The sequence below is a fragment of the Schistocerca piceifrons genome, chromosome 6 (genome assembly GCF_021461385.2).
Source record: "Schistocerca piceifrons isolate TAMUIC-IGC-003096 chromosome 6, iqSchPice1.1, whole genome shotgun sequence".
NCBI lineage: Eukaryota > Metazoa > Arthropoda > Insecta > Orthoptera > Acrididae > Schistocerca > Schistocerca piceifrons.
In genome coordinates this window covers 378042957-378187135 of record NC_060143.1, presented here as the reverse complement: position 1 = coordinate 378187135, position 144179 = coordinate 378042957, and the positions used below count along the sequence as shown (strand labels likewise).

The following is a 144179-nucleotide window of genomic DNA, read 5'->3' as shown; positions in this document are numbered from 1 at the left end:
ACAAGTTTCAACATATGTGGAGGGTCTAGGAAAAATGACATTTCATGATCATTCCCTTCTACTGAAAAAGTACTTTTCAAAGTTTCAAAATTGAGATTGCAGCCTAAACATGTAGCCATTGACAAATTGCTAGCTGAACCATCACATGTGAGCGAAACAACTTTCACACCACTTGAATTGGCAAGATCAATGCACTGTTTAACTATCTCGGCTTTTTGCTCACCAGTTATACCAGCAGTCAGGAAATACCCAACTGGGAGCTTCCAAGAAGCATTAATAGCCACAAGCATGAGCACAAATGCTTCTTTGGCAATGGGCAAATTATCTGTGTCTACAGATGACCCCATGTCAACATAACCGTAATAGCATGTACCATCAAATTCTACATGTTGCTTGATGGCAATTTCATCAACTACCAAGCTACATATAGTTGGAAACTTTGTTTCACGGTGACAAGCTTCTGCCATAATTACCTTAAACGCCTCTGATGTGAAGCCAGGTGCTCCACCCACACACTGGTACCACTTTGTTAATGTTCTGAGGTGTGGCAAACATGTATTAAAACAGTACCTAACATAATTATATGCCCTGTGGGAATAAAAATGCAGTGTTAAGGCAAAGGAGCGCAGTTCTGGGCTGTATGACCTAGGTACAGCCTGTGCCCCAGCTTTCGCAGTTTGTCGCTGCAGCAAGTCTCTCTGCATTCCAGGTATGCTTTCTAGTATATTTAGTGAACTTTCATCCACAAGATGCTTGTCCTTCAGTACCTTAATGATAGCACTCAAAGAATCCACTTTCTCCTTAAGTCGTCGCTTAGACTGCTGAAGAGTTTTAATTTGTTTTTTGTACTGATCAGTTTTTCTTATGAGGTGTTCACATTTCGTCTTCAGTTCCTCACTTTCAGAGGATGTCTGACTACGTTCTGGTGGTCCTGCAGTGTACTCAGGAACAAGAGCAGGAACTTCATCCTGCACTCTGCTGACGGCAGCCAAAACTGAAGATGGAAAGGAAGAGCTCTCCTTCTGCAATGGTGGCTTTCTCTTCTTGTCTCCCTAAATGAAATAAACGAATGGAAAACATTAAGAACTGTTTTTAACAGATGGTTGAAGGTGTTACAGTCTTTGTCATGAACAGCATGTTACAGCCCACTAATTACTCCTATTCTTAGTCCTTTCCAGAAATATAAATTCTATTTTTCCAGCAACTATTTATCTTGTTCATAAAATACTCATTACTCTAACAAAAACGGTTGTTGTGTTCAGCAGACAACTAAAAATATAAACTTTGAACATGTAAAATATTTCTGCTGCGGTGTCTAGTTTAACTATCACACTGTATCGCTATGGGTGCTGTCAGTTAACAAGTTCTCAACACAACTGGCCCAACAGTTAATGATATAAAATTGTGTGTTATATCTAATTTTGCATTAGTGGTTGGTGCATATTCAATGTTCCACAGTAGTGGATAATGTTAACAAGAAGGTACTGCCAAAGCTTTTTAATCAATGATATCTTTCAATGGAGAATGTCAATGAATAGTGCATCAAACAAAAGAAATGTTCATTTGCTGTGCTTAACCCAAATACATAGTTATATTTAACACAGCCCAAGTGTTAATTTCTGTGACTTCACTAAATAATTATACCAGACAAACTTGTTAGCTTCAGTAGTCTTATAATCTAAACAGCGAACCTGAATTTTCTTCTCAAATATTCTCTTGTGTGCAGAGGCTGATGCTCATCAAAAAGGAGTTTCATAAATTTGTTTCTACATGACAATGTGGAGAACCAGATTATCTCTTTATAACATACTGTGTAGCTGCAGAAACACTTGAGTGTTCCAGCACCTCCCCTGTTAAATTCTATATACAGCATGGAATCATTCCTAGGCAAAAGCTATGTGTAAGGACCTAATAGGTGGAAAGTGAAATTAATGTATTCAAATGACCTGAAGGAATCCTCCAAAATAAACATATATAAGTAAAACTAGAGCTGTATCAATTACTCCTAAAACATAACTGCCATTAACTAGCAAAGACAGTGCAATAAAAATGTTGTACAACACAGTAGACCAGACAAAGTGAGATGTTCACAAACTACTCTTATTCACATAACTGATATAATTTACTTCACATGTGTATGCCATTACTTTCGGAGTTAGAGCTAAATAATAGAAACTGAAAACTAAGTTAGCTATACCCTCCCTCCAAAGCCCCAAAAATCATCTTGTTTGTAATACGTACTGGGTCATTTCAGTTAAGTTACACTACTGGGGAAACACTGTTCATTACCACCAATATTTACTGAAGTACGGTACATAGAATGGCAAATCTACAGTGTCCTGTTTAGGCCTATACTTTACGCCAGTTAATGTAGTGTTAGCTTTTAATCTGGTACATGATGAAGACAAAGTGAGTTACTCAACACTTCGATTATCGACGATACGTACGTATTATACTGAAACGTGAACTTGGAAACTAAGAATTTAATTCTTTGAATTAACATACCTTTTGCAAATGTTTTGGGTGTGTAGGGAAAACTGATGGTACAGCATTTTCTCGGAGCCTTACTGTTGAAAGGGAAGTTCGGTCTATGTCCTCTTCTCGGGAATGCTGAGAACATATAGTGCTCCATTTAGACGCACGCCAGTTCTTCCTCCTCGTGGCATTCTCCCACAGAGCTTTCCGACTTTCATTTTTAGGAAATCTAAAATCATACAGGAGAAAAACACGCTATAGTACAAGTACCGATGTAGCACACGTTCATTCACTATGAAGTTGTAAAATCACACTTAACGAGACACCTTACACATGAAATGTTATTCCCTTCGATTTCGCATCACAATCAGAACGATTCGTACATCCGAACACGACACAAGTCACCATAACAGCGCAAAATCCTTCCAAAAGCGAGCGACAAGCCCATGGTTAAATCACAGGCGGCCGTGGTTAAATCTGTCCAACAATTGATCTCTGACAAATTCTGACCTCATTGGTCAAAGCTGACGAGTTGTATCCTGTTCTTCAGTAGTCCCAAAAAGCTAGTGTACTATGCTTACTTTCAGTCCACAAGTCAACTTATTTTCTGGGATAATTTATTAAGCCGAGCTAAAGTTTTCTGAGCCCAAAAACCTGTAATACTAATTATTTGTGGTGTGAACTCAAGGACGTCCTGCCAAGGGCTTTTTAAGGAACTAGGGATGCTAACTACTGCTTCCCAATATATTTATTCCTTAATGAAATGTATCATTAAAATATATGTCTTTTTTCTTAAACAGACGGCTCAGTGCACGGCCTCAATACAAGAAATAAGACTAACTTTCTCAAAGATTTAAACCACTTACTTTTGTTCAGAAACGCGTCCACTCTTCATCAGTACACATTTTCAATAACATGCCAACACCCACAAAAAGTTAAGCTAATAGAGTGCTGTTTGAAAAGACTCCAAGTGATTTATTCGTGACCAATTCCTTCTACTCCATTGATGAATTTCTTAGGAGAACTGACTGATGTATGTATGTCATTGATAATATCACATGAAGTGAATACTCCATACAATGTGAGTTCTCTACAAATTTTGTGCGGTCATGCGATCGTTGTGTACAAGTGCTATAAAATGTTTTGTATTTTTTTTTTTAATTTGATGACATGTGGTTACATCAGCCTAAGCATTATCATGTGCACCTAGGTCTATGGAACATTTAATGTTTGGTGACAAATTCTATATCTTCTGAAATGTAAATAAGCTTAAGATTTTTGTTTTGATCGATTCCACATTCACAACGACAATTTTATTTGGGATCTGTGGAAGATAATATAGCATATCTGTTGTTATTTTGTAAATATTTATTGTGGATTCTTGTTTTCTGACATGTCTCATATCCCAGAGGATCTACTCACTATGGATCACTTGGCATGAAAAATACATCTTATCTACGCCCATCTGACGTGTATCTGTAATTATAAAATTTGCTATGCACACACAGACATGAAAAACCTGACTGAACGAACAACCGACTCAAACACGTTCTAGCGCCAAATTTGCGGCGATTTCCTGTCCACACGCCCGAACTTGTCTCCGCAGATGTGATTTGAACCCACAGCTTACAGTAATTTCACTCAAACCACAAACTTCAACTTCCAGGTTTGGGTACATTTCATATTTACCCAAATCTGATCACATGCAACGTTCTGTCTGCGCAAAAGTGATGTTTGCAGAACTGATTGTTGCGTGTTGAGCCCGGTCCACACGCAACGATCTGTCTGCGCCATGGAGGTAAAAATAAGAGGAGTTGTCATGACGTCACAAACTTGAAGCCGACCCAAGTCAAGATCCGCCATGTTAGCTACCCCAAAACATTCGCTTCTGGTAGTTTGATTTCGTGTAGTTGTGAAGTGTTTTGATAAAAAAATGCCGGCTTGCGTCGCTTACTGGTGTACTAATCGGTCTGATTGTAGTCTAAAGTTTAAACAAATCACATTTCATCCCTAAGTGGACTTATTTAATCGCTATTTTCTTATATATACTTGAAATTCTGATGCACTGTGAAGTAATACAGTATGGTTTTATTTCTGTGATTTGACTTTAGATTTCCTATCAGTCCAATGCGAAGAACTCTCTGGAGGTGAGCAATACACTTGGTTTTCATTGTTTGGTTATTCCCAAGTAACTGAAAAGTCCTGGCAATAAATATCCTGAAAATGTAGACTAATGTTTTAAAATGCGATAATTCAATATAAAAGTAGTGTAACTTCATGTAGTTAATTATATCTTCAGTAAAATCTGTGGAACACATGTTACAGTGGTTAAATTATGAGTACTTAAAGGTTTACATATTTGTTAAAGCAAAGTTCTCTATCAATGTCCAGGCTACTTAGATCATTATATTAATCACTGTGTTGTCGTGTTAACCTGTAAATTGCTGTTATTTGCCACACTGAATGTCACTTGGTAGGTACAATTTAAAAACAAAGTAGATGTGTAAACTACGATGGGCCTGACAATCTTAAATTCCGTTCTTTTCCTTCGTAATTTAACGAACCTTCCACTTTGTTGACATGACAGCTGGCTTGTTTATATCGTCCCTGCATACATCTATGGGACACCAAAGGAAATAAGGCAAGTTTCTTGCAAACCTGAACATTTGAAAATGCAACGAATACAAATCGGTGCCTGCAAACTATCAATCATTGTTTTGGAGTTCTGGCTTTATCAATTATCGGCACACACACAATGAAAGTGAACAGAAATGTATTATGAAAGCACGCTTTTCACAGCACATACTTCTCTTCTCGGTTATTCGTTGTATAAACAAAAAGGAATTACAGTACTGAGGCCAGAAGCTTCATATTTTGGTGTCGTAGTACTGCATCGAATATGCATTTAAGATCAGAAAAACGATTGAAGTTGCGTTCCTTATGCTGTGTTGTTCACTAAAACAGTGTAACATTTACTATATAAAATAAATATCGCGTGCACACGACCGAAATAACGAACACGAAAGAACTGTAAACACTCGTCTGCTAATGTTTTGGGGGATCCAAGATGGCGGCAGGCCCCACCCACTGGCTTCAAAACAACGTACAGCGTAAAGTCTGTAGCGCCATCTCCCCTTATTCTACCTCCATGGTCTGCGCAGACATCGGCGCAGATGTCTGTACATGCAAAAGATCGCTGCAAATGTGGTGTGTTCACACGACACAAACCCCAATCTACTACTCGCCCGCCATCTGTCGGTGTAGAAAAGAAATATCAGTGGCAAGCGACTACGCTCCCCGAAAACGTCGAAATTTAATTCAGTTATTTTGAAAAATAGAAATGGAGGAAGTTCTGTTGTGGTCTGTGTTCGCAACTTGTGTTGCAAAAAACATTCAGACCAACCGCAGGAAACAGAGAAAGCGGTCAAAATGGTGCAGACAGTGGCTGCTAAAGCGAAAGCAGTTTTGTCACGTAAATTTACTGCGAGAGTTGCAGGGCGAACCTGTTTTGTTTTACATAACCTCGTGTTCCATTTCCTCGCACATTGGCACTCCAATTTCATCTTCAATTGTACTCCTGCTTGGTCTTGGCGTTTCTTGATCACTAAGAAAGCCAAGTAGATCAAAATACCATAACGTTGGCTGGTATACTTGATCTACTCCTACACCAGATCTTCTAGATTTCTGAACTTTGGATAACTCTTTTCGGTAAACAGTTCGCTGACAGACTAATTTACTTGACTTGCCTTCATGAACTCATCTTTCAGGAAAGCGTAAATAGCTTCACATGTGTTGGGTATTATTTCACTCAATGCTTGTTTCGATATTGCAGATGAAAATTCTAAATCATTGTAGCTCCTTCCTGTTGCTAGGAATCTTAATGTTACTGCCAGGCGTTCATGAGGAGAAATTTCCCTCCTCATACAAGTATTTTTCTCATAATATGAGGGGTTACATGCTTTAAGAGATAATTATAAGTTTCGACATCCATCCGCAAATAATTTCGCCAGTTCGCAACGAAATTATTTTTTTATTACCGTTTCTCTGTTTGCCGAGGCGCCAACTGCCCGCAATTTTTGAATTAGAGCATTGTATGCTGCTGTCTTTTTGTCTCGGTCACTATATTCTTTACTTTTAATCTTCCACAAACATGGGTGGTTTCTGTATATTTCAATGAATTCACTCGAGAACACTGACGAGTATCACCCATTTTAATGCCCTGTGCACACAAATACAAACACTAGACTGAGCAAACAGCTGTTTCGCGCCAGATTTGCGACGATCTCCTGTCCACACGCTCCAACTTGTCTGCGCAGATGTGGTTTGAACCGACAGATTTGAGAGGTTTCGCTCAAACCTCCAACTCCAACTTCCAGGTTTGCACACACCTCAGGTTGGTGCAAATCTTCTGTCCACACGCAACGATCTGTCTGCGCAGATGTGATGTGCGCAGACATTTGCGCAGACAGATCGTTGCGTGTGGACGGGCCTTAAGACAAGGATTACTTCGGCAGCGATTCCGCCACAGTTCTGCTCCCAACAGCATATCTGTGGAAGTTCTAGGTTGTTGTTGCTCCTCTTCACGACTGTATGTTTTGGTTTTTGTGATCAGCGCTGACTGCTGAGCGCGTGTATCGAAATATTGTAGGAATTTTGACAGAATTGAAAAATGGCAGAGGCTATGAGGCAAACGGTGGGAGATATGTTAAAGGGCGTTGACAGGTAAGCAATTTTTTTATTGATGTAATTTTAATGATTTATAAATTTCCTTTACAGAATCTTTATTTGCTTTCGATATAGACCATATTGAATGCAAAGTTTGGAATTGTGTATTCGATAGCATATTTTAGTGCATTGTGTTGGGAGTGCGAGGATATTCATTTCTTTACCTGTGTTGTGTGTTCGAAGTCATATAGATATGATTGCAGGTAAAATTAGCCGCACTATTCCAGTAGTCACGTTTTTTTTAATACAAACAATTGCTTAAAACTTCGTATGTGCTGAAGCTGCTCAACACACCCACCTACCAAATCCAGAAGTTTTAGTTTTCTGTGAACGGGATTTTTTCCGACACTCTTCACAGAGACAGGATGTTTATATTGTACGATGAATGTTGAAGGTGGTTTGTGCATGAAACCACTACCATCATCAAACTATTTTGTAAACTCCCTTCACCTTCTGTCCTCTAACCTGTTTGGGGAAACTGGTTTTTAACAAAGACACTGTGTGTCAGACATGTTACATATAGTAACTTCTTTTCAGGTACAACCCAGAAAATCTTCCTACTCTGGAGAGATACGTAGAAATTCAGTCTCGTGAAAATGCCTACGACCTGGAGGCGAATCTGGCAGTCTTGAAATTGTATCAGCTGAATCCATATACGTACAATCCAGATATCACTTGCCAAATTCTATTGAAGGCACTAACTAATTTCCCTCATACAGATTTTATCCTTTGCAAGTGCCTCCTCAATAGTAAACAGGTAAGTTGTGTGGTTAGTGAGACTTAAGTTACACATTTTCAGGAAGCACACACACATGCACAAAACAGTTTGTCAGAGTTAAAGGACGATAGTTCTACATACATACAATGGCCAGTGCATCTTTGTGATTTTACATGGCATCTATAGAAGAATCTCTTACATAAGGATTTTGTATACTTGCATCTAGGAACTCCATCACACTGTAGCAATAGCTGAGACCTTGTGGCATCTTAAATTTTGTTTTACTGTCAAGTGCTTTTAAATTCTGCATGGAAGTTTGTTATAAAATGTACATGTGGATAAATATTTCAGAATCTTTGACACGTAATTGTATTTGTATACATGTGGTAGTTACCTTTGCACCTAGTGCTGTAATTGTGTAAATTTTTTGTCCATCAAAGCTGTGCAGTTTATTTTTAAGAACATAATTGTTTCACATATGTACAGAGCAGGCACTATCAATGTTTGGAATTTTCTAACTTAATTTCTGTAGAAATCCTCAGTGGTAGGTTTCCAATGTATTTAATAACCTTCTTTTGCAGTTTAGATGGTGAGTGTGTGAGTGCACGTGCGTGTGCCCGCGTAAGGAGGGGGGCAGGAATGAACTGTGTGAGTGAAATACTAATTCTCTGACCTATTCCTTTGGTCAGCTGGACAATATAAATGATCCTGGTAGTCATATGTACACTACACCACTATTTTCACCACTCCTGATACGGGGAAGGCATGAAATGCTACATTGGATTTGCTAAGTGATAAATGCTGGCGAGAGTTGCAGTGGCGACTGAGCATCACTAATATTGCTGAAAATTGTGTACTTTGGGCATCCACAGTTGTAGTGTATCATAAATGGTAAAGGGTGCTTCAGCTGAATTATAAATATTTGCTTATGAACCAACTAATTTCATGGTGTTAAGCCAGATATTCAGTGCGGTATCTGTATATAAAAAAATTAGAGTAAACATATAAAAATGTTGTTTCAGTTAAAATGTAGTTGAATTGTAGACAAAACTATATAACAAAATTATATTTTCACATTTATTTCATAATTTTAAGCGATAGCCAGTGACAACTCAACATTCTATGTCCAGTTGTATTAAAAATGTTCATCTGTCGAGAGGCCAGTAGTCAAGTTAATGTACGGCAGAATGCAGGAAACATTGCAGTGAAGAAAATCACAGGTATAATATTGTTGTTATGACATGAGAGACAGACTGCCAAGGCTGCAACTGAGTTGAATCGGGGACTGTGCCGATTGGTGTTAGTAACTTGCTTCCACTCTGGACAGCAGTTTTGTTAGTTTAAATGTAACTGAATAGCTTAAATATCACTTTGGATCAGTGTCAAGTGCTCCACAAATCCATATGCATACCTCAAAATGTGCTGTGCACCTGTGTTCCTATAGAGAACACACTGATAGATATTCACACAGTTTATCGCATACGTCTACGATAAGAAACTGGATGACAACAGAAAAATTAATTACACCAGTTACTCATTGTGGCTTAATGAAAAAACATGAATCCCTGATGAAAAACACATGAATAATTGCTTCTAAAAGGAAAAGAGGGTATTAATAACAACATTAAACAGCATAGTGAGGTATTCTGATTGGGCTGCTGGCTATGAAATTAATTTTGAGCTATGCTCTTGTCTTGCATATAAGTGTAACACAACACTCATTATGTAAAAATGAGTTGTCTGCCTCGATTGCTATCAAATATTTAATGCAAATCGTAGACTTTTTGTGGGGCATCACTCAACAACAGTAAGGAGCATTTTATAGTTACCTTCCAAAACAATATTCACTTAAACATACTAGAGGCACAGAAAGCACATTAGGAATGTAATTATACATTGCTCAATTGCCAGCATGTAGCTACTAACATGGTCTGTTATTTTAAATGAGTGGTTTTACTGATGTGCCAAGCCCTGGATTCAAGGGCCCTTAATTTTTATACATGACTAACAAATCGTTGCTATGTCCTGTGGAAACAGTTTTTACCGAATGAATTGCTAATGTAAAGTTTGTTTGTCCTTCTGAAGAAGATGGGTTTAAACAAGTTGAAACTGTGGTCAAGATTATTTGAAAACCACAATTTTTTGCAACTAGATGCTTGTCTTTTATTCCTGCAGATGAAATATTCCTACAGAGGTGTCTGCTGGAGATAGTATCACAATCCAAGTAGTTAGGATTTTGTGCCAAAGCTGTGTCAAACCTATTCACTATGCTCTGTCCAATATCATCTCTAACATCAGTCGGCTTGCAATTGACTTTCTCAACAATTTTAACAATTTCTGTAAAGGCAACCTGGTACTCTTAATTCCACAATGCTGCTGAGAAGGAAGCCGAAGTTAAATGTGGATACATGCTAGAACATTGCCGATTTTATAATTCAGTGAAAGCATTTTTGTTATCATAATGAAACTGAAGATTCTTTTGGAAATAAATTAATCATAGATTTCATGGCTGGAAAATCTTCATTATAAAAATAAACATCTATAGTCCATTTACACCACCTCGTTAGGACAGGCTCATGCGGCAGTGCTATGTTCAGCAGCAGTTCTCTGTAGAGCAACACAATTCTGAACTTCCCTGAAGTATGAAATTATTTTATTTACTTTTGGGTAGGTGCTGTGCAGTTCTTTAGTGATATGTTGTAGTGCATGGATAGAAAGATGAAGTGGATTACATGTGGATGCAATACGCACAGGGCACTTGCCGCCATCAAAATGTAGGCTGTAACATCCGAATACATGATGAGAACTTTTCTTATTTGAATTCCCTCAGTCACAGTGCTTTAAAACTGCCATTCACAAAAGAGGTACTGTTGAATGATTTGTGAGGAAATCAGTAACAGCTTGAGAGGGTTGTTCTCTGTCAAGTATGCCAACCGTGCAATTGCCAGTGAAACATCCTCATACAGCTGTCATTTCATTATCTGCTATCCTTATGATGGCTATTTAATAGCATTGCACATTTTTGAGTGTGTCTTGGTTGGAAAAATAATTTTTTCTCAATGCTGACTCATCAGGAGTGTTGCCCATAGTATTTTTATAGGAACACGTGATGTTGAGCACTGGAAGTATGTATTGTGGGATTTTTGCAGCAACCATAGCGGATCACATATCATGAAAAAAGTCATTTGTGAAGTTTGCAGGTTTTTTTTGCATTTGACTCAATAATATGTACTTCTTGGATACTTGCGCTGCTTTGTTCTTTTTGTGTTCACTAAGTTGAATTTGCTGAAGTTTGGGGGTTTCCCATAAGTAATGAAAGAACCGTTCATCATAACCCTAGATCTTAATTTAGATGTTAATTTTGATGCATCAGAATGCATCGTGAAGAGAAACAATCGAGAATTCTTAAGAAGTGACAAGGAAATAACAATGGCACTTGAAGTGAAAGGGGGAAAGGCACCAGAGCCTGCTGGAATGCATTCTGAATTCCATATAAATTGTTGTAAATACACCAAAAAAAAGGCTAGCAGAGTTCTTTGTTGATATTGTGATGATAGTTAAAATCCCAAACGGACTGAACAATCTAACCTCATCGCTAGCCCAAGCCAGGAAAACCAAGCAAATAGCTGAAAAAGCTACTGCCCAATAGCCCCTTTAAGCTCAATATACATGCTTTTTGGAAGAGTTGTCTACAAAATAATCTTGGCTATAATACATGAGAAAATTGCAAATGAACAAGCTGGTTTTGACCCAGAAAGATGCTGTACATGCCAGATAATGTCACTCATGACCTACATACAAGCAGGCGTTCAAAAGAATTTAAAAATGTCAACTGAATGTAGATCTCTCAGCAGTTTATGACATAGTATGGAGACATGGTATTCTTTTGAAGAAACTGAAACATCTTAATGTTTTATCTGGCAATAATGGGAACATATTTTCGGAGATGGAGACTGATGCCAAACCCCACTAAGACAGTCAGTTTGCTTTCATTTGTGCAACAGACTAGTGAATAGACAGCTCCAGGTCTATTTGGAGACAGACTAATTCACCACATTCAGCACTGAAAATATCTAGTGGTTACATTGGACCAGGCACTGTCCTATAACAAGCATTTGGAAAACTACACTGTGAAGATAGGCACAACATCCTACGTTAGCTGTGTGGAACAACCTGGGGCTCTGCTGCTGAAACTCTGTGCACTTAAGCATTTGGACTAGTCTACTCTGCTGTGGAAAATAGTGCATGCATGCTCAGATGCCCCCTCCCACCCACCACCCATCCACACACATAGACACAAACTCTCTGCGTACAACTAACAACACAGATAATTGTCAGTTGTACACTAAGATCAATCTCCATCAAATGGCTGTCCATATTGAGCCACATTCTTCCCCATGGACTTCAGCAGGGAGCTTCTTCACTCCGTGAGTTTTAACACGTATAAAGCAACCTGCAACTACCTACCCATCAAGATGCAGTTTTCTTTGAAAGAAACTGGCTGAGAGAAATCTGCATCAATAAAGTAAACCATCCATGTAAACAGCCATGGAACATCGTCTCAGCTCAACTATAGACTCATGGGAACGAGACTGGACAGTGGCTTACCCTCCACATTGCTAGAACTTGCTCTGTATGGGGAAGAAAACCCCTGCCTTTTACCTTTCGCAAAGCACATGGACAATATTTAACAGGATATGCACCAAACGTGCCAGAAACATGGCCCCTCTTCATAGATTAGGTAAGGCTCTATCTCCAAAATGCAGTTGTGGAGCAGCCAGGCAAACAGTTCATCACATAGTTATAGCATATCCCAACAGGGGCTATTGTAATACTTTCAACGATTTCCTGATGGCACCAAATGGCATAATTGATTATATAAAAAATTGAGATACCTGTTTGTAAATTGTATGCTTTGTTTGTATGATATTTAATATTGTTCCCAGTTTAGCTTTTCAGCAATCGGAATGAACCACATACTGATTATGAAAACATTTTGCACATACTGCATTTGATTCGCATAAAACAATGAATGTTTCTTTGAAGTGTCATATGTTGTAGACAATCTAGGGAGGTCCAGTTAGCAGGAAAGTCATGGTCTGGGTATAAGGGAGACTTTGGATAGTCCTGAAGAATCACACTGTTGGCACTAATGGTCGCAGATGCTCTACAGCACTGGGTCTGAAATTACCCAATGAGTTGGTTTACAATGTTGCCCATAGGAGTGATGTGTGGTTGATGAGTGAGCAAAGAAATATTGTGTTTGTGTAGTGAATCCCAGCTGCTAGACGTGCTGCTGAGTTTGGATATTGTGTGAAGCTGACATCGATTGCTATTTTCAGTCCGTGATGCAGGAAATGTGGTAAACTCATCCTTTTGTTCATGAAGATGATGCAGTTAAAGCTGGAAATCGAGGGAGATTTGAGCAAATTGTGGTTAGTGATGAGATCTGATTCTTTGTGGAGTATTTGTCTTTTCAAACTGCAGCGTCCTCCAGGAGTGGTAATTACTGGTGTAAGATATCAGCAACACTATAAAATACTGACTCATTGTGTGTTGAACATTATTCTAACTGACAACAGACCTCTGGTGTCTGAAAAGTACAAGCAAGTGAAGTATTTAGTGTGACTGATTTCTGAGGGACTTGATAATTCAGTCCAGAGGCAACAACATTTAAAATTATGTATCACATTGGGTGTGAGGAGGAGACTGAGTGTGTTTGCTCCAGTTTTATAGAGCTTTTGTTCAGTCCCAGGTCAGTTATGGATGTATGTTGTATGCCCCTGCTAGACACGAATCTGCTAGACCTGTTATTGCGAGGGCATTAGGTTGGCCAGAGGTGCACTCAGATCGAGACCCATTTCCAGCTTCAAAGCTGGCAAGCCACCACTACCCAATCAGATAGCACTACTCACGATGTGACAGTTGTACAAAATATATTCTGTACCCCAGAAACATGCATACCATAATGTTGCTCGATCATGCATGGAGCAATTTTTCAGCAGTGAGGCGATTTGGGATTTGAGCAGAGGGGTACCTTTTAGATATAGGTGTGGTGAATGTTAACTTTTCACACCACTAATGGAGTACATCACCACCTTGGCTTTTGTTTTACAATGAAGTTTTGGATGAGCATCTCAGTTTTAAGATTGATTGTGTATACAGATAACTCAGAACAGTGACAATTCCTTGGTTGCTCTATATTTTCCCCAATTGTCTCTTCAGAATCTGTCTACTAGGTATGTTTACCATCTATCATACTCAGCAGTACATAATTCTGAAGGCACTGGAACACATGCAACACGAACAAGAGGCCAAGCTTCTTACCTGATCAGTGCTTTACAGACCCTTAGTTGAGTTAGTTACATGTTCCGTATGTCATTTGAATGATTCTTTTATTGAGATGATGTGGGATGAGCCATTTTACAGGATATATTTACGGGATTAGTGTTAACAATAAAGAACACTTTTTAAAGACCGACTCATGCAACTCCACTTCAAAAGTAATTGTTTTTTATTATTTTATTTATCTATTTTTTAAATGTGCTACATATTTTTGAACAGAAATTTGTCAATGGAATAGAAACAGTAGTCCAGGAGAAATGGTTTTAAGTTAGATTTAAGACTTGTTTTGCTATCTGCCTGTTGAAATCTTTTTTTGAGCCACTGACAGGTAATAAAGGTAATTTTTTTCCCCTCTAGTGGTGTAGGTATGGATGTCATTGTTGTTCTCAAATTGTGGTGGATTATTTATAGCAAATTTTGTCAGCATACAGGGTGTTTGGAAATTCCCATTACAAACTTCTAGGACTTGTAGGGGGAGTGAGTAGATAATATTCTGATTTGGAACCCATGTCTAGAAACCGTTTCCGTGCTGTAGCTGTTTGAAAACAAGTTTGCTGGGTGGGTAGGTAGGTAGGTGTGCAACAGGGTAGTCATGTTGGGGGCATGCTTACATCAAATCGGCTGACATCATTTGATATCCATCCTGTCTCTCTGACCTGCTTCAAGCCTCATTCAACTGTCTGTGAGTGTTAGAGCAATATAACTGAGTACATGTTTGCAGAGCACAAAGACATGGTGAAACTCATGGTACTCAAAGAGCTGCTCATCACCTTTGTCAAGATCATTATCCACAACATCCGACTACATTGCATACCCTTTTCACCACTATTATGAAATGGGTTTGTGAAAGGACACCTTCGCCAACAGCGGGTGTAACTGTGGTGCTCCAAGGAGATGTCACTGTAAACAGCAGTATTTGTGAAAACGTATCAAGTTTACTTTTTGTTCTTTGGTTATCAATGAGAGGAATTGTAAAACAAGTGATGTACTGGGTCTCGCCTAATCAATTTCTTGTAAAATTGGTCGCATTACCAACATGTTTTCAAATAGTTGTAGCACGGAAACTGTAAATTTCCAGGCATGGGTTCCTATTCAAAATATTATGTATTCACTCCTCTATACAAGTGTCTAGAAATTCGTAACAGGAATTTCTGAACACCCTGTATATTTGTATTGTGATGGCGCAGTTAAAATGCGTAGCTCCTTGAAGAGGTACCTCCATTGCATATCTGGGTAAACACCACATATCGTTCTTACTGTTCCCTTTTGTACAATCAATACTTTCTTCCTAAGTGATGAGCTACTCAAAAAATTATTCCATAAGGCATTACTTGTCCCCCCCTTCTAACAGCCGTGTGCAGCAAGTCTCTAGAGGAATGGAAGGTTCCAAATGATTGGAAAAAGAGCACAGGTAGTCCCAGTCTTCAAGACAGGACGTCGAGCAGATACGCAAAACTATAGACCTATATCTCTGTGACATCAATCTGTTGTAGAATTTTAGAACATGTTTTTTGCTCGCGTATCATGTCATTTCTGGAGACCCAGAATCTACTCTGTATGAATCAACATGGATTCCGGAACCAGCGATCGTGTGAGACCCAACTTGCTTTATTTGTTCATGAGACCCATAAAATATTAGATACAGGCTCCCAGGTAGATGCAATTTTCCTTGACTTCCAGAAGACGTTTGGTACAGTTCCGCACTGTCGCCTGATAAACAAAGTAAGAGCCTATGGAATATCAGACCAGCTATGTGGCTGGATTGAAGAGTTTTTAGCAAACAGAACACAGCATGTTGTTCTCAATAGAGAGACGTCTACAGACATTAAAGTAACCTCTGGCGTGCCACAGGGTAGTGTTATGAGACCATTGCTTTTCACAATATATATAAATGACCTAGTAGATAGTGTCGGAAGTTCCATGCGGCTTTTCGCAGATGATGCTGTAGTATACAGAGAAGTTGCAGCATTATAAAATTGCAGCGAAATGCAGGAAGATCTGCAGCGGATAGGCACTTGGTGCAGGGAGTGGCAACTGACCCTTAACATAGACAAATGTAATGTATTGCGAATACGTAGAAAGAAGGATCCTTTATTGTATGATTATATGACAGCGGAACAAACACTGGTAGCAGTTACTTCTGTAAAATATCTGGGAGTATGCGTGTGGAACGATTTGAAGTGGAATGATCATATAAAATTAATTGTTGGTAAGGCAGGTGCCAGGTTGAGGTTCATTGGGAGAGTCCTTAGAAAATATAGTCCATCAACAAAGGAGGGTGGCTTACAAAACACTCGTTCGACCTATACTTTAATATTGCTCATTAGTGTCGGATCCGTACCAGGTCGGGTTGACAGATGAGATAGAGAAGATCCAAAAAAGAGCGGCGCATTTCGTCACAGGGTTATTTGGTAAGCGTGATAGCGTTACGGAGATGTTAGCAAACTCAAGTGGCAGACTCTGCAAGAGAGGTGCTCTGCATCGCGGTGTAGCTTGCTGTCCAGGTTTCAAGAGGGTGCATTTCTGGATGAGGTATAGAGTATATTGCTTCCCCCTACTTGTACCTCCCAAGGAGATCACGAATGTAAAATTAGAGAGATTCGAGCGCGCACAGAGGCTTTCCGGCAGTCGTTCTTCCTGCAAACCATACGCGACTGGAACAGGAAAGGGAGGTAATGACAGTGGCATGTAAAGTGCCCTCCCCCACACACCGTTGGGTGGCTTGCGGAGTATAAATGTAGATTTAGACTGAGTGGGAAAATGCAAAATATGTCAGGAGGTTAACTTGTTTGTTTCAAAGATTAGAAATTATACAAAGAGCAAAAATAGCTGAACTTAATTGTTTTGACAAAATTTAGGGAGAGTCTGCTTTCTGAGAACCACTTTATAATTCTTTGAAAAATATCATTACAAATAATTATTTTGAAAAATATCATTCTTCCATTGATTTTTCTCTAGTGGGATTTATTACAACACTAGTATTGTCTGCAAAAACTACCAGTTCTACTTGTTGAATATTAAGTAGGTTATTCACACGTATGAGAAATAGAACTGACCCCAAACTGAACCCTGTGTGACTCCCTTTGTTATCTCTCCTCAGTCACTAAAATTTTCTACCACTTCAGTATTGTTTGAATTATTCAGCATGGCATTTTGTATTCTGTTTGTTAAGTTTGATTTGAACCAGATGTGCACAAAACTGTCAGTTCCTTAAAAGTTAGTTTTCTAATAGAACAACGTGATCTATGCAATCATACACCTTGGAAAGATCACTAAAATACCAACCGGCAATATTTTAATATTTCAGGCTTGTACTATTAGATGAGTGAATGTATAAGTAGCTTTTCCAATCGAGCAAATCTTCCGGGACCCAAACTGTGATATGCTAAGTAAATTGTTTGTACTCAAGTGTGAGACTACTCTTGTGTACATTACTTTTCTGAATATTTTGGAAAATGATCTCAGTAAGGATATTGGACGATAAGTCTTTAAGTCTGTCTTGACATCTGTCAAGAGATTTAACAATTGAATATCTTACCTGTACGGAAAAATTCCTTGTGCCAGTGATACATTACCGTACTTCACTAAGGACATTACTTAATAAGCTGGAACAACTTTTCAGAATTATGTTTGAAATTCTATCAACACCACATGAGATTCTGTTTTTTAGAAATTTTATATTTCTATTAGTGTCAGCAACAGATGCTGGTGCTACTTCTAGTTGGTCAAAGTTATGTGGAATGACTTTTTAATATATTCTCTTGCCCCTATGACTGAACCATTTAATCCTATTTTTGCTACTACTTTTATTAAGTGATTCACAATGTATCAGTGACAACATTGTCATTTAGTTGAATTGTTATGAATCTTGTACACTGCCTGGCTATCTGTCCCCTGTTTAACAATATCCCATAAAGTTTTAATCTTCTTATATCTTAACATTTTCTCTATCATGAGGTGCATACTTCTGGACGTTTTAATGACTTTCCTTAAACTATTACAATTTTTATGAACATTCTGAATAAGTTCTTAGGAAAGCAACTATTAAACATTGACACAAATTTACCATGGAATAAATTGAATTTGACATAGCATCTCCTTCTATACATACCTCATCCCATACCACCACTTTTAACTTAACATTAAATCATTGAATCCTGTTCTCTTTAATAAGCCTCAATACTTTTGTATGAAACTGCCTCAGGGCTGTTATGTACTGTATTATTTCCATTAATTGTGCATCATGATCAGATGAGCCATTAACAATTGGGTACACATTAATTGTGCAGCCTGAGCACTGTCTGTCCAACTATCTTGCTGCACTTGATTCGGAAAACTGGCTATTGAAATTAGATTGAAACACCCAAATAATGATTATAGTTCATTTTTCCTGTCTGTATCTTTCAAGAAATCTACATTTAAATCTCCCCAAATTATTAACTGTTTCTTCTTGTCTGACAAATATCTCAATAATCCATCTAGATTTCTCATAAATAGCTGACAGTTTTTGAGAGGGTGTCTGCTATGATTAACAAAAAAGTATTCTGGTAGTAACAACTGATAATCTCATGCTGCTAGGTTCTGAGCAACAGAAAAACTAATTATTTGAACTTTTTTTTTTCTTTGTGTCTAATTATGTTGCAAATTCTCCGTTTTCCTTGTTAACACTACATGAAAATGATGCTAGTCTATAGTCCCTGATATTTAACATATCGATCTCTGTAGTTATGTAGTGTTAAGAGAGGCACAAAATATCTATTGCTTAAGAATTTCACACACCTTATAGACATACAAGAGCTCATCTATCTTATTATTCAATGCCCTTAATATTCTGATGAAACAAATTATTTTTCTGGAAACTGTGTTGCATATATTGTGGTCATGTCTGCTTTAATTTCTTTCAATGCTGTCTCTCTGTAGCCTGACTTGACCTAAAAGTGTGTCCATTTGACTCTAGGAATCACAGGAATTTTGTCGTGTGTGCTTGTGGCACCCTTACACTTTCTGCAAGATGCTTACCTAATCTAGCCTTTCCCCTTCTGTTCACTTGTATGCCATGATTTATGTATCCTCATCTCCCATGATGCTTGTTACTTGGTGTATTCTACTCCTAACTTTCCCTGTAGCAATTGGCCTACCACTTTCCCGTGATTACTACCTAGCAGCAGGCATCTTTCCTTCCTATATGACTTTTCTCCTGACCTGGCTTTAAAGTTGTTCCTAAGAGTCTGCTTCTCTTCACTTAGCTCAGAAATTGATTGAGGCTCTTCTCCTACTTCAGGTTATTAGTCAAACTTATTGCTAATAGGTATTTGAAATGTGATTTCTGAGGTTCTCTCCTTTTGCTTATTACTTGTCACCGTCTACGAGCTCCTGTTGTATGTTTCCCCCTTCAACCTCTGTAATTCAAAATATGCCCTTTCTAATCCTGCCTGAAGGGCACAAATTGTTCTTCCATGTTCTAAGATGTTCTCATCTTGACTATATAATCTGAAACCCTATGGAAGAGCCTCATCTGACACTTAATTTGCTTCCCAAATGCATTCAGCCCAGTGAAACACCAACACTCAATCCTGACATTTTTCTTCCACATTAAGTGACCTACGATGACATCCACATTTGTCACACATGCAGCTACTCTGACAGTAAACAAAAAAGGACTACAACACACTTGAACTGTAGCAAAGTAATAATTAGTAAACACTTATCTTTCACTGAGTTGTGCAAATGACTTCCAGGTATCAGGTGGACAGAGAATAACACAACAGATGTTTGCTGAATGAAAGCTTTAGCTAGCAGAACACACGAAGTGACCAAAACTAAAAAGTACGATATGTTCTTACAACAATCTTAAACTGATGCTATCAGGAAATTTTGTAAAGCACTGTAATGAAGCCCAAACAACATGTAACAATTCGACGGCAAGGAGATGTTGACAATAGCTTGTAAACATTCCACTGATATTCACTGAATGTAAGTTTTAAATCACGGAAGACACGGAATGGATGAAAACTCGAGAAAGTACGATATTTATAACAACAGTATTAAACAGCCACTATCAAAAAATTGTGGAAAGCACTGCAGTGTATGTGTAACAATGTGTAGTGCTCTGCAACTGCTGGTGTGTATGCTTAAGTGTGACTATCCACCATGTCTGCCAACTGCTAATCCTTCACCAAATGTACCCAGCAGAAAAGTCATGCATGATACACAAGATACTCTACTTCCGCTGTAACAACATGAGAAAGTGGTGGTACTCTGCTGAGCTGCTGAGCATGAGGACATGGAGGGAAATCAGTAAGCTGATAAAACAATAAAGGAGAGATGTAGGGTGACAGAGCTGAACAGTATGCCATGCCCTTTGATTGTGAACTCACTATTGAGGTAGAACATTACCCATCAGTGGGAGGAAGAGTGGCTGGAAGTGAGGGATACCATTCTGCAGACTGTGAAATCCATTACACGTCTGTGGCTTTCCTCCTTTTCACACAGGTGGAATGAAGTTCTCACTCATCTCTGCATAGGACATAGCCCCCTTACACATGGGTTTTTTTGCCTTGTTTGTGGTGCCTGCATCATAAATATTATAGCACATCATGTTTTAACAGAGTGCATATTGTATTATGGTGATAGGGCAATAGTACGTTTAAGTGAGGATCTGCCCACCATTTTGGTAGACGACAAATGTGGTACATGTTTTAAAATTTTGTGAATTGTTCAGGTTCTACCCTAAACTCTTAGCTTAGAGCTTTTAGTGTGTTGTAGAGTAGCACTGGCTTGTCTGTTATTCTTCTAGTGATCAGCCCATCACAATTTCTTTCATTCAGTCTTTTCTCTTTTAATTGGTTGTTGTAGAATTGACCATTGCATTGACGTGTGTGTGTGTGTGGGGGGGGGGGGAGGGGGGGGGGAAGCTTGACTTTTAAGCAAATCTTTGTAAGGATGCTAAATATCCTAATGTCATGCATTCAGCAACATATATCATTATTAGAATTGTCCTTTGAAAAGGGCATAGTCAGTATCCTATCCCATTCTTCTCAAATCAGAGGTTTTGATCCCTTTTAAATTCATCGATGACAAGATATTCAAGCTTAATCTCACTTCTTTCCTGAGCAATACAGGATACATACAGTGCATGATCTAGCCCATTCTGCTGCCATGCCAGCTAGGTCAGAAAGAATAGTGCTTGAGGACGCTCTTCAGAAGTTGCTCCTAGTGCTCTTAAAGTTTGATTAGTTCCCTAACAATCATCGATCTGTTGTACTATGTGGATGTTTGGAACATCATATGGTGGTGACTTGTCTGTGTTATTGGGAACATCTTTTGTTTGTCTGTGACAACAAGAGGGACTAGTGTGAAACAACATTTCAAGGTGACATTCAACATCTTTGTGATTGTGTGTAGCTCATTGCATTGGAAAGTGTATATATATATGATATTGAAAGTGGTACCATTCACCGAATTCCCTTATACACAATGAAGGAAAATTCAAGATGGAAGCTTGACTGGTAAGCATTTATTTTCTGTGTGTCTGCCTGCTGTGTAATTTCTCATCCGAATAATATTTCAATTACTGTTTCAACCCTTAATTTACCTTCCAAAGATAAAATTTCAGTTTCTTCCAATACACTCATTTAAAAGTACAAAAATCTATGCCTCTCATTTGGAACAGGTATTTTCTGCCTCAATGAGAAGAGGGGAGGTTTGAAAGAAGGCAGGTCACACAATGCCCAAATCGGGGAGGATTCCACTGCTTTTTTAACTTTTTAAATACCATGTTTTTTGGCAGTACTTGAAATTGTGTCTCCTAAATGTCATTACTTCATGGGCATTATGTCTTGTAATATTACAGTTTTCTCAAGTTAATTTTTGCTTTGATACAATTGTCCATTAATTTTAATAACACAATTATACAACATAAGCCTATATCGGGATTTGTTTTTGATTTTCCACTAGTGTATTAGTGGGTGCAGTAATGGATTTTGTATGCTGCAGTGGGTGTGAAGTATGCTCACTGTTCTGATGCTAACTGTACATTTTACCACATTACATTGTTGTGCATTCATGTACACTTTTATTTTGCTGTCATTCAAATAATGTAGCATAAAAATATTTCAGCTTATGCAGAGTCCACTGAGTGAGATAATGCGTTTAGCAGATATACTGGAATGCTGCGACTTTCAGCGCTTCTGGCATCAAGTTTTGAATGAGCCAGAAATTACATCTAGAATTACGGGGTTTAATGACTCCATAAGAAAATTTGTTTGCCATGTTGTTGGAATTACATTTCAAACAATTGACAAGAAAATGCTTTCTCAACTTCTTGGTGGTGTTGATGGTAAGTGAAAGGATTATTTTTTCCTTAAGTTAAGTTTTGTTAAATCAATACATTTATTTGCATGGCCATCGTCTGTAGCAGCTGTTAAAATCGGTTATTATTGGTTTTCTGTCTTGAGTTTACTGCAGTTCAGTTTAAAGAGAATCTCAAGATGTGTTTCACTTTTATTTATAGAGCATCATGCATGATTATACTGAAAATTGGATACATATGTTTGTACATCTTTGGTTGTTTTAAATTAAAACCAATGTTTCATTTATAACGTTGGAGTGCACGTTATTTATGGTGTTTCTTTACATATTCTCCAAACCATTGCTTCTTCCCTCCTTGTTAGCAGTGGCTGTTGTTGAAAGGAATATAAATAACCCAAATGCAGCACAAGAAATACTGCAGAATGGCAAAAATTGACAAATGCATATGTGGGCCGAAGTATTTTGATAACAGCCACAGCTAACAAGGAGGGAAGAAGCAGTACCTGAGAGTTCAGGTTGGCACCATTCTCAGTCCCAGGAGAATGGCATTCCATGGGGCTCCATATTAAGTGTCCTCCTTATTCGCATCCCTATTAATACATTTGTGTCCTCTGCCAGACCATCAGTCACCCCTGCTTTATATGTGGATAAATTCTATATACGGGCTAGCTCTCTCTCAGTAGCATCTGTGGAATGACAGCTCCAGGGTGTTACCCGGTGTGCTTCCACGTGGACACCTACCACCCCCCCACCTCCGCTTTCTCTGTGACACATCCATGGGCAGATTTGCAGCTTTACATCAAATACCTATTTTCTCAGTCATGGGCCAACTCTAGGGAGGCTAACCCTGCGTATAATAAACTTCGCATAATCAAGGAGACTCCCATCATATGGCGTTCTCCCCTCTGCTTCTCCCGATAGGAATTTACCATCGTCTGCCATGTTCATATTGGCTGTACTAGTTTGGCCCATGGTTTTTAACCCCACAGTGAGCCAACCTCCCTTTGTAGTTGCAGGCCCCTGCTCATGGTGATCTGTATTTTGCTATACTACTCCTGCCTTTTGGTCCTTTGCACTAAATAAGCGCTACCACCTTCCTTGTCCTGGGTGTTTGCAGATGACCCTTGCATGGTTACGTCTGTCCTCTGTTTTCTTCGTGAAAGTGGTTTGTCATCCCAGCTTTAAGTCCTTGACTTTGCCTCTGGAATTAGTGTCCCTCATTTAGCATGAGCTTTGCCTCCACAGCAGCTGGGTTCCCCCTCCCCTTTTTTGTTGCGTTTTGCCTGGCTTTTTGTGCCATTTTGTTTCCTCTTCTTGTGTCATCTTCCTCCAATGTTGCACCCCTTGTGTCATGATCATGTTATGGTATGGGGATCAGGAAGCGCCGGTGGCAGTGCTGGTGCGCATAGCATTTCATGGGTTTCCCTATTCTCACCATTTGCTCAACCCCCCTTGTTCTTTCCTCTTCCTGCTGCCCCAACATCCCTTTTACCTCCATGTTTACCCATTTTCCTTTCCCCTTAACTGAGTTGTTTCTGCCACCTTAGATCATGTGGAATGATGACCTCACTGTTTGGTCCTCCATCCCATCCAATTAACCAACCAACCAACAGATTTCAGTTGGCAAGAGCTGATGGTAGGGTTAGAATGTAGTGTGAACACATGAAGCCTTGGACCTAAGTTGTCAACAAGGCATTGTGCAAGCTGGTGGTGACTCCATAATAGTGTGAGGTGTGTTTACTTGGAATAACCGGGTCCTCAGTTCCAACTGAATTGATTGTTGACCGGAAGCAATTATGTTAGACTACTTGGAGACCATTTGCAGCCGTTTATGGACTTTGTTCCCAAACAACGATGTAATTTTTAAGAATGGCAGGATTTCATGTCACTGCGTGATAGTGTACTATGTCACTAGGCTACAGCCTAGTGTTAGTTTGAAGAACATTTTGGAATTTCGAACAAATGATTTGGTGACCCAGATTGCCAAGCATGAATCCTATCAAATATTTATGGGACATAATCGAGAGTTCAGTTCATGCACAAAATCCTACACCAGCAACACATTCACAATTATACACAGCTATAGAGGCAGCATGGCTCAATATTTCTACAGCAGACTTCAAACGTGTTTGAGTATATGCCGCATAGAGTTGCTGCACTATGGGTAAAGGTCTTGACACTATATAAGGAGGTATCTCATGAGTTTTGTCACCTCAGTGTAAAATCAGCTTTTACGTTCTACTCTGGAACAAATCACAAAAGAAATTAAAATATAGCTTTTGCTATAAACAGGATGATTAAAAAAGGATACAGATATTGATGGAATCACGTGTTATCATGCAATCATTTGGATGAGATGATGGCAGACCTTTAAAAAGAATTACAGACGCTGATAAAAGATAGTACATTTCAGTGCAAGATGTGAAAAGGGAATTTTTATGTGAACGTAGGACAAAAACTAAATAACACTCCAGTGGGGAAATTTGACTTTCATACCAGGACCGACAAAGGTCATGCATTAGTAGAATTCACTAATAGCAGCAATGTTTGTTCTTCATGCATTCTCCTAGACTAGGCAAGTACAAAAATGGAACTAAAAGCTGACTGATCGTATTTTATCAAACAGTGATGAAACTGTACCTGTCACAATCCTAAACCACTTCAGAATATCAGTTGGTGATAGACTGTTGAAGTGTGTGTATAAAAAAAAGATAGATTGCATCAGATTCATCAAGTAGTAAGTAAGAAATATGCATTGACTGTTTGTTTAAGAATGGGAAGGTAAAGCAGATTAAATTAAGTAATAGGTACTAGCATCATAGAAAATTAAGCTTATGTAGACATAAACCAAAAGGCTGCTGTGTAACATATTTATTAAAATAGCAAAGCGTGTCAATGCTAGAATGACAAGCAAAAGAAAATTTTTTAGACGCAAAGTAATTGTAAGAGTCTCAATCAAACAATAATGCAGATTTGCTAGAATTTCTGAATTAAACTAAATGTATTCTGGACAATGAGATATACAAGGAAAATACGGCAAGACAACAATTGATGATAATAGTATGAAGAAGACAAAACAGGAATATAACATTGAGTAAATGAAACATTTCATCAGTTAATATGTGATAGACTAACAACAGAGGGGAAAATCCAGCATTCAGAGACTTGCGTACATGTTAAGAGAATCTAAGAGGCGAATTAGAAACATAGTTGATAATGAAAGTAATGATATTAAAGATGTCAGGCCAGATGAAGTGTGTAAAACATTGAGTTGTGATGAAAAGGAAGTGTCTGGAAATGGTTATTCAGCCAAAACAGTAGCCTGAGGCATAGTAATACATAAGAAAACTGGAAAATTGTTGGAAAAAAATGGGACATTGCTGTTACTAGGAAGCATTAATTCAACATCTAATAGTGTACTGAAAAGTATATGCTTCTGTCACACTTCATCATGATAGGTGAAAGAGAAGTTAGGGAAGGAGATTACATGTATTATATTCAGTAGTCCTAAAAGAAGTTTGCAGATCTCTTAACAGAGAAAATTATTTGTGGAACATTCTTCAGCCACCCTCATTTTTATTATTTGGTTTCAGTTGCTTCTAGTGTAGATAAAGCAAGATACTAGAAATAGCCCGGAGTACTTTCAGTAAGTGAAATGTTTTCAAAGTTAAATATAATTTGTATGAAAGGGAAAACTTGCACTCAATGTGTTTAATTTTAACTTATAGTAGTGAAACATGGTTTTTAAATATGAAAACCATAGCAAATGGAACAGTGGACAGGAATTGTTCTTCTTCCATACCTCATTTCTTCTGTCTTTTGGGATCGGCCCTCTAGTTTTTCTATGCCATTTTGAACATATTTTCATGATTTCAGGGTGCAATCTCATCGTTTTCAGGTTGTTCTTTGGGGTCCTAATCCATGTCTTTGGTGAGTGTCAGAATCTCTTTTTGCTTCCTTTATATCAAGTACTGTTCTTGCCATGTGGTTAGGTTCACAATGCTTGACTTGCCCATACCAAAGTAGGCATTTTTATGAAGCTTTTCTACTTTATTTATTATCTTAAATGAGCCTTGGATGTCGTTTCTTTCTAGCTGTCTTTTACAGTCACACCTCGAGGTCAGTGTAGCATCCTTGACTCTGTAACCAGTAGCTTCCGTAATTTGATTTGCACATTGTCAAGCATTTTGATAGAGATGGTTGTATCATTCATTTGTATATATTTCTTTTGATCACAGAAGTGGAAGATATAATTATGACTAATGAAAATTAGAGGTGGATGAGACGTGTAGCCATCCAAATGGATGGTAGATCGACCATAGGTTCCAAAAGATAAGAAAAGAGAATGATGGTCTGTTGGCTAATTGATGGGTGGCATTAGAAAGCAGGGAGAAGCAACTTGGATACATATGAATAATTAAAGACCATAATGTATATCACAGCCTAAAAGAGTCCTTTTATTCAGCAGTGGATTTCAAATGACAGACCCATGCTCTTTATAATGTTAATTGAATACAGTTAAAAGCCTCAGGGGAACAGTACTTTGGAGTGGTATGAAAGGATTTTTAAGTGGCTTCTTCACTTTATGGGTTCAACATTCTAATAGTTTTTACAAATTTACCAGGTACCTACAGTCCTGATAATTAGATCTCTGTAGTTGTTTAGTGATGATTATCTCTTGAAAGTAACATTTCAGCAATTTGTTATTGATGGTGATTCTGTTTTAATGTCTTATGATTTAATAAAAATAAAGAGAGACTGTAAAATGTGTGATGTGTTAATTCACTTGTGAATTTAGCATAGTATTGAGTCAGCTGCCATTCTGAACAAAATTTTTATCTAAAAATTTACCTACATTAAAATTTATTTTTTATAGTGGCAGTTCTCATACAGAACTATGACCAGAAGGTATGCCAGACTTTTGGTTCTGATTAATTCCTTTGATGGTGACACAATTTTATTTGCAGTGAAGTTTCTTGCTTGGTCTTGTAAAGCACATAGTTATTTAAGTAACTATGTGAATGTGAACAAGAGGTGTTAAATAGGAATACTGTAGAGAATGATACTTCAGTCTCATTTTTAGATGTTAGATGAATGCTTTAAGGGTAGATGTTGCTGTTGAAATGAATTTCATTTGTAATTGAAGAACCTACAGTCCATGTTGAGTCCGACTTTGTTGCAGGAAATTGTCAGATGCAGCTCATATGTATTCAAGAACAGTAGATAAACATTCTGTAGTTTGTGTGAATGTATTGGCATCAGAAGGTAGAATTCTAGCACTGACAGTAAATGTATTGAAAGTTGAAAAGTGTATCGACGTCTACACAATTATTCTGTTATTCACAATAAAGTGCCTAGCAGAGCTTTGGGGCTGTAGGTTCCCTCCTGAGGAATACTTCTATTGTTTGTGTTATGGCTTAGTAAATCTACTATTTACACATCACTAATTTCTGAAATTTTCGGAGCCCGGGACATCTGTTTCTGGTGGGGGTATCTCACCGTTTAGCATCAACAGTGCCCAGACACTACTCATCAGTCGCTTGTATGAGAGTGGAGAGTCGTCATTTGGGATTGCAGCCATTGTTACATGTGGATTATCTGAAGAATTTGTTAAAGAGTTTGAAAGGATAAATGTAATTCACAATGTAGTTTATTTGTGGTAAGGAGCACAGAATTATTTATGGAATTAGTAGATGACGTAGCATCATGGTTGTTGATCAGTAATGTCAGCTGGCAGAACATATTGCTGTTTAAAAATAAATGAAAGGTTTCTGTGAAAAGTGGTAACCTGATAAAATGAATGTGGAAAGGTGATGCAGCAATGGCTATTTCAATTTGAAAGTGAAATAAATTCAACTGTTAATATATGTGTGTGTATGAACCTAGGCATTGTTAGGCTGTGTTAAGTGTATAAAGGACAATAAAATGAAGTATTGTTATTTGTACCTCTGTTATTTCAAAGTGACATTTTTTTTCCAGTTGAGAAACTTTGATATTGTTACGTAAAGGATACATGTTTTCATGTTAAGCAACATTATCAGTTTGTCAGTAACAAACCATGTTCTCTCTGTAAAGCTTCCATACTAGAGTTTGAGAGCTGCCGAACTATTAAAAGAAATATGTTGGGAGCTTCCGCACTCCCTCATTCTCATATTAGGTGGATCTCCCTCTCATCCGGGAGTCTTAGTAAATTGCCCTTTCTTCATAACTCTTCCAAGAACTATTCTTCTTTCCTCCCTAACAAAGGAACTATCTGTATGGGAGCTAGGTGTATATTTTTTTTCCTACGATATTGCCAGCCATAGAATTTCACCTCCTGGAGGAAAGTGGGGACTAACCATACTGTATAGCTGTAATTTTAGTTTTCTTAAATAATTTGCCTTCCGATATTTTTTACGCATTGATATAACGAGTACCTTTAAATGTTTTCAGAGACAACATTGATGCAGTGGGTTAAGAAATATGGCTGGAAAGAAGAAGATAAAGACACAATTTTCATAGCCAATCAAGATGAAAACATTAAAACCAAAAATATCACTGAGAAGATTGATTTTGAGAGTGCTGCTGCCATAATGGCTGCATCTAGATAGTGTAATACATTATAATTTGTTTTTGTATGTTTCAAATATATTTGTCTCCAATTTTGTTCTGTATTTATCTAATTACAAAAATTTAAAGAAAGCCTTTTAAGAGTTTAGCCCACATTCCTTCATTTATTAATCTTGAAAGTAGTAGTTACATGCTGTTATTTTAAGTAAACCAAATCACATTTTACAGCAGCAAGGTTTAAAAATTGTTCTAGGACTGTTGTAGATACAAAGGAAAGTAAATCACCAGAATCTGCCTAATGTTTGTAGTATTTAGCAATTACAAGTGTCTCATTGATAGAATATTTCAGTGTCATACTTCAGTCAACAGGTGCCTCCAGGTAAGCTTTGCTCCAAACTTTACAAGTCTCAACTGGTCTACTGATGTATCTGCAGTACTCTCTATGTAAATGAACTCGAGTCATATGTCACAAATAATCTCTCAGCCAGTATGGCCTTCGTTTCATGGGACACACACACACACACACACACACACACACACACACACACTCACACTCACACTCACACTCTCTCTCTCTCTCTCTCTCTCTCTCTCTCTCTCTCTCCAGTCTCTGGCAACTGAAGCCACACTGCTAGTAACAGCAACAGTGCGTGATGAGTGGCAAATGGGTGGGGGTAGGGAGGAGGCTGGGGTGGGGAAGGGTAGGGATAGCTGAGTAGGGTCGAGGGACAGTGAAGTGCTGCTGGGGACCCCACAGGGATGAGATGGAGAGAGGGTAGGGCAGCTAGGTGCAGTTGGGATTTTAAGACTAAGGGCAGGGTAGAGGTTGGGGGGGAGTGGTTGCGGAAAAGGAGAAAAGTCAAAAGACTGGATGCGATATAAAAGATACCAACCATTTCCTCCACTGACTCCACAGTTCCTGTCCCTTCACCACTCTGTGCCCTGCTCATCACTATTGATGTCACCTCCCTTTACACTAACATCCCTAATGCCCATGACCTTACCGCTATTGAATACTATCTCTCCCAATGGCCAACAGATTCCAAACCAACAACCTCCTTCCTAGTCGCCATGATGAACTATATCCTCACCCACAATTACTTCTCATTTTTGGTTCACATTAACTCATGACATCTTTGCTATCTGGATTGAGGCTGAGGACACCCTATCCACATTCCTCCAGAACCTCAACAGCTTTTCTGCCATTTGCTTCACCTTCTCCTATTCAACCCAACAAGCCACCTTCCTAGATGTTGACCTTCACCTCAAAGATGGCTACATCAGTACCTCTGTCCATATCAAACCTACTAAGCACACGCAATACCTCCACTTCGACGGCTGCCACCCATCCGTACAGGCCACCCATGGCAGTCGCATCTGCAGTGACAAGCAGTTCCTTTCAAAATATACCGAGGGTCTCACAGAAGCCTCCCAGCCTTGTACAAAAACAAATCTCCTGTGTCTTATCTTTCCAGTCTCCCACCACCCAAAGTCTCACAGTCCGGCCACAGCGGAGCAGTCCCCTTGTAACTCAGTGCCACCCAGGACTGGAGCAGCTGAATTAAATTTTCCGCCAGTGTTTTGACTACCTCTCGTTGTGCCCTGAAACAAGAAATGCCCTGCTGCCTATCCTTCCCACCCCTCCCACAGTGGTATTCCGCCATCGACCTAACCTACACAATATATTCGTCTATCCCTACACAGCCCCTGCTCCCAACCCCTTACCTTATGTCTTGTATCCCTGTAATGGACCTAGATGCAAGACCTGTCCCATACATCCTCCCACCACCACCTACTCCAGTCTGGTCACAAACATCACCTATTCCTTTAAAGGCAGGGCTACCTGTGAAACCGTTCATGTGATCTACAAGCCCAGCTGTAACCACTGTGCTGCATTCTATGGTGGGCATGACAACCAACAAGTTGTCTGTCAGCATGAATGCCCGTGAACAAACTGTGAGCAAGAAACAAGTGGACTATCCTATTTCTGAGCATGCTGCCAAACATGACAACCATCATTTCAATGACTGCTTCACAGCCTGTGCCATATGGATCCTTCCCATCAACACCAGCTTTTCCGAATTGTGCAGGTGGGAACTTTCCCTGCAATATATCCTACATTCCCATAACGCTCCTGCTCTCAACCTTCATTAGTCATTTTCCTCACCCATCCTTGTTCCTGGTCCCATTCCAGCACCACACAGCCCTCATTCCAACATCGTGCCCAGTTTTCTCACTTCTCTCCTTTTCTGCAACCTCTTTCCCCCACCTCTCTCCTGCCCATGGTCTAACCTCCCGATTGTACATAGCTGCCTACCCTCTCTCCACCTCGTCCCTGCATGCTCCCCAGCAGCACTTCACTGTTCGCCACCCCTACTCTGCTATCCCTCCCCACCCCAGCCTCCTCCTTACCCCTACCCAGTTGCCACTCCCATCATGCACTGGTGCTTCTGCTTGCAGTGTGGCTTCAGTTGCCGGAGACTGCATGCGTGCGTGCACTTTTTTTATGAAGGCCATACTGTTGAAAGCTTATTTGTGACAGTCTATCTGCGATTCAGCATCTCTGCTATATGGTGAGTAGCAACTTTCCTTTTTGTAGTATTGTTATGTAAGATTAGGTTTAATTTACTTCAGATATTATTAATCTGTAACAGTGTTAGCAGAATAGTTAGGGATTTATAATAGTTCTAACAATGTTTTAGTTAAGTGTAATCATCTACATCTATACACTGCAAATCAATGTGAGGTACATGGTAGAGGGTACATCCTATTGTACCAATTATTAGAGTTTCTTCCTGTTCCATTCCGATATGGAGTGTGGGAAGAACGATCGTTTGAATGCCTTTGCGCGTGCAATAATTATTGTAATCTTATCTTCACGATCCCTATGTGAGTGATATGTATGGGGTTGTAATATATTCCTACAGTAATCATTTAAAGCCAGTTCTTGAAACTTTGTTTACATTTCTGAACATATGAAGGAAGTTGCCAATCTCTGCACCACTTTGAAATCTTCTCAAGATCGGACTGGATAGTCATGCAGCTTCTTCTGACAATGACTCTCCATCCAAGCTAACATGTTGTATCCTTCCTACCAAAAAGTCCTCAATCCAGCATGAAATTTCACTTGATACTCCAGATGATCGAACTTTCGACAGTAAGCGCAGGTGTGGTACAGAGTCAAATACTTCTTGGAAATCAAGAAATACTGCATCCTCCTGAATGCCTTGATCCAAAGCTTTCATTACGCAATGTGAGAAAAGTGTGAGTTGGATTTCACACGATCGGTGTTGGTTGGCATTGATGTCATTCTGTTAAAGATACCTTATTATGTTTGAGCTCAGAATATGTTTTAAGATTCTACAACAGATCGATGTTAAAGATACTGGACAGTAGTTTTGTGGATCAATCTGACAGGTATTCCATCGGGCCATGGAGCTGCGTTCAGTTTTTAACGATTACAGCTGTTTCTCAACACCAGTGACATTAATACTTATTTCATTTGGCTTTTCAGTGGTACAAGGCTTAAATTGGGGCAATTCTTCTTGGTTTTCCTTTGTAAAGGAACACTAGAAAATGGAGTTAAATATTTCTGCTTTGCTACCTTCAATGTCAGTTCTGTCTCATTCGCTAGGGACTGGACACTAACTTTGGAGCCACTAACAGACTTTACATACAACCAGAATTTCTTTGGGTTATGAGAAAGATCACATGACAATATTCTGCTATGGTAGTCATTGAAGGTATCTTCTGTTGCTCTTTTGACTGCCAAATGTGTTTCATTCAGCAACACTCTATCCACAGCTCTATGGTTTGTTTTACACCTATTATGCAGTAATCTCTGTTTATTTAGAAGTTTTTTTACAGTGACTGTATACCGTCGAGGTTCCCTTCCATTATGAACTGTTCTACTGGGTACATATCTGTCCAGTGCATGGTCAACTATTCTTTTAAACTTCAGCGATAGTTCGTCTACAAGCTCCTGCCATGTGCTGAAAGTTTCCATTTCCTCATTTAGATATGGCACGACTGGATTTTTTTATCTAGTTTATTGTACGTATTTATCTTTCTGCTTGTTTTAGTTGTACTTTGTTAATTGTTTTTGTCTCAACCACGTCGCTGTCACTGATACCAGTTTCGATGTGGACGTCCTCAAAGAGATCAGGTCTATTTGTTGCCATTAGATCCAATATATTTCCATCGTGGGTGGGATTCCTAACTATCTGTTCTATGTAGTTTTCAAAGAAGGCATTTAGTAAAGTTTCACCAGACGTCATATCACACCCACCACTAACAAAAATGTAATTTTCCCATTTGTTGGATGACTGAAGTCTCCACCATTGCAGAGTAATGTCCCGAGCACAAGAGACATATTAAACAAAAGGAGCTTGACGAGTCCTTCATAGCTCAGCATTGCCTGGAAAATACATTTTGAGAAAACGAGAGCCTTAGCTCATGCACTAACATACTGGGATTCCGTTATAAAAGAGGCAGCTGAGAGTACAATGAACAGCAACAATTTTAACAGAGACCAGGGGTACAAGCTGAGTGAGCATGGGGGCGAGATTTGGATGTGGAAAGGAAATGACTAAGGATACTTAATGCTTGTAAGGAGGTGGAAGCGACAGTTTCAAAAATGGGGCTGCCCCCCACAGCGCCTTATGTCAATCATCCCCACAGCGGGCCGGAACTGCTACGAGCTGCCCAACTCGCTTTCCGTGCATGCATTGTTTCAGCCCCTTCTGATTGGTGCCGGTGGCCGTAATCATGGGTATATAAGTGGAAAATCTTGCCAGCCCCGGTGCACAGTAATTTTACTTCTGATGATGATGGCAGAGGTAGCCATTGAAAGCTCGAGGATTTTTTTCAAATTGATGCAGTTTGAAAATCGATAAGATTTTATTTGGTTATTCATTTTGCCAATTTTTTATTAGAACCAAAAACAAAAAATGAGATGTGTTTGTTGTGTAATAGACAATATTTCCTTTCCATGTATTTATGAGAACATCTTTGAAATTTTGAAACAATCATACAAAAAAATATGCATAATTTACAAATGTGTTAAGTACAGTATCCCAAAATACAAATTCTTTGTAATGTTTATTTAACTCAACTTTATTATAAACAATATTTCTAGTTACATGTCCAGTCACCTGGGAGAATCTGCTTCACATGTCTACAACGTGATTTTGTAAAAGTCTCAGTGGCATCATCTCCTCATAGCTTTATAGACTATCGTTTTCACCAACAGCTGTTTGCACTTCATAGTCAAAAGTGCTGCCAGGTGTCAAGAATTTAGCTAAATTGAGCCGACTGTAGGAGTGTCTTAGTACCAAAGAATAAATGGATTAAAACTTCATGCATCTCAGTGTTTGGCATCATGTCTCCTGAACCATTTGAGCTTAAATCAAGCAATGGAAAATCCAGAATAGACTAATGACAATATTATGAAAAGGATAGTTGCTACTCACCATATAGCAGAGATGCCGAGTTGCACATAGGCACAACAAAAAGACTGGCAGGCAAAGCTTTCGGCCAAACAAGCCTTTATCAGAGAAAACACACACGCAAAGGCAACTCTTGCACACATGACCAGTCTCTGGCTGCCAGAGTTTGACCTTGGCAGCCAGAGACTGCATCGTGTGTGTTTGTGTGTATGTCCATTCTGATGAAGGCCTGTTTGGCAGAAGACCTTTTTGACAGTCTTTGTGTCGTGCTTATCTGCAACTCACATCTCTGCTATATGGTGAGTAGCAACTACCCTTTTCACGATATTTAAAACTGTGTGTCATGCCACATTATGATTTTGTAGCTGCATATATGGATACTGCCTGCAAAATTTATCGCAAATAGAGTAAAGAGGTAATAAATTTAAACGTCAAGCATGATGCAGCAGTTTTTTCACACAACTCACTGTTCATGATGTCATATCTCATGAACGAGCACACTTTCAGTATTTTATGTATTTCATACTTCAGTGTGTTATTCAAGGGTATATTTTGTATTTATAAATACACTATGTCATGAAAAGTATTCCGACACCAATAAAAACATAAGTTTATCATATTAGGTGCATTGTGCTGTCACCTACTGCCAAGTACTCCATATCAGCAACTCAATAGTCATTAGACAATGTGAGAAAGCAGAACGGGGCACTCTGCAGAACACTCGGATTTCGAATGTGGTCAGGTGATTGCGTGTCACTCGTGTCATGGATCTGTACACAAGATTTCCACACTCCTAAACATTCCTAGGTCCACTGCTTCCAATGTTACAGTGAAGGGACATGTACAGCACAAAAGCATACAGGCCGACCTCGTCTGTTGACTGACAGAGACTGACAAGGCTCATAATGTGTAAAAGGCAGACGTCTATCCAGAACATCACACAGGAATTCCAAACTGAATCAGAATCCACTGCAAGTACTGTGACAGTTAGGTGAGAGGTGAGAAAACTTGGATTTCATGGTCGAGCAGCTGCTCATAAGCCACACATCATGCTGGTAAATGACAAACGACACCTCACTTGGTGTAAGGAGCATAAACATTGGACGATTGAACAGTGAAAAAATGTTGTGTGGAGTGATGAATCACGGTACACAATGTGGTAATCTGATGGCAGGGTGTGGGTATGGCAAATGCCCAGTGAATGTCATCTGCCAGTGTGTGTAGTGCCAACAGTAAAATTCAGAGGTGGTGCTGTCATGATATGGTCGTGTTTGTCATGGGGGGGGGGGGGGGCCGGCGGCTTGCACCCCTTGTTTTGCACGGCACTACCACAGCACGGGCCTACATTGATGTTTTAAGTACCTTCTTGCTTCCAACAGTTGAAGAGCAATTCGGGAAGGGGAATTGCATCTTTCAATACAATCGAACACCTGTTCATAATACACAAGCTTTGGCAGAGAGGTTACACGTCATCATCATCATCATCATCATCATCCCTGTAATGGACTGACCTGCACAGAGTCCTGACTTAAATCCTATAGAACACCTTTGGGATGTTTTGAAACACCAACTTTGTGCCCGGCCTCACTGACTGACATCGATACCTCTCCTCAGTGCAGCACTTAGTGAAGAATGGGCTGCCATTCCACAAGAAACCTTCCAGCACCTGATTAAACGAATGCCTGTGAGAGTGGAAGCTGTGATCTTGGCTAAGGGTGGGCCAACACCATATTGATTGCTACTAATTAAATGTAATAACTTGACACACACAAATACACTCCTGGAAATGGAAAAAAGAACACATTGACACCGGTGTGTCAGACCCACCATACTTGCTCCGGACACTGCGAGAGGGCTGTACAAGCAATGATCACACGCACGGCACAGCGGACACACCAGGAACCGCGGTGTTGGCCGTCGAATGGCGCTAGCTGCGCAGCATTTGTGCACCGCCGCCGTCAGTGTCAGCCAGTTTGCCGTGGCATACGGAGCTCCATCGCAGTCTTTAACACTGGTAGCATGCCGCGACAGCTGGGACGTGAACCGTATGTGCAGTTGACGGATTTTGAGCGAGGGCGTATAGTGGGCATGCGGGAGGCCGGGTGGACGTACCGCCGAATTGCTCAACACGTGAGGCGTGAGGTCTCCACAGTACATCGATGTTGTCGCCAGTGGTCGGCGGAAGGTGCACGTGCCCGTCGACCTGGGACCGGACTGCAGCGACGCACGGATGCACGCCAAGACCGTAGGATCCTACGCAGTGCTGTAGGGGACCGCACCGCCACTTCCCAACAAATTAGGGACACTGTTGCTCCTGGGGTATCGGCGATGACCATTTGCAACCGTCTCCATGAAGCTGGGCTACGGTCCCGCACACCGTTAGGCCGTCTTCCGCTCACGCCCCAACATCGTGCAGCCCGCCTCCAGTGGTGTTGCGACAGGCGTGAATGGAGGGGCGAATGGAGACGTGTCGTCTTCAGCGATGAGAGTCGCTTCTGCCTTGGTGCCAATGATGGTCGTATGCGTGTTTGGCGCCGTGCAGGTGAGCGCCACAATCAGGACTGCATACGACCGAGGCACACAGGGTCAACACCCGGCATCATGGTGTGGGGAGCGATCTCCTACACTGGCCGTACACCACTGGTGATCGTCGAGGGGACACTGAATAGTGCACGGTACATCCAAACCGTCATCGAACCCATCGTTCTACCATTCCTAGACCGGCAAGGGAACTTGCTGTTCCAACAGGACAATGCACGTCCGCATGTATCCCGTGCCACCCAACGTGCTCTAGAAGGTGTAAGTCAACTACCCTGGCCAGCAAGATCTCCGGATCTGTCCCCCATTGAGCATGTTTGGGACTGGATGAAGCGTCGTCTCACGCGGTCTGCACGTCCAGTACGAACGCTGGTCCAACTGAGGAGCCAGGTGGAAATGGCATGGCAAACCATTCCACAGGACTACATCCAGCATCTCTACGATCGTCTCCATGGGAGAATAGCAGCCTGCATTGCTGCGAAAGGTGGATATACACTGTACTAGTGCCGACATTGTGCATGCTCTGTTGCCTGTGTCTATGTGCCTGTGGTTCTGTCAGTGTGATCATGTGATGTATCTGACCCCAGGAATATGTCAATAAAGTTTCCCCTTCCTGGGACAATGAATTCATGGTGTTCTTATTTCAATTTCCAGGAGTGTAGATAAATAGAATGTTGAATATTTCTTTAGTTGCACTAATTGAAATTATGCTTCTGCAGTCATTTCCAATAAGTGCTTTTATTAATACCCTGTGATCAAAAGTAACCAGAGACCTGGCTGAAAATGACTTAAAAGTTTGTGGTGCCCGTACTGCTGGAATTCAATACTACAATCTAAAGGAATAGACTGAGGGCAGTACTTCTCAAGAAAACCTCTGAAAATAGGGTTTTCTAGTTTCCGAAAGAGGATGTTTGCTGCCACAAATCACTGTGAACTCGTTCAACATTAGCTTTATGTGCGATTCCATCTGCATGCTGAGTTAAGTGAGATTTCTTAACACTCGAAACCTGATACAAGAGAAAAGGGAAATGCAGTTTAGAATCGCATATAAAGAGTATTTCGTATTACTGAAGGATAGCGATAAAAAAGAATCCTAAGTGACAGGAAAATAAGAAGTCTAAGAAAAACATCAACTAACCTCCTTGTTGCATGCTTGGCAGAAAATAATTTTCCCATCTCTGGTATAATGCGGAAAATCTTGCAGCCACTGCCTTATATGAGTAGACTTTGAACTAGCTGTTTTCAGCATGGCGTAGTATTCTCACACAGAAACTAGAATTTATTTTGCACTTAGAATGTCAGTAATACTTAACACATCGGTCGCTACACAATGTACTGATTTGTTTTCGCTGGGAAAAAGTGAACGATGACCTTTTTCCTTTTACTGCGGTGCATGGGAGCGGTAGGGGAAGTACCGTATTGTTGCTGGACATATGACACATGACAGATGGCCGCCCCTTCTGAACAAGCGAATGGAATCTACCAGTGCTTCAGATGAAAACATCTCACTACTGGCAATTATTTTTCGAACCGGAAAATTCACACATAATAGCAGCGAGAAAATGCGTTAAGGGCAGTAATTTAGCTATAGAGGGCGTCTACGATTAACATTGTGATTTTTTAATCTGTGCTCAGCATAAGGCCTATGAAACCGTTTCTTTGCGATACACAACTGGCCAGAATCCTACAAACGAAATATTTCCATAATTGGAGCTTAGGAAAAAAAATAGCTTTTAACCTAAAGATACGTGATCTATTTTTTACATACGAACAATAAAACACCTATAAAGAGTATTTGTATTAACAGGGATAGTGATATAAAAAAAAAGACCGAAGTGTTAGGCAAATACGAAGCATGAGCGCATATCAACTAGCCACCTTGCTGCACACTGGCAGAAAATATTTTTTCCCATCTGTCGTACAGTGTGGAAAAACTTTGGAGCCACTGTCTTATATGATGAAATAGGCACTTTTTAGGATATTAAAGCCGAAATAGGCTTTTTTTAGTTCCTATAGAATTTACGCTATTAAGTGTAAATAACATTGTAATTCTGTCAGAGAAAGCAAAGGACTTGGAAGAGCAGTTGAATGGAATGGACAGTGTCTTGAAAGGAGGATATAAGATCAACATCAACAAAAGCAAAATGAGGATAATGGAATGTAGTCTAATTAAGTCGGGTGATGCTGAGGGAATTAGATTAGGAAATGAGACACTTAAATTAATAAAGGAGTTTTGCTATTTGGGGAGCAAAATAACTGATGGTCGAAGTAGAGAAGATATACAATGTAAACTGGCAATGGCATGGAAAGCGTTTCTGAAGAAGAGAAATTTGTTAATATCGAGTATAGATTTAAATGTCAGGAAGTCGTTTCTTAAAGTATTTGTATGGAGTGTAGCCATGCATGGAAGTGAAACATGGACGATAAATAGTTTGGACAAGAAGAGAATAGAAGTTTTCGAAATGTGGTGCTACAGAAGAATGCTGAAGATTAGATGGGTAGATCACATAACTAATGAGGAGGTATTGAATAGAATTGGGGAGAAGAGGAGTTTGTGGCACAACTTGACAAGAAGAAGGGATCGGTTGGTAGGATATGTTCTGAGGCATCAAGGGATCACAAATTTAGCATTGGAGGGCAGTGTGGAGGGTAAAAATCGTAGAGGGAGACCAAGAGATGAATACACTTTCAGAAGGATGTAGGTTACAGTATGTACTGGGAGATCAAGAAGCTTGGAGAGGATAGGGTAGCATGGAGAGCTGCATCAAACCAGTCTCAGGACTGAAGACCACAACAACAAGTGTAAATAGTCATGAAATGCATAAGTACAAATTTTTATGCAAATAGGAACTCATGACCAAAATAGGTTTTTACCTAAAATCCGCGGTCTAGTTATGAAGCACTGCATAGTTTTCTTAAAGCCTTTGACACACTTTGTTGTTGGCAGATGCTTGTATGAGCACCGTGTTTTGTTGTTGTATATGGTGCATTTCTTTTGCAACTTAAGTTTTATTTTCGACTTTTTTCCCCCTCTAGTTCATGTTTTGTTGCTGCAGTATTATTCAGCAGTAGAGGGTTACAGTACTATCCTTTGGTACACCATTTGTTCTTACCAGTCAGAATTACAAAAATTTAATTGAGAACTAAAACAATGGAAACATTCCTGGAATTATATTTAAAAAAAAAAGGGGGGGGGGTGGTATCTCTTCACAATCACCACCGGATCAAAACACAGCCAAGAATTCCAACACGGCTGTGCATAGCAAATGGCTGAAATTTTTACTATGTATTCTCAAAATCCCGATCTCGGACACACTTGAAAATTCGTAAGGTAACTTCATCCGTGTCCAAGATACAGAGGCTCAAAATTACCGTATGTCTGCATGTAAAATCCGGTATGAGACAAACTGTAAATAGTACATAACTGCAACAAATTGCTCAAATTTATCTACAAGAGCCATTTCCAAGTTTTCAAAAATAATTTATCCGTTATTGAGAAAAACCTCTACTTTTTTTTTGGGAACTAAACCACAGCTGTGGATTCCGACAGCTGTAAGTTTTATGATGTATTTCTAAGATGTCAATCTCGAATTAGCTTGAAAATTTGTGTCATATCTTTATCTGTTCCTGACATATAGGTCAAAGTTACTATACTGGTACATGAAAAATCCGGTGTGAGGTGAAAATGTAATTTTTAAAGTGGCGTGACGTGGAGAAATATGCTGTAATGTGTCTTTGTTGCCATCTGGGAACTCCATGCTGTGCTCTTGAAGCACATGCAAAAATTTTTTTCCACGTAAAATCCAATCTTAGATGTAAAATTAGTTTAGCATTATTTCCACTTCACAAAAGTAAACTACTTGGATTTTACTGACCAATATATTTCTTTGCGTATGAGTTACATGCCCTGCTGTAGCAGGGAAAGGAGGGGAACCAATGTAAAAAATGCTTCTATCAGAGCACGAGAAATGAGAATATATTCATGTTTATTTAAAAAGACTTGTGCTGAAAAGGGGGGTACTTTTTTTTTCTCCAATAGGAGCATTTTTTTTTTTTTTTTTTTTTTTTTTTTTTTTTTTTTTTTTTTTTGCTAATATAAAACGTTTCCCTTATAGGTAAACAAGTTTTGCTCTTTCTAACAGGAAACTCTTGCCTCTGATAATTATGAAGAAAGTTCTAGTATGTATAAAATGATGAGAATAATTGTATAGATTTGTGTTCGTGCATTTAAACCATACTTGCATCAAAAAATGATCATTTGGTTACATAAAAGAGCAAGACACACACAAACAGCGTTATGTACTTATAAAATGCAACTTACATTTTGTAAGGATATACGACACACAGTGGACTAACACTGAACGATGTGTCATGTATGTATTGTACCATAACTACAGAACCATAGTTTTGGTAGAGTGGAAGTCTAGGGATGAAGAATACTGCACAAATTAAAGTTCCATCCCTATGAGTTACACAGGGTGCCCCACTCAAAAGAGGCCCCACAAACATGTGTGACAGTTCCACTGAAAGTGCACCATGTAATTTGTGACGTTTGACGTGGCAACACTACACACTGCAACTTCGTTTGACGCAACTATGTGTTTCTGTGCATTGGCGTGGCTGGGTCTCGTGTTCAGTAACAATCTATCACTATTCTGTCAAAGAGCACGTGTTTTTTTGTGAAACAATATTGGATTACTGGTTCCATTAAGACACCAGCAAATGTTTGTTGAACAGTTTGATGACCAGTACATACTGTGTTAAATGCTGCATACAAAAGTTTGTGAATAAGATGGAGAGCAGTGTAACGGTGTTGGATCTTCACAGCGGATGATGGCCGCTTTTTGGAAGAAAAAGCGACTGACTTGAGACGGCGATTGTTGGGCTCAATTGCAAAGTCTGTTCGACATCTCAGAAATGTAAAATGTTACGGAGCACATGTATCAGAGTTGCGAAGAAGGCCGGCATGTATCCGTACAGGTTTACAGTTGTTCAGGAACTGAATGTCAATGATAAAGACAAACACATTACATTTTGCTATTTTCTCAGCAATTGATTGCTCAGAGGCCATGAATATTGCAGTACACATGATTCAGTGATGAGGTGCTGTTCCATCTCTCTGGCTAAAACTTTCAGGATACACATTTGTGGTGTAATGAAAATCCACACACATTTGTCAAAAAAAAAAAAAAAAAAAAAAAAAAAAAAAAACACCTGCATTCCCAAAAGACTGGCGTGTTCTGTGCAATATCACAGTGTCACATTATTGGACCAATATCTATTTATTTATTTTTCCTTTGAGTCTACAGGGACAAGTGCAGTTAACATCGAAATGTTTTGGGAATTTGTGAACCAGTTGGACGATGAAGAACTTACCCTCAGGTGGTACCAACAGGATGGCACCTTGTGCAACACGTCTTAGAGTGGCAATGGCTGAGACCGAATCATGTTTCACTGGCAGAGTAATGCTAGAAACATTATTTACATTGAGACCACACAATTTTAACATCGAAAACGTGGTTTCAGGAGGACGGATCAGCGTCACTTAATGTTCCTAAAGGTCATTGGTTTAGCTGTGGAACTGTAAATATGCCTGAATGAGTAGTTGACGAGATAATGCTTGCATTCAGTCTGCGCAGCAAAAATCACGCTGACATCTAGACGTATTTTTGACACAACAAATGAAAGAGTTTTATGTTGAGGACTGTGACAACTGATTATAGTAGTCAGCTTTGTTGATAATTCACAAAGAAAAAAAAATCAGTCCAGCAGTACTGTAGGCTCTTATGAGTAAATAGGACTCATTAAGCTGCACTGTGTTTTTGAGTACATGTTTAACTGTACTCTTTAACTGGCTGTAGAAATCAGTTCAGAGGTGGGAGCAAGACAAGGACATACTTGATGACTAGTAAAGCATTTCAGCGTTCAAAGCAATTTTCAGGTTGAACACAACTTTACCTGCATTACAGTGTAACAAATGCAACGAGGATGGCCATAGCAGTTAGAACTACCAACGTGGCCCAATTCGCACTGCACTTGCCACCACTCCTCCCTCCATCTGCTAACATGCAGAAGTGCTCTATGTAAGTAACCAAAGATGAGAATGCAGCCAACAAAAGCTCTTAACCATCCTCCACAGTTTCAATATCACCAACACCAATGGATATGGGTGCCCTGTTGGTCTCCTAAATGTTTGTGGAATGCTGCTCTGAAGGTTCAGAGTTGTCCAAAAATGTTTTAGGATTTTTTTTATCCAGAAAGTGTCGAGATGATGAAGACTTTTTTCACCTTTCTACATCAACTGCAATTACTGCAAAAAATGCCATACCCAGATATTAGATACAAATAGTTCACATGTATTGCTGTCCACAACCACTGGAGGCTTACAAAAAAACGACAGGCATAATTATAACAGACACAGAAATGTTGAAGAAATCGACTCATGAGTTTAAATGATGTTATGAAGTAAAAACAAAACATGTTTGAATGTGATCTGGGAGTTGAAACTAAATCACTGGAATTGCAACATAGTTATTTGCCAAAAACTACAGCAGAATTAATGATTTCTCAGTTTTTGCTGAAGAAGATTGCGATGTGTATTGGCGCTGTCTCTCTCACACTGCAGCTATGTGCGGACTGCTTGGACGGGCCATGCACCTGCAGGGTTCTAGCAGAGGTACCAATACCCAAAGCAGCAGATGGTCATAAAGCATGGGAATGGTAGAACACTATCGTAATACAACATATAAAGAGAATGGTGATTTACCTCCTAGGCTCAGTGCCAAGCACTGTGATTATTTATAATTACTGTTTAAATTTTTTTATATGTCTCAATAATACTGATGACCTTGTCCACAATGACAACTTTCTAGCTATAATTTCAATAAATCTTTGATTCATATTCAAAGCTTAGTTAAAAATTTTATCCCAACACCATTTTCTTACTGCTAGTAGATGTTTCGTGTTGTTCAAATTAAATGGAAATGTTATTCTGCGTTGGTAAACATTTGTGTATGGTCTCTTACAGATATCAAAATCATGTGGAAATGTTTTTGTGAATTTTATAGTGCTTGATAAATGACTATAATTCGTGAACTTTGGTGCTATAACTGGCTCTCAAATGATTTACCATTATAATGATCATTTTCCTGATTTTGAGACAGATAACAATAAAATCTGGTGCAGCCTGCTGCAAAGAAAACCAGTGAGAACATTGGTACAACTTTAGAAGACACAAGATAAGAAAACCTCTACTTCTGTCAAGACAGGGAAGAAGGAAAGTTGCTAGATCTCTTGAGTGCGAATTGGTCAGTGTTGCCCTCCACATGTAACAATTCGCTATGAACAACTTGTGCTGTTAGCACGTATGACACAGTTCTGTATCTAATCCTAGTTAGTTAATTTACACTGAAGCGCCAAAGAAACTGGTGTGGGCATGCATATTCAAATTCAGAGATATGTAAACAGGCAGAATATTGCGCTACAGTTGGCAACACCTATATAAGACGACAAGTGTCTGGCACAGTTGTTAGATCGGTTACTGCTGCTACAATCGCAGGTTATCAAGATTTAAGTGAGTTTGAACATGGTTTTACAGTCGGTGCATGAGCGATGGGACACATCATCTCCGAGGTAGCGATGAAGTGGAGATTTTCCCATACGACCATTTAATAAGTGTACAGTGAATATCAAAAACATCAAATCTCCAACACCGCTGCGGCCAGTAAAAGACCCTGCAAGAACGGGACCAATGACAACAGCAGAATCGTTCAAGGTGACAGAAGTGCAGCCCTTCAACAAATTGCCGCAGATTTCAATGCTGGGCCATCAACAAGTGTCAGCATGCAAATCAGTCAACGAAACATCAAAATATGGGCTTTTGGAGCCGAAGGTCCACTCTTGTACCCTTGATGACTGCATGACAAAGCTTTATGTCTCGCCTGGGCCTATCAACACCAAAAGTGAACTGTTGATGACTGGAAACATGTTGCCTGATGAAATGATTCTCATTTCTAATTGTATCGAGCAAATGGACATGTACAGGTATGGAAACAACCACACGAATGCATGACTCTGACAGGTGACACATAAGTATCCTTTCTGATCATCTGCATCCATTCTTGTCCACTGTGCATGCCAACGGGCATGGGCAATTCCAGCAGGACAATGCAACAGCTTACATATCCCGAATTGCTACAGGGTGACTCCAGGATCCCTCTTCTGAATTTAAACACTTCTGCTGGCCACCAAACTCCCCTGACATGAACGTTATTGAGAATATCTGGGATGCCTTGCAATGTCCTGTTCAGAAGAGATCTCCACCCCCTCGTACTATTACGGATTTATGGACAGCTATGCAGGATTCATGGTGTCAATGCCCTTCAGCACTACTTCAGACACTAGTCGAGTCCATGTCACGTTGTACTGCGGCACTTCTGTGTGCTTGCAGGGGTCCTACACGAGATTGGGCAGGTGTTCCAGTTTCTTTGGCCCTTCAGTATATTTCCACTAAAGTACTTACACACTGTCATAATGCCATTTGTGTAATACTTGCCATGTATTATTTAATGAATCCGTTGGCCGATGTGGCCGAGCGGTTCTAGGCGCTTCAGTGTGAACTGCACGACTGCTACGGTCGCAGGTTCGAATCCTGCCTCAGGCATGGATGTGTGTGATGTCCTTAAGTTAGTTAGGTTTAAGTAATTCTAAGTTCTAGGGGACTGATGACCTCAGATGTTAAGTCCCATAGTGCTCAGAGTCATTTAATGAATTCCCTTCAACAAGGTATTGTTCCAGACAGAGTAAAGTATGCTGATGTGAAACCACTATTCAAGAAAGGGGATATAAATGATGCTTCAAATCACCACTCAATTTCTCTTTTAACATGCTTTTCCAAAGTCCTCGAAAAACTTATACATAAGAGAATGTGGAACACCTGTACATCAACAAGGCTCTTAGGCACTGTCAGTTCAGATTCTGAACAGGCCTATCAACTGATAATACTATAATTTTCTTTACCAATAATGTTTTAGAAGCACTGAACAACAGACAGACTTCACTTGGTATAGTCAAGTGATTGAACTAAAGCCTTTGACTTTGTGAACCATGAAATCCTCCTCTCAAGAGCAATCTGATAAGGTTTAAGTGGCAAACCGGGAATGTGGGTTGGATCGCACCTGACTGATAGAAAGCAGAGGATATCACTAAATCACAGAGATTGCACAATAGCTCATGAAGTCATGGATCCTGCATGTCAGCAGGGGACTGTTCAAGCTGGTGGGGGCTCAGTAAAGGTGTGGGCTGTGTGGAGTTGGAGTGATATGGGACACCTGATATGTCTCGATACGAGTCTGACAGGTGACACATATGTAAGCATCCTGGCTGATCTCCTGCGTACATTCATGTTCATTGTGCATTGTGCATTCTGATGGACTTGGGCAATTCCATCAGGGCAATGTGACACTCCACATGTCCAGAATTGCTTCAGAGTTGCTCCAGGAACACGCTTCTGAGTTTAAGGGGGGTAGGACGTCAAACGGGCCAACTTGGAGCAGGAGTGGCACCACAGGACATTTTAATTTCCACTGTCTATAGTTTTATAAATAAATTCATAAAGCTTTGTCAGCATGACCAGGAAGGGTTCAGGTTTCAGACTCATAGCAGTGGAAGCTCAAAAACATAGCAAAATAATTTTTTTACTTGTGAAATTTCATCATTTTTTCATGTGCCATTGACTGCATTTGTTGCTGTAGGTACACTTTTCTTCATAAGTAAGAGAGATTCTTTGATGAATTGTGCACAGCATACAAACCATACTGACAGGTGTATGAAACTCTAGAATTTATTTAATTTATGAAAAAATGAATGAACTGATACATTTTAAACTTCATGTTTAGAAAAAACTCAAATTGTATAGTTAATTATCACAGTTTTTAATAGATTTGGAAAATTGTAGAGTTTTGCATTAAGGAGTTTGTGTTTAATAAGCAGTGCAAAATTCATCGAAGAATTTCTCTTACTTATGAAGAAAAGTTTACCTATAACAACAAATGCAACCAATAGTAAATGAAAAAATGATTAAATTTTATGTGTAAAAACATTTTATTTTGTTATGTTTTTGAACTTCCACTGCTATGGGTGCGAATCATGAATCCTTCCTAGTCATGCTGACAACATTTTATGGATGTATTTGTAAAAGTATAGACAGTGGACATTAAAATGTCCTGTGGTACCTCTCTTGCTCCAAGTTGGCCCATTTGACGCCCTACCCCCCCCCCCCCCCCCGCCCTCCCCCCCCCCCCCCCCCTCAAACATTTCCGCTGGCCACCAAACTTCCCAGACATGAACATTATTTAGCATATCTGGGATGTCTTGCAGTGTGCTGTTCAGAAGATATCTCCACCCCCTCATACTCTTACGGATTTATGGGTAGCCCTGCAGGATTCATGGTGTCAATTCCCTCCAGCACTACTTCAGACATTAGTCAAGTCCATGCCACATCATGTTGCAGCACTTCTGCGAGGTCGTCGGGAGCCTACACGATATTAGGCAGGTATGTGAGTTTCGTTAGGAAAGAATATTGAACCATTACATGTCGTTTTCCTTGGTGGAAACAGCCAATATACGTTGAGTAACTGTCGTGGCAGGAAACAGTGAATATAATGTGGAAACTTTGGGTGTCTTGAAGTTTTCCTGGCAAATCAAATATTCCATCATTTTTGGAAGGCACCTGCAATATTATTAACTCTTGCACTGATATTTTGGCTGACAACTTTTCAGCCCCTCTCTAGGTGAGTCGTTTGCAAGATTTTTATTGTGTAAGGTACTGTAAAAACCTTGCAAGTAACTCACCTTGAGAATGGTTGAAAGGTTGTCAGCTGAAATAAAGGTACAAGAGTTAATACAAGGGGTGCACAATAAGTAATGCAAAACTTTTTTCTGAAAACTGGTTGGTTGTACTCAGGATTCCAAAACAACATACTATTACCCACTCTTTTGACTACAGAACTGATTTTTCAACATAATCTCCATTCAGTGGGACAGTGTTAAGCCACCTTACTTGGAGGAGGAGGAGATTAGTGTTTAATGTCCCGTCGACAACGAGGTCATTAGAGACGGAGCGCAAGCAAGCTCGGGTGAGGGAAGGATGGGGAAGGAAATCGGCCGAGCCCTTTCAAAGGAACCATCCCGGCATTTGCCTGAAGCGACTTAGGGAAATCACAGAAAACCTAAATCAGGATGGCCGGAGACGGGATTGAACCGTCATCCTCCTGAATGTGAGTCCAGTGTGCTAACCACTGCGCCACCTCGCTCGGTACCTTACTTGGAGGGCCTATATTCTCACATGGTACCACTCTACTGGTCAACATCGGAGCCAATGTTTTGCTGCATCAATAACCTCCTCGTCATCCACATATCAGAGTCCCAGAAGACCGTCGGCATGACTTTACCAGCTGAGAGTGCAGTTTTGAACTTTATCTTTGGAGGAAAGTTGGTGTGATGCTACTCTACAAATCCTGTTCGAAGTGATGAACCCACAGTTCATTGCTCGTGACAACCTCAACAAAATAATTTTCACGATCAGCCTCATAAAAGGCAAGTAATTCTGCACAGATGACCTTTCATTGCTCTTTATGGTCTTCTGTCAGGCAGTGAGGAACTCAGGGGCAAATGGTGGACAAGTGTGTCAGCACTACCAACAAAGATGTCCAGTTGTGCTGCGAGGTGTTTAACTGTGATCCATCTGTCATCTCGAATGAGAGTGTATGTTCCAACATTGCAAGAGATACAGCCGTGTGCAGCCGGCCGGCAGCAGGCTACGTAGCTCTGCACACATTTTCAACTTTGTGACAGCATGGTGGCAATGCCTGACTTCAAAGTGATTAATGTAAGTTGTGTTTACAACATTATTCAAGAAAAGAAGTTTTGTTGTAATTTTACAAGTCATCTTGCAAGTTTAGGACTTGAAAATTTTTGTGATTTGAGAATTATTGCTATTGCAAATAAAACAAGCTGAGTCCTATTTGTTACTGAAAATGCAGGTGATGAGATTATCACCCAAGAAAGTGTTGCTAACAATGAGAACAATATTAATGGTTTAATTAGTAGTGAGAATGGTAATTTATTTCATTGAGTTACTATTAGATTGTGAAGTATAATGAGAATACGGAGGCAAATAAACGGTATTTTATTCAAGGTAAGGACTTTTAACACACTTTTGTGGTAATTTATCATGCCATTTTAGGACTTAAGATTTGGTTGATTTATGACCTGCTGCTATGGATTAATTAAGTCAAGATGGATTCCCATTCAGGGACATATACCATAGTTAATGTGAATTCTGATACTTAGGTGTTAATTAGAAATGTGATAGGGAGGTTGAAGTTAATAAATCTCAGAGATCGAGGGATGATACCACAGTTAAGGCTACTGTGGAAAGTAATGTAAATAATGGCTAAAGTATTAGTAAACAAAAGAGTAAAAAGAAATGTGAATTACCAGAAGCTGAATATAAATCAATATTACTTGAAATGAGACAATGTCAAAAAGTTTTCATAGGCAGATTGAACAAACTAATAATGAAAAAGAATGTGTAAGCAACTTGTGGAGAATGTGTCAAATAAGAATGAACATGTTAATAAATAAATCAATGATGACTTGTGAAGTGATCTTGGGGTGTCGTCTGAAGAACAAAGTCCCAAGGCATGACTGAACCACAAATAAGCACAGTCACTGATAGGTGCAATGATGGATGAGAGATGTCAGGATAGACACACTCTTAAGAGGTCCATACACTGCTGCAGCACGCTTGCTTATGTCAGAGTGGAGTGCCACTCAGTCCCACCCTGCAATCCTCGCTGAAGACAATGGCCTCATCTCACTACAAGAACTGGCACTGAGAGAGTTGTATTAGGAAGAACCGTGTAGCAAAGTTTACAGTCAGTTGTACTTTGAAAGAAAAGACTATTAGCTTGTATCATATCAAGTGGTATATTAGTGTTCAGTGACAGACATCAATGTACATGACTTTCCTGTGGATGGGGATTGTTACAAAGTGAATTAAATCATCTTGCTCAAGTTATAACAAAGTGATTTAATATTTTGTGTGTTGTTCTACCCAATGACCTCCTCCAGAGATAAATCTAAGAACCCACCACCACTGTCTTGACAAGTGTTATTTTGCCCGACACAACAGATCTGAAACAAACCACGTATCAAACTTCAGAAGCTGTGTTAAATTAAACTGAACAAAATAAAAAATAAAGAACTAACAATATAATCAACTAATGAAAACTATTGAAAAGGCACACAGGGAAATGAAGTATGAATTTGTTGAACTAAACTCTAAATCAATGGATTGTGAGAATGTATTACTTGATAGGAATCAAAATATCGAAAATGAAAAAGTGAACCACATAGTAGAAAATACTGAAAAGGATGCATTAGGAGATATTATTGCTAATGAAAATAAATTACAGGGATATGATGGTAAAATGTGAAAGAGTGAGGTTAAGCATTATGAATTAAAGTTTGATATAGATGTTGTAGATGAAAGTATGTAAATGAGAAACAGACATGCAATGTGCTAAAGAAGTGATTAGAGATAAACAGAGTAAAGTTAGTACTGAAGAAATGGGGGAGGAAGTTAATCATTGTATTGATGGGACAGATAACAGAATAATGACAAATGTAGACGACGCGGACACATGAGTGTATAAACAACTGATTTCTGGGGAAAATGCTGTTTGTGGCATTGAAATCCATAATGATTATTTTAAGTTTTGCAGAAAAAAGCGTAACTTTATTTGATCAAGTGTAGTGTTAATGTCACAATTACTGATCAGATATGTCAGTTAACAGGCTATGATGAAAAGGAAATGTTAATTAAACTTTTGAGTAAGCATCAGATAATATTTTCTGAAAGATGTGTTATTTAGGAGAACTATGCTTACTGGTTTGAGGTACAAGAGCACAGCTCTTTCAAATGACAGCTTCAGCTCTTTCAAACGACAGCTTCAGCTCATGCCATTTTAACATGGAAAGACATATGTGGTGATATCGGAACTTGTTTGCACTGTTAGCTTGGTAAATATTAATTTAATCTGTTGCAGAGTCAGTTAATTCTTTTGCTAATGTTGTGTGGCACTGGCCGTGAATGTCATAAAGTATTTGTGTGTCCGATTAAGGACGGTGCAGAAATTGCTCATAATGAGTGAAATGTCAAGTCAGCTGAATGCTCAATGGTGTGGCGCAGGGGTTAATGACATGTATCAATTGAAACAGTGCGCTAACAGCCAACAGCTATGTGGCCAAGGACACAGCAGTTGCCTAGGCGATGCAGCACCAGCTGGCATGTGTCAGAATGACGTGAGATGTCATTCCTTGTTTATAAACAAACCAAGTGACTAACTGCTCACTGAATAATGTGTGGTTTATGCTAAAACTATTTCCTATATATTATTAAATATTAAAGTGAATAACATTATTGTGATTGTTTTCAGGAAGATTACACTGTTGTATATTTCTAGTATGTGTACTGTTTAATGTGTGTTACATACATTATGGCATCAGCGAAGAATGGAGAAGGGATGCTGCAATCACCTGAACACCATGGCCAGCCCATGACCTGATAGCTGATTCCGCAGCTGTGACAATGAACAAGCATATGGATGAGTGAAGTGTCTGTGTTGTGAGTGAAACAAATAAAATTTATTATATTGTGTGTGTAAAAAAAATTACATGATTGTTGAAATGTATTTTGACTGTATATATTAAAGAAAATTTAAGAGCCAGATCTTGAATACTGATTACCATGTATAGTAACTGTGACTGTTATCTGACAGTTGGAATGGGTACCTTAGGAATTAAAATAAAATCGATATTTTGAAAAATTCATAACATGTTACGGAAACTGTAATGTAACGGTGTGGATAAAGCCCTACAGGTTGGAGTTTTCTTTATTTTTAAAATGTTCCGTTTTTTGATAAAAACTGAAAATTAAAACAAAAAATGCCACATTTCAGCTCAAACTTTATTGTGTTCTATTCTACATTGTATGAGATCTCACAATGCTGCAAATTAGCAAGTCGTCAAGATTGAAAGACCTACCCACCTCATAAAGCAGTAGATGGCCAAAAAGTGTGGGAATGGTGGTGTAAGTAATAGTAGTATTGTGCTGGAGCATATAGGAAGAAGAGTGATGATTCAGTTATTAGGTTCAATGCCAAGTGCATAACTTTAATTATTTATAATTACTGGGGCTGGCCATGGTGTTCAGGTGATTGCAGCATCCCTTCTCTATTCTTCTCTGACGCCATAATGTATGTAACACACATTAAACAGTACACATACTAGAAATATACAATAGTGTAATCTTCCTGAAAACAATCACAATAATGTTATTCACTTTAATGTGTACACACACCATCAACAATATTGAAGATCTTATCCACACTGATGGCTTTCTAACTATAATTTCAATAACTTTAAATTCACATTCAAAGCTCGATTAAAGATTTCACTTAATATTGCAAATCATTCACAGCCCAAACCAACCGATCACTAGAATAGGTGTGAACCAGTTAGGCTGGCTCACTAAGCAGACTAGCAGTTACTTTCACGATGACACCACATACTTACTTTGAATGGATATTTTGTTTTTCAAATTTAATGAAAGTATTATTTGGCCTCAGGAAATGTTGGTGCATAGTCTCATACAGATATCAAAACTGTGTGGAGATATTTCAGTAAGCTTTCATCATAAACCACCATGAAAACCATATGGAGATGTTTTTGTGAAGTTGCATGGTGCCGATAAATGATAATTAGAATCTGCAAACTTTGATTCTAACATTAATGATACAGTTGCTCTCAAGCAATATATCATTATAATGATTAATTTCCCTGATTTTTATACTGAGAGCAATAAAATCAGCTGGTATCCTTTTATTTTGAGATTTTCATTGTAGTGGCATTGATGGATTTCCACTTGCATTCCATTAATCATTGCTCACATGTTACGATCTGGGGCTGGCAGAGAAGGAAACCAGAGACGACGACAACAAGACAACTTTATAGAAGCCACAGGTATGCAAACCTCTGCTTATGTCAAGCCAGGGAAAAAGGAAAATCGCTAGATCTCTTCATTGCAAATTGGTGAATGTTGCCCTTTACATGCAACAACTTGCAAAGAACGACTTGCACTGCTAGCATGTCATGGCTGGAACATTCCATACTTCATCCCAATTAGTTAATTCAGTTAGGAAGGGGTACGGAACTAGTACACAGCCATTGCTCGTAACTCCATTTGCCTTTGCCCATTAATCCAGCTATTGCACTGGCCAACAAGAAATGCAATTGCGAAGTGAATGCATCCTGGTAGTTTCCCAAGTCTGTCCTGTTAAATTCGTACCTGCATATTCCAATACTTTGTACAAGATCTTGACGGTCCAGGAGTTTACTTTATGTCTGCATGGAAAGATCTCATAGCTTAAGGGCTGTCAAGATGCATCTGACGCTCCCTTAATTGGCACTGTTAGGTATCAAGCAGGCATGCTTGACCCTAAAAAGCCTTGTATGTGCAGGTGTGTGACCGATGGTCAGGCTCTGAAGTGCGATTATACCTAGTCTAGCAGAACAGAGCTAAACTCTGTGGCAGCTGAAGTGCTTAATGTAGCAAATCTAACCACAACAAAGAGATGCTCTGAATGCCACTAGTGGCAACCCTCGCACAGGAGCCTTTTTTTGAGAAATCCAGGAATTGTTTCCAAACGGTGATAGTGTATTATTATAGTTTTCCTGATTTGACTAAATCTGATAACTTCAGCCACATTTCTGGGTTTTCACTAAGCTCAGGCCAAATACCTCTAAAAAGTGTCAACCTAGCACACAAGAAGGTGCCTGTGATGTACTGAATACCAAAGAAGCTGGGCAGCCCTGCACACAAGAAGCACTCTCCAGTGGTTGCTACGCTGTGTTACAAGAGGAAGATGGAGCAGCACAAGAACAAATCAGAGGCAAGCTCCTAATAGGAAGGGACCTCACCCCCACTGACAGTAGGGTGATTGAGATTGCCTGTGTTAATGTTTTGAATTTTTATCACTCCCTGGACTGTTCTGCACATTTTCAAAATAGTTTGCTACTCTCTGGACTTTGCTTCTTGCTAGTCATTCACTTCATGAACTCCAACATCATCAGCTGCAAGAACTGCTGGTTTGTTCCATGTCTCAATATCACTGCCGGTGTAATCACGAACTGCATTCCACCTGCAAAGAGCAGAATTGAAAAATCACTCAGTTACATCAGTTTCCAAAACAGTGAAATCACATGAAGTGACAGCAGTAGTGAAACTAGGGAAAGACTCTGTGTTCCCTCGGCACTGCAGCTAAGTCACTCTATTGCCTACCCTCAGTAAACTATACAAGTGCCTCATTCTAATTTCCCATTTAGCCCATATAACATGAGCAAAAATTCTGCTGAAATTCCTGTTCAGGTTTTGCCGAAGCTCTCTGACTCCCAACAAATTATGAGGGTGGCTGAAGCAGACACAGAGAGTTTCAACCACAAAGGCCACTGCAGGATAGTCTTACTAGATGCAGCAAACAGCCTTCAACACAATGAGTTATTCCATAAAATGTGCTCCCACAGCTTCCCCAAGAGGACAATGAAACTCGTGAAAAACTCACACACACACACACGCACGCACGCACGCACGCACTCTCTCTCTCTCTCTCTCTCTCTCTGGCACATCAATGAAAATAATAAATTTTTGAAAATAAAATTTAACTGGATACATACAAAATCTACTCACTAAGTAGTGGCAGGAGAAAACATTTATAAAGTTAAGCAAATGTGGAAGCTTTTGGAGCAGGTGGCTCCTTCTACTGGCAGAAGGGTTGAAGGGGAAGGAAGAGAGATTAAGGAAAATGAATGGTATGGTTTAAGAAATGGGGAGAGTTTGGAAAAGTTGGCCAGAACCCCAGGGCTACGGGAGACTTACTAGACAGGATGAGAAGGAAAGGTACTGTTGGTGACTGCATTGGTTGAGATCTGAGAGCTTAAAGGTGGAAGATAGGGCAATAAGAAAGACAGATTACTGGCAAAACATAGTGCAAGAGTTAATAAGAGAGGAAAGCTAAGTACATTGTATAAGGCAGAGGTGGAGGGTTGGGGGAAAACAAGACAGTTCAAAAAAACAAGACACACAGAAAACAAAAATGGTGCATAGAAAGCTATAGTTACTGAGAAGAAATACTGAGACTGAAGAAATTAATTTAATTAAGGCCAGGTTAATTTGTACATTAATTTCTTCAGTCTCAGCATTTCTTCTCAGTAACTATTCTCGTCTTCACTCCCTTTTACTTTTCTATCTCTTATTTTTTGAGCTGTCTATTTTTCCTCAACCTCTACCTCTACCACATACAATGCACTTACCCTTCTGCTCTTATTAAATCTTGCACAATGTTTGTCAGGCCAGCAGAGAAATATTCAGCAAATGTTTGTTTAACAGTTTTTCCTCATGTTTTTCAAACAGGTGGCTGACACTGTCAAAGGTTATCCTCCACTGCTGGTGGTGTTTTGTAATTACTTCTACATTACTGTAATACTGTGTGTATCACAAAAGTATCAGCTTTGGGGAAAAAACCACTGCTCTTCTTTTTGGCATATGGCCATACAGCCGTCTACCCTCTTCTTATTCTCCTTGACTGCCACTTCTCTTTTACCTACGCATCCAGATGGATTATTAAACAAATGACCCCAACACATGAACAAGTTTAGAAACCTCACAAATCTCATTTTGTTGACCTACAGACAGGATAGTTGGCATACTTTCACTCAACACAGTTCTGTTGAATAATCTGCTGGGGCAGGGCAACTAGGGTCCAAATAGTTTTTTATTCTATGGAGGTGTGCAGTAAGAATATGTATTGGGTTGATACGTTAACATCTTGCAGAGATGTTTTCACAGTCCTGGTAATTCTTACACTTGCATCTACATCTGTACTCCGCAAGCCACGTTACGGCATATGGCTAGTATATCATACTAAGCACTCAGGTGACTTTACATACAACACTATCAGCTGTCTTTATACTGCTAAAGGTATGAACAGTAGACTTCACTGGAATTTACACCCTCAAGTCAAAATAATCTGACAATTTACGGAAAGAGTGGCCAGTTATCTCAGCAACATTGAACTGGAAGATTACAGCATAGGACAGTATTCAGTGCAAATATGCTAAGTATGTCAGCAATAACTTTTGCAGTTCAATATAATGAAAGAAATTAATAGCAGCAATATGAGCAAAACTGAACGTGTGGTTCAACTTATCCATGTTCTTGTTCCACCTCAGTTTGTAATCCATCCGGATGTCTAGGAATTGAACACTTGGAGTTTCATTTAGTGTATGACCACTGACATCTGTGCCTACCACCTGCAAGTAATTTATATTTCCTGGAATTGAATCATATGATATACTGTTAAGATCTTCACTGTAAAGCAGTAATAAGCCCAGTCCACTGTCCTGCTAACTGTTTCTGGTATGCATGTGTTTAGGCCCAATTATCAACAAACATTATGCTTTTTGAAGAGTTCTCCAATGCTATTATGCACACAAAGAGCAAAAGTGAGACAAGTACCAAATCTTGCAGGGCACTGTACTTAATGGTTTCCCATTCTGAATTTAGTTTTCATCTGCTGGCGGGGATGCCAATGACTGCGTAAGTAAACCTAATATACAATGTGAGTCAAGAAAACGTTAATGACATGGCGAACCAGGTATACAACAAGGGTTAGTAATCACCTAGGAACTGGTATCACAAAGGCCATCCGGGTCTATTAAATTGCTTTGCACTTCTTTAGTCACAAGCTACAAATGGATGGCAACTAAAGGAGATCCTCAAAGTTCCATCCAGATGCATCGAGACACATCTGACATCAAAGCTGCATTGAACGGCACACCCTCTCAGACATCCTACTGCCACAACAATCTTCCTCACTAGGTCCTCCAATGATGTAACAGGTGTTTCATTCACAAGGTCCTTCAGAAACATCGACAGAAAAAAATCAACTGGGGACAGGCTGGGTGATCATGGTGACCATGCGACTGGCTCATCATAACCAATCCAGCAACTGGGGAAGGTTGCCTGCAAATGTGCCCTCACTTATCTGCTGAAATGTGCATGGGCTCTACTGTGCTGAAATTGAATGCAACGAAGAATAGCCATGGGAACATCATTCAGCATGTCCGGCAGAAACATTCGCAGGAATATGAGGTACATGAAACCACCAAGTTGGTCTGAGAGAATGTACAGCCCAATTAAACAGTCTCCAATGATGCCAGTCCATGCGTTAAGAGTAAATTTGCGTCATAAGGCATGCATACGTGTAGCACGTGAGTTCACGCCTGCACACGTGTGTAGGTTGTGAATATAAATCACATCATCAAGCGAGAAGGCAGCCTCGTCACTGAAGAGGACACTTGCTGTGAAGCTTTGATCTGTAGCAGACTCCTGCAGAAACCACCACACAAATCCCATTTGCATTTTGTAGCCCCCAAATGCAATGCCTGGACACATTGGAAATGAAATGGATGCAGTCTTTCATCATGTACAATGTGCCAGACAGAGGGTTGGGGGATATCAGTGGCACGAGACACACCTCATGTACTTGTTGACAGCATACGCTACACCCTTTTGACAACGCCTTCTTCCCACACAATTGTCCACGTTGTACTTTCATGACCAGCATCCAGTTTGTGCAGATGCATGGCAATGCAGTGTGGTGAATAATGTGCCTGGAGTTTGCGACCCCTGGTTCCTATGTGATTACTGATCCCTGTTGTATGCCCGATGTGCCACGTCAGTTTGTTAAATTTTTTTAAAAATCATCCTGTATATGCTTTTGATACTCCCTCTTTCATCTTTGCTCTTTTTGCTACAGTTGGAAAGAATTCACTGACTCTAGTTGCCACTGATTAAATTTCACATTGTTTGTCCTGCTGCTATTGTCAGTGATCTGAATATCACTTGCCTTATTGAGTTTATTCATTTCCGACCTATTAATGATCCAAATTGCTTGCTTTCATCTTAAAATTCTGAATTATGTTTGTGCACAGTGCTGTAATCCCCATGGAACTGGACAATACGCTGGGCAGTGATTGGAGGCAGGCTGAGATCAGGTTGATGTGGAACACCATCCCAGAATGCAGGTGAATAGTAGCTTGGTGAGCGGGTGCCTGTTTGATGCCCGTTGAGCAGTATCCAGGCATCGGCCACACTATCAGAGGTAGTTGGCAGTTTTTTGAGGAGTTATGCTGAGTCAGGCTTCAACCTTTGGACAGCAGAGTGGCCAGCAGAAGTGGAGCCTACCCAAAGGAACATGAGGTGGGTGGCTGAGACTGTATGCCCTGTGATCACAGAAGAGCAGCCGCACACTCATGGATGGTAACCAGAGACCACCAGGGTGAAAGGTGTCAGCAGCTATAGTTGGCTCCCCAAGTGGCCCGCTGACTGAATTCCTCCCTAACAGACTCAGCACGGATGGTGATGTTGTGGCTAACAGTGTGGAAATCCCAAGGGTGGGACTTGTTGTTTCACAGAAGTGTGTACACTGCAAGAAGAACAGATGGTCGATCGACATAGGTTCCTCCTTAGGCTGGTCAGCTGCACACTCTATAGAAAAATGAGCAGTATTTATATGACACTGGCCCGTACTTATTGTGCTACCATACTGCTCTCTTTAAACAACTTATAACATTGGTGCAGCCTGGGCATTGTGAAATCAGGCCATCCATACTTTGGAACCTCAGACTGCCCTGCTCAGTAATGGGGTGAGGTAAACCGCTCGGGATGTCTGAATTGTTACTTGTCTGCATCACATAATTATTTCATGGTGCAACATTGGACACTTTTTTATGATAAGGTGAAGAATCTCGCACTATTATCTATAGTGTACCTATTGTTGCTGTTGTGGTCTTCAGTCCTGAGACTGGTTTGATGCAGCTCTCCATGCTACTCTATCCTGTGCAAGCTTCTTCATCTCCCAGTACCTACTGCAGCCTACATCCTTCTGAATCTGCTTAGTGTATTCATCTCTTGGTCTCCCTCTTCGATTTTTACCCTCTACGGTGCCCTACAATACTAAATTGGTGATCCCTCGATGTCTCAGAACATGTCCTACCAACCGATCCCTTCTTCTAGTCAAGTTGTGCCACAAGCTCCTCTTCTCTCCAATTCTATTCAATACCTCCTCATTAGTTATGTGATCTACCCATCTAATCTTCAGCATTCTTCTGTAGCACCACATTTCGAAAGCTTCTATTCTCTTCTTGTCTAAACTATTTATCGTCCACGTTTCATTTCCATACATGGCTACACTCCATACAAATACTTTCAGAAATGACTTCCTGACATTTAAATCCATACTCGATGTTAACAAATTTTTCTTCTTCAGAAACGCTTTCCTTGCCATTGCCAGTCTACATTTTATATCCTCTCTACTTCGAACATCATCAGTTATTTTGCTCCCCAAATAGCAAAACTCCGTTACTACTTTAAGTGTCTCATTTCCTAATCTAATTCCCTCAGCATCACCCGACTTAATTCGACTACATTCCATTATCCTTGTTTTGCTTTTGTTGATGTTCATCTTATACCCTCCTTTCAAGACACTGTCCATTCCGTTCAACTGCTCTTCCAAGTTCTTTGCTGTCTCTGACAGAATTACAATGTCATCGGTGAACCTCAAAGTTTTTATTTCTTCTCCATGGATTTTAATACCTACTCCGAACTTTTCTTTTGTTTCCTTTACTGCTTGCTCAATATACAGATTGAATAACATCGGGGATAGGGTACAACCCTGTCTCACTCCCTTCCCAACCACTGCTTCCCTTTCATGCCCCTTGTCTCTTATAACTGCCATCTGGTTTCTGTAGAAATTGTAAATAGCCCTTCGCTTCCTGTATTTTACCCCTGCCACCTTCAGAATTTAAAAGAGAGTATTCCAATCAACATTGTCAAAAGCTTTCTCTAAGTCTACAAATGCTAGAAACATAGGTTTGCCTTTCCTTAATCTTTCTTCTAAGATAAGTCGTAGGGTCAGTATTGCCTCATGAGTTCCAACATTTCTACGGAATTCAAACTGATCTTCCCCGAGGTCGGCTTCTATCAGTTTTTCCATTCGTCTGTAAAGAATTCGCATTAGTATTTTGCAGCTGTGACTTATTAAACTGATAGTTCAGTAATTTCCACATCTGTCAACAACTGCTTTCTTTGGGATTGGAATTACTATATTCTTCTTGAAGTCTGAGGGTATTTCGCCTGTCTCATACATTTTAATGGAATGTTGTCTACTCCAAGGGCCTTGTTTCGACTCAGGTCTTTCAGTGCTCCGTCAAACTCTTCACACAGTATTATATCTCCCATTTCATCTTCATCTACATCCTCTTCCATTTGCATAATATTGTCCTCAAGTACACCACCCTTGTACAGACCCTCTATACACTCCTTCCACCTTTCTGCTTTCCCTTCCTTGCTTAGAACTGGGTTTCCATCAAAGCTCTTCATATTCATGCAAGTGGTTGTCCTTTCTCCAAAGGTCTCTTTAATTTTCCTGTACGCAGTATCTATCTTACCCCTAGTGAGATAAGCCTCTACATCCTTACATTTGTCCTCTAAACATCCCTGCTTAGCCATTTTGCAGTTCCTGTCGATATCATTTTTGAGACGTTTGTATTCCTTTTTGCCTGCTTCATTTACTGCATTTTTATATTTTCTCCTTTCATCAATTAAATTCAATATTTCCTCTGTTACCCAAGGATTTCTACTAGCCCTCGTCTTTTTACCTATTTGATCCTCTGCTGCCTTCACTATTTCATCCCTCAAAGCTATCCATTCTTCTTCTACTGTATTTCTTTCCCTCATTCCTGTCAATTGTTCCCTTATGCTCTCCCTGAAACCCTGTACAACCTCTGGTTCTTTCAGTTTATCCAGGGCCCATCTCCTTAAATTCTCACCTTTTTGTAGTTTCTTCAGTTTTAATCTACAGTTCATAACCAATAGATTTTGGTCAGAGTCCACATCTGCCCCTGGAAATGTCTTACAATTAAAAACCTGGTTCCTAAATCTCTGTCTTACCATTATATAATCTATCTGAAACCTTCTAGTATCTCCAGGGTTCTTCCATGTATGCAACCTTCTTTTATGAGTCTTGACCCAAGTTATGCCCTGCGCTAAATTCTACCAGGCGGCTTCCTCTTTCATTTATTAGGAAGGCAAAAAGTATGTGGTATGCAGATAGAATAGCGAAGTCTCAGGATAAAATTAAAACCATATGGTCAGTCGTAAAGGAAGTGGCTGGTCTGCAGAGACAGGTAGAGGATATAGAATCAGTGCGTAGTGGGAGTGTCCGTGTTACTGATAAGTCCCATATATGTACAGTATTTAATAATCACTTTCTGAATATAGCAGGTGAACTAAATAGAAACCTAGTCCCAACAGGGAATCATATAGCGCTCTTAGAAAAAAGTGTTCAGAGACTGTTACCTGAAAAGCTCCTCCATGATACTGACAAGAGGGAGATTGAGTTAATAATTAAATCACTAAAGACCAAGAACTCTCATGGATATGACGGGGTATCTAGCAGAATACTGAAGTATTGTTATATGTATGTTAGCCCAGTACTTAGCCATATCTGTAACTTTTCCTTTAGGAGTGGTCGGTTCCTGACCGATTAAAGTACTCGGTAGTGAAACCACTTTATAAAAAGAGAGACATTGATAATGTTGACAATTTTAGACCTATTTCTATGCCATCGGTGTTTGCTAAAGTTATCGAGAAGGTTGTATATACAAGGTTACTGGAGCATTTAAATTCACATAATTTGCTGTCAAATGTTCAGTTTGCTTTTAGAAATGGTTTAACAACTGAAAATGCTATATTCTCTTTTCTCTGTGAGGTTTTGGACGGATTAAATAAAAGGTTGTGAACGCTAGGTGTTTTCTTTGATTTAACGAAGGCTTTTGACTGTGTTGACCACAAAATATTACTGCAGAAGTTAGACCATTATGGAGTAAGGTGAGTAGCTTACAGTTGGTTCGCCTCTTACTTTAAGAACAGAAAGCAGAAGGTAATTCTCCGCAATATTGAGAGTGGTAGTGATGTTCAGTCCCAATGGGGCACTGTTAAGTGGGGCGTTCCCCAAGGGTCGGTGCTGGGGCCACTGCTGTATCTTATTTATATAAATGATATGCCTTCTAGTATTACAGGTGAGTCAAAAATATTTCTGTTTGCTGATGACACCAGCTTGATAGTGAAGGATCTTGTGTGTAATATTGAAACAGTCTCAAATAATGTAGTTCTTGAAATAAGTTCGTGGCTTGTGGAAAATAATTTGATGCTAAATAACAGTAAGAATCATTTTTCACAGTTTCTAACTCACAATTCAACAAGAACCGATATTTTGATCAGACAGCATGGTCATATTATAAGCGAGACGGAACAGTTCAAGTTCCTAGGCGTTTGGATAGATAGTAAGCTGTTGTGGAAAGCCCATGTCCAGGATCTTGTTCAGAAACTAAATGCTGCTTTATTTACCATTAGAACAGTATCTGAAATAAGTGACACTTCAACACGAAAAGTAGTCTACTTCGCATATTTTCATACGCTTATGTCATATGGTATTATTTTTTGGGGTAATTCTTCTGATTCAAAAAGGGTATTTTTGGCTCAAAAATGGGCTGTTCGAGCTATATGTGGTGTAAGTTCGAAAACCTCTTGTCTACCCCTATTCAATAGTCTGGGAATTCTGACATTGCCCTCACAGTATATATTTTCTTTAATGTCGTTTGTTGTTAGCAATATTAACCTATTCCTAAGACTTTGCAGCTTTCACTCAGTTAATACTAGGCAGAAATCCAATCTGCATGTGGAATGCACTTCCTTGACTCTTGTGCAGAAAGGAGTGCAGTATTCTGCTGCATCCACTTTCAATAAGCTACCACAAGAGCTCAAAAATCTTAGCAGTAGCCCAAATTCTTTTAAGTCTAAACTGAAGAGTTTCCTCATGGCTCACTACTCCTATTCTGTCGAGGAGCTCCTGGAAGAGCTAATAAGTTAAGCAGGATCCAGTGTTACATTGTTGATTTTCTTTATTTAAACTTGCGACTTGTCACCTGAATATGTTTTTTTCATATTTCCTTTTATCTGTTTCTGGTATTGTTATAATTTCATGTATTGACTCGTTCCATGACCGTGGAGACTTCTCCTTAATTTGGTCCCACGGAACAATAAAAAAAAATAAATAAATAAATAAAAAAAAAATAAAAAAAAATTAGCCCCAATCCATATTCCCCTACTATGTTTCCTTCTCTCCCTTTTCCTACTCTCGAATTCCAGTCACGCATGACTATTAAATTTTCATCTCCCTTCACTACCTGAATAATTTCTTTTATCTCATCATACATTTCATCAATTTCTTCGTCATCTACAGAGCTAGTTGGCATATAAACTTGTACTACTGTAGTAGGCTTGGGCTTCGTGTCTGTCTTGGCCACTATAATACGTTCACTATGCTGTTTGTAGTAGCTTACCCGCACTCCTATTTTTTTATTCATTATTAAACCTACTCCTGCATTACCCCTATTTGATTTTGTATTTATAACCCTGTATTCACCTGACCAAAAGTCTTTTTCCTCCTGCCACCGAACTTCACTAATTCCCACTATATCTAACTTTAACCTGTCTATTTCCCTTTTTAAATTTTCTATCCTACCTGCCCGATTAAGGGATCTGACATTCCACGCTCCGATCCGTAAAACGCAAGTTTTCTTTCTCCTGATAACGACGTCCTCTTGAGTAGTCCCCGCCCGGATATCCGAATGGGGGACTGTTTTACCTCCAGAATATTTTACCCAAGAGGACGCCATCATCATTTAACCATACTGTAAGGCTGCATGCCCTCAGGAAAAATTACGGCTGTAGCTTCCCCTTGCTTTCAGCCATTCGCAGTACCAGAACAGCAAGGCCGTTTTGGTTATTGTTACAAGGCCAGATCAGTCAATCATCCAGACTGTTGCCCCTGCAGCTACTGAAAAGGCTGCTGCCCCTCTTCAGGAACCACGTTTGTCTGGCCCCTCAACAGATACCCCTCCGTTGTGGTTGCACCTACGGTACGGCCATCTGTATCGTTGAGGCACGCAAGCCTCCCCACCAACAGCAAGGTCCATGGTTCATGGGGGGGGGGAGTGTACCTATTAAGTTTCGATAAAAACTAACCATTCTGTATTAAACAAAGCTTTTTTTTTTCTGCCCCAAGATATTTTGAGCATAGCGTTTTGCCACCCATTCTTGTCCAAGACCCTTGCCAACGAGGACTGGTAAACATTGTCGTAAGAATACTTTTTGGACAGAATTAAATCTCTCTGCTGCTGTGAACCCTTGGTGAAATTCTCTCTGAATAGCGTGACCTAGTCAGCATTATGAGTCTATAAGCCCATACTCTTTTTAGCTTAATCTGCTTGATGGGGATGCTTTCTTGCTGCCATATGACCATCATGATAAGATTGGTTCGTTGGTTGGTTGATTTGGGGTAGGGGACCGAACACAGGTCATCCTGTTAGGGAAGAATGGGAAAGGAAGTCGGGTGTGCCTTTTCTAAGGAACCATCCCAACATTTGCCTTAAGTGATTTGGGAAAATCACGGAAAACCTAAATCATGATGGCTGGACAACGGTTTGAACTGTCATTCTTCCGAATGCGAGTCCAGTGTGCTAACCACCTCGCTCTGTCCATAAGATTTTGGGGCTCACATCTGTGTCATGAAAGATACATGAATTTAAAAATACATTATCAATGGCTGCTTCAGCATTTCAATCTATTCTCATTAGGAATGTTACTGTGGGGCATAAACCAAAGCTAGACATCCGCAACAGACAGAACCATTGGCCAGTACTTTCCAATATGAAATTGATATTGAATTCACCACAGACAATTACAATAATTTCTGTAAGTCTTGCTTAGTATCCTGTCTAACTGCTGATGAGTTTAAAACATTACCTGTTGATGATCTGTACATCACCTGAACCGTTATCTTCTTTATGTCCTTATACTATGCCTACAGCATGGTGATACTAACTTGCATCCCTCTGCTCAGTTTCTGGAACTTCCAAACCACGTCCCATTACACATAACATATCTCCAGACACAACTTTTGATTTTTGCTTTTGATAGTGATATGAGAACGTAATCTTTCTTATTTATCAGGCTTCTTGTGTTTTGATAAAAAGTTTAAATATTTTTAGACTTTTATCCAGTGTGCTGTTGAACATGGCATTTTAGTTTCTCCACTAATAGCCCAGTCAACGAGGGGGGGGGGGGGGGGGGGGGAGAGAAGTCGAAAGGGAGAAAATCATGTAGATGCAAATGTTTGTACAGCGGTAGGAAGGAATGTCATGAACAGTATATTAAACCTCCACACCAGTGGGGTGTGAGTATGGGGTATAGGGTGTTTAACACTAGATGTACAGGCCTTCACTATACCCTAGTAATACCATGTGGGTCATTAGGAAACCACCATTTTATTCATATTTGGGTGGTATCTTGAATACCACCATGTTGACAATATGTTCAGAAAGACTATAAAGTGTAACCAAAGGATAATTTTGTCTCTAAAATGAACAGCACACTGTCGAACATACATTTTCAGAAACAAACTTTCTCTTTGTTTTAAATTTTATACAAGAAATTCCAGTCTTTCATCAATCGTTATTTAAACAAATAAGTAAAACAATGTTTTCCTTTCTCAAAGTGTTGAAACAGAATCAAAAGATATTGTTTATGTGAGTACTAATAGTATTTTTACTTTTACATACAGACAAATTAAGTACAGAGTATTTGTGAAAGATTCTGAAACACAGCAGGTGACTAAAAAGCTCTGCATGTTTTCTTGCTTATTGTAATCGAGGAACTAAAACATAAGAACAAATAACTTCAGTCTATAATTATAAATATTTGGAAATATTTAGGAACAAAGTCTTGGCAGAATTGCGTAAGCTGGAATGGGCTCACAATTGAGACATTCAACAAGAGTTTTTGCTTTGCAGGTTTTGCACACACATTTGTTGCACTTGAAGCTTACGTTCGATGTTTTATTCATCTTTTGTTGTTTGCAAAAAAACTTGAATTTGACAACACCTTCTATTTCCATATTGGCCAGTGCCTGTATCGAGTACCTGCAAGGGGAGATTTGCTCCCCTCTGCAGTTTATACAGGGTAGCAAGCTCATCTACTACTCTGAGGATAAAGTCTCGGCGAGAAATCTTAGAGGTAAGTAACAAAAAAAAAAAAAAAAAATTGTGTAAGAATTGATCATAACAAGGCCAAGAATATTGTAAAAGAGATGGGTGCCAGCTCGGACACTGTAGTGTCTAGTCATTTGGTCAACTGTATTGTCTCCACCCTTAGTTTCATCATAAAACTTCACAGTTTCTGCAAGTCACTTCTCAGTATTCTCAGTCATCTGACATCTATCATGCATGTTACTCAGAATAAGGATTTTTTTCCCTTGGTATGCTGTGAGTAGATTGTCACCTGATTTGTAGGTGTGTTGCATACAATGCATCATCTCCACTTCGCGCCTCAGGAGGGACCACCTCCGAAGAGTGCCAACTAAACTTGTTCCTTTTTGATTCAGATTATTCACCACTTTCACGAAGGTGAAGCTGTTAGTCGTGATTTTCTGTAAGAGTGACGCACCTGACATCTGCTGTCAAGTAAGAGAACTATTAGCAGCGACCTAGACAGCAGCAGTGTAGGTGGAGGAGGGGGAAGCAGCTTTCCCACTGTACAATATGTTACTCTGTAGCTCCCAGTGTCACTCTGTAGGTCTGCATGTTACCAGTCTGTATAAAATGGGACGCTGTGCTGATATAAGGTATCAGTACAAATTCTTCGTATTTCACATTCTTTTTGGCCCAAAGCATCATAATATAACCCAACATTTTGTGAACAGCGTCGAGGCATGCCCAGAAACTATTTAGTATGAGAAAATCGGTTTTGCTGACATCAAATTGCATTAAAATGGGTATGGGTCATTTCCATGTGGTACTTCTACTGTTAAACATCACTTGTTTGTCTACATTTTTCTCGAGTGACCAAAAAACCATGGCTTCTAGCGAAAATTTTTAGCAGCACAAAATAAAACTACTTTAAATTTCCTGCAAAAAATGTCTTATTTTTTTTCTCAGGACTAATAGTTTCCATACGGTATATGATGGAGAAGGAGAAATCACAATTATCAAAACAATGTTTGATTGGTATAAAACCACCGTTTACTGTTCAATGAAGTGCGTTAAGAATGAATATTAAATGTGAGTACCATACCTGAATGTAGTACAGCCATATTAAGGGGGTGTAACAGGGTCAACGGGTGGGGCTGGAGGATAAAAGTGCAAGAGAAGGTAGGTTGCTGGATTGTAGTCATGTACTTCTGTCCTTCGTAGGTCTGAAACCTGAAGGATGACCTACTATGTCGCAAGTGTGTTCCACAAAGTTACGCCGACTCTCTGCATGATACACATCGATATGTCCAATTACATCATAAAATATTATATAAATAATTAATATTTATCATCGTTTCCACTGTTTTTTCATATGTCGAATAGATAACGTTTATAACTATTAGAGGCATAATTTCCTCTCGTCGCACTGTAGCTAAAATTTATCTCGTGGATGTTACAGGTGGTTGTTCTGGATACTAATTTCTCACAATCTATGGACCCAAATTGCGTGAAAATGTAATCACATGTCAGTTCTAGTATAATATATTTGTCGAATTATACCTGTTTATCATCTGCATTTCTTCTTGGTGTAGCAATTTTAATGGCCAGAAGTGTATATATGTGGTCATGTTTACAAACAGTTCAACATTATGCAGCAGCTGTGCCAACAGGGAACAGGAGCAGTTCTGGAACTGAGTAACAGACCCACGCACACACTGCCGAGCCTATCATTAGCTTAACCATATATATGGTGCTTCCACCTTGTGTGTCAGTAGCGTGTCTGTAACTGCATCCAAGTAGTTGAGTGAGACAGTAAACATATAATTAAGTATGCTAATGCTACACTACTGGCCATTAAAATTGCTACACCAAGAAGAAATGCAGATGATAAATAGGTATTCATTGGACAAATATATTACACTAGAACTGACATGCGATTACATTTTCATGCAATTTGGGTGCATAGATATGCAGAACAACCACCTCTGGCCATAATAACGGCCATGATACGCCTGGGCATTGAGTTAAACAGAGCTTGGAAGGCATGTACAGGTACAGCTGCCCATGGAGCTTCAACACAATACCACAGTTCATCAAGAGTAGTGACTGACGTATTGTGATGAGCCAGTTGCTCGGCCACCATTAACCAGACGTTTTCAATTGGTGAGAGATCTGGAGAATGTGCTGGCCAGGGCAGCATTCGAACATTTTTGGTATCCAGAAAGGCCCATACAGGACCAGCAACACGTGGTCGTGCATTATGCTGCTGAAATGTAGGGTTTTGCAGGGATCGAATGAAGGGTAGAGCCACTGGTCGTAACACATCTGAAATGTAATGTCCACTGTTCAAAGTGCTGTCAATGCGAACAAGAGGTGACCGAGACGTGTAACCAATGGCCCCCCATACCATAATGCCGGGTGATACTCCAGTATGGCAATGACGAATACACGCTTCCAATGTGCGTTCACCTCGATGTCAACAAACATGGATGTGACCATCATGATGCTGTAAAGAGAACCTGGATTCATCCGAAAAAATGACATTTTGCCATTCGTGCACCCAGGTTCGTCATTGAGCACACCATCACAGGCGCTCCCCATCTGTGATGCAGTGTCAAGGGTAACCGCAGCCATGCGGTCCTAGCTGATAGTTCATGCTGCTGCAAACATCGTTGAACTGTTTTTGCAGATAGTTGTTGTCTTGCAAACGTCCCCATCTGTTGACTCAGGGATCGAGACGTGGCTGCATGATCCGTTACAGCCATGTGGATAAGATGCCTGTCATCTTGACTTCTAGTGGTATGAGGCCGTTGGGATCCAGCACGGCGTTCCTTATTACCCTCCTGAACCCACCGATTCCATATTCTGCTAACAGTCATTGGATCTCAACCAACGCGAGCAGCAATGTCACGATACGATAAACCGCAATCGCAATAGGCTACCATCCATCCTTTATCAAAGTCAGAAACGTGATGGTATGCATTTCTCCTCCTTACACGAGGCATCACAACAATGTTTCACCAGGCAATGTCGGTCAACTGTTGTTTGTGTATGAGAAATCGGTTGGAAACTTTCCTCATGGAAGCACATTGTAGGTGTTGCCACCGGCGCCAACCTTGTGTGAATGCTCTGAAAAGCTAATCATTTGCATATCACAGCATCTTCTTCCTGTCAGTTAAATTTCAAGTCTGCAGCACTTCATCTTCATGGTGTAGCAATTTTAATGGCCAGTAGTGTAATAAAATGCAGGAGTCTAGGGAAACATCTGAATCTGACGTATCCAATGCTGGAAAGATAACCGAAGTAACATCAGTCACTGAGCAAGATAAACAAACATCCCTATTCACTGCAGAACTAGAGCCTCCAAAAAGTAGACAACATGATGCTCAAACAAGCATATTATAAGGGGCGTTCAAAAAGAAACAAGCTGGAGGCATAATTACAGAAACCAGTACCTGTTAAGTTAGAAGTATTGACCCTGGCTGTTGAAACACTTGTCCCTCTGTGACACAAGGTGGTGAATGGTTGTCTCATAAAATTCCCGGGGCTGTGATGTGAACCAGTTCCGCATGTACAGCTGGACGTCGTTGTCTGAGGTGAATCGTTTGCCACTCAGAGCCTTTTTCAGGGGACCAAAAATGGCGTAATCACAAGTAGAGGAGTCCGGACTGTATGGAAGGTGGCCGATAACTTCCCGTTTCAATTTCTGCAGGAGTGCCACAACTGTGTTGGCCGTATGAGGCTTTGCATTATCGTGGAGCAGAATGACGCCATGGGTAAGATTCCCTGGTCGTTTTGATTTGATCGCTTGGCGAAGGGTGGTAGGGTTTGAGAGTAACGCTGGGCATTCACTGTTGTTCCCTGCTGCAGAAAGTGAATCAGAAGGGGCCATCTTGGTCAAAGAACATCAGCATAACCTTTCCTGCACTCGTGTGTATGACGACGTCCATCTGTACATGTGGAACTGGTTCACATCACAGCCCCGGGAATTTTATGAGACAGCCATTCACTGCCTTGTGTCACAGTGGGACAAGGGTCTCAACAGCCAGGGTCAATACTTCTAACATACAGTTACATGTTTCTGTAATTATGCCTCCAGCTCATTTCTTTTTGAACGCCCCTCATATTCAATCGTTTATCATCAACATTAGATCCCAGAATGAAATTTTCACTGTGCAGTGGAGTGTGCGCTCTTCTGAAACTTCATGGCAGATTAAAATTGCGTGCTGTACCACAACTCTTTAAGTTTCGTAATAGCATGCACTACGCTACAGAATGAAAATTTCAGTCTGGAAACATACCCCACACCGTAAGCCATATCTCTGCAATATCCTTTCTTTCAGGAGTGCTGGTCTCACAAGTTTTGCATGAGAGCTTCTGTGAAGTTTGGAAGGTAGGAGATAGGTACTGGCAGAAGTAGAGCTGTGAGGATGGGTTGTGAGTCGCACTTGGGTAGCTCAGTCAGTAGAGCACTCACCCGTGAAAGGCAAAGGTCCCAAGTTCGAGTCTGTCCGGACATAGTTTTAATCTGCCAGAAATTTTCAATATTAGAAGTGATGCACGATTTGTATGCAGCGGTTGGGCAGTTACAAGTATGGTACAATGATTTAGTGGAGTAAGTACATGCCATTAAGGAGGTACAGCAATTCCTAGAGTTGGACACAATGCACAACAATCAATCTACAATGATTCTTGACCAACACCCAGTACTGTCAACAGCACTTACGCCTTCACAGTGCATAACCACAGATGATAACACCAACTCAGAAGGGTATTTAAAACTAAAATGGTTCCATATGTTTAAACCTAATGGGAAGATCTCTCCAAAAGCCTTTCTGTCGTATTCAATTTCCGGTGCATTTGGGTGAGCAACATAAATCGCATTATGTATTAAGTTTTTAACACTAATTGTTTACAGTTAACTCAAAACTGTGAGGCACTGATGTAGTTTGAAAATAAATTCTTTAACAATTACTGGTCACCCAACACCTGAGCTCGCATTAGATCTGAAATATAACTCAAGAAACCATTTAGTGATTCTGATAGCAAGTGCTTAACTTATTACTTCACTGTGTTATGGCATAAAAACAAAAGTCTCACCCAATCCAAACAATAAGATTTTAAAGTGCTGGTTATTACAAAGTTACCCATTAAAATTTCAGAAGAGGCAATTTTGGAAGCCTCTTGGTTGACAGAAATGTTTCATACCCAGAATACTGAGGGGAATGATTTAGCAAATCCTAACAGTAATTACCAAGGTTGGACGTCAAGTAGTATTGATCATAAACATAACGAAAATTCACAGCATCCACTGTGTAGGCATGATAGTGGGTGAAGTCATAATGTGATTAGCAGCAGTAAAAAGAAACATATTAGTCAATACTGTAGTCAACAATGAGGGTACAACGTGGTGAACAAAAATTATGACAACAAATATAATCAACATTCAAATTTTTTTTTGTCATCAGTCTTCTGACTGGTTCGATGCGGCCTGCCACGAATTCCTCTCCTGCGCCATCCTCTCTATCTCTGATAGCACTTGCAACCTACATCGTCAATTATTTGCTGGATGTATTCCAATCTCTGCCTTCCTCTACAGATTCCTCAAGTACTATGGAAGTCAATCCCTAATGTCTTAACAGATGTTCTGTCACCCTGTCCCTTCTCCTTGTCAGTGTTTTCCAAATATTCCTTTCCTCTCTGATCCTGCGCAGAACCTCCTAATTACTTACCTTATCAGTCCACCTAATTTTCAACATTCGTGTATAGCACCCCATCTCAAATGCTTCGATTCTCTTCTGTTTCAGTTTTCCCACAGTCCATGTTCCACTACCTGTGCTTCAAACGTAATTTCTCAGAAATTTATTCCTCAAATTAAGGCCTATTTCTGATACTAGTAGACTTCTCTTGGCCAGGAATGCCCCCTTTCCCAGTGATAGTCTGCTTTTGATGTCCTCCTTGCTCCATCCATCATTGATTATTTTGCTGTCCAGGTAGCAGAATTCCTTAACTTCACCTACTTCATGACCACCAATCCTGATGTTAAGTTCCTCGCTTTTCTCATTTCTGCAACTTGTCATTACCATAATCTTTCTTATATTTAATCTCAATTCGTATTCTGCACTTATTAGAGTATTCATTGCATTCAGCAGATTTTGTAATTCTTCTTCATTTTCATTCAGGATAGCACTGTCATCATCAAATTGTATCACTGATATTCTTTCACATTGAATTTTAATTCCACTCCTGAACCTTTCTTTTACTTCCATCATTGCATCTTCGATGTACAGATTGAACAATAGGGGTGAAAGACTACACTCCTGTCTTACACCCTTTTTAATCCAAGCACTTCATTCTTTGTCATCCATTCTTATTATTCCCTCTTAGCTCTTGTACATATTGTGTATTACCTGTCTCGCCCTATACATTACCCCTACTTTTCTCAGAATTTTGAACATTTTGCACGATTTTATATTACACAGGCCAATGACAATTTTTTATGAAAAACTTTTTTACTTTCATAGCTGATCTTTATAGATTTTTATGAAATGAATCCAAATCTAGCCTTAGTTTTTTTGTATCATCCATAGTTTTTGAGCAATATGAACCATGGACCTTGCCGTTGGTGGGGAGGCTTGAGCGCCTCAGCGATACAGATAGCCGTACTGTAGGTGCAACCACAACGGAGGGGTATCTGTTGAGAGGCCAGACAAACGTGTGGTTCTTGAAAAGGGGCAGCAGCCTTTTCAATAGTCGCAAGGGCAACAGTCTGGATGATTGACTGATCTGGCCTTGTAACACTAACCAAAACGGCCTAGCTGTGCTGTGCTGTGCCAATGGCTGAAAGCAAGGGGAAACTACAGCCATAATTTTTCCCGAGGACATGGTTAAATGATGATGGCGTCCTCTTGGGTAAAATATTCTGGAGGTAAAACAGTCCCCCATTTGGATCTCCGGGTGGGGACTACTCAAGGGGACCTCATTATATCAAGAGAAAGATAACTGGCGTTGTACGGATCGGAGCGTGGAATGTCAGATCCCTTAATCGGGCAGGTAGAATAGAAAATTTAAAAAGGGAAATGGATAGGTTAAAGTTAGATATATTGGGAATTAGTGAAGTTCAGTGGCAGGAGGTACAAGACTTCTGGTCAAATGAATACAGGGTTATAAACAGAAAATCAAATAGGGGTAACGCAGGAGTAGGTTTAATAATGAATAGGAAAATAGGAATGCGGTTAAGCTACTACAAACTGCATAGTGAACGCATTATTGTGGCCAAGATAGATACGAAGCCCACGCCTACCACAGTAGTACATGTTTATATGACAACTAGTTCCGCAGATGAAGAGATTGATGAAATGTATGATGAGATAAAAGAAATTATTCAGATAATGAAGGGAGACGACAATTTAATAGTCATCAGTGACAAACGCGATAGTAGGAAAAGGAAGAGAAGGAAACGTAGTAGGTGAATATGGAATGGGGCTAATAAATGAAAGAGGAAGCCGCCTGGTAGAATTTAGCGCAGGGCATAACTTGGGTCAAGACTCATAAAAGAAGGTTGCATACATGGAAGAAGCCTGGAGATATTAGAAGGTTTCAGATAGATTATATAATGGTAAGACAGAGATTCAGGAACCAGGTTTTAAATTGTAAGACATTTCCAGGAGCAGATGTGGACTCTTGACCACAATGTATTGGTTATGAACTGTAGATTAAAACTGAAGAAACTGCAAAAAGGTGGTAATATGAGGAGATGGGACCTGGATAAACTGAAAGAACCAGACGTTGTACAGGGTTTCAGAGAGCATAAGAGAACGATTGACAAGAATGGGGGAAAGAAATACAGTAGAAGAATAGGTAGCATTGAGAGATGAAACAGTGAAGGCAGCAGAGGATCATGTAGGTAAAAAGATGAGGGATAATAGAAATCCTTGGGTAACAAAAGAGATACTGAATTTAATTGATGAAAGGAGAAAATATAAAAATGCAGTAAATGAAGCAGGCAAAAAGGAATACAAACGTCTCAAAAATGAGATCGACAGGATGTGCAAAATGGCTAAACAGGGATAGCTAGAGAACAAATGTAGGGATATGGAGACAAATGTAAGGATGTAGAGGCGCATATCATTAGGGGTAAAATAGATACTGCCTACAAGAAAATTAAAGAGACCTTTGGAGAAAAGAGAACCACTTGCATGAATATCAAGAGCTCAAATGGAAACCCAGTTCTAAGCAAAGAAGGGAAAGCAGAAATGTGGAAGGAGTATATAGAGGGTCTATACAAGGGCGATGTTCTTGAGGACAATATTATAGAAATGGAAGAGAATGTAGATGAAGATGAAACGCAAGATATAATACTGCGTGAAGAGTTTGACAGAGCACTGAAAGATCTAAGTCAAAACAACGGGAGTACACAACATTCCATTAGAACTACTGACAGCCTTGGGAGAGCCAGGCCTAACAGAACTCTACCATATAGTGAGTAAGATGTACGAGACAGGTGAAATACCCTCAGACTTCAAGAAGAATATAATAATTCCAATCCCAAAGAAAGCAGGTGTAGACAGATGCGAAAATTACCAAACTATCCGTTTAATAAGCCACAGCTGCAAAATAATAACATGAATTCTTTACAGAGGAATGGAAAAACTGGTATAAGTCGAACTTGGGGAAGATCAGTTTGGATTCTGTAGAAATGTTGGAACAAATGAGGCAATACTGATCCTACGACTTATCTTAGAAAATAGATTAAGGAAAGGCAAACCTACGTTTCTATCATTTGTAGACTCAGAGAAAGCTTTTGACAATGTTGACTGGAATACTCTCTTTCAAATTCTGAAGGTGGCAGGGGTAAAATGCAGGGAGCGAAAGGCTATTTACAATTTGTACAGAAAGCAGATGGCAGTTATAAGAGTTGAGGGCTATGAAAGAGGAGCAGTGGTTGGGAAGGGAGTGAGACAGGGTTGTAGCCTATCCTCGATGTTATTCAATCTGTATATTGAGCAAGCAATAAGGAAAACAAAAGAAAAGTTCAGAGTAGGTATTAAAATCCATGGAGAAGAAATAAAAACTTCAAGGTTCGCCGATGACATTGTAATTCTGTCAGAGACAGCAAAGGACTTGGAAGAGCAGTTGAATGGAATGGACAGTGTCTTGAAAGGAGGGTATAAGATGAACATCAACAAAAGCAAAACGAAGATAATGGAATGTAGTGGAATTAAGTCGGGTGATGCTGAGGGAATTAGATTAGGAAATGAGACACTTAAAGTAGTAAAGGAGTTTTGCTATTTGGGGAGCAAAATAACTGATGATGGTCGAAGTAGAGAGGATATAAAATGTAGACTGGCAATGGCAAGGAAAGCTTTTCTGAAGAAGAAAAATTTGTTAACATCGAGTATAGATTTAAGTGTCGGGAAGTCATTTCTGAAAGTATTTGTATGGAGTGTAGCCATGTATGGAAGTGAAACGTGGACGATAAATAGTTTAGACAAGAAGAGAATAGAAGTTTTCGAAATGTGGTGCTACAGAAGAATGCTGAACATTAGATGGGTAGATCAAATAACTAATGAGGAGGTATTGAATAGAATTGGGGAGAAGAGAAATTTGTGGCACAACTGAACTAGAAGGAGAGATCGCTTGGTAGGGTATATTCTGAGGCATCAAGGGATCACCAATTTTGTATTGGAGGGCAGCATGGAGGGTAAAAATTGTAGACGGACGCCAAGAGATGAATACACTAAACAGATTCAGAAGGATGTAGGTTGCAGTAGGTACTGGGAGATGAAGAACCTTACGATAGAGTGGCATAGAGAGCTGCATCAAACCGCTCTCTGGACTGAAGACTACAACAACAAGATTATTATATACTATAAAAATCCTATGCTATACGGTAAATGGGGAAATTAATGAAATGCTTTGTTACAACATAAGCATGGTTTGTATTTACATTAAGCTAGTTAAAACAATGATGTGTGTTAATAGAGGTTTCACTTGTCAGCTGGAATTGGTTAGTATTTGAAGCTTCTTGTGTAGCTTTTTCTATGATGAGTCACTTGCTGAACTTCTCGGTGAAGTGACCAACAGTAGTACCCAATCATGTTTGTGTTCCATAGGCCTTGGTAGCATTTTTCCATAACTTAAATGTCCTGGTGAAAATGCTCTCCTTGCTCCTCACTAACATCTCCCATATTGTCCGGGAAGTAACCAAGGTGACTGCTCAAGAAGTGAACTTTCAGACTCATTAAACATCCTAAATTTTTAGACTTCTTTAACACTGTAGGTATAGTAGAAACATATTCTGCATCTTTTCATGTCCTAAGAACTTTGTAACGACTTGCTTAAATGCTTCTTTCTCATTTAAGGTCATTGTCGATTCAAAGTTAACATCAAACATCAATTCAATTTTCTAATGTCAGGTCTGACAAAGACACCTTCTTTTAGTTTAGCTTCTGAAAGGTGTGGAAACTTTTGGCAGAGATACTTAGAACATGGTCCATCTTTAGGCAAAGCCTTTACACACTGTTTCATTAGGCCTAACTTTATATGTACAGGTGGTAGGAGTATGATTTTTGGATCTACAAGGTTTTTGCGTAGAATGTTCTTCTCACCAGGTTTTAAAGACTCCGTCACAGGCCAGTTCTTTCTGCACCAGTGTTGATCGCTAGCCCTACTGTCCCATTCACACAAGAAACATGGAAATTTGGTAAAGCCACCTTGCTGACCAAGGAGCATGCATGTTACTTTTAGATCACCACATATCACCCAACCATGAGTAGAATAGCCTATTTTATTTAGCACTATTTCTAGGTTTTCATAGCTTTCTTTCATATGTACAGAATGTCCAACAGGTATAGGTGCATACATGTTACCACTGTGTAATAAAACAGCCTTTAAACTCGTTTTGGATGAATCAATAAACAGCCTCCAGTCTTACTTTTGTATCCAATACCAAACTCATTCATCAGACTGGGAATGTCTGAGCAGTACACTAAATCACCTTCTTGTTGAAAAAACTTGGAAAATTGCTGTTCTCTCTTTCTATACATGTATATGCTGGTTCCAACTTCCAATAAGTTCTTTTCTTTTAATCTAGAGTCAAGCAATTCGTTTCTTTCGTTAAGCCCAGATCCCTAACAAAATCGTTAAACTAGGTCTGAGTAAACAATTTGGGCTCTAGATTTTCTGTATTACAATGGAATTCATCATCATTTGGTTCATCTAAATCAGATTGTACATCAGAAAATACTTCTATTGGAATAGAATTTAAATCATCTGGTGGTTCAGGAAATGGCAAATCTACACCATGCCCTACTGGTCGGATGGTGGACGGAAGGTTAGGTAGCTTATTACCTTCTTGTTTTTCGAATTATGACCAGTAATATCAACACTGCAAAAGTAGCAATCATCGGAATGATTTATTGGCTCCCTCCATATCATAGGAGCAGCAAATCTAAGGCTTTTTTCTCTTTATTGGATCATTTTCTCATATCTTCAACCACACACATAACATAACTTATGCAGTGGCCAAGATTTATCTTGATAAACAAGTTTAGATTCAAAGTATGATAGATAAACCTTTTTTACAAAGTCTGTAAAATTTCTTTGGCGTTTTTTAATCACAAATTCGCCACAAATATAACAAAAAACTGTCAGCAGAGTTTTTACAACCACGATTAGACATTGTACTGAGCACACGTACAGGAAGCAGGAAAGTGAGGTTTGGTTGACAGTAAACAAAACACCATTTGCTAACACAAAAATAGAATCGACCTTTTTTTTGCCAGCAAGTGTTTTTGAGCAGTGCTACAAACGTCATCTACATTCATTGCAACTCCTTTTTAAATTATTTTAGCTATATAAAAGCTGTTAAATTCTTTAAGAAATAGCTTAATTTAATAAATTTAACTGTAAAATGTGAAGGAATGGTGGGTGATACGGTTTTTCAAGTATCATATTTGGATTTCCCACCCTAAAAAACATAAGAATAAGGTATTTTCAGCAAAAAAGTTTTTCCATCGTTGGCCTGTGTTATCGAATACTTTTTTCAGGTTGACAAATACTGTGAATGTGTCTTGATTTTCCTTTAGTCTTGCTTCCATTATCAACCACAACATCAGACTTGCCTCTCATGCCTTTACCTTTTCTAAAGCCAAACTAAACATCATCTAGCACATCCACAATTTTCTTTTCAATTCTTCTGTATATTAATCTTAACAGCAACATGGATGCATGAGTTGTTAAGTTGATGGTGCGATAATTCTTGTACTTGTCAGCTCTTGCAATCTTCAGAATTGTGTAGATGATATTATTCCGGAAGTCAGATGGTATGGCGCTGGACTCATACAGTCTAGACACCAACGTGAATAATCGTTTTGTTGCCGCCCCCCCCCCCCCCCCACCCCGCCACCCCCATGATTTTAGAAGTTCTGATGGAGTGTTATCTATCCCTTCTGTCTTTTTGATCTTAAGTCCTCCAAAGCTCTTTTAAATTCCGATTTTAATACTGGATCCCCTACCTCTTCTAAATAAACTCCTGTTTCTTCTTCTATCACATCAGACAATTCTTTCCCCCTCATAGAGGCTTTCAATGTATTCTTTCCACCTGTCTGCTCTCTCCTCTGCATTTAACAGTGAAATTACCATTGCACTCTTGTTGTTACCACCCTTGCTTCTAATGTCACCAAAGTTTGTTTTGACATTCCTGTATGCCAAGTCTGTCCTTCCACATTTTTTCATGCAGCAATTTCATCTTAGCTTCCCTGCACCTCCTATTTATTTCATTCCTCAGTGAATTGTATTTCTGTATTCCTGAGTTTCTCAGAACATTTCTGTACGTCCTCCTTTCACCGATCAACTGAAGTATATCTTCTGTTACCCATGGTTTCTTCGCAGTTACCTTCTTTGTACCTATGTTTTTCTTTCCAACTTCTGTAATGGTCCTTTTCAGAGACATCCATTCCCCTTCAACTATACTGCCTAGTGAGCTATTCCTTATTGCTCTATCTACAGCCGTAGAGAATTTTAAGCATACCTCGTCATTCCTTATTACTTCCGTATCCCACTTCTTTGCGTATTGATTCTTCCTAACTAATCTCAAACTCTTCATCACTACTACATTGTGATCCAAATCTACGCCTGCTCCTGGGTACGTCTTACAATCTAGCATCTGATTTCTGAATCTCTGCCTGACCATGATGTAATCTAACTGAAATCTTCCTGTATCACCCAGCCTTTTCCAAGTGTACCTCCTACTCTTGTGATTCTTGAACAGAGTATTCACTATTACTGGCTGAAATTTATCATAGAACTCAATTCTCTCCAATCATTCCTCATCCCAAGCCCACAATCTCCTGTAATATTTTCTTCTAGTCCTTCCCTTACAACTGTATTCCAGTCCACCATGACTATTAGATTTTCATCTACATTTATATACTGTATTACCCTTTCAATATCCTTTCGTATATCTTCTCTCTCTCTCTCTCTTTCTCTCTCTCTCTCTTCCTCTCTCTCTTAGTCTTCAGCTTGCGCCATCGACATGCATACCTGAACTATCATTGTCTGTGTCGGTTTGCTGTGGATTCTGATAAGAACAACCCTATCATTGAACTGCTAACAGTAACACATTCTTTGCCCTACCATCCAATTCATAACAAATCCTACTCCCATTATACGTTTTCCGCTGCTGCTGATTTTACTCTATACTCATCTGACTTGAAATCTTGTGGAACTAACAATGATGTAACATTAGGAGGTGAAACTCTGCTGGGTAACAAACTGCAAAACTCTGGTCAGTTTACTGACCATGAGCAGGCTGAATTGTATCACACACTTCTTAACCATAAAAATGTACTTTCAAATCATGTAGAAGAAATTATTGACTTCACCTATGAATTTACAATAATTCAAACGGATATTGTTTTCAAAAAAACAATATCCAATTCCGCAATCCAAGATACAGGCCATCAAAGAAGAGATTACTTGAATGATTGATAAAAACATTATTGAACATAGTTGTAATCCTTACAGAAATCTAGTCAAGTCCTGACAAGTCTTGACCTCTACGTGACCTAATGGCAAATATAGCCACATCCAAGGTTTTAGAAGTACACTGTATTTCTGGCTGAGGGAAAAGTGCCATCAGTTTAAGATATTACTGTTGTTTGGTATGAAAAATAGTGGTAGTGCATTATGTTTTAGGAACAATCACAAGATCCGAACTACACTCATGTCCAGAAAAAACAGAACACCATGAATGACTAGAGATAGGATGATCATATTCACAGGACATGTACATTAGTATGTTCTGCAGAAATGATTTCATTTGAACCACGCTGTCCCTTCAGGTTCAAGGTCAACATTGATATCATGGGGCAACATCACCTACCAGTAAAATTTGCCAGCGGCCCTCACTGTCAGTAGAAACTGAAGATGTCACTAAAAACTGAAGATAATAGATAAGAGTAACCTGAGCAGACATGCAGGTTGCCTCACAGACATATGCATGAACTGTGCTGCCAAATCAGTTCATTTGAAAGAGGGTGCATTATTTGAATGAAAGAATGTGATGCATCTATCCAGAATATTGCTGCTCTTGTACTATGAAGTGTTTCAGCAGCAGTGCAATGGGTGTGTGCAGAATGTTTCATGGAAGGCCATAGAACACTAGGAGGTAGATCAGCTCCCCCCCCCCCCCCCCCCCCCCTCCGCCTTTCCTGAGAAGACTGACATTTCATCTGAATGGCATTGCAGGACAGATCTGCACGACCTCCTTGGCTCTGCCACAACACCAGAACAGTCTAACACATTGTACACTATTACGGGTGCCAGTCTGTTGCCATTTATTACCACATGGGTTATTGTGCACTCCATCCACTTCGCCTACCTTTGACAATTGGTGTATGGAACAATGCCACGGGTGGGGAGGGGGGGAGGGGGGGGAGGGGGGGGGGAGGAATGGCATCAGATAGTGTTTTCAGACAAATTCAAGTTCTGTTTGTTTGAAAATGATGGCCACATTTTAGTTCACCACAGGCAGGAGACGGGGAGCTGCATCACAGTCACTGCATTCACACACAACATGCAGCACCAACTCCAGGTCTTGTGGTGTGGGGTGCTGTTGGGTACAACCACAAATCAAAGTTGGTGCGTGTTCGTGGCACTGTGAGCAGTGTGTGCTACATGAATGACATCCTGCGACCCGAAGCCATACCCTTTCTGCACAACACCCCAGATGCCATTTTTCAGTATGACAATGGACAACCACAACTTGCTGCATGAACATGGGTGTTCTTGGTGTTACAGGATGTCAGCCTTTTGCCCTGTCCCATCAGATCAGCAGACTTGTCACCAATCGAAAATGTGTGAGATATGGGGAAACGACGAGTGCAGCACTGTAATCCAATGCCAAGTACCAAATATAAATTTTTGAACCAGGTGAATTATGGATAGCTATACCACAGGTTGCCATTCGCACCTTATACTCATCAAAAGCATCATCATGGGTGGAACAAGTTATCGGGTCCCTCTTGGCGAATTGTCTCCCACACCTGCCTGTTGAAATGACAAAGGTAGAACAACATACTGAGCCAAGTTAGAAACAAATCATGTCATTACATAATGTGCCATTCAAAAATATGGTGTTATGCGCTCTTAAAAACTTGGCATAAATCCAAAATTATGACAATAAGTTCAATGTCATTCAAAGCTGAATCTACCCAGAACAAGGTGAGAATAATTCAGTAAAGGGTTACATGCATGCTTCGATGAAGTTGGGAGCTATGCCAGCGGTAGCATAGCTACTGACAGCGTCACCCAAGCCTGAGTGGTCTCTACTGAGGAGCCATACAATAAAGTTAGATGGTCGATGGTATTGTCACGAGGGGTGAAATATACAAACGCTGAAGTATGAGACAAGGTGTTGCTAAAGGTGCACAATGGAATTGCTTTGAATTTAGTGGTAAAACGTGCTAACACTACCTGGAATGTATACATAGTGTGAAGCATGCGGGTAGCAGCCGATATTATATTAAATAGCTGAATAGAAACCTGTATGATTTAGTCTGAGAAGGTTTGAGCTCCAGAGTACTGAAAAATCTGCAAATTAAGGGAAGTAGATAATATGTGTTAACAAAGACTAAGCACTAGTGTAAGAATACTTTAAAGCTCAAACAGAAAATATAGGTACTTGTATACAGAAATAACGATAAGAAAACTCATACACCCCTGAACAGGTGCTATTTACAATAATTAGAAGTACAATCATAACAAACTTTAAGTAATAATGTTTGTGAAAACAAAATAGTTACAATTCTCTGTGCGAACTATAAATATGAAAACTTTCCAACATTTTCCTGATGTGGAGAAAAGTGATCATAAAGGCTCAGCTTACTGACTTAGGTTTAGACAAGTCAACGGCATCATGGTCACTGAACTTAGCGATAGCTTAAGACAATAAGTGGTGGTCCAACACCATGACAAATCTGGTTTAGATACCGTAATGCCCACAGTTGAGGAAAAAGCGACAACAAGTAGAGACCAGTGTGGAGAACAGCAGCAGGGCAGAAGGAGTCGGCAGTCTCTCACTGATGCGGTGATCAGCACTGTCCTCCCATATTCCCTGAGTATGGTAAACCCCGAAGTGGAGAAATAGAATCCCTTTCCAAATATGTCCACTGTGTAAAGTGATGATGTGGGTAACAAGGTGAATAGAAATGAATGTACAGAAAAAAGTGCAAAGTGTGGTGGCCGAGTATGCATACATGGCACAGTAAAACAACACTATCCAAAAGTCATGTATTAGAAGGGGGTTTAGAAGATAGACAATACAGTCAGAAAATTGATTATAATAAATAAGTATTTTGATTGGATGATGAGTAATAATGTCTGCACTTAACAGCAAAATGAGGCTAGAATTAGTATAAGCGGTAAAAAAACTGGAATCCGTAGTGAAAAGTTTGTCAAACACAATGTTAACGTTGGAAAGAGTGGTGGCACCACTATGGCTGTAAGAACTGAAATGTAGTTTGTGGTACTGTTTTTAGAAACTCGTGAAAAATTTAAAAACAATGGAGGTGGGGTGAGACGTAGCAATGTGCTGTCATAACACTGTGCATGCTCAAGCTGATAATTAACAGTTTAAACAATTAAGAATAATAATTCACATGCGTAACTAGTTTGAAAATCTGTCAAAATGATGCAGCATTTTATTACCATTAGAGTGGTAAAACCAGCATAATGACAGGGGGGCAGGCATGCATGTGTGTCCAAAGGAACATAACATTGTCATTTGGAATAACACAAGCACTGTAATATTGTACCATAGTTCCAGATTAGTGGCTTCTGATACAACTGGCATTTGGGCCAACCATTTTGTAGATAAAGAACAACTAGACTGAGCACAACAATGTCTTGGAAAGTCATAGCTATGTGATCCACTGTAACCGGAAATTCTCCAAATTCTGCAGCAATTGTGCACCCGTTCTAAAACATGACATCATTCACGTCAAACTGTAGATCTGGTCCCATATGAAATCACAATATTGTGTCCACACCTGGAGCCAATTATTTAGAATTAATTTCATAGTGATACGGACTTAGGAACAGGGTCCAGGGTTCATCGCTGGAGTCTTTGAGCTGATTTCTCAGTATTGGGAGAAAAAAGAGCCACCAGTGATCTATGGTTCATGAAGAAATTACATTTGGTCCTGTATTTGAAGACATGGAATTTCTTAATGGCATACAAAATGTCGCAATTCCCCCTTTTCAATCTGTGGACAGTTAAGTGTGTGTGGGTGTTACGGTTTTGGTAGTAAACGTGATTGGTTGTTCTGACATGTGAGCATTTCTCTGCCCCAATATGATTCTTCCTTTTGTGTTCTGAATACTCTGTTGCACTCTGTAGTCCACTTGATGGGGACACCTTGTTTCACAGGTGATTTAAGAGCATGTGATACTTCAGACTATGGCAAATTTGGAATTGTAATGGATCAAAAATCATTGGAAAACTGCTGGTGCACTGGCTACAATGAACATAGGTGCTTTTAGTAACACAGACCAAACTATTTCTTTTCACTGTTATATTTTGTAAGGTCTCAATGAGTGTAAAATGCAAATATGCATCAACCAAATCTACTTTGGATGAACACTCACCTCCAGATAATAGGTTGAGTAGTTGTTCAGGCCACCAAACTCAATGACAGATTCCAAATTGAATGTTGACTTGGAGTTGCTACACAGGTGAAGAGCTGCTACTGGTATTCGAACCACTCTCAGGAGTGATGTCCACTGGCCTGATGGGGTTGATTCCACAGTATTGAGCCTTTGCAATCTACTGAGTTGTTCTTTTAACTGTTGATCTTAACACAAGTACTGGAAAAGCACAGTGAAATTGTGGCTAGGACACTTGTTTTCATGGTATATGACTCTCATGCTCTACTGTACATTGTAACCATGGAGAGAAGGTTTCTGTAGATTCATGGAAATACCATCTAATACTTGGAAGGCTCTTCAGCATATTGATAGAATTTTTAATGGGAATTCTAAAGGTTTGAAAGTATTCATTCGGAAGATGTTCTGAAACATGGAGCTGTCAACAACTATCAGCATGACAGAACAAATGACCTGCGTGTACTTCATTGATCACAAACTGTTCCTTCATCAATACTGGTTATTTTTGTGAATAACGAAATTATGGTGGTAAGTTGAAGCTGCTAAACGGCAGTGTGTTTTCCAGATTTATAAAGGCATGTAGCCACCAACAAGTAAACTTCCACATGTCACTTGCAGAAGCAACTTCTGCAAATTATTTGACATGGAAGCCAACTTCTGCAAGTTCTGTCTATTGGTAGAAGTAGCTTCCACAAGTTAGTGAAACAGCTTCTTGCATCTTGCTGCAAACACTTGCTAAACTTGCCAGTTGCTGGAAGTTTTTCATCAAACTTACAGGGGGTTTGTGTGTTCAATATTGGTACGACATTATCAATGTCAAAAAGGAGAATGAAGACAAATGTACCATGGGAACCAACAAACATATAGACTTGACCAGTCAGTGAAGAAAGAGCAAAAAAAGTAACCGATTACTTTTGTTTCACAAGTAGGAAAAGGAGAATGCCATTACAGATGTCCTTAAATTTCAGCTGGTTTTAATCTTAGCATAAATGTAAATCCATTATGTTTGTAATAAATAACGCTTGCTAAAAAATCAGAGTAATTAAATGGCAATCTCTTGGTGATACAGCTTGCAGCATTTCTGTGTTCTGTTTTTAAATTTATTACATTTGTAATAAAAGCAATGAAGACTGTTTGCAAAAAGTTAATTAAAAGGTGATCCCTTGGTGATGCAGCTTGCAGCATATTTGTATTCAGGTTTTGAATATTTGTATTGTACAACAGACAGATTTTCGAAAACTGCATACAACATTCTCATACTTTTTTAATGTAAACAAAGTCCTCGAATTTTAATCTGTTCAGTAGTGTTTCTTGATAATTACATACACCTCTGCATTTTCTTCAATAATAATAATGATGCAACAATCAAGGTGGCTGCTCTGTTTTTAGCATGATACTGTACACTTCCACTTGCCTATCTCACAATGTGTCTCTAGTGGAAACACTTCTGCAAGTCCTTACAGCAATTATCTTGTCCAAGTAACTTGCAGAAATAAACTTGCATAAGTTTTTGTTCTGATGTAAACACTTCAGCAAGTGCTTATAGAAGTTACTTGCTAGTGGACACATGCCTTAAGGGAAGCTACTGCACCTGTGCTGATGTGGAACTGGACCACAATTTGATTTACATTCAGTTTGATAAACAACTTTTTGCGAGAAATTGTTTTCTTCTTGCAGTGTCTATTTGTATCATCTCTGAATACCCGCTGCGCTTTACTGAGGAAGAATGTGTGTATGTGGTCCCACTTATGGAGAATGTACCACCACATCTCTGTGTGGTCAACAACTGCAACCATGAACACTTGGTATGCCGCTAATTGCCATATGTTGGTTTTGAGGCGTGTTGGAAAAAATTAATTGGTTTTGCTGCGGGGAAAATTATCCAACTATACACATTACAACAGTAGAGCACATACAGTAGATATCTCAGGTAAATTTTCAAATTACTTGTTTTGATTCCGGGCAATAGCAAACATTTTATCTAATGTAGCATCCTATAATCTTAGAGCCTCCTGCCAGTCTTCTCTGTTGGGTGCAGACAGAGTAAAGAAAATTAGCATTTACTGTTCTGTTGAAAACAAGATCATTATAGATGGAGCACAAGCTCAGATTTGTGAAGAATGTGAAGCTATTTCGGGAAATCATGGTAAACCTAAACCTGGAGGTCAGATTGGCATTTGAACTGCCATTCTCCTGAAGGTGAGTCCAGAGTGATAACCACTGCACCACCTTGTTTAGTGTGCAGACTGAATAATGTTGTGTATCAAGCAGTCCAAGTCAGATTGGTGGTATGTAAACTTGCTTAGCCTGTGTAGGTTAGTAATCAATGCCCACTATAACTGTTCTGGCAGTTTTAGTCTGGCCACAATGACATGATATGATATGATGTTTCTTATAATTGGATGAACTAAGCAAATCAGAGATTTCATTGAAAGTCAATGCTGCTGGGATAGTTAGTGAAGTCATCTTCTTTAACAAATCATAAGCATCCGTACGGGGGGCAAGAGGGGATACAAATAAACTTTGAATTCATAACAAAAAGAAACAACATAATTCAAATTAATATGAAGCATCTAGAAATGTTCAATATGCTAATTCAACAAGGTGTGAACACATACAAAATCATCTGCATGAGGTGCACAATCTTATAAAATCTTCCCTTCATCTCGCAGGTGCTGACTTGCTGACTTATGATGGCCAGGAGTGGTGGATAGCACTAGAGCTGCTGAGGCAGCAAAGGCGTCCTTTGGCACCCCATCCCAGCTATCAAGTAGCTGTAAGAATCTGATTGGCATGCTGATGTGATCCTATGCAAGCACACTGATTCACTTTGCAATACTGGGTTGACACATCAGGGTTTAGCATCATGCTGACGATGAGATCATCAAAGACAGAGCACAAATTCATGCCCTCTAGCTTCACAAACAAGTAAATCAACATTACACCTGGTACTTTTCTTTCAACAACCAATCAAAGCACAGGATATGTGACATCACGCAAATGTGTTTCTGTCTGTAAAACACAACAAAGACATGTATAATGACAATGGAAATTCCTCACTGGAATAATAGGTAAAATAAAGGAAAGGCGACCACTTCTCTATAGCTGCGCGATGTGTGGCACATAAAAACATGCAACAGAAAACTATTTGTAGCTTTTGCTCTTTCTCTAGTAGCTGTACACACATTCATACGAACAACAGTACAGCACCCAAATGTACACACCCATGGCCATGGGAGATTATTGATAGCTATTGCCTGGGCAGGTGGAGGTGGGGAGGGGGTAGGGAAGGATGCACAAGATGAGGAAGGGGTAGTGAGATAGCATGAGACAGGACTTTCCACAGATAACAATATGATAACTGGAGTGAAGACAATGAATGTGATTCTATACGAAGCTATCAAACATATTAGACCTACCAGAACATTCAACATTATTCTTACTATTATGTGAACTAAGTTTGTAGTGAAGCCTGATCTGTTGCTTATCCCAAGGCGTAGGTTAGGTCGAACAATGATAATTTGGTTGAGAGTTGGTGAATACACTGAACGCATTTCCATACAAAGCTATCAATCATATTACTTGTGCAACAACATTTAAATTCTCCTGTCATCATACGTGATGACTGTGGTGTTCACTTGATGCTACATATCCTATGCTATGTTTGCCTAGAAGCAAGCTGACAGATGCCATGTTAATGTATGTGCCTGGAAAACTGAAGTGCTATATTTGATGGTTATTCATATTTATACTTTACTATTATGAAGTTCAGTTCATGCATCACATTAAATATTTCTCAAAAACGTGTCAGTTTTTTGTATAATTGGGTGCAAAAAAGTATTGGGAATCGTCACGTCAGTGATTAAAACTGTTATCAGAATGGTGTTAATTGGAAATAGAGTATTTTTGTTTCACATTACATTTACAGCCATTGTTCTTTACACATGAAATTAATTGCCACTTAAAGATTATACATAATTCTCAGTGTTTAGAAAAATAAAATTCAATTTCAGCAGTCAATAACTATCAGTTACCCGTATTAGCAAAATGCTGCTCTCATACTTACAAAATTTTTACACGGAGACAGAAAAATGCCAAATTCTGCTACATTTTGTAAAAACTGATTTCACATTATTTCCCGAAAAACTACTGACAACGTGTCATGGTTTACACAAAATTTTCCAGTTCCTAAACATGGAAAGCAGTTGGGGAAATGAAATAGTCACTTCTGATTCATGCAGTAGTTCATCGTGTTTAGATGTCAGACAGTGAAAAAGCCACTTTGCTTTTCATTTGCCAACAATTATCATTCAAAATGAGTGCTGCAATTGAAAATCCTTCCATTGTGAAATTCATTTTAAAAGTGACAAGTAAGGGTGTTGCACATCAACGCCATCATTTGTTTGAGAGTGGAATAATGAATTTTTGTGATGGTTCATCTGTAGTCAGCTATATGCTGGTAAAAAACAACTGAAAATAAATAAATGGTTTCACGATTGTTGGTCGCGTTTCTGCAGCTTTCGCTGAGTGTTTTGCACAAGACTGTGACTAAAACTTAGGATCCCATAAGTTCTATATTTGTTGAGTTCCAAAACTCTTTTCTGAGAATAAAATTACTCAATGGATGACTGCATCTCTGTAGTTTCTTTTCCATTATGAGATGAAAGCAGGAGGATTATTGAATAGAATCTTAACTGGAGATGAGAATTGTTTCTTGCACTAACATGCAGACAAAATAGCATTCAAGTCAAGATCCCCAAATTCTGCCTATGACAACCATCTTTTTGGGACTTTTGTTTGTAGATTCTACAGAATGTGGAAGGGCAATCTATTCTGAAGCCTACTATTGGAGATGAAGTATACTGAGAAGAACTGTTCAAAACAAGGATATAGCCTCTTGATTAAGAAATGTCATGTTTTTGCAAAACAATGCTTTGTCCCACTCTGCCCAGCAAACACGTGGTCTGTACGACTCTGCCCAGCAAACACATGGTCTGTACGCCAGTTCAAATGGGAAATTTTTTTCTAACATCTGCTCTACAGCCCAAACTTGACTTAAAGTGATTTTCATCTCTTCATGAAAAAGTGCCTTGGCTCTCAACATTTTGACTCTGAGGAAGAACTTGGAAGATGCTATTACAGGGTGGCTACAATCTCAACCAGTAGAAATCCATGCAAAGGGATTCTGTCAGCTCATTAAGACACAAGACAAATCCTTCAACGTGAGTGGTGAATTTGTAAATAATAATAGAGAGATGTAGTTTTAAGATTTTTCTTATCAATTTTCTGTATCTATTCCAGTATTCTATTTATAACCGAATGCAACTTGCTTTCCAGATATCCTCTGCAAATCATGCATAAAAGTTCTGTATTTACCTATTATCATCAACATGGCAGATGGAACAGACACAAAAATTACAGAAAGTAACCAAATTAAGGAAAGTTAGTTTATACAAATTTTTTTAATATCTGTATTCACTGATGACATGCCATAAATTTACTATGAGGACTAAGGGGTGGGGGCTGGGGGACAGGGTGGGACAGCAGCACTTAGAGGCATCTCAATACAAAACCAGCCAGAAATTTCAATTTACTGAAGTTCTATCCACAATTACAGAACAATGATCAGATATTACACTGGCATAAATCTGTGCAATAATTACTCCTAGCAGTGAGAGACCTATCATACAATTCCTTTGATGGTATGTACGGTACCCATTAATCGACAGCTGTGTTTATGATGTTGAAGAATTCTATAATGGTGTGGTATCCTAAACCAGACATTTTTTATGTAAAATATAAATGTAATGTATAATTTTTAATTTATGACTTTATTACTGAATACACATCAAAACACACATATATTGTCAGCGGTTGATGAGTAAGTAAGTAATATGAAATCAGACAAAATCTATGAATGAGTATTTGTGTTGTTAACTATTACCTTGCAGGAAATTCTGATAACTTTGTGCAAAGGAAAGTAGCTATTTTGAATGTGAGATAATAATATGGATTATTTGTGGTGTAATACACTATCTATGGTCTATGAAGAAACAGTGTAATTGTGCAATAATGGCAAAGGCAAAATAATAAAAAGGGGAAAAATGCTCATATGTCTCATAGAATCATTTGCTGATAAATATACCAGATGACGTATGAAGCCAGAATTTCCCTACAGATGGTGCTAGCTGTCAGCATAGGGCCCACGAGAAAGCGTCTGCAGTGTCATCTGCTTCATGTAACAGCTGACGACAAATGTCAACACACAGTAACGCAAGTCCCATACATCAGTACCTGTTTCAAACCTGTAAACATGTCAAGTTTTGTCCCTACAAACTACAATTTGCAGACAGCATTGGTTTTCTGTTATCATTTGAAGAAAACTGCTGGAGTATCACATCAAATGCTTGTCGAAGCTTTCAGTGAACATGCTCTTGCATGTTTTGAGTGGTTCAAAAAATTCAAAAGTGGTAATTTTGACCTGAGAAATGATGAGTGTGGCAAACCACCAAAAAGTTTGAAGAAAACAAATTGCAGGCCTTATTGGATGAAGATGATACTCATACTCAACAGGACCTCGCGGAACAATTGAATGTGACGCAGAAAGCCATTTCTTTTTGGTTGAAAGCTGTGGGAAAGGTGCAGAAAGTGAGAAAATGGGTTCTGCATGAACTGAATGAAAGACTGCAAGCAAATAGAAAGACCACTTGTGAAATGCTGTTCGCTAGATACAAAAGAAAGTCGTTCTCCACCAAATAGTGACAGGTGTTGAAAAATGGATATATTTTGAGAAAATCCTAAGCATCATAAATCATGGGTGAATCCAGGCAAACCATCGACATATCTTCTGGTAAACCTTGCGGGATGTAAGGTCGTGGTCCATGAAACTCTTCAGCTTCTAACGTTTCGTCCAGTGCTTCGCTGGACATCTTCAGAGGGGTGTTTCTCCTCCGGTGAGTCTTGCCGAGTCGGCAAGACTCACCGGAGGAGAAACACCCCTCTGAAGATGTCCAGCGAAGCACTGGACGAAACGTTAGGAGCTGAAGAGTTTCATGGACCACGACCTTACATCCCGCAAGGTTTACCAGAAGATATGTCATCCGGTCGTGAAAGCCTTCATACGAAAAACCATCGACACCCACTCCAAGACCAAATCACTTTGGAAAGAAAACAGTGCTCAGTGTTTGGTGGGATCAGAAGAGTGTCATCTATTATGAGCTGCTAAAACCTGGTGAAACCATTAACACTGATCACTACTGACAGCAAAAGATAGATTTAAATTGAGTATTACATGAAAAATGACAGGAATATGGAAAAAGGCAACACAAAGTCATATTGTTCCATGGTCACTCACAGCAAAACGGGTCAGGGAACGATCGAGGCATTCAGTTGGGAAATACTAGGGCATGCAGCTTATTCTCCAGACTTGGCTCCATCTGATTCACATCTATTTGCATCACTGGGACATGCTCTAGTTGAACAACATTTCAATTCGTATGCAGTAGTACGAAAATTGCTCAATGACTGGTTCACTTCAAAAGAACTGTTTTTCTTTTGCGTGGCATTCATATCTTGCCAGAGAAGTGGGAGAAATGTATAAATAGCAATGGAGATTATTTTGAATGAAACAATGTTTATCAGTTTTAAACAACAGACGTGTCATTATTGCAACCAAATTCCAGTTTCATACTTCTTCACCTGGTAGTGACCACATGCATCTGCTTGCAGAGAAACAGTGACAATTATAAATTAAAATTGTGGATCAGCCACAAGCCACATATAACTTTGTCTTTATTTTTACATTTTTCATTCGACCAAAATAAAAATCTTCAGAAATTATGTAGCCGAGGACCACACTTTACAAATATCAGGCTATGTATATTTACATATGACAGCGCCACTACACATAGCCCCATACTTGTATCATGTAGCCCTTGCTATGTAATTTCTGAAGATGCTAACTTTAGTCGAGTGAAACATGTGAAAATAAAGAAAAAATTATATGCGACTTGTGAGTAGTCTATAATTTTGGTACATAAATAAATACACCATTTTTCATGGCAAATCTGACTTTGTTAGTGATGACTATAGGTGCTGAAGAGAAGTTATCATTTAGCGTTATGTTTTCATACACAATGTCACTCATGTAACACAGATTAGTTTTTGAAATGGGATTAGTGTATCGAAATGAATTTAGGTAATTAAAGTAAGGCATAGCTCCATAAAATTTGGTACTGTCAACTTCGCTCTCTAGACTCCACCTGAGACCCATTTCCCCATCCTCTTCTTGAAATACATAAAAACGTGTCTGATACTAGTTTATTTGTGTGACAAAGGTACCGCCAAATTCAATCTAAATAATAAGGAGATTCAAAGTATAAGCCAAGATTGAATTTTAGAAGGAATGAAACAAATGAAGATAACTAGTTACCAGGCAACAAAATGCTGATAGGAATAACACTTCTGAGTACAATAAAAATAAATAACAAGTGAATATAAAAGCAATTTTGCACTAGGACTAGAATTCAAAAACTGGAGCCTCATTGCAATGCAAAGAGAGAAAAAGCAAGAAATACAAAATTTTTGCTGGCAGAGGCAGTCGTTTGGTATACAGTAAATCTTATGAACACCACATTTGTCAGTATGGACCACACTCTTGCCCCTAACATATCTCTCGCATAACTCTGTGTATCACATTCTCTTCTCTTCCAGGTTTTTGCCTTCATTCCCTTTTCTCTTGCACTTTAAGGCATTTAGCGATGTGGCTCAAAGATAAGTTATTCACATTTCACTCACATTTTTGTACTTGCCTTTTAGAATGGAGTCACATACTGATATTATACAGAAGTCTTCCTGCACACAGTGTTGGGAATTATAGATGAAAGATACGTTTTCTCTTTTTGGGACTCTTTTTGGCATCCTTCAGGCTATTATTTCCAGTCATGTAACGAAGAAAGTCTTTCATGACTTCTCTTTCTGTTCGAAGTTCTCTCTCTTTCAAGTGTTTATCAGTAGGACATTCCTCTGGGAAAATATCTGCCAGTGCCCGGTCAAGATGTGATGTGATGCCCTTCTGATCAGATTCTTTACATAAAAAACAAACACAGTTTTTAGAATGAGCATTGTTTCTTGCAGACGTATTTTGAACCTGCTTTGTTTCCTCTACTTCTGAAACACTAGAATGTGGATCAGTTTTGCACACAAATAGTCCATCTTCTTCTACAATTTTTATTTTTACAGATGGTGTTACACTCCCTGAATTTGAGCAAGTTATACTGCTTTTCTTATCAAGTTGCTCAATAGTATTTTGAGCACTGTGATGCACGTTTGTAGTTTTCCTCCCGTCAGTGTTTCGAGTTGATTCCAGGTTTTCACACGAACTTAATTGTACATCTATAACTTCATAGTTTCTTGAATCCCCAAGGAAGCCTGTGGATGATGTATCACTATCAACTGTCACAATTTTATACACCTCATGACCATCATCATCTTTCTGAATGGGTACTAATTCAGCACTTAATAATTCTGCCTGTAATTCACTCTTTCTTGGTAAATCATTTGCTACTGTATTTTTTGTACTAACACTATTCTTATCATCATCCAATATAATGACCACATCTTTATCCTCACACAAATCTTTCATACAATGATTATCTTTTTTATTGAATGTTGATACACCAGGGATTAATTCTGCAAATAATTCAAGCTTTCCTGGTGAATGATTTCCTACAGTATTTGTCGTACTCTGATGATTTAACAACACCAGGGGTTCAGGTTCTGGATTTGTGGTATCTGCCATAGATACACCATCAAGCTGCTTTCCTGCATTATTGTCATTACACTCACTACTCTTATCATCATCAAATATAATGACCACTTCTTTATCATTACATATCTCCTTGTCACAATCAATATTTTTTTTAGTCCTTACTGATTCACTAATGACTAATTCTGCATGTAATTCACACACCCTAGATAAATCATTTCCCACGGTATTTTTTGTATCTTGGGGAATTAATAGTATTGTTTGTTCCTGCTCTGGATTTTTCACATTGTTGTCATTACTGTTACTGGTGCTTTTCACTTCTTCAAAACCATCATCATGATCACTACCATCATTGTGGCCTGCACCTCTACAATTTCTCTTGCTCTTACTCTGAACATCTGCATGTTTGTGGCTCGAAATACACATATTAGAAATCGGGGCGCTGACTTCTGAATGCTGCATACAGCTGGCTAATTCTTCACTCACTTCAGTAAGTTCAAGACTTCTAGGTATGCTAGTAGGTGAATCATGTTCATGCAATATTGTATTACCAGAGTTTCTACTGTTACTCTGCTCCATCATATTTTCGTTCATTTTCACACAGCTAATGCAATTTGTACCTGATTCTCTTTGTGTATCAGTACAAATGTTATCATCCAAACTTGTAAAAGCTTTGGCTGCCACTGTGCCTGGATTTTCACACTTTTCGCTGTAGTTATTAAGCACTGGAGAACCTTTATAGTTAACATGGGGTGGCACAGCTTTCATATTTTCTACACACTTTGTAATTTCCTTTTCTAGGGAAGTTATCTCATTTCGTAGTTTGAATATATCCATACTGTCGTCAGTTTCAAAATCAATATTGCTTATATCAAATGCATCAACTTCCAAGACTCCTTTATCATTTGTATTCTCTGATGAAACATTTTGCAGAGTCTTGACGTCTGGGAAAATATCTGGAAATGTAACAGACTCTTCTGATGTATCAGAAATATATGGTGAGTCATCAGAATCATCTTCCTCTTCCTGTGGCCAACCTCTCTCAGACTCTGAACCTGTAACAAAAAGAAACTGTTTCTCATTCTCATTCTGTAGACTATAAAGGGGACCTTTTTTATACACATAGTTCACACACTACCATTTATTTTTATTGTACTTCAAATAAACTGCACACAACTTTCAAACACACACACACACACACACACACACACACACACACACACACACACACAGTGATATTAAATTGAAAATTTCACTCAGGTATCAACACAAGGCTTTGATTGCATCATTCTCTATTCTTCTACATTATAGTCAGGCAACAGAGTGCTACAAAATGTAGAAAAATAGTATGGATGTTGGTAATGAAGTATGTTTGGCCAAGAAGAGACAATTAGTTTAGTACTCCATCTGTTGTTCAGTTTGTCTTCTATGAAAGTTGAGGACAATACATATGACATCAGCAGCATCACACGTCTGGAAAGTCAAGTGACCAATACCAGGTGCTATTATTTCACATTCAATGAATCTGTTCATTAGCTGCCTCTCTGTAATAGAATTTTGTCTACCAGTTTCACATCTTTTTCTGTCATTAAATGACTTATTCCTTTTCAGCTGTTCTGCCAGCTTAGATTTTGAAATATTGGATGCCTTTACATAGCTGATGCAAACCATTTTGGTATTCATACTATTTCTACTGCATTATAAAGCTGCTACGTGATGTTGTTGTGGTCTTCAGTCCAGAGACTGGTTTGATGTAGCTCTCCATGCTACTCTATCCTGTGCAAGGTTCTTCAACTCCAAGTAACTGCTGTAACCTACATCCTCCTGAATCTGCTTAGTGTATTAATCTCTTGGTCTCCCTCTATGATTTTTACCCTCCACACTGCCCTCCCTTGATGCCTCGGAACATGTCCTACCAACCAATCCCTTCTTATAGTCAAGTTGTGTCACAAATTCCTCTTATCCCCAATTCAATTCAGTACCTCCTCATTACTGTAATCTTTAGCATTCTTCTGTAGCACCACATTTTGAAAGTTTCTATTCTCTTCTTGTCTAAACTATTTACTGTCCATGTTTCACTTCCATGCATGGCTACATTCCATACAAATACTTTCAGCAAAGACTTCCTGACACTTAAATCTATACTCAATGTTGACAAATTTCTCTCCTTCAGAAACACTTTCCTTGCCATTGCCAGTCTACATTTTATAGCCTCTCTACTTTGACCATCATCAGTTATTTTGCTTCCCAAATAACAAAACTCATCTACTACTTTAAATGTCTCATTTCCTAATCTAATCCCCTCATCACCACCTGATTTAATTTGACTACATTCTATTATCCTCATTTTGGTTATGTTGATGTTAATCTACAGCCTCCTTTCAAGACACTGTTGATTCCATTCAGCTGCTCTTCCAGGTCCTTTGCTGTCTCTGACAGAATTACAATGTCATCGGCGAACCTCAAAGTTTTTATTTCTTCTCCATGGATTTTAATACCTACTCCGAACTTTTCTTTTGTTTCCTTTACTGCTTGCTCAATATACAGATTTAATAGCATCAGGGATAGGCTACAGTCCCTTCTCAACCCCCCCCCCCCCCCCACCTCGATTGTTGTAACTGACATCTGGTTTCTGTACAGATTGTAAATAGTCTTTCGTTCTCTGTATTCTACCCCTTCCACCTTCAGAATTTGAAAGAGAGTATTCCAGTCAACATTGTCAAAAGCTTTCTCTAAGTCTACAAATGCTAGAAATGTAGATCTGCCTTTCCTTAATCTATCTTCTAAGATAATTCATAGGATCAGTATTGCTTCATGTGTTCCAAAAATTATTGGGCAGTGCTCTCTGATAACTGCCCAATAATTTTTATTTCATTAGTCAATCATCTGAGGACTCTGTATGCTTATAATCACTGTGATAGTTGCTCTGTTTTTCCTTTTTCATTTAAGCCAAGTATTTTTCATCAATACATTGTGTCTATCATGGAATACATCTCACCATTTTGGAGCAGTTGTTCATTTCTCATCTCAGAAAGTGCCAAAAGACATTATAGCCACTCTGAAGATGTATCAGGTATCAGTTTTGGTCTCTTCCAGTTGTATACCCGTTTCCTCCAGATCCTTATTACATTCATATATTATTGCATTCTGTCATTGGTTTGGAGTCAAGGGTATTGAAGATGTGTTTCACCCATTTCAAATCGTATGTTCTATTAACATGTTCATAAAACAGAACTCTGTCTTTATGCATTGTGTTCGTAGTTTTTTATATTTCACAATGTATTTCTTGTTTCAGGTTTTTATGTAGATTTTTAAATAATTTAAAAAATAATTCCACCACTTGATAACTCTCAGAGACAATAAGACACTCAGATGCATATAGGCATACTCATTGTCTTAATCTTTGTGGCCATATTGTCAGTTGTTGCTTTATAATTATCGAAAGTATTTCAAATCAATCTTTGCAACTGTTGTGGTGTCTGGCGGCGACACCACAACTGTCATACAAGAAAATGCATATTTTGTCACCAAATGTGTTTTACTGAAATAAATCATCGTCAGTGGTCTGTGATAAAATATATTTACAACTTTAATTGATTTCCACATAAAACAACAGCTCATTAAAAAAATGTTAATTTTACTTATGCTACATTGTCAGATTTCATTGACATCGGGAAATGCTCCCTGCTTGCATATTTCTGAAGAATTCCTTTCTTTGGTACTGTTAGTTCTGTCTTAATCTTACATTGCTTTGCAGAATTATGGATTTCTTACTGTGAAACACAACATACAGTATCACAAGTACTGTATGTTTGCTTCTTTCCAGCTAAATATTTCTTGTGTGTTTTGTTTAGTGTTACCAACTTAACTGTTAGTTTTTTCTTTGATCTAAAAATATTCTCTTCATTTGCCATTTGTCATATGTTACATATATTTATTTAAAATGAAGGAGTTAATTGGATCATAAATGCAATTTAGTAGACTGGAGGATGAGTTGGTAATGATGCTGTAGGAACAGGGTTGAGGAGTATGCACACGAGAGAGAGAGAGAGAGAGAGAGAGAGAGAGAGAGAGAGAGAGAGAGAGATATTGGGGGGGGGGGGGAGGAGGGAGCAGAAAAGATCTTTAAAATTATTTTATATAGTGTCTGTCCAATATAATTTTCTGTTAGCTGGACATCTATTAAGTGTTTATAACTGAAACTTCTGCTACAGCTGAACAAAATTTTATAACTGAAGTCTTTATGTAAGGCTTCAGTGATAAAATGTAGCAGAAGTTTCAGTTAAGAATAAATTTTCTATTGTCCTTGGCCTACAGAATTCTTGTTTCAGATGGTCTGTAAATGTTGAGTAATTTTCTCTTTATTTTGATGCCCTTATGTGCTTCTTATATCTTGTGTCAAACATCCTGCCAGTCATCCCAATGTAGATTTTTTCATTGGCTGTGTAACTGAGCTGGTAGATATCAGATTGTTGCTACCTTTCTGGTTTTTTATTTTAGTTTTTGTATGTGTTTCTGTATAGAGTTATTCATTTTGTAGGCAATGTTTATGCCCTGTTTTTTAATATATTACACCCCATAAAGTCACATTAAGCAAGGTAAGACTTTTATGCCATTTTTTTGTGACTGAGTTGCTTGTATCAGAGAGTGATTTGGTTTGTTTGTGTCTTTATTTTTGTATTAATTTTATCTACCAATGTTTCTTTGTACCCATTCTTTAATACTATTGTTATATAGTGGCTCACTCTGTTTGGTAATCAGAGGTATTAAGGGAAATCTTATTGAGTCTGTTCAGCATGTATCTGACTAACTTGTTTGTGATTCTGTGGATTTAGGCTGTATTTATTATTGTGTCTGTTGTTGTGGGTTATATGTGTATGTCAAAATTATGGTTGTGATAAACATCTGTTAAGGTTATGTCTAGAAAGCTGAGTGTGTTTTCTTCTTGTTCTATTGTAAACAATATTTTGTTCAGAAGTTCATCTAGCATGCATATTATGATATCCATGTACCTGCACCAGTAGATACTGATGTAGCTTTTGGGAACACTAGCCAACATCCTCATGAATCATACAGAGGAACTACTATTAGAAGATGTAACAACAAAGAACAGCTATGTCATCATCTAATGATACACATAAATGGATGCCATAATGGGAATGGTTGATGAATCTCAGAAAAAATACAATAATTACACTAAAACATAAATGCTATACACGAGAGCAAAGTTAACAATAGATGAAGAATGAAGACACGCATCCAACCTTTCTAGATGTAACCACAATAAAAGACAATCACAACCACGCCTTTTACCCATAACAACTGACCCAATGATAAACGCAACCTTAAACCACCCACAGAATCACAAACAAGCTGCAATCAGGTACGTACTAAAAAAACTCCATAAGATTCCCCTTAACACTTCTGATTAGGAAACAGAGTGAGCAAATATAAAACAACAGCATTAAAATGAGTACAAAGAAACTTAACAGAAAAATATAATATCAATACACGCAAGTGGCACAATCACAAAAAAACGACATACAATGACCTACCACAATACCCTACCCCCATGAACCATGGACCTTGCCGTTGGTGGGGAGGCTTGTGTGCCTCAGCGATACAGATGGCCGTACCGTAGGTGCAACCACAAGGGATAGGCATCTGTTGAGGGACCAGACAAATGTGTCGTTCCTGAAGAGGGGCAGCAGCCTTTTCAGTAGCTGCAGGGGCAACAGTCTGGATGATTGACTGATCTGGCCTTGCAACATTAACCAAAACGGCCTTGCTGTGCTGGTACTGCGAACGGCTGAAAGCAAGGGGAAACTACAGCCGTAATGTTTCCCGAGGGCATGCAGCTTTACTGTATGGTTAAATGATGATGGCGTCCTCTTGGGTAAAATATTCTGGAGGTAAAACAGTCCCCCATTCGGAACTCCGGGCGGGGACTACTCAAGAGGACGTCGTTATCAGGAGAAAGAAAACTTGCGTTCTACGGATCGGAGCGTGGAATGTCAGATCCCTTAATCGGGCAGGTAGGTTAGAAAATTTAAAAAGGGAAATAGACAGGTTAAAGTTAGATATAGTGGGAATTAGTGAAGTTCGGTGGCAGGAGGAACAAGACTTTTGGTAAGGTGAATACAGGGTTATAAATACAAAATCAAATAGGGGTAATGCAGGATTAGGTTTAATAATGAATAAAAAAATAGGAGTGCGGGTAAGCTACTACAAACAGCATAGTGAACGTATTATAGTGGCCAAGATAGCCACGAAGCCCATGCCTACTACAGTAGTACAAGTTTATATGCCAACTAGCTCTGTAGATGACGAAGAAATTGATGAAATGTATGATGAGATAAAAGAAATTATTCAGGTAGTGAAGGGAGACGAAAATTTAATAGTCATGGGTGACTGTAATTCAAGAGTAGGGAAAGGGAGAGAAGGAAACATAGTGGGTGAATATGGATTGGGGGAGAGAAATGAAAGAGGAAGCCGTCTGATAGAATTTTGCACAGAGCATAACTTAATCATAGCTAATACTTGGTTCAAGAATCATAAAAGAAGGTTGCATACATGGAAGAATCCTGGAGATACTAGAAGGTATCAGATAGATTATATAATGGTAAGACAGAGGTTTAGGAACCAGGTTTTAAATTGTAAGACATTTCCGGAGGCAGATGTGGGCTCTGACCACAATCTATTGGTTATGAACTGTAGATTAAAACTGAAGAACCTGCAAAAAGGTGGGAATTTAAGGAGATGGGACCTGGATAAACTGACTAAACCAGAGGTTGTACAGAGTTTCAGGGAGAGCATAAGGGAACAATTGACAGGAATGGGGGAAAGAAATACAGTAGAAGAAGAATGGGTAGCTCTGAGGGATGAAGCAGTGACGGCAGCAGAGGATCAAGTAGGTAAAAAGACAAGAGCTAGTAGAAATTCTTGGGTAACAGAAGAAATACAGAATTTGATTGATGAAAGGAGAAAATATAAAAATGCAGTAAATGAAGCAGGCAAAAGGGAATACACACGTCTCAAAAATGAGATCGACAGGAAGTGCAAAATGGCTAAGCAGGGATGGCTAGAGGACAAATGTAAGGATGTAGAGGCTTATCTCACTAGGGGTAAGATAGATACTGCCTGCAGGAAAATTAAAGAGACCTTTGGAGAAGAGAGAGCCACTTGTATGAATATCAAAAGCTCAGATGGAAACCCAGTTCTAAGCAAAGAAGGGAAAGCAGAAAGGTGGAAGGAGTATATAGAGGATCTATACAAGGGTGATGTACTTGAGAACAATATTATGGAAATGGAAGAGGACGTAGATGAAGATGAAATGGGAGATACAATACTGCATGAAGAGTTTGACAGAGTACTGAAAGACCTGAGTCGAAACAAGGCCCCGGGAGTAGACAACATTCCATTGGAAATACTGATGGCCTTGGGAGAGCCAGTCCTGACAAAGCACTACCATCTGGTGAGCAAGATGTATGAGACAGGCGAAACACCCTCAGACTTCAAGACGAATATAATAATTCCAATCACAAAGAAAGCAGGTGTTGACAGATGTGAAAATTACCGAACTATCAGTTTAATAAGTCACAGCTGCAAAATACTAATGTGAATTCTTTACAGACGAATGGAAAAACTGGTAGAAGTCGACCTCGGGGAAGATCAGTTTGGATTACATAGAAATGTTGGAACACGTGAAGCAATACTGACCCTACGACTTATCTTAGAAAATAGATTAAGGAAAGGCAAACCTACATTTCTAGCATTTGTGGACTTAGAGAAAGCTTTTGACAATGTTGACTGGAATACTCTCATTCAAATTCTAAAGGTGGCAGGGGTAAAATACAGGGAGCGAAAGGCTATTTACAATTTGTACAGAAACCAGATGGTAGTTATAAGAGACGAGGGGCATGAAAGGGAAGCAGCAGTTGGGAAGGGAGTGAGACAGGGTTGTAGCCTCTCCCCGATGTTATTCAATCTGTATACTGAGCAAGCAGTAAAGGAAACAAAAGAAAAATTCGGAGTAGGTATTAAAGTCCATGGAGAATAAATAAAAACGTTGAGGTTTGCCGATGACCTTGTAATTCTGTCAGAGACAGCAAAGGACTTGAAAGAGCAGTTGAACGGAATGGACAGTGTCTTGAAAGGAGGATATAAGATGAACATCAACAAAAGCAAAACGAGGATAATGGAATGTAGTCGAATTAAGTTGGGTGATGCTGAGGGAATTAGATTAGGAAATGAGACACTTAAAGTAGTAAATAACTGATGATGGTCGAAGTAGAGAGGATATGAAATGTAGACTGGCAATGGCAAGGAAAGCGTTTCTGAAGAAGAGAAATTTGTTAACATCGAGTATAGATTTAAGTGTCAGGAAGTCGTTTCTGAAAGCATTTGTATGGAGTGTAGCCATGCATGGAAGTGAAACATGGACAGTAAATTGTTTGGACAAGAAGAGAATAGAAGCTTTCGAAATGTGGTGCTGCAGAAGAATGCTGAAGATTAGATGGGTAGATCACATAACTAATGAGGAGGTATTGAACAGAATTGGGGAGAAGAGGAGCTTGGGGCACAACTTGACAAGAAGAAGGGACCGGTTGGTAGCACATGTTCTGGGGCATCAAGGGATCACCAATTTAGTATTGGAGGGCAGCATGGAGGGTAAAAATTGTAGAGGGAGACCAAGAGATGAATACACTAAGCAGATTCAGAAGGATGTAAGCTGCAGTACATACTGGGAGATGAAGCAGCTTGCACAGGATATAGTAGCATGGAGAGCTGCATCAAACCAGTCTCAGGACTGAAGACCACAACAACAACAACATTACGCTTCCGCATGCATCGCATTGCCTTCACAGCTGACAGAGAAGATGTAGCAACAAGTTGTGCTAGCGGATGAAGATCACGCCTACCAACGAATACTGTGGAGGAGTGGCAGATCTGCACCACTGCAGGAATATCGGTTAAAGACAGTCATATACAGAATGGCCTGTGCACATTTTCTTGCGGTACAACGTCTGTTACAATTAGCTCATGAAGAAGGCAGGTATAACAAGGCAGCAAACATTCTTGCTAATAACTTCTATGTGGACAACTGTATCTCAGGTTACGATACAGTAGAGGCTGCAATCAAAGTCCAGCAAGGTCTCATGAAGCTTTTGAAGAAAGGTAATTTCTCAATAACTGAAGTGGTCCAGTAAAAGTGTGGAATTCCTTGAAAATATCCCCTCAGAGTTAAGAGAGACACAAGTACCCTTACGGCTTGATAACGACGAGGATATTAATACTTTAGGTTTACTCTGGCACCCAGCTGCTGATCGGTTCCAAATTGTGAATAATGTCAAGCCAGCAAGTAAGGTCTACAGCTCCACAAAACGCATTGTACTGGCTGTCACATCATCCATTTTTGATCCTCTGGGATTAATCAGTCCCATTGTTATCACATTCAAAATCTTTCTGTAACGTCTGTGGCAGCTTTAGTTAACATGGGACAAGCCCTTGCCTCAAGAGTTGAATTGCATGTGGCAGACAGTACACAGAGGGTTTTGTATGATAGATAATATTCGTGTCGATCGGAGAGTCATTACAGAAGGAAAACTTGTCAGCATTCAACAGCACGAATTCTGTGATGCTTCAGAGAAGGCCTACGGCTGTTGTATATATGTATGATCAACTAATCATCATAGAATCACATGCATCAAATTATTTAGCTCCAAAACACGAGTATCTCCACTGAAAAAGTTGTCCTTACCTCGTCTGGAACTCTGTGGTGCTTTATTGCTGTCATGACTACTACAGCATGCTGTTCGCTTGCTGGGTATAGACACTGAACAAACTTACTTGTGGACTGACTCATCCATTGTACTGGCATGGCTCACTTCTCCACCCAAGCGGTGGAAGACATTTGTGGTGAACCCTGTCGCTGAGGTACAGGGAAATACACCAGCTGTGATGTGGAACCATGTATCTACAATGGAAAACCCAGCAGATTTGACTTTGCGAGGAGTATCTCCTGCAGACCTGCAAGAAAACGGCTTGTGATGGGAAGGACCAGCTTGGCTTAAGGAAGACATCACTTCATAGCCCGTGATAGACACTTCTAGTGATTCTGTAGCCCAGGAGCAGCCAGAAGAAAGGGCTTAAGTCCTCTGTCACATCAGCAGAGCAGTTCAAGATAGTATCATCTGTCGATTCTCAAAGTTGTCACGATTACAGTGGATAATGGCACAATGCCTTAGATTCATTAATAACTGCAAGACTGCAAAGGAAATGAGAGTAACTGCTGAATTGTCTCGCAATGAACTGCATGACGCTTTGCTACAGTGTGTCAGGATAGCACAAGAAGACTTCAAGACCATAACGCTAGTGGATAAAAATAGCAAGCTCAAATCACTGCATCCTATCCTCAAAGACATGAGACTGCTATGGGTTGGAGGAAGGCTACAATATGCTGATCTGTCATATGAGGAGAAGCATCAACTCATACTGCCACCTAACCATCACCTCACATGACTAACAGCGGAAAGTGAACATCATTGTCTTTCCCACGATGGGTGTCAACTGTTGCTTACGTCTCTCAGAAAGCAATACTGGATACTTGATGTACGAAATGCAATCCGGCGTGTTCTGCACCAGTGTTTGACTTATCAACGATTTAACATGAATCCTGCACAACAGCTCATGGGAGACCTGCCACCCCCACATGTAAAAGCTGTGATGCCTTTCTTCAATTGTGGGACTGATTACACAGGACTGTTCTATGTGAAAACAGGCTCACGGAGATCCAAATTAAAGTAAAAGTGCCATGTTGCCCTGTTTGTGTGCTTGGCTACACGAGCAGTGCATTTGGAGGTAGTTGGCAAATTGACGACTGAAGCATTCCTGTCAGCCCTCAGAAGATTTGTTTGACAGCAGGGTAGGTGCCAAAACCTGTACAGTGACAATGGAAAAAACTTCGCTGGAACTAGTCGAGAGCTTTGGGAGTTACAAGCTGCTGTGAGCAGTCATTATCAGCAGACACAGGTGAAAAGCTTTATGCGCAAAGAAGGCGTCGAATGGCACTTCATTCTTCCTGCATCACCACACTTTGGTGGAAAATGGGAAGCTGGAGTGAAGTCCTTCACGTACAACTTGCGGCAAATGATGGGAACCATATGTCCAACTTTCGAAGAGCTGACAACCCTGACTTGCTAGATTGAGGCTTGCTTGAACTCTCGTCCTCTCATGTCACTATCTTGCGATCCCACTGATCCCCAAGCTCTCACTCCAGGTCATTTCCTGATTGGAACCGCAATCACAAGCATCCCTCCGCCAGATCTATGTACAGCCAACTAGAGCTTGTACAAAAGGTGGGAACTACTGCCGCAAGGCTTCCAAATCTTTTGGCAGCGCTGGTCATCTGACTGCCTGCATCACCTGCAGCAGCGGACCAAGTAGATGGTCCCTAGTTAGAATGTGCAACCTGGTGCATTGGTCATGGTAAGAGAAGATAACCTGCCACCCTTATGTTGGAAGCTGGCCATCATGGAAGGATTACACCCTGGGATTGATGGAATGGTACAAGTGGCCACTATTCACACACCGCAAGGGGTTTTCAAGAGACCAATCTGCAAGCTATGTCTTTTACCAAGTGACTTGTTACAAAAGTGAACAGTATATTCATGTTTTTTATTTGTGTGTTTCTCCTTTTGTCTTGTGTGTACCTTGAAGCAGACTCAATGTATTTCGACATGTTTTATATTAAATATATATTTGTTTATGTGGTTGTGATTTCTAGATATCAGTTACAAACTCTATGGACAGAATACCTGATTCAAGGACGTAATGTTGTGTGCATTTACTTGTGTTATTGTCTATGTTGTAGCAGGGGTTGTATTACTTGTTTTATGCTGGAAAGAAATTAATATTTCTTTGACGGCCGGTACGTTCGGTCGTTACATGTGACTGAGTCTCTGGACAGTGCTGCCCTCTCGGGAGGTATTTGTACATGAGGGGGAGTGGTCAATGTGCCACCCCTCCAAGGGCACCTAATGGTACACTCGCTGCAGCGAGGGAGATAAGCAGTTGTGAATGGGAGATTTGCAGTTGTGAATGGACACTCGGTCTGGCGGCTGTCGCATGTTGGGGCCCACACGCCTCATATGCTAAAAGGCGAATATGTATATTTTCTTTGTGTGTGATTGCTGTCAATAATAAGTGCTTCTCTACATATGTTGTCATTCATTGCAGTCCGAATGGATTCAAACTATTATATAGTCTGTTAAATTCCTGGTCCTCCGGTAAAATTGACAATTCAAATTTCCACCTGCGGGCGCTAACAGCAGAGATTAAAAAAAGATCTGCATTTGACACAAGATATGAAAAGCACTTGAGGGCATGGAAATACAGTACGAACGACACATTTGCAAACCACCTCAAACAAGAATACTACAGGCTAAGCACCACAGAAAAAGATGTGACTACAGAAATGTTCCAAGAAAACTTATACATACACAAAGTATTAACATACAACAGTTCCTCATGGACCAGATTGCAAGAAACTAGACACTATATAAAGTAACTGAAAAATTCATATATACTGGCACACAAAACTGAAAGACGAAAGCAACTTTCACATGATGCTTCATTGCCAAGTAACACAGCTCAATTGAACTTGGAATATACATAGAAATAATTGCTACGCTAAGGTGACAAAAGTTATGGGACGTCTCCTAACATTGTGTCAGAGCTCCTTTTGCCCAGTGTAGTGCAGCAACTCAATGTGGCAGGGACAACAAGCCGCTGAAAGTTCCCCGTAGAAATACGGAGCCAAGCTGTCTTTATAGCCATCCATAACTGCAAAAGTGTTGCCAATGGAGAATTTTGTGCACAAACTGACCTCTCAATTATGTCCCATAAATGTTTGACGGGATTCATGTCAGGCAATCTGGATGGTCAAATCATTTGTTCAAAATGTCCAGAATGTTCTTCAAATCAATAAGGAACAACTGTGGCCCAGTGACATGGCGCACTGTCATCCATAAAAATTCCACCTTTGTTTGGGAACTTGAAGTCCATGAATGGCTGCAAATCGGCTCCAAGTCTCCAAACATAACCATTTTGAGTCAATGGTTGGTTCAGATGGACCAGAGGACCCAGTCCATTCCATGTGAACACAGCTCACATCATTATGGAGCCACCACCAGCTTGCTCAGTGCCTTGTTGGGAACCTGTGTCCATGGCTTCATGATGTCTGTGTCACACTCAAACCCCACCATCAACTCTTACGAACCGAAATCAGGACCCTTCTGACCAGGGACGGTTTTCCTGTCATGTAGGTTCCAACTGATATGGTCACAAGCCCAGGCGAGGTGCTGCAAGTGATGTGCTGTTAGAAAAGGCACACGCATCACTTGTCTGCTGCTATTGACCATTAACACCAAATTTCATTGCACTGCCCTAAGGGATATACTTGTTGTAGAGCCTACATTGATCTCTGCGGTTATTTCATGCAGTGTTGCTTGTCTCTTAGCACTGACAACACTACACAGACACCACTGCTCTCAGATGTTATGTGAACATATTCAGTCACTGCGATGTCCGTGGTGAGAGGTAATGCCTGAAATTTGGTATTCTTGGCACTATCTTCACACCGCACACTGCGTATTTAAGACTATTGAAATCCCTAACGTTTTTCGAAATGGACTGTCCCATGTGTCTAGCTCCAACTATCATTCTGTGCTCAAAGCCTCTTAATACCCATCATGCAGCCATAATCACATCAGAAATATTTCCACATGAATCACCTGAGTACAAATGATAGCTCGGCCAATACACTGTCCTTTTATATATTGAGTACGTGTTACTACCACTATCTATATATGTGCATACCGCTGTCCCATTTCTTTTGTCACCTCAGCGTAGTACAGAAGGGAACAAAGAAACATGTGATGAGATGAGCAGAAATGACACTTTTATTCAAAGATAATAATTACAGTGAATTACCTGAAGGCACAATGGTCCTCTGGACATTGCAAATGGTTCTTAATAGCATGTGTGATCATCATGAACAGCAGAGAGACATGGCAGAGACAGGCATCCTGTCATAATACAGGCAGCCGAGTGGGGAGGGGGGGGGGGGTTGATGGCCACAAGAGCATGGTTTGACAGTTGTGGGCCATGCTAGACAGCATGAACTTTGCACAACATGGCCAGTAGGTGGCAGCACCTTTGATGCGTAATGATTTGTGGAGCTCAAGGTATGAGAAATCCCAACTGCAAGTCAGCTAGTCTGACACACTGAACACACAGTGGGGAAATGCCAACCATTTTAATTAACTGCAGAGGGTAGCCACCATGGCTAGAAAAAAAAACAATGAAGTAACGGAAATCCGAAATAAAAACTGAACCATTCCAGTGAAATTTTAAATAAACATTTTTCTCCCTCAAATACAACTTCTACCACATCGTAAGTGCAAGCTCTGAAACGTGCTCCTATGCTGCCTACAAGACTGATAAGGAATTCTTGTTGTAGGACATTCCATTTCTCCACCAGCATGGTTGACAACTGCTGGAGGTCACTGGGGCGTTGGTGCATATGTCTCTCTACCACATCCCACATGTGCTCAATGGGATTTAAGTCAGGGGAACGGGCAGGACAGTCCATTCACCAAATACCCTCTCATTCCCAGAGCTCCTCCACTTGCAGTGTTTAATGTAGTCATGCATTGTCATAAATACCGTGCGTGTACTGTGCTGAAAGATATGGAGGTCAGTACACCCTGCAACATTGGGTCTCCCCACACAATAAACATGGACTGCTAAAACAATAATATTTAACTATGCTCTAAGGTACATTATGTGTTACCACCTCTCAGCACATGAGGGTATGTCCAAAATCGCTACTCAGCCTGAATCTAATCTCATCGGGGAACATCACACAATCCACTCTTTGTTAGTCCACTCCCTATGCCCTTGGCACCATTGCAAACAGTGCTGCCAATGTGCAGGTATCAATGAAAAACATTGTACTGGTCATTGGGCAAAGACACCATCCCCATTCATTTGCTGTGCCACTATGGAACATGAGATTGCATGCCTTGCAGTCCTGTGTCTGCAACTGCACCTGTGCTTTGATATGGGTCCCTTTTAGCATGTTGCGCAATGTAGCGGTCATCTGCTGTAGCTGACAGTGGTCAACCACCTCCTCTTCATCAGGCAGCAATGCTTGTGGTTCAAAATGCTCCACACACATGTGATGCAGCGCTGTGAGCAGTCCCAAACTCCTGGCCTACACTTTGTCCCCCTTCCAGTTTCCCATGATGCTTCTACAGGTTCACAATTATTTTTCTCAAAGTGAAGCCATCCTAGAGCTGTCTCCAGGCCATGCTGTAATGAAGAAAACCACCACAGTGCACCATAACTGCTCACTGAACCACAAACACTGTCTTTTCCTATTTCTTCAACTGCCACGCATTGCAGGGCCAGCTGCATTTGGCATACAATCACGCTGACCTCACACTGTGTGATATCCAACTTACTATGCAAGACAGTGAGAATGGCAACACGCTCCCACACTTTCATTCATTTGCACCAAGTAGTAAAAATGTCATATTACTTTATCTAGCTCATACTTATCTTATTGTAGGGTGTATAATAATTATGTATTATTTATGGTCGTTCAAAGCACAAAAATACATAAAGACTTATTATAGGCTAAACGACATTTTAGAGAGTTCAACACATTAAGCCACGATATTCAGAAGCGACAGCAGTCAAACAAGGAAAGCCAGCACATGTGTTGACATTGGCCATGCTTCTGCCCAACATGAAAAGGCTGATGAACAGCAAAGTTTGCACAGCAGCAGTCAGCACTTCGACGGATTAATGACCAAGCACACATGCAACGTTTCCACGGAGAACAACGACCAACACAGTTCGCACATCAGCAGTCAATGCTCCAGGAACTGTCAGCATACTGGACTCATGTGCATGATGTATCTGCGATGCAGATGCGGAGGATGACAGGGAACACGCCAGCATAGAGGTAAAACAATGGAACGCCGGCACATGTGTTGACATTGGTCATGTTTCTGCCCAACATGAGAAGTGTAGATCAATGACTGAAGAGTCAGTCGCTGCCCTAGAATGTTTCAATAACTGTTAGTGGAAGTACCAATGTTTCTCTCACACCTCACCCACTGAGCCAAACACAGAACCCATTCCACGGGTCACAAAGTGTCGCTTTCCTTCCCGCCATCCCTGATAAGATAATGACCTTTGCTGCCCTCTGTCATTGATTCTCAGTATCTAGTGTCACTAAACCCCAACCCACTACATTTGGTGTCACATAACCTTGGCTCTATTTTGAGGTGTACATGGTAGGGAATTTGTGGTACAAGAAATTTATGATGTCATCACCAGTGACGGGCCATGAACAACCCACAGACAGCAGATTACAACCTGCAGCCAACGGGCAGTATCTCAGCACATTGGTAAGTGCAAATTGGTTCCAGATGTATTTCCTTTTCAAGTAATGCTTTCACAGTGTAAAAAACAAATGATGTAAAACTCTCATTCTTTCAAAGAAATTTGACACTATAGAATTCCTTTTCTGAGCCTATTTTCTTGTAGTCAAAGGAAGTATATTTTTGGGAATAACCATTTGTTAAACAGGGAAGCAACACAATGACAGACAGTAAGACACAAAGAGTTTCTACCCACAAGGCTATTCAGAGCCTACTTAATGACCAACTGAGGTCTGACAATAGCGAATTGTGGAATCAATTATCCGAGTATAGGTTGACATCTAGATCAACCCCTCCCATACTGGATTTATCAGCAGCCACCCTTATTACTCCCTTCTCTGGCAGGCCAAGTGAGGATATAGAAGAATTTTTTGCTGATATGTCAGCAGCCACTAAACTTGGGTCTTGGTCAGATGAACAGATGTTGTACATGACAAAATTACAGTTAATCGGGCAAGCTAAGACGCACATACTATATCATGAGGAGTTATGAAACACATTAACATTTGATGGATTGTAACAGGGTTTGTTCAAAAGATTTAAAAAGCAGAACAGTTGCTGTTTTTATAGGGAGCAGTTGAACACCATGTTCCAAAGACACAACAAAACAATAGAAAGCTTTGTGGATAGAATACAAAAAGTTAATAGTAACACTTACCAGCTGTCAGCCAGCAATGAAGCCAATACTAGAAGCGGAGAATAGGGCGTTATATACCTCTTTGTGTGGACTGCCACTCCAAACATTATGCTGTGTTAGTGCAGAATGTCCAAAGAATGCAGTGAACATTGCTACAGCTTTAGAGGAAATAGACAGCGTGACAAGGTGCAAGGAAAGAAATAACGTATTGTCCACAGGGGTCCGCTGTTTCAGATGTGATTGGCAGGGACACATCATGAAAAACTGTCACCAATCATAGTGTACAAATTGTCAAAGTGTGAGCCATACATTTGGTGCGCGTAGCAGTGCTGGGAAATTTGCAAACAGGGGTCCGTTAAACAGGAAAGGGAACCCTGAAACCACAGCCAGGCATTCCCATTAAAATTCCATGCAAAGGCAGAGTGCTGGTTACCAGGCACTATTAATGGTAAAAAACGTAGACTATTAGTCGACACTGGGACTCATGAGTCAGTCGTAAGTAAACAGTGTACTGACGTCAGCAGATACGACTGTCCAAGATATAAGTTAAGTGGTATAGGCGGAAATGACTTATGTTCAGTACGCTGTAAGTCACTAACCTTCACATTGAGAGTGTAAGATTCCAGGAGGTTGTGGAAGTCGTACCAAGGGTAAGCAATGAATATGTTGCTATCCTACGGTTAGATTTCCTGAAAAAACATCACGCTAAAATTAACCTCGAGCATCAAACAGTGGAGCTTAGCGGGACATTGTTTCTATTACATGACACAGCTGCCAAGGATGCTCTGCCGCAAGAGCCCTCTCCCCAGAAAGAAGAATCATCTAAACTGCGAGCAGTGTCCTTGAAGGTAGATTCGCAGGATAAAATCCTTCACTACAGAAAAGCTTCTTTGGGTGGACATTAATGCTGCTTTACCTGCAAACACACTATGCATAGTGGAACTGTTAGAGGAAAATGATGAATTGGACACAGCACATTGTTCTGTGCGCGGGAGTATACTTTGTGCCACAACAATTGATGGAGTACAGAAGATACTAGTGCATATAGATAATTTTGGAACAGAGAAACAAGGAGTTACAAAAGGGAATGTTAATAGCTAACATAAGTGCCTTATAGGAAGATGATTTCGATTGGTCAGATGTAGACAATAGGGACAAACCAGCCTCCTACCAAACTGCATTGTGCCAGAAGATATCACACTTAAAAGGAAATGAATGGGATATGATAGAAGCAGTGTTGGACAAGTTTCAAGATCTGTTTAGTTCACAGGGACTGCTACCAGCAACTAACATCACACAACACAGGCTTCCAACAAGAGATAACACTCCAGTTTATAGGAAACCATACAGAGTTCTTCACCAGTTACAACTGTTACTTGATGAATTCACAGATAAGCAATTAAAGGATGGTATAATAGAGTATTTGGATTCACCATACAGAGCAAATGTCATAATTGTGCCAAACCAATCTGCTGACAGTGCAAAACATTAGACTCTATTGTGATTAAATGCATTTAAATAGCAAAACAATGTCAGACGTGTATCCATTACCGAATATCATTGATATCATTGACCATCTCATCAACAGTAAATATTTCTCCACAATTGAGTTGAGTGGTGGGTATCATCAAATAGAAGTTGCACTAGACGACAGGCATAAAACTGCTTTCTTCACCCCTTCAGATCATTGGCATTTCTTAAGGATGCCTTTCAGATTAAAGAACGCCCCCACAACATTCCACAGATTACTAGATGGTGTGTTACATGGATTAAAACTTCAACAATGCATAATATACCTCGATGATGTAATCATATTTTCAAAAGACATCAAAGAGCATGCAATTCACTTATGAAAAGTTCTCAGACATCTCAGGCATGCTAAATTAACATTAAATTTGGAAAAGTGGCACTTCACATTAAAGGAAGTAACATATTTAGGCCATGCTATCAGCTAACACGGAATCAAAACCAAACCACGGCTAATAACTGCAGTTAAAGATTTTGCAACACCGCAATCTACCAAGGAAGTACAGCAATTTCTAGGCTTCTCAAATTTGTAAAAGACTATGTAGAAATAGCAAGACCTCTCACACAATTATTGAAAAAAGGTACTACATTTCACTGGACAACAGATTGCTACACAGCATTTGAAACACTGAAATACAAATTAACACACAGTCCTGTATTCATCTACCATGATTTCAGCAAAGAATTCATCCTGTCCTGCAATGCATCTGGATATGCTATCAGAGCAGTTTTGGGTCAAAATATTAAGAGTGCAGAACATCCAATAGTCTACGCATCTGCACAATTAAATACGACAGAAATGAATTACTCAACAGCATAAAAGGAGTTACTGTGTGTCATCTATGGTACAAAATATTTCAGGTGCTATCTCTATGGGCATAAATTCAAGCTGCTCTCAAGTGATTACTTGGGCTGAGAGACCCATCAAGTCATTTGACACGTTGGTCCCTATGCCTCTCCGAAATGGGCTTTGAAGTTATTCATAAACCGGGGAAGAAACATTCCAATGCAGACTGTCTTAGTAGAAAGTTAGCAGTATTAGAAGCAGCAGGTCGTGATGCAGAAGAATGGCAAAAGGCACAGGCTTCAGATGCATATTGCAAAAGATATGTGACACAATGGCAGTTTTGCATACAGGATGGAGTCTTGTATCGAACAATTAGAATCATGGGAATCATGGTTCCCAAACACCTCTGACAGGAAGTCATGCAAGAGGCTCATGGACACATTCCTTCAGGTCACAGTGGTCAAAGAACTACTGAAAGACACATTGCTGAATGTTCCTGGTGGGAGACAAGAAACCACAATGTAGCACAATATGTGCACAATTGCATACTGTGCACCCAGTGAGCAGACTATTGCCATCAACGTATAGAAGGAATGGATGTATTGGTCCCTTTAATAAAACACCAGTTGGGAATAGGTACTTACTAACAATTATAGATCGTTTCTCAAGATATCTAAGTCTCTCTGATCAACAAGGAAACACCATCGCACAGGCTATGGTCAATAATTGAATTTTAAAATTTGGAGTACCAGAAGCACTTACAACCGACCAAGATAGTAGCTTCACGTCCGACCTCATGAAACAACTTTGCCGTCCCGCTGAAAGTACATAAATTACACACCACCCCATTACAAACACAGGCAAATAGATGGACAGAAAGGGTCCACCACATTATTGGGAAAATGCTTTGTTAATTTATCAATGACCAACACAACAATTGGGATATCATCATTCCACACTGTGTAAGCACATACAGTGCCAAAACACACGAAAGAATGGGCATGCCCCTTTATGAAGTTATTATGGAAGGAAGATGCTGTCACCATTCAATGTTATTAAGCCCAAAGAAGGAAAGAATGGAGAAGCAGTTAGGGAATTTGCTCGAAGGACATGTGGAAAAGATACAGAAAGCAAATACCAGAGCATCAGAACAGCAAGAGAAATTAGGCAATGTGCATCCAGAATTCAAAATTGGACAATGGATTTTCCTATCCACTTTCTATGTTGCTAAGGGTAAGACAAAAAAATCTGTGACAAATTACCAGAGTCCTTACCAAGCTGTTGACATCACATCACTAGTTAACATCAAGTTACAGTTACCCACAAAACATTGTTCATGCAAGCTGGTTTTAACCTTTTAAGGGAGTAATGCCACCAACAGTAGCAAATACTGTTCTGAAGCGTGCTGGAAACGGAAGACCGCTGATCAACCAACACAGAACACACACACAGCCTCGTATAACCTTCAGCTGCGCGCAGTCAATTACATATCCACAATGCAAAATGTACCTTTCTAAATGTCAATAAGCTTTGTATACTACAGATTCTAGAGATAATGCACTAACAGGGAATCAGGCACAAAAAAGGGAATTAGCAAAATACATGATGGGGAATTCTGGGTTTTAAATAATAGGAAGCACCGACATATGTTTAGACACTGAGTGCTTAAATAAGTATAAGTCATTCAGTAGAATGTATTAATAAGAGAATGTAGGTAATACAAAGTGCACAAGAATTCTTCTTTTGCCATAAAACCACAATTATGTAAGATGTTCTTGGCCATACTACTTTCCATATTACAGTTATAGTGGACTGATAGCTAATGGCACAGTATGTTCTCTCTTAGGCATGAAATTTCTGCTACATTATGCATTATGTTATGCAGAGCAGTGTGTATACAGGGTGTTACAAAAAGGTACGGCCAAACTTTCAGGAAACATTCCTCACACACAAATAAAGAAAAGATGTTATGTGGACATGTGTCCGGAAATGCTTAATTTCCATGTTAGAGCTCATTTTAGTTTCGTCGTCCACCTACACTCAATGGAGCAAGTTATCATGATTTCATACGGGATACTCTCTACCTGTGCTGCTAGAACATGTGCCTTTACAATTACGACACAACATGTGGTTCATGCATGATGGAGCTCCTGCACATTTCAGTCGAAGTGTTCGTACGCTTCTCAACAACAGATTCGGTGACCGATGGATTGGTAGAGGCGGACCAATTCCATGGCCTCCACGCTCTCCTGACCTCAACCCTCTTGACTTTCATTTATGGCGGCATTTGAAAGCTCTTGTCTACGCAACCCCGGTACCAAATGTAGAGACTCTTCGTGCTCGTATTGTGGACGGTTGTGATACAATACACCATTCTCCAGGGCTGCATCAGTGCATCAGGGATTCCATGCGATGGAGGGTGGATGCATGTATCCTCGCTAACAGAGGACATTTTGAACATTTCCTGTAACGAAGTGTTTGAAGTCACGCTGGCACGTTCTGTTGCTGTGTGTTTCCATTCCATGATTAATGTGATTTGAAGATAAGTAATAAAATGAGCTCCAACATAGAAAGTAAGCATTTCTGGACACATGTCCACATAACATATTTTCTTTCTTTGTGTGTGAGGAATGTTTCCTGAAGGTTTGGCCGTACCTTTTTGTAACACCCTGTATAAAAAAAAAAAAAAAAAAAAAAAAAAAAAAAAAAAAAAAAAAAAAAAAAATTCTTCTTTTCCCATTCTTCACTCTCTCCCCCCCTCCCTTTTTCTATTCATCTTTTGCTCCTCACCCATTTTTCTCCGTCTCACTACCAACTCACTCTCCATTCCTCTACTTTGCACTCATTGTTCACACAGTTTGCCCCCATCCCCAACATACTATTTAGATCTTCAACTCCATCATTAATCCTTCATTCGTCCTACACATCAAATAAATATATATTAAATTAATGGAACAACATAACATACATATGATGAATCACAGAGGAAGAAAACATTTTTATATTAAAGGAAAAACAAGTGGTTAAGTTGGTAACATTACACAAAACACAAGAAAATATTTAGCCAGAAAGATGTAGTGATACTACAGTGACTCGCGTTTCACATAAAGAAATGCATAACTCTGTAAGACACTGGATTAAGTTGGAATCAACAAAGCCAAATGAAGGAATACCTCAAAAGTGTGCAAGCAGATGGCATTTCTTAACATGTGTGAAATTCTTGCATAAAATACCATAGATAAAATCAGCATCTTTTGTAATAAACTGTTTCCAATCTAGAAAGCAAGCCAAATTGTAAAGATCTTTCATTACAGCCCACTAACAATGATTTGTTTCTATAACACAAAATGCATTTGGTGACAAAACACAAATTTTCTTGCAATTGCACAGCTGGATTTAAAATACTTTCAATAACACTCATTTTGCAAAAGTGCTGTAATGATGATATTTAAAGCCCTTTATGTGTTTTAATGTTCCATATCTGGTGATATTTGACATTACTTATATTTTTCCCACAAGATATTTGCACGGCAGTTTTTTCCGCTACTTTTCAGTACATTAACTTATTTTGTTGCTTGTTCAAAATCTGTCACTATGACTATAACAACCACACATCCTATTTCAACACCAATATTCTTAGTCCTGATCATTAAAGACAGGTTCTGAAGTTTTTATTCCCTGCATGATTCACGTATTATTTTTTCAAAAACATAGTTGAACAATAGTGTCGAGTCCGTCTCTCTGTTGAATGCCTATTGTGATTTCAAAGAGTTTAGAGAAACATGCTTGAAATTTTACTTTCGGCTGTTTGTTCACCAGGATAATTCTTATAATCCCTAGCAGTTTTTCATAAATTCCCATTTCTGCCACTATGTTAAGCCGCATGTAACAGTCAACAAAATCATATGCATTTTTAAGATCTACGATAATAGATACCTGGCTTTCTCTCAGCATGTAGTATTTTATTAAGACAAAGTAGGAGTGATGCCTCAGCAATGTAAAATTCCATGTGGTATAAGCTTTGTTGTTGTTGGTTTTTTTTCCCCAGATTCTAAGGTACATTTTTTCAGAATCTACCTTAGCTAGGGAGCTATTTCTTTAGTTTATGCTCACATCTTTTGTATCAATGTTGAAACAAAGATATTGCACAATCTTGTTTGAAGAGTCCAACTACATTACAAAAAATTCTTTTTATTGCCTGCAAATTACTTATTGTGCAAGTAATGGACGTAATACTGTTTCAGTACAGTCACATTAGCTGTTTAAGCACTCACAGAAAATCTAATGACCCTACCTTTAGTAAAAGTTGATAAAAGACACATTAAATATGGAAAAAGGAAACTTACAAAAAACTGAGATTTGAGCAGTGATAAGTACTTTGTAAAGAAAGGTATGAAAGCAAAGGTCATTAATGCCAATTTAAAGAATAAACTGGAGGACTACACTCTTTCATATTCAACTGTTCCCAAGTGGACAAATGAATTTAAATTTAGTCAGGAGAGCTTAGATTATGATCCGCACAGTGATCGGTCAAGATGTGTCACTATCGCAGAAATCAATGCAAAAGTGCACAAAATGGTCATGGAGAATCGCCGATTGAAAGAGCATGAAATTGTTCATGCTTGCCATCTGAAAGGGCATATCACATTTCAACTAAAGAATTAAAAATGAAAAAATTAACTGCAAGATAGGTGCCATGACTCTTGACGCTTGATCAAAAACACATTAGAATGAACATTTCGGAACACTGTTTGGCCCGTTTTAGGAGAAATGAACACGATTTTTTGCACCGGTTTGTAACCACAGATGAAGTTTGAGTGCACCACTATACCTCAGAGACAAAACAACAGTCAAGGGCAGTGGAAACATGCTGATTCTCCACCATCAAAGAAAGCAAAGACAATTCCTTCAGAGGGAAACGTCACGGCATCAGTGTTCTGGGATGTGAATGGGGTTCTGTTTGTAGATTATCTCCTCACCGGGCAAACAATTATGGAGAATACTATTCTAACCTCCTGAACAAATTGCAACAAAATATACGTGAAAAAAGGCCACGTTTAGCAAGGAAGAAAGTCATCTTCCATCAAAACAATGCGCACCCGCACACATGCCGTAGTCATGGCAAAATTACACGAACTAAGGTATGAACTGTTGCCACACCAACATTATTCACCTGATATGGCTCCGTCAGAATTCCATCCCTACCCAAAACTTAAAATTTTTCTTGGTGAATGAAGATTCACTTCAAACAAAGAATTGATAGCAAGAGTTGACAACTATTTTGCAGGCCTGGAAGAAACTCTTTTACGAGATGAAATAAAGGTACTGGAACATCATTAGACCAAGTGCATTAATCTACAAGAAGACTACATTGAAAAATAAAAAAAGTTTCAGTGATGTACATACTTTTTTTTCTATTCTGTTCAGAGAACTTTTCAAACCAACCTCGTTGATATAGAAGACTTCCTATTGTCACTTGATAACTTACATTCATATCACCTGATTCAACTGCTTCAAAGTCCAAAGCAAGTTCAAGTGGTGTTGACACCGGCTTGGCTTTGTTCATTCCAAATTTCTCCAGAACTTTTTTTGCGTAGGATTTCTGGGAAATACAAACTTTTCCTTTTACACAATCCTATGTAATTTCCATGCCTAGGCGTTGGCTTATCTGTCCTAAACATTTTATCTCAAAAAATCTCTTCAAAGGACTTTTGAATTGATCCAAAACACTTCTGTCATTTGAGAATAATAGTATATCATCAACATATAAAGCTATGATGACTGGAAGCTTTCTTATCACTTCATCAATTTTTTTATTCCAATTCCTACCAGCCTGTTTGGAATCCATAAACAGCTTTCTTCAGCCTCTATACTTTTCCAGGAGTTGAAAATTTTCTGGTGGAATGACATAAATTTCTTCATTTATTATTATATCTCCATAGAGATAAGTAGTAGTGATGTCAACATGGTCAATCTCCAGGTTCTCTAGAGCTGCCATAGACAAGAGGTATCTAATGGATGCATGCTTGACCACTGGTGCAAGTGGCATCCTGATAATCAACACCTTGAACTTGGGTGCATCCTTTTACCACTAGGCATGCCTTAAATGTTTCTGGTGTACTGCTAGTCCCAGGCTTTATTTTTAGTACCACTTGGTCTTAAGTGGTTTATGTCCCCTGGGTAGCTCTTCCTCTTCAAATGTGTTATTATGAACTAGAGACGATAATTCTTTCTTCATTGCTTTTTTCCATTCTTCATTATTTGCCCCCTTCCAAAGCTTCCTAGACATCAATGTCTTCACTTGGAAGTCCTTCTTTCAAATAGTAAGTAAAATGATCAGGCCATGTCTTTGGTTTGGTTCTCTGTTTGACCTTCAAGGTGTAACCTCTTGAACTATGGATCGATTCTCATGACACTCATCTTGAGTTTCAGTTTCTATTGAATCACTGTCAAAGCAATAAAAGGGTTCATTATCACTGTCTTGTGATTTAACTACTACTTCAGTTTGTGAAGTACTGACGTCCTGAAGAAATGGTTCTTGTTCCAATCCTAAGGCACTTGTGATCTCAGTTTCCTCTATCTTTGAACTTGAAAAATTCTCATCCTCCATAAATTTTACATTCCTGCTGACAATTATCTGGCCAGTCTCCCAACTGACGAAACAATACCCTTCGGTTGCTTGATAGTAGCCTACAAATGTTAACTTCTGTGATTTTTCACCCCCCTTCTTGTGATGTGATTTTGGTTGGTTGGTTTGGGGAAGGAGACCAGACAGCGTGGTCATCGGTCTCATCGGATTAGGGAAGGATGGGGAAGGAAGCCAGCCGTGCCCTTTCAGAGGAACCATCCCGGCATTTGCCTGGATTGATTTAGGGAAATCACGGAAAACCTAAATCAGGATGGCCGGACGCGGGATTGAACCGTCGTCCTTCCGAATGGTATGAGCCTTTTCAACCAATGTTCTATTAGCTCTCTCAGCAACACCATTTTGCTGTGGACTGTAAGGCACTGTAAGGTGGTGGATACCTTCAGAAGTCAGAAATCTTTTTTATTCATCATTGACATACTCCTTTCCATAGTCAGACTGCAACCTCTTGATATTTCTGCCTGTCTGCTTTCCCACCATGACTGAAGTTTTTACATATCAGTGTCACCCTGCATTTTTTCTTCAAGAAATAAATATCTTGAAAAATCATCAATGAATGTGAGAATTTTTCCCATGAAAAGGGTAATCTGGGAACAAGGCTTTTTGTCTCTATTATTCCAAGAATTGTCCTATCTCGTCGGATCTGAAGGTTGGTTTTCAACAACATCCCACAGTTCGTCATGGGTCAAATACAACTTCAAGACAAATAAACGCATCAAATAATTTTCACATCCAATCAACTTTTCAACCACTGGAACTCCAGTTCGGGCTGTATGACTCATTTTTAGTTTTGGGTGGGGCAAAAAAAATATTGGCAAATCTGCACAAGTAAATGATCAATCGGCAAAAATTAAAAGATCGGCACACCAGTACGAGCGTAACAACACTTACATACCCCAGAATCCATAATCACCACCGAATATTTACAATTAAAAAAAAAGGTTGATATCAATTTACATATCTCAACAGTAATATCAAATGTCAATGTTAAAAAACCATACAAACAGAAAGTACAGAACAATAAAATGTGTGAACATAGTAGAATACCTAAGCTATTTGATTACATTTGGGACTAGATAGTACTATCTGTGAGATGTTTACTTGTACCACTAAAATGAAACCAGACATTTATATTAAAAAATGAAATAACAAATACATTCCAAACAAAGAAAAATCAGACAATATGTGCAATTACAGAGTTTGGTTTTATGGTCAAATATGAGGAATGAATGACTCTAAATGGATGAAACACATTTGATTCAAAAATAAAAACAACTAAGCCCTCGTACATGAATGTATGAAAAATAGAGGAAATGGGCATACAACTGGAAGATGTACCAAAACCATGACATCTATAGAACAGCTTCAGCTATTTTCAGGTCTTTCTGAGATGAAAAATGGAGAGCTTCTGTGAGATGGTTGGATGAATGCCATGCTGACAAAGTGAAATGATGAACAATATTTCACAAAAAAGAGAAGGAGGATGGGGGGAGGGGGGGTGGAGGAGAGAGAGAGAGAAGTGAAACGATGAACAATATTTCACAAAAAAGAGAAGGAGGATGGGGGGGGGGGGGGGGGGGAGAGAGAGAGAGAGAGAGAGAGAGAGAGAGAGAGAGAGAGAAATTAGAGAATAATTAACTGACAAACCTGGTATAATCTTGCCATCTCGACCAACACGGACAAATGTGTCAGGATACTCTGTACTCACTGGAAATGGACACTGGAAAATAAAGATAGCTTGAGATAATATCGAAAATAATTTCAACTGAATCACTTCATTGTTAACTTATTTCCTCTATAATTTATGCTACAAGACCTAAATAAGCTTATTCTATATTTTTTACAAGCAGGAAGGCATACTAACTCAGGCATCTTTGATGGTCTATGTCATGTTTCCTTATCAAGTTCTCACCTACACTTAAAATTTTGTAAACTATGTTTCATTCTACTGTACCTGCTATTTACAACAGACTTGTACTGTGGGCTGTCACCTCTCCAGGAGATCGCACATCTATAGCTCACATCAACAACTCACCAAGCTGTTTATGTCCTAGCCTCGGACAGCTCGGGCCATTTACATCATAACCCCACACAGCCTCCGCAGTGTTGCGCAAAACCAGCATCGCCAATAGGCTATTGTGCTGTAAATAGTGCTGTAGTCATGGGCAACACTTTTCTATGCATGGTCACATGCCCACTCATTGTCATGCTAGTATCCTTCACTGGAGGGTATTTATAGGCTGCCACCCAATGACATTGTGGCTAGCGGATACTCCAGGCTCCATGCCAGCTGCATCTGCAGCCCACCAATCGAAGTAGGCTTTGCCCTTGCCGTGACCAGCTGTTATTGACACTTTGCTGAATTCCTTTCTGTCACTCCCAGGTACCACACTTCAATCAACTATCTCACATCATCCCACCGGCTGCAGCCATTATCAAGCCATGCCTCCAACATCCGTCGAAGTAAAACATCTTGGGGTCACTGTCATCCCAACGGCAGCTACTGTTGATTGAGCCACACACTCATCAGCTGCTGACATCCCAGAAGTAGGGTCATCTTTGAGGGCACATCCTCGCCTTACTGGATCCTATTGGTAATCGTTCTCGGCACCTTTTTGCTCCACTGTGTACTATGGCTTTATGAACTTCGTCACTGTAGGCACCTTCCAGACATCAGCAATTGATTCATTCCCAAAAACTGTCTTTTAGTTTAGTTTCTTAATTCAGCAATAAACAGTTGTTACTGTGATGTGTGCATTTCAATAGTCATCTGCTGCAGCTCTTGGCCACAGACGCTAAATATTCATTCGTCTCCTCTAACACGTTATTGTTAATAGAAAATTCAAGGACTGCAATTCAGAACGAATGTACCAAGTTGTAACTAAGTTTAGGAACAGTCAATTCACAGGGAACTAAATACTTTTCAAGCAAGTAGAACTCCCACTTTCTGGTAGCAAAGTACTTCTGTAGACTTTATTACATCATCATCATCATCATCATCATCATCATCATCATCATCATCATAGGTAACTACTTTATAAAGTTTTTATTAAAAATGCAATTCAGACTGCAATTTGCAGATAGTCAGCGTGCTTTCTCTATATAAGAGTTCACTCACTGTCAAAGCCATTCCAAATACAGGGTATTGTTTACTCTGTCAAATGTTGAATACTTGCCATCAGATTAAACTAATGCTCAGAGACTACTGGAACAAATGAATGCCAGCAAGGATGAATAATTACAGAGAAGCTACACTTGTAAAAGAAAATACCATCTGACTGGGCATGAGTGAACTTTTTGTTAGCTTCAATTGCCTTCACTTTTTGGGCAAGTTATCTTCTTCCTAACACCTTCTCAGGCTAAGTGATGCAGTGCTTAAGTCAGTTAAGTTGTACTCAGGAAGAATGGGGTTTACATCTTCATTCAGTCATCCAAATGTAAGTTTCTTATGATTTCCACAAATCGTTCCAAGTAACCATTAAGACACTTCCCGATCAAAGTGTTAAGCCAGTCCTCCCCTATCCTTGTCCATTTGTAAATTTGTGCTTCATCTCTAATGATACTGATATCCACAGGACATGAAATACAAATCTTCCTTCTCTTTAACAACACCGTGTTATTCTTATCACCCAATTGATACCCATTATGTTGATGGTATTTGGCACTCTCTTGTTCCCATCCATTTCTCCCTCACTCCCTCATTTTTTCTTTCATTTATCAACTTTTCGATTTTTCTTTGTTAAGATGATTTTTCTTCACTAAAAAACTTACTTTTCTTCTGCCCACTTATTTCTTATATGTGACTATACTTCTCCCTCTAGTCTTAATTAATTTCTCAGCTGTTGACTCTATCTCTACCAATTCTAATTTTTTAGGCTTTCAAATTCAGATCTGTCCATAGTGAGCATTTATGTTGATTTTCCTATTCTTCAATCACCCCTGACCTAGAGTTTTGAGACAGTTACTTTATTAATGTGTGTTTCTACTGTAATAGCCACCTAGATGGAAACAACAATTTTGAAAATTTTGGGATTCTTACCAATTTTATATTTGATGTTTCATGAAATTTCTGTCCACTCATTTATAATTTCACTGTTTCAAATGGCTTATATCTATTCAATGGTTTTCAATGACACTAGCCACTTTTGGCCATCAAAATGAATCAGAGGTAACAGGTGAAAATTTGTACCGGACCGGACCAGGACTCTCCCACTTAATGCAAGCAGTTGCCTTAAGCGCCATGGAATTTTACACAGGGTGTTTCATTTATTGTGTGGAAATTAGTGTTTACTTCTGGTGCTAATAAGTTGTTTTTGCTTGTTTGAAATCACGTAATATGAATGACATTAGGACCTGAACTGTTAATCAAATGTACACCTATTCAGATATCATCTGAGTTGGTCTGCTAAAGTTCAGTCTGAACCCTTGATTAATATATTTGTATCATCAGCAACACTAGTTAATTGAGTGGATGATCATTTATGTAGGTTACAAACAAGAGGGTGCCCAGTAATGATTCTTGAGGAACGCCACATTAAGAGTAAGTACTCCCATTCTGAAGTTCGTTTCAGATACCCTGTGGTTTCTATAATGAAGATAAGACTCCATCCAAGCAAGAGGTTTGCCACTAATGCCAAACATTTTAGTTTGCATAGCAGAATTTTGTTATCCACAGAATCAACAGCTTAGGCAATATCACAAAATATGCCAGTAGGATCATTTTTCTCATTTAGTTCTTCTAGCATTCATTTCTGATGTATTCATATTGCTTTATCCACAGAGTATCCCAATAGACAGAGAACCAGTTAACAAGTTCTGATCAGCTAAATGAGTCAGTATTGTATCACAAACCACTTTCTCGAGCACATCAGGAAAGACTGGAAAGATCAAGAGAGATGGTTAGCTTATGCCCAGTTTTGTGGTGGGTCACCAGAGCATGCTTTCCATCCGACCCAAATAACCACCCTGTTGCATATTAATAGTGCAGAGTCACATACCCATGAAACGCTCTTCCATTTCAGATTCCTGCAAAAGAACGCGCCTGGTGAGCACCTGCACTGAAAGATTGGATCCTTAGTCTTCGCATCTTACTGATATATACATTCTACGTGGGAAAAATATGTCTAAAAACAAAGATGATGTGACTTACCAAACGAATGTGCTGCCACGTCAATAGACACACAAACAAACACAAATATACACACAAAATTCTAGCTTTCGCAACCAATGGTTGCTTCGTCAGGAAAGAGGGAAGGAGAGGGAAAGACAAAAGGATGTGGGTTTTAAAGGAGAGGGTAAGGAGTCATTCCAATCCCGGGAGCGGAAAGACTTACCTTAGGGGGGAAAAAGGACGGGTATACACTCGCACACACACACATATCCATCCACACATATACAGACACCCTAAGGTAAGTCTTTCCGCTCCCGGGATTGGAATGACTCCTTACCCTCTCCTTTAATACCCACATCCTTTCGTCTTTCCCTCTCCTTCCCTCTTTCCTGACGAAGCAACCATTGGTTGCGAAAGCTAGAATTTTGTGTGTATATTTGTGTGTCTATCGACGTGCCAGCGCTTTCGTTTGGTAAGTCACATCACCATATATATATATAGTGTGTGTGTGTGTGTGTGTGTGTGTGTGTGTGTGTGTGTGTGATGTCTATTCTTTAGGACATGTCTGAAAGAGTAGACACTGCATATATATGGAATATATTTGTTTGTGAAAGATTTTGAGTCAATTTAATTGCCAAGACCATTTTGAAAGTAGTAAATCTGATGGTTTGATGGTGTTTCTAGGATAACATTAAAATTTTGAACTGATTTGAAAGGATTACCTTTAAGTTACATTTATGATAAATCAGTGCCTCAGGCCATATATCTAGACAGACTCAAGTATGATGCAGTAAAACTCGTTACCATACTTGATATAGGCAAACTGTTTCTCTTGCTCTTTTCAGTCTTTCCCGGTGTGCTTGGGAAAGCGGCCTATAATAGAATACCGATTAATTTAACTGATCAGAACTTGTTAAATGGGTCACTGTCTTTTGCAAAGGAATACTCTGCAGATAACTCAATATGAATACATTACAAATGAAGTGCTAGCAAAGCTAAACATGAAAAATGATCCTATTGGTATATTTTGCAATCCTGACAAAGCTATTGATTCTGTAGATCACTAAATTCCACTATGAAAACTACAATATTACAGCATAAATGACACCTTTCTTGTATGGATTGAGTCTTATCTTTATAAAAGAAACCACAGAGTCTCACAAATGGACTGTGTCATAGGGGTAAAACTAACTTCAGAATGGGGATACTTACTCATAATGCAGGGCTACACAAGAATTAGCATTGGGACCACTCTTGTTCATATCCTACATAAATGATTTCCTAATTAATTTAAAGAGCAATTTAAAAACTAGTGTTTTCTGATGACACAAACATACCAACCAAGGGTTCAAACTCAACTTTTGCAGCTACAACTCAGATGATAACCGAACAGGTGTACAGGTTGTCAACAGCTAACAGTTCAAGTCTTAATCTCATAAATACTCATATTATGTGATTTCAAACAAGCAACAACCTGTTAGTACCAGAAGTAGATACTAATGGCAATACACTAAATAAAATATGCTGTGTAAAATTCATTGGGGTCCAGTTTGGATATATAACAAGTTAAAATAGACAGTTAACACACAGATAAAGTAATCAAGAAGTTCAGTCCAGCATTTGTTTTGCCCTTATAAACATCTCTCACTGTGTAGACCTACAGACAAAAGTGGTAGCTTACTTGGCATATTTTTTATTCCACATTACTCTATGAAAAGGGGCAGTGCACCAAAAGAAAACAGTAGTCAGCTGAACTTACTAACACTTACCTAATGTCAGCTTCATGTTTTAACATAATCAAAATGTGGCATGTGATGCCATATGTGTACAACCAGACAGAGAACAGAATATGGCAAATATTTCTTTTGTGCCTGTAGCAGTTTCTTGACTGTATGCAAGTTGTGATGACATAGTGACCTGCATGAACTTCCAGCATGCTGGAATAGCTGTGAGTCAGCAACTTCTGTTAAATCAGTACAACGACAAAACCAGTCCAAAGTTGGAAATTTCTTTTTTTGATTCACTCAAAGACGACTTTCAGGCCGGGGCCCATTTTCAAATCATCGTAACATAGTCAAAAATAGTATTTTGGAAAACGCAAACTGTCAACTATCTGTATGCACTGTATTTGTTTGTTTGCACATTTTTGACATGGTTTTTGCATTTTCAGAAATACCATTTTTAACTACGTTACAATGATTCAAAAATAGGTACCAGCCTGAAACTAGCCGAGGGAATAAAAAACTGAATTTTGCAACTTTTGACTGTTTTTTTTTTTTTTTTTTTTTTTTTTTTTTTGTCATACTGATATTGATTGTAGCAAACCTCAAGGTCTAGGTTTGGGTGAAAGGTGACAGTTTGGTTGTGAGTTCGTAAAGCAGTCTCAAAGGGTTCAGTTAATCTGTAAATAGTGCGTTTATTTAGCAGAAGTGAGCATTGAGAATACTGTGTAAATTACATAACCATACAGCTTGTCGAAGTCTTTTAAGGATAGCTATGTGGCAAATAAGTCACCATGACTGACTATATCCTCACCCACAATTACTTCTCCTTTGAAAGCATTCCCTACAAACAAATCCAGAGTATGGTTATGGGCAAGCTCAGGGCACCATCCTGTGCCAACCTATTCATGGACCATCTGGAGGAATCCTTTGTAAATACCCAGAATCCTAAACCCCGTACCTTGACCACATTCATTGGTGAAATTTTTGTGATCTGGATCGAGGGTGAGAACAACCTACCCACATTCCTCCAGAACCTCAACACCTTCTCCCCCATTCACCTCACCTGGTCCTACTCAACCCAACAAGCCACCTTCCTCAATGTTGACCTCCACCTCAATGATGGCTATATCAGTATCTCTGTCCACATCGGACCTACCAACCACCAGGAATACCTCCATTTCGACAGCTGGCACCCGTTCCATACCAAGAAGTCCCTTCCATACAGCCTAGCCACCATTGGAAAGCGCATCTGCAGTGACAAGCAGTCCCACGAGCTTTTTGAAGATTTAACACCATATTCTTCATCAGAAGATGACTGTCTACCATAAGTGAAGTCTGTTTCCTTTATAATGGCATCCGAGCTTGGCACTGGTCAGGTGACATTGCTTGGAAATGCAGAACAGGATCACTTGGAATCTAAATTTAAATGCGTTAAGAATGTATTCAGGAAAAGCAAATCAAATCACATCACATTAGAATTGTATTTGTTGGTAAAAATAGGGGTAAACCCATCCAGCCAATGGAAGAAGACAAACCCACGGCATTCCTTCCAACAGCAGGGTGACCTCAAGAAAAATCAGGCACATATTACATAAATATAGTAATAGCCCAGTATTCTAACCTCCAAAGAAAACTAACGATTTGCTGCATCCACTGAAAGACAGCATGGATTTGAGAGTAACTAGTGTTGACAATGTGTCACTTGAAAGTGCCAAGAATTATTAGAGGACAGATAATCAACATCATAACTAAGTGCTGCACTGATCATAAACAGCCTTCATGGTGGGATATGTAGTGTCACAGGCTATTTTGTATGAAATAGCATTAAGAATGTGTTCAGGAAAAGCAAATGCAAATCACATCACATTAGAACTGTATTTGTTGGTAAAACCCCCTACCCCACGAGAGCTGCATCAAACCAGTCTCAGGACTGAAGACGACAACAACAACAACAGCATTTCACACTCAAGGTTTAACTTAGCTGATGAAATATCTTGGAAGATTTCTCAATGTGTAGGCTAGACAAAAAGACTAGACAGCCCACTGTGTGGGAACTTCTGTCCAGAGACAGAGTAATACATGGATGCTGTATATTTGGGGAACCCTACAGGTGTTAAACCATCACCACCTGGTGCAATATGAGGCTGCTTACTGCTTGCTGGTGTTGTCCCATGGACGAGCTCAGCCCATGGAATAGTGCGGCAAATGACAATACACAACCAGCTTCTTCTCTGTGCAAAGATATCAAATTTGTTGATTTTGACCTTGGGTGATGATCTGTCACAAAGAACATTGTCTGCTCTAGCAATTGTAATATTAATCTGATATTCTTCAAGATGTTAATGTGAAACATTTTTTTACAATGCTGAAGAACATATAAGTTAAACTGATGTCAGAGTATATGTTAATTTAGTTATGTTAGTTGGAGAAAATTCTCTCTTACAGCTCCGTGACTATCATGACTGGAACTGAGACTGGAACTGAGTAGCGGCCTGGTCCACTATTGCAAATGGCGATCAAATTATTTAAGGAATTCATAAGTATTAAGAACACAAGACAAGATGGTGTATGCACTTGTATGTACGTGTACAATATACATAAGTAAAAGCATCAATCAAGCTACCATGACACAGCAGGATCATGGAAACGTGTCTCCATGTAAAGCTGGAGGCAATCAATGGGAGAATTGATGTGGGAGCCAATGAACATGGATTTGAGGGTGTAATGCTAACATAAGAATTAATCAAATTTTATGGATGGCCTTTCCTTCACATTCTGCTTTTGCTGTCGACATTTCTGTTATCAATATATACACTGATTAGCGAGAACATTATGACCACTCCCATCACAAGACTGAATGCCACTTATTGATGTTGGAGGCACATGATACAGTGAGGACAGTATATAAGCAGAGCAGAGAAGTGGGGGAGTAATTCCAGCAACAATACAGGCTGCAAATGGTGAAATCCACTGTGATAATCGATATTATAAAGGGCATTGTTATGGCACAGTGTCAAGGAATGAACATCTTGGAAATGGCTAAGCTGGTCAGCAGTTCATGTACTACTCCCATTAGCATCTAAGGAAAGTGGTTGAAGGGTGGTAAAACTATGAGGAGGTGACACGATTTTGTACATACATCTTCATGTTTTTATGACGCAATAACTGCTCCATTAATTTAGGAAGTGCAGCCACATAAACTCAGCATCGTTGAAGACAACTTATGTTCACATCTCATCACACAACACTGTTAGATGTTGGAGGCTCGCCTTCTCTTTAAAGTAGGATGAATAGCAATTGGCAGGAGATTTAACAACAGAGCCAATTCTGAGGGAATCAGATTAGGAAATAAGACACTTAAAGTAGTAGATGAGTTTTGCTATTTGGGGAGCAAAATAACTGATGGTGGTCGAAGTAGAAAGGATATATAATGTGGACTGGCAATGGCAAGAAAAGCGTTTCTGAAGAAGAGAAATTTGTTAACATCAAGTATACATTTGAGTGACAGGAAGTATTTTCTGAAAGTATTTCCATGCTACTCTATCCTGTTCAAGCTTCTTCATCTCCGAGTAACTACTGCAACCTACATCCTGTTCAATCTCTTTAGTGTATTCATGCTTTGATCTCCCTCAACAATTTTTACCCTCCAATACTAAATTGGTGATCCCTTGATGCCTCAGAACATGTCCTACCAACCGATCCCTTCTTCTAGTCAAGTTGTGCCACAAACTCCTCTTCTCCCCAATTCTATTCAATACTTCCTCATTAGTTATGTGATCTACCCATCTAATCTTCAGCATTCTTCTGTAGCACCACATTTCGAAAGCTTCTATTCTCTTCTTGTCTAAACTATTTATCGTCCATGGTCACTTCCATACATGGCTACACTCCATACAAATGCTTTCAGAAACGACTTCCTGACACTTAAATCTATACTCGATGTTAACAAATTTCTCTTCTTCAGAAACGCTTTCCTTGCCATTGCCAGTCTACATTTTATATCTTCTCTACTTCGACCATCATCAGTTATTTTGCTCCCCAAATAACAAAACTCATTTACTACTTTAAGTGTCTCATTTCCTAATCTAATTCCCTCAGTATCACCCGAGTTAACTCGACTACATTCCATTATCCTAGTTTTGCTTTTGTTGATGTTCATCTTATATCCTCCTTTCCAGACACTGTCCATTCCGTTCAACTGCTCTTCCAAGTCCCTTGCTGTCTCAGACAGAATTACAATGTCTTCGGTGAACCTTAAAGCTTGGAGAATAGCAAGAACTTATTGAAACCTGATATAGGATACATTCTTCTCATGTACCATGAACATCTTTGCCGAGTCTCTCTCACACGTTTCACACACACCATTTGTATTTCTCAATTTTCTTCAAGAGCCTTCCGTGCAACTGCAGCATTCCTGCATTTGGCTGCTGATTTCTTTCTTGCAGTTTTTAACTTCAACAAATAGTGTTCAGTAATTTCATCGAGAATATGTGTCTGCAGGTCTTTGCAATATGAGTGTTCATTACACACTTTATAAATTGTATAGTTTGAAAAATTGTACATTGTGTGTAAAAAAAAAAAAAAAAAAAAAATTGATTTCTGTATCTGGAGATATATATAAGTAAAGTTCCTTTACTGTCATATTCAAGCAATGTTTCTGCAAGCTCTTTTTCTAGTTGCTGGATCTGCAATAGAATTGATATCATTCATACTAGGTAATTGCCTACTGATTGTGAAAAAGTGTAGTTACAAGGCGAGGTTTTCTTCTCTCCTTAGAAAATCTGCTTGCTACCTTTTTAGGCAGGCTTTCCCATAGGAGCTTTTTTTATGACTGCTGAATTTTTTGAGGTGCTGCAAGGAACCACCTTCTTTACCCGAGAAACACCCCTGCTGAGGGATTACAGACATTTATATGATCCTATCTGGGAACCACAGGTTTCCAACTAATCTTCAGCTGGTACAGATTTTTGTTTAAGCCTGTACTTTATTTTTCCTTCAGCTCTCTCCTTACAATGTTCAATTACAAATTTTTCACAGGATGATGCCTTTAACTTCATGCTTTCACACCTATTTTAATTCTGTTCTCTTTGTTTTTCTTTCTGGGTGTTGCATTTGCTGACATCCTTTCGTAACTTTTCTCAAAGTTTTCACATATGCTCTGATGACATTGTTTTTCCTGTTATCTGGATAAATAATATGTGAATATTAGTGTTAACCATTGATGCAATAGTTATACCAACCAATGTAACTTAAGAATGCCAAGAAGCATTAAATGGTTTAGATTTTAGCAACAATCCAAAAAACTGTCATGGGTAAGACTTAATTATTTTCAACATTTATAGGTGGTCATTTACTTACTAAACACTGCTTTGTAGGTGACTAGATGTTTTTAGTTGCTTTTATCATTTCTATCCCAAAATCAACAGTCATTACAACTGCCAAGTTGTAGAGTACGCTTTTTCATTTTTTCATCATGGGTGGGGAACAAAATGTATAGCCGTTTTTGTAAATCAGCTGCATACTTAATATCTTACTGTCCTTTAAAAACTGAAGTTTGTCTAAAAGTTAAGATTCTGTTCTTGAAACTTAACTGAAACTAGCTGCAATTAATTAGGTTCATGCATAAGTTTGTGGTGTTTTTCCTCTTGCATGTTTGTATTCTGGTTGATATTGGTTTATTTATTGATTGTCATTTCTCACTTGTAGTTCATTGTCGCTCTGTGAGTCTATATATCACTTGGAAGTAGTCAGTTGAATGTGGCCACTAGAAAATGGAGTGCCAATTGGAGAAATTGAAACATTTCCTATACATTCTTTGGTTTACATTCAGCAAAGGGATGACAGCAGCGCAGGCAGTCAGAAACATTTGCACCATGTATGAGGATAATACCACTCCACAGAGTACGCAAGAAAATTGTTTTCTGATTTTAAGGAGGATCATTTTGATATTAGTGGCTCACCACATTAAGGAAGACCTTCATTGTTTGATGAAGATCATATAATTAATCCACAATTACCCACATCAGTGTACCCAAGAACAGCAACAACTGGCAAATGTGATGAACTGTGATCATTCCACCATCGTGCAACGTTTTCATGCAATGGGAAAGGTTCAAAAATTGTGTGTATGGTCACTGCATGCTCTTAGCCAAAATCACAAAAATCAGTGGGTGCCACATGAGCATCTCTGCTTGCTCATCATCATCGGGCTTGTGAACACCACCAACCGCCCCTACCCTGTATTGTTACCCGTGATGGGAAATGTTGACTTATGCTAACATACAGAAAAGAAAGGAATGGCTGAGCCAAAACAAAGCACAACTCCCCATACAAAGAGCTACACACATACACAAAATATAATTTTATGCATCTGGAGGAACAGAGATGGTGTGGTGCACTATGAATTGTTTCTCTGAGGTGTAACCATACGTGCTGACATTTATCGTCAACAAGTGAGACATTTTGCAGGTGAAATCCAAGAATAATGACTAGGAAGACTGCATGAAGCGATGCTACTCCGTGATAATGCCCACTCGCATTACGCTAGACTGAGGGGGGGGGGATTACGGGAAGCCATTCCACACCCAATTTATTCACCTGATCTTGCAACCTCAGATTTTCACCTTTTCTGCTCTCTACTGATTCAAATAGTTCTTCACCTCAAAACCACATGATTTCTACAGTCATGGAATTGAGAAGCTACCCCAGCATTTGCAGACTGTTGTAAACAGTGACAGAGAATATATTACTGATGACTAAAGTCTCCTATGGGCATCTATTGTGTTTATTAAACTTATGGGAAAATGCTACAAACTTATGCACCAGCCCAATAAATGGTTGACAACTTTTTATCCTTCATTCTCATCCATAGAAGTGCCAACTTTGTTTAACTATATTCCTATAAATAATTTTGTAGCTTTGACAGTTTTTTTTCAGGATAGTAAAATTTAGACTTTTTACATTCAGAAAGCTATGACATAAATTTAATTAAAAATAAAATGAGGAGCCTTGCGGAAAATGGGACAGGCCCTATACACAATGAGAATACAATGTTATCTAAGCTGATACACATTTTTGGCAGACATATATTTAATATGCAAATAATATTGTTGAACAAAATGTAAAAAGCACACTATAGCAAATAAAGCTTTCGAAAGATCTATCTAAAGCTAATTGGTCTCTATTACACATACATATAAACATAAACATGAATATTTTTCCAGGTTTCAAACACTAGATTTACAACAAATGTCTGATATCATAAGACTGGATATGAATAAACTGGCTGAATAGAAAAATAAATATTCTAAGACCCATAGTTTTTCTGTTACATATGGGAATGAAGAGAAATATTCAATATGAGTCAGCAGCTTTGACTACTGATATAAGGAACAAATGACATAAACAACATGATGACTATAACAAGATCCCTAGGGCAAGTTTTTCACATGGGCTATGCTACAGATCACGCTGTCACCACAGCAAGGTTTTTTAGCTTCACATTTGTGGTCTCCCAAAGTCACAACTAGATTGCCACCTTCAAATTACTTACAGCAGACAATGGGCTATGCAACAGACAAATTTGACACCACAACCAGGTACACCCCCCCCCCCCTTTCCAATTCATTGGCTTTGCCAACTAACAACAAGACTGAATGTACACACCAAATCATGAAGTCACGGCAGGCACTAATATTAGATAATTGGTCAAAGCTGATGGTACTCTTATCAAATACTTATCTTGATCCACAAAGGGAAGGAGGACAGAATGAGACAAATGCGGTTAAAGTGTGATATTGGACTCACCCTCATTTACGTAATTTTGGCTGCTATGTCAGATTGATCTGCAACTCAGCCCGAGGTCTAGGGAAGGTTGAAAGGTGGTAATTTGGTTGTTTCCTGGAGAAGCCAACGCACGTGAAAGACCAATAAAGATAGTGGTAAAAGTTCACCGGTAGCACAGCATAATGTTTACGTTCACAAAATATCGAAAAACGGAAGGAAGGTCTAAGACCCAAGACTTTTACCTCGAGAGCAACGTACTGATATGTAATACAAGCTGATGGAAGGTATCTACCTCTCTGTGACGAACTGTGGCAATCTACCAACACACAAACTTCAGTCTCAGAACATGCAGCAATACAAACACATTAGTCTAGATTCGAGTACATAACTTATCAAAGCTCGGGCAGCTACTGGATTTATTTCTGATAAAAAACTTATCATTCAACAAAATATAAATACCTTTTTGTGTTTACATAACAAAGCTGCGACACGTAAATTTAAGCGGAAAAACTTCAGTTTCGAATTAATTCCTTTCGTTTTGCAGAGCGGACAAGTGCTTCCTTCCTGAAAGAGGTCAACGCATTACTGAAACATTGTTATTGTAAGTGAGATAGTCACAAATGAAATTTTTATGCCTACTATTCTGACAACAACTAGATAATTTACACAGAGCGTTGTTCCCCAACACATTACTGAAAAATTGTTAGTGATAAGTGAGATAGCACAAAAGAAAATTTTTATGTCTACTCTTCTAACAACTAATGCGTAATTTACCCAGAGCGTTGTTCCCTGCATGCTTCACTACAGAGCACCAATTTTAACCGCGCTTAACAAAAGGCACGAGGCGGCACATACTGTTTGTTTACATCTATCTGACAAGTGACAACTTACACTGTGAATGTCAATGAAGCTCAATAGATCGCTCGGTATGTATCTCGATACTATTTTTGTGATCTTATTTCGCGTTCCAAATTGTTTTCCATGAGAACTGATCAAATGAGACACCATTCCTCGATAAGGAAAGAATTTTTGTTAGCATGCAAATCAGTAGCTGTACTGAGATGGAACGACTAGCGCCAAATACCTTTGTCAGTGACGCATCTACATCTCTCTACATCTACATCTATACTCTACAAACTACTGTGAAGTTCACGACAGAGGTTATGACCCCTTGTACCAGTTATTAAGGGTCCTTCCCGTTCCATTCACGTATTGGGCGGGGAAGAATAATTGTTTGAATGTCTCTGTGCGTCGTTTAATTTTTCTAATCTTAGCCTCACGACCCCAAGTGAACGATACGTAGGGGCCTTAGTGTATTCATAGAGTCATCACTTAATGCCTGTTCTTGAAACTTTGTTAACAGACTTTCTCGGTATAGTTTAGGTTACGTTACATTAAAACTTGTTCCATATGTCATGAATACGACATTTTGTAATGATGTGGGACAGGTTACTTTAACATAAAGCTTTTTACAAGATATATTTTTTATAATTACTATTTCATATCTAAAAATTCATCTATTAAGTAGAAAGAGTTGTCATTCAGAAATTCTCTTAATTTGTTTGTAAATGTTGACTGATTATCTGTCAGATTTTTAATGCTATTTGGCAGAAAATCAAAGACTTTTGTGGCAACATAATTCATCCCTCACTACGCCAAACGCATAGTGAAGATCATCCTTTCTTCTAGTGTTGCAGGTTTTCACTTTGCTATTATTCTTGAAATGGGACAAGTGAATATATTTATTGTGAAGATACTACAAATATACCCAGTTCGTTGAATAGAAATCTGCAAGATGGTCTTGGGTGGGCTCCAGCTATTATTCTGATTACAAGCTTTTGTGCAATGAATACTTTTTCTCTTAATGATGAATTACTCCAAAATATGATGCCATGTGAAATCAGAGTATAAAAAGAGTTATAGTAGTCTAATTTAATAACATGTCTATCAGCAAAATTCGTAGTAAAACTAATAGCATAAGTAACTGAAATCAAACGTTTCAGCAGATCATCCATGTTGTTTTTCCCATTCAATTTCTCATCAATGCTTACTCAGAAATTCAGAATGCTCTGTCTTAGTAACAGATTTCTGTTCCAGGTTTATATTTATCAATGGTGTTATACCAATTGCTGTGCAGAACTTATATACCGTGTTTCCTCAAAATTTACTGAGAGTTCATTTGCAGAGAACCACATAATAATTTTCTGGAAGACATTATTTGCAATTTCATCAGCTAATTCTTGTTTCTTGGGTGTGATTACTATACTTGTATCATCAGCAAACAGAACTAGCTTTGCATCTTCATGAATACAGAGTGATAAGTCAATAGCACCTACACACACACACACACACACACACACACACACACACACACACACACACACATACACATAAAGAACAATAAGAGACCCAAGACTGAGCCCTATGGAACACTGTGAGGCCTCGGATAATTTTTGCCGACTATCTGTACTGCAAATTTCAACTTTCTTCCAGCTAAATACGAATTAAATCATTTGTGCACTGTCCCACTCATACCACAATGTGTAAGCTTATGTAGAAGAATTTCATGGTTCACATAGTCAAAAGCCTTTGGGAGATCACAGAAAATCACAATGGGTGATGTTCGGTTATTCAGAGCATTTAATATTTGGTCAGTGAAAGTATATATAGCACTTTCCGCTGAAAAGCCTTTCTGAAAAACAATCTGACATTTTGTCAGTACTTCATTTTTACAAATATGTGAAGCTACTCTTAATACATTACTTTTTCAAGAATTTTGGATACAGCTGTCAGAAGTGAGACTGAGTGATACTTGTTAACATTAGACCTATCCCTCTTTTTATGCATTGGTTTAAAAATAGCATATTTCAGTATATCTGGAAAAATGCAGTGCTTGAGTGAGCATATGGGGCTGAGAATCCTATTTCTCTTTTGGAACAAGCTTTAAGTACTCTGTTGGAAATGCCATTAATTCGATGTGAGGTTTTACTTTTGAGTAAATCTATTGTTTTCCTAATTTCAGTAGTAGAGATGAGTTGAATTTCAGTTTTATCAAATTGCATATGTATTGCCTCTACCATACACAGCCTTGCTTTTTTCCAGTGAGCAGCTGGATCCTATTTTCTCTATAAGACTTAAAAATGATTATTAAAATACGTTCTACTTCTGTCTGTGTGTTTACACACTTTTCATTGAGTTTGATAGAAATTCACTCTTCCTGTGCTATCAGTTGCCCTGGTTCCCTCTGACCAATATTCCAAATCATCTTAATGTTATTATCAGAGTGCTAATCTCAGATGTAATGCACATACTTCTAGGCTTTTTAATAACTTTTCTTAATACAGTGCAGTAATTTTTATGAAGTTTGACTGTTACTGGATCGAATGAAACAATCATTTTACTGTTACCAGTCACTATTTATATCCACAATGTGTTTTGAAGATTTAAACTTCCATCATCAGGTGGATTTACACATGTTTGTGTCATATATGTGTATATTGTGCTACATTTTTCGCGTAACTCGTGGCACAGGTCATAGGCGCCTTTCATTATTGTAACACATCACATATAAATTGTCACATTTCATAAAATAATAACCCCTAATAATTATTATAATGTAATCCCACAAGGAACTGCAACTGCTTGTACTATGACTGAATGAAAATGTTTATAACTATTAAACATTGTACCAGAACTTCCTGGTAATTGTAGACAGATTTCTGATTGCATTTGGAACATTCTGTATGTTACATAAATCATTTATAGTGTTTATATAATCACCTATAGAAGACATTCTCATGTGAAGTGCCTAGAGGCAATCCCACAATACTTTACTGGTTGACTCCACAATTCTTACAATGCTTGTGAATCGTATTGTGAACATCAGAGCTGTGTCTCGAAAACTTCTTCTGGGTTCTAGTAACCCATAACAATTGTTGTTTCACCGACTGTCAATGACCTTAAAAAATTATGTTACCCCATTGAAAGAAAATCTGCACCTACTTGTATATCGAGCTAGATAAGGAAGTTACGCACAGTAAGCATATGGCAACGTACTCTCCTCTTTGCATGCTATCATTTGCCAAAATCTTGTTTCGACATCTCAAACCATTTATGAGATACGAGAGTGTTACGAATATTTATCGTCTGGGCGCACAAGTGAAATGAAATGTGCTGAAAAGAATCCATTACAGAGTTACAGGTCCCAACCCAAGTTTAAGGAATGATTAATTATGTTGACTGCATTTGGTACGCAGCAACATATGACCTAATATGCACTGAATGCACATTCATAGCGACTTCTATTTTTCTTTCCAAACTACTCGACTTTCTTGCAGAAGCTTGCTTAAATTTTGAAGTATCACAATAATTATGAGGATCGGCAAGAATCGAACTTGTTTACTGTAGATTATTCAAAATCTTTTGAGAAAGACTGCATATCAGCCGAATTGTTTGCCAACTGCTCGCTGTTCCCTGGGCACAGTTTATCTGGACACTAAGCAGCAACTGCACAATGCATGACTCTACTCTGCTCTATTGTGCCATTCCACTATAATCTGGGACTGGGGAACACATATCCATGCACACAATGCTCGGACATTATAACACAATAATGAAGCAGAAAACACTAACACTCAATATGGAAAGTGACATCGAAAGGATATTGAAGGGAGAACACAAAGTCATTAGAAAACCTGTCGTCCTAAAGCTGATGGAAGAAAGATACACATTACACTCTATGAAAACTACAGCAACATCAAACACAGTGGCAGCTGTCAGAAAAAGAAGGTTTGAAGTTTTACAGCCCAATCAACAGGCTACCATCGACAAGGCTCATCAACAAAGTTCTGACAACGTACAAGTGGTCAAATGAACGACGCTATGGATCAAAGAAGTCTAACTAGAGCTAGCAAAAGAAAAAATCGATCGAATAGGAGTGGAAAACAGAAACATATGCAGAGATAAGATACAAAAGTGGAATGTGAGGTTAGAGAATGAAGTCCCAGGGGCAAACTGGACTGAAGACAGAAAGAAACTCCATGGAAAAAATGAGAGAATAATGGAAGATCAGAAAGAATGCTTAGATGAGCCAGAATGCTTTACTTGTTCCTACAGGGTGTCAACTACACTGATATTCGTTATGTTATTGTCTATTTTTCTTTATTTCAAGGAAATTTAAAGCTACTGTTTTATTTTTATTTATTATTGGATTGTTATGGATGAATCAGATCACAATACTACACACTATATCAGTGTAACTGATAGTGTGTTCTGAAACATTTCTGCATCTCATCACTGATAAGATTTGCAACATGCCAAGTCTTATCTGCATATTGGGCTTCTGTTTGCCTGACTGCAGTATTTAAATTATGCACTCACAGTGAGCGTGGACAGCATTTGCGGTACTAGCCATTCGACCATGATGCAGAGACCAAGTGGCACTGGGCAGTGGCTTGCTTCCAGTGAAGGCAGCCTTGCTCCACATGGGTTTTTCACAGGCTCGACGAGATGTCAGGTCCAGTAGATATTGAGTCTTTCAAATTGCGTTGCACTTATTTGCACATGAACTGTGCTGATTACAAGGGAAAACAAGGTGTCAACAAAAGTGAATTTGATTATGAATCCAATGGTATACAGATGTGATCCAGAAATGTTATATGAAGAGGAGATACAGAGGCAATTAAGTTTGAATAGGAGTAGTTTACTAAATAATTTATAACTTTTAAGGTATTCATCCTGCCTAAGAGATCAGGTACTCATTTTGTAGCTACTGATAAGACATCAATGGAACTATATAAATGCTCAATAATTCTAATATTTAAACATTGAGAAACATTTTAATTGGAATATTAATTAAAATTAACACATATGAAGGCAGATAAACTGACAGAATAACAGTATGTGTTTGCAGCGATTATTATTTACCACACACACTATTTAGGTGTTAAGATTTACTATTTTTATTGTCACTTTTTATTGTTTAATATTAAATTTCATTGAAGATACATGAAGACCAATGACATTAATGGAAAGAGGACACAAAATCCCATAAAACGATGTACCATTCATAATGGTACCGTAAACAGTAAAGGCACCATGTGAATCAACAATACTCACCATTGCAAGCAAAAATTGTAAATATTTAAACTTTGTATTAAGGCACACTATGGTACCTAAAAATTATTATTATTATATCTGTTTCTTTTGCAAACAGAATTTTAATCAAACTTGTACATCAAAAGTTGTATAAAAGGACTGTTGATCACACAAGGCCCTTATGTAACATCAATATATGCACTATTCACTGGTGGGTGTGCTGAGAGTTGCAGAAGACGACAGTTATCTGGAAGATTTTTTTTATAAGACATGGAGCCAGTCCACGCCCACGCTGGCATGATGGTTACCACAAAAGGTCTACTGGCATCTCTACATAAGGGCTACTTCTCACTAAAGTGAGGTGTCGCAGGATGAGGGTACTACGATGTTTGCATACATCTAGTTAAGGTTAACCATTAATAAGCGCTCATCTGAAGATAGATTGAGTCGAAAGTTAGATGAAAGGTAGTGGTTTGAGGGCAGAGGGAAAAAAGTGCCAAGGCAAGAGCCAAGGGAAAAAAAAACCTCTGCGATAGTTGGGTTGGGTTATAAACGGAAAAGGTGTCATCCAAGCCGACTCTACACACCTCCAAGCCTACAAAATGGCCTTCTTCCATTCTTGCATACACCGAGCGCTCGCCATTCCTCTTTCAGCAGACGCAATGGAGAACGAGTTACAAACCTTAGCAGATATAGCCTATAATAATGGATATAAACCAGAAATTGTGAGACAGCTCTTTAACAAGAAAACAGGTAAAAAACTGTGACTTCATCTACACTAGGTGTCGCACCAGAGGATAACTCCACCAGCTTCATTGAAATTATCCACTCGTTAAAGAATACTAATGACAAATTATCTCGTTCTGGGGTGTACAAAATCACCTGTACTGATTGCCCGTATTATTACATCGGCCAGGGAGAGCCCTCTCAGCTAGATATAAAGCACATATACCCACGAAAAGTAGTGATGGCATGCAGGGCTCGACTTTTGCCAAACACCTTGTTCAGTTGGCCCATGCTCCCAAAGTACCAAATAACACAGAGCTATTAAATTGCAGGGTTAAAGGCACTAGGCTTGACATCCTTGAGGAGTTGCAAATCCTTAAACACCTGTTGCTTGATAAAGAAAACCTACTTAATGACCAGCTACAATTGAGAAATAGGAATTTTTTTCGTAGGTTTTCAACCTTTGCTTCACTGGCCCTGATTTTACGTTGCCTTTGCAGTTGCCGTTGCCTGACTCCACTTTCTTTAATCAAATACTAATGTATTCAAAATTGAGGAATAATTTTGCTGAGTAATAGCTAGTCTTTCTTACGGGCTCCAAATCCATTTATAGGGTTCTCGTTCTCCTCAGAAGTAAGGTTGGTTGCATATTATGCCGTTAACAGTTTTAATGCTTATATTAATCCAATTCCTAACGTAAAGGTAGCTACTGTTAAGCATCTATATTTCCAGGTGCACATGCACAGCAGTGGTCGATACATAGCTGCTCGCTGCGATTATTTCCGACGCAGCTCTCGCGGCCTACCGCCCTCATCCATGCAGTGGGGCCTCTGTTTCTCTTCAGGTAAGTAATGTAGATTTATGACTGGGTACTACAGTGCTATAGTTTTATACTTGACATGGTCAAACTTTGGCATGCAATAGTTAAGTGTCAACAGCTTCTGAAGAAGGCCAAATTATTTTGGTTGAAACCTAGGTAAAGATTGGTTTCTATTTGCAACTGAGGCTGAAGTGTTACATGTTTAAATACGCAATTGTTAAGCCACGGTTTAGAAAATCTGATGAAGGTAAGATTTCCTACCAATGGCCAGTTTTATTGCTAAAAAGTCTTTCAGAAATTCTAGAAAAACTTATGTTCAAGAGAATCATCAATCATCTTAATAAATATAAAGTTTTCCATAAAAACCAGTTTGGGTTCCACAAGTGTGTTTCAAATGAAGACGCCATTTCTTCATGTGTCAACCAGCTCCTCGAATAGATAAACAACAAAATGCCACCAGTTGGGATCGTCTTAAAGCAATCAAATGTGTAGATCACGAAATGCTAATTACAAAGGCTGAATACTATGGCTTATATAGTAAAGTTGAAATGTGGCTCAAATCATATCTAGATGAGATAACGCTAAAGGTGGTATTGAATAATTTTGCAATTTTACCTGCTTCCTCTGACTTGGGCACAGTGAATTATGGAGTAGCACAGGGCTCAGTGCTAGGTCCCTTAATTTTCCTAATCTTTGTCAGTCCTCTCTTGTGGTGTATGACACAAAAAGCACACTTAACTCTATTTGCGACGATACAACCATTATGAAAGAGAAATCAACAAACTACAGTCTAGAGAACTCAGTGACTACTATTTTCAAAGAAGCAGAAGAAACGCTAAATATCATGATCATGACACAAGAAGTAAACATAATCTTCACAAAGATACAAAAAATCTCATCATGGCACAGAAACGAGTACATTATTCAAGTATAAAAGTATACAATAAACTTCTAGTCTGTCATTGGAGATAAAACTAAATTCAAAAAACAGGTCTAACTTTATCTTTTGAATAATGTTTTCTATTCTTTACAGGAATTTTTTGACAATGAGTAATAATTGGTGAAATATGTTTAATTTTAAGCTTTTCTATAAGATGTGACTATGTAGCACTGGTATATCAGTTGCTGACAGAATGCTTTTATACGGATTAGGATGTAAACCTTATAATTTGTTTGTGTAACCATTATTATTACTACAATCTGCGTTGTTATTTGAAAACTTGAACCTCGTCTCATTACATATGATTTAGACTGTAGGCCTATCCATTTACATATGATTAGTACTCTAATATCTGACACATTCTACATGCTAATGATACATTAGTTTATTATTACTTTATTACTAGATCTGCTTCGTTTGCTAGTCAATACTGGATAGACTGTTTCAGCATTACATACCAATAAGTTATCTATCGTTTTTGTTGTATGAACAAAGAAAAATATTCACTTTTTGTCACTGCAGAAGAATTCTTCAATGAACTATTACGGGTAT

At 39.2% G+C, this 144179-nt stretch overlaps 2 protein-coding genes across 2 annotated transcripts; one reads left to right on the top strand and one right to left on the bottom strand.

The window, feature by feature from the left end:
• The first annotated feature begins 7043 nt into the window (after nucleotides 1–7043).
• Nucleotides 7044–29218, top strand: LOC124803044 (eukaryotic translation initiation factor 3 subunit K). The gene is made up of 4 exons (XM_047264159.1): nucleotides 7044–7197; nucleotides 7738–7957; nucleotides 22382–22601; nucleotides 29006–29218. Exons 1-4 carry the CDS (start codon nucleotides 7145–7147, stop codon nucleotides 29161–29163), a joined length of 651 nt encoding a protein of 216 aa, XP_047120115.1. The 5' UTR covers nucleotides 7044–7144; the 3' UTR covers nucleotides 29164–29218.
• Nucleotides 29219–91678: 62460 nt separating this feature from the next.
• On the bottom strand, nucleotides 91679–135937 carry LOC124802682. Its single transcript, XM_047263613.1, has 4 exons — nucleotides 135820–135937; nucleotides 135505–135609; nucleotides 122074–122146; nucleotides 91679–95370 (listed from the first exon to the last, which is right to left on the bottom strand). The coding sequence occupies exons 1-4, from the start codon at nucleotides 135838–135840 to the stop codon at nucleotides 93422–93424; spliced, it is 2148 nt and encodes a 715-aa protein (XP_047119569.1). The 5' UTR covers nucleotides 135841–135937; the 3' UTR covers nucleotides 91679–93421.
• Nucleotides 135938–144179: the final 8242 nt, after the last annotated feature.

Excerpts from the sequence above, each read along its gene's own strand:
- LOC124803044 (XM_047264159.1), top strand. The coding sequence starts at position 7,145 with ATGGCAGAGGCTATGAGGCAAACGGTGGGAGATATGTTAAAGGGCGTT. Across the intron at positions 7,198-7,737 it reads ATGTTAAAGGGCGTTGACAG|GTACAACCCAGAAAATCTTC; the intron begins GTAAGCAATTTT and ends ACTTCTTTTCAG. Across the intron at positions 7,958-22,381 it reads GCCTCCTCAATAGTAAACAG|CTTATGCAGAGTCCACTGAG; the intron begins GTAAGTTGTGTG and ends AAAATATTTCAG.
- LOC124802682 (XM_047263613.1), bottom strand. The coding sequence starts at position 135,840 with ATGCAGGGAACAACGCTCTGG. Across the intron at positions 135,610-135,819 it reads TGCAGGGAACAACGCTCTGG|GAAGGAAGCACTTGTCCGCT; the intron begins GTAAATTACGCA and ends GACCTCTTTCAG. Across the intron at positions 122,147-135,504 it reads TGTTATGTAAACACAAAAAG|TGTCCATTTCCAGTGAGTAC; the intron begins GTATTTATATTT and ends TTTATTTTCCAG.